The sequence below is a fragment of the Ictalurus punctatus genome, chromosome 10, assembly GCF_001660625.3.
Source record: "Ictalurus punctatus breed USDA103 chromosome 10, Coco_2.0, whole genome shotgun sequence".
Classification (NCBI taxonomy): Eukaryota; Metazoa; Chordata; class Actinopteri; order Siluriformes; family Ictaluridae; genus Ictalurus; species Ictalurus punctatus.
The window spans coordinates 23,917,213-24,061,391 of NC_030425.2; the positions used below are offsets into that span (position 1 = coordinate 23,917,213).

At 39.8% G+C, this 144,179-nt stretch overlaps 3 protein-coding genes across 12 annotated transcripts in view; all 3 read right to left on the reverse strand.

Moving 5' to 3' along the window:
- Window positions 1-36,181: 36,181 nt before the first annotated feature.
- Window positions 36,182-38,519, reverse strand: rassf10b (Ras association domain family member 10b). Its single transcript, XM_017477362.3, has one exon. It carries the CDS (start codon window positions 38,048-38,050, stop codon window positions 36,689-36,691), a length of 1,362 nt encoding a protein of 453 aa, XP_017332851.1. The 5' UTR covers window positions 38,051-38,519; the 3' UTR covers window positions 36,182-36,688.
- A 2,426-nt stretch (window positions 38,520-40,945) lies between these two features.
- Window positions 40,946-116,007, reverse strand: tead1b (TEA domain family member 1b). Of its 8 annotated transcripts, none has more exons than XM_053683050.1 (15): window positions 115,608-116,007; window positions 114,989-115,125; window positions 84,181-84,433; window positions 65,016-65,080; window positions 62,804-62,866; window positions 62,634-62,696; window positions 57,450-57,461; window positions 56,288-56,422; window positions 55,971-56,008; window positions 52,350-52,411; window positions 52,133-52,257; window positions 49,728-49,901; window positions 48,020-48,160; window positions 47,433-47,585; window positions 40,946-44,935 (listed from the first exon to the last, which is right to left on the reverse strand). In XM_053683050.1, exons 3-15 carry the CDS (start codon window positions 84,335-84,337, stop codon window positions 44,822-44,824), a joined length of 1,302 nt encoding a protein of 433 aa, XP_053539025.1. In that variant the 5' UTR covers window positions 84,338-84,433; window positions 114,989-115,125; window positions 115,608-116,007; the 3' UTR covers window positions 40,946-44,821. The 8 variants fall into 8 exon arrangements, with proteins under 8 accessions (XP_053539025.1, XP_017333543.1, XP_017333545.1 ...); XM_017478054.3 differs by having other exon boundaries at window positions 55,971-56,017; window positions 115,608-116,004; XM_017478056.3 differs by lacking the exon at window positions 57,450-57,461 and having other exon boundaries at window positions 55,971-56,017; window positions 115,608-116,003.
- A 6,207-nt stretch (window positions 116,008-122,214) lies between these two features.
- parvab (parvin, alpha b) overlaps window positions 122,215-144,179 on the reverse strand; it is a 23,918-nt gene continuing 1,953 nt past the window's right edge. Inside the window, exons 2-13 of one of the 3 annotated variants that reach the window (XM_053683263.1) lie at window positions 138,911-139,000; window positions 138,594-138,664; window positions 137,638-137,740; window positions 137,375-137,515; window positions 137,102-137,217; window positions 136,904-136,962; window positions 136,100-136,119; window positions 135,546-135,607; window positions 135,396-135,464; window positions 135,206-135,307; window positions 134,294-134,366; window positions 122,215-123,974 (exon numbers count right to left, since the gene is read on the reverse strand). In XM_053683263.1, the coding sequence (XP_053539238.1) occupies window positions 123,739-123,974; window positions 134,294-134,366; window positions 135,206-135,307; window positions 135,396-135,464; window positions 135,546-135,607; window positions 136,100-136,119; window positions 136,904-136,962; window positions 137,102-137,217; window positions 137,375-137,515; window positions 137,638-137,740; window positions 138,594-138,664; window positions 138,911-139,000 (1,142 nt within the window). In that variant the 3' untranslated portion in view covers window positions 122,215-123,738. Of the gene's footprint in view, window positions 123,975-124,431; window positions 125,048-125,310; window positions 128,290-134,293; window positions 134,367-135,205; window positions 135,308-135,395; window positions 135,465-135,545; window positions 135,608-136,099; window positions 136,120-136,903; window positions 136,963-137,101; window positions 137,218-137,374; window positions 137,516-137,637; window positions 137,741-138,593; window positions 138,665-138,910; window positions 139,001-144,179 lie in introns of those variants that run through there. The other 2 variants (XM_047157965.2, XM_017478855.3) reach the window with 2 other exon arrangements.

Consider the following 144,179-nt stretch of genomic DNA (forward strand, 5'->3'; position numbering starts at 1 on the left):
AACACTGCTGAGCACTGAACAGGGATAAACACATAATTTCCTCTAAGATCTGCAGCGACACATTTGACCTGTCAAAAGCTATACGTGAAAGAGTCTGGAAAAATGCCTCCCTTTAAACAAAGCAACAAAGCACATTCAAACGTCAACAGTGCACAGAGACCTAAGATTAGTTTTTTTTTTGTTAGCCCGGTCATGCAGACTGGGAACATGCTTCGAACAAATAACAGCAAATCAATATGTTGATTTCACTGAAAGGTCTACATACATGCTTTGCATTCTACTTGCTGTTTGCTTTTATAGGATTTGGTGGAAGCTATGTAATGAGTTAAACTCAAACATGATCCAAAATGATTTAAAATGTAAAAAAAAAATGTTTTTGTTTGTTTGTTTGTTTTTTTAAATACCAAAGGATCATAATAAAAGTATATCATTAAGATGTTAAGGGGCCTGCTGGCTAAATCATTATATAAATCATTAAAGATCTGACCATAATGCTTAACATAGTAAGGACCTAATTTACTACTATTTAGATTCCAAATAATAGGATCATATGGATATGGGATGTAGTGCGTATGAAAAAAGTGGGTGTGTTGCAGATAATTTGCAAAGAATAATAGAGTGAATCATGCCATGTGTAAAATATCGTGAGGAAATAATATAAAAGCTTAGCGAATTATAGAATTTTGTTTTCAACTGCCTGAAATGAACTTCACCAAATATAATACCTGCTTTTCGGTAGTACTAATGTTCGCCAACAGTCATCTTTTAGTAAATCCTATTGCGGGTGTTAAATTAATTGATTTGCATTGTCACCACCCTGTATTTTGCACTTTTAGGTAAAAACAGCACAAGTTGCATTTTCATTAAGATGGTTTTGCTCATGAGGAAGGTGCAATTGTTTGACATGGTTTTAAAAAGTGCCTTTGATAATTCCTCCATTAAATGTAGTTTGCATTCCTTTGGTAATTGAATCAGTTTAAGAGCTCACTATAATTCTGTATCAGCCCATCCACTAAAAATAGGACTCCATGCTTGAGGGACCACCTAATAAGGTTTCCCACATTTCACTTGAACCACCTCATCCTGGACTTGCCCAAAGGAACAAAAGAAGTAAATCAAGCCATACTGCTTCCCACAGATGGACTGCCTACTTTTCTTAATAAAAGAATGCAAAATAGTATTTACAGATGACAGATTGAGCATAAAGGGCTTCCTTTTGAGAGCAGACATATGGAGTGTGTGCAGCCTGTATGCTCCTTGAATCCCTCCCGCCTTACATTGCTGTGCTCTTTCACAGCAGCTTGTGGATTTCAGAGCCAGCTGGCCCTCCAGAGCAGGCGAGGCTATAAGGTCAAGAAGAGGATGTGACATGTAAGTCATGTTCAGACCTCCACAGATGCAGAATATGTCAAACAGAGAAGCATAACTGCTCAATAAGTAGCTGTGACATTTGCTTGGATTTCAGGCTTCTTGTGTCACTGCAGTAAAGCACACTGCAAAGTTGCACATGCTGGTACTCAGGTCAGAGTCTCTTTTTCTCAGCCTTCATTGTATTTCTTCTATATTGCTGGCAGCAGTACTTAAAGATCTGGCACGGTTCATTGGCAGGTTACACACAGTTGCACAAGATCACTTGGATTTCTGTGGGGTTTGATGAGATAATATCCTAAGGCAAATCACATGTTTGGGAACTTGAATGATCATCAAACAATATTTCATGATGTTATCCTAACATTAAAAATGTCATAATTAAAGTGTTTTTAAGTTATGGGATGCAGGTGACAAAATACATGCAAATATATTGATGTGAACTTTATTACCATGCATTAAGTTAATTTGTTATGCAGTTTTATATAAAGAATAAAACAAAGTGAGGCAGGATGCTATAGAAATCAATAGTAATAAACTGAAAATATTCAGTGACAAGGCATTGTGATTACAGATTACAATTTTTTAGTTATTAAAGAGCAACATGACATTTTTTTATCTGCTAATGGTTACGTTTAATGTTGTATAACATCTATGAAATAAGTTAGTGTTATAATAAGTTCCTGTTATCACTTACATAATAGCAGGTCCAAATAATTATTTCATAATCCTTTCTTTTTTCTTTCTTGACATTAATAAAACAAAAATGTAGCTTATGGGTTTATTTTGTTGTTTTATTTACAGTGATGGTGCCTTGGGGCAGCGGATCTCAAAGTAGGGTCTGGAAACATAACCAAGGGGTTTGAGATTTAAAAAAAAAAAGAAAAAACTATTTGTTCCTGTGGTAGAAATCACAAATCATCATTATTAAATGTATGATATTTATGACTGAGTTTTTATAGTTATTACCCAATTTGACTGGTCCCTTGAATTAAGTTAGTTCAATCTAAACATCAATAACTCAAAAACAAGTAGGCTTATAAATAATTAGACCAATTTGTTCTTTATGGCTCTAAATAATAGTAAGAATATAATTAATTTTAAAAAATTATAAATAATTAGCCTAATATTTGTTCCACTACATTCATTAAATAAAACACAATGCTAGTCACTGTAGCACTCTCAGCAGTATTTATTATATATTTTTCCACTTTTAATAAAAGTGTAGAAGGGATCATTTCAAGCAGAAAAAGAGAATAATGTTTAATATCATAAAGACTCTAGACTCTTTCTGAGATCCTGACATGTGGCGGAATATCCTGCTAAGTGAGTGTCAGTCATATTGCAAGACATTGGACCAGGCCTGAATGTTGCTACAATTTTCCAATGAGAAATGAGGAAGTGTAGAAGGACGCATGCTTTATGTAGTGTCATAAAAGCATTGTAAGACTGTGTAATGCTCAGATCAGAGTTCATCTTTGAGGGCTGAACTTCATGACACAGTCGGACAGTAGATGATTGATATAGGCTGTCAAGAGCACAGGAAGCAAAGATAACATCTTGACAGCAATCCTAGTGTTTAAACTCACTGTGTGCTCTCAGAAAAATTAAGAACAAACACGAGCCTGGTTTCCATGGGCTCATTTGTTTCCATGCAGATGAAACAAGATGTCCAAGACTGATTTAGTAACAAGATTTATACAGATTTCCAAAGTGTTGAACAAACATGGGGTCATGTACAGTACTGTGGAGGTCTTAATTCTGTAATGTGTCTCAGGAAACCTCATCTGACCTGTCATGCATTACTGAGTTTTTTATACTATGCATCTGACAGTACTGTACATCAAGCAGTCACACAGCTCAACGTTGCACAATAGGTCAAATTAATGGCGCATGCCATGTTTAAAAAATATGTTAAATGAAGTCTATACATTAAGTTTGATGTGCAATGGAAGCTGCTTTTGCAAACTCAAGCATAATGTTGTGCCATTATGTATGAAATTCAAAAATTATGTGTCTGAAAACGTACATTGAATAAATATAATGAAAGAATTTTCTAATAGTTTTGTATGAATGAGGTCCAGCTCTCTCTGCTGCACCACCATGCCACATACATTATTGCACTTTGATGAAATGTGTGATTATTATTCTGCGATTAGATATACTCATCAAAAAAAGAAATGTCCTCTGAAATTCGACTGCTTTTATTTCCAGAAAATTTCTTAACATGTGTAAATATTTGTTTTAACATAAAAACATTCAACAACTGAGAAATGAACTAGTTTCACAGACATTTGATGAACAGAAATGGAATAATGAGTCCCTGAATAAAGGGGGGGGGTCGATATAAAAAGGAACAGTCAGTATCTGGTGGCCTTCAGTTGCATTAAGTACTACAGTGCATCTCATCCTCATGGACTGCATCAGATTTGTCAGTTCTTGCTGTGAGATGTTACCCCCACTCTTCCTCCAAGGCATTTGCAAGTTCTCGATCATGATGGGAACGTATAGTTACATGTAATTTTCCACTGCGAGGACGATCAGCTGTCCTTCCTGTCTCCCTGTAGCACTGTCTTAGGTGTCTTACATTACAGCCACTGCAGTTTATTACTCTGGCCACATCTGCAGTCCTCATGCCTCCCTGCAGCAGGCCTATGGCATGTTCATGCAGGTGAGCAAGAGCCATAGGCATCTTTCTTCTGGTGTTTTTCAGAGTCAGTAGAAAGGTCTCTTTAATGTCCTAAGTTATTGTAACTGTGACCTTAATTGCCTACCACCTGTAAACTGTTAGTGTCTTTATTTTAATTTTATAATTGTTTACAGTTCATTGAACAAGCATGAAAAACATTGTTTAAACCCTGTCCAATAAAGATCTGTAAAGCTTATTTGGATTTTACAAAATTATCTTTAAAATACAGTCTCCTGAATAATGGACGTTTCTTTTTATGCAGAGTGCATTATATTTGCCTTACATATTACCATATAATAAAACACTTCAGGGCAAGCTGTTATAGGAAAATAATTAACAATGGGGTGGTGTGATGTAGCCTGACATGAAGTTACTGTTATCACCCCAAGTTGATTATTTTCCAATAACAGCACTTCCTGAAGTGTTTTATTCTTCTAATATCACAGCAATTTGCCAAATATTTTTTTGTCATGTTACTGAAGACAGAAGACTGTCCTGTGAAGGAAGACTTACAGTTATAGCTTTACCTCTGTCTGTTACGAATTGCTGACACTGGAGACTCTTTCCAAAAATGCTAAATAAACATCTCCTTGCAGAAAACTTCACCATATACTGTATACAATTACACATTTTACTTTTTGTGTGGAGTGTCGTTACTATAGTAATGATGTATTAGAACGGTTGCATTAGTATAAACCTGAGCTGCTGTTATATAAAATTAATCACCACCTTTTGAGAGACTTCATTCATCTGTATGCCAACATGCAAATCTGCAATAATTTTCACAAGCCAACAAAAGCAAACCAAGTTCATATTAGAGCTATTTGCAGCTTAGGTGACTGTAGCCTTTAACATACATACTGTATGGTTTCATCCTTGCAGGTAGACACATGCATAATATACACCTGCACAAACACTGAACTGTGTGAGGGTGTGCCAGCATATGGATGACATTTTTATAGCTTGGATTGTGGACAAACAGGTAGATGGCAAACAGGGAACAAAAAAAATTCAAAAATAAACAAGTTTCCTCACCCTAGTTCTTGCTTCAAACATTTGCATGTTTAAATAAAACCATAAAAAATTATTCACACAAATGAAAAGAAAGATGAGAGGTTTCTTGTAAAATGTATTCATGTTAACGCTAATACTAATACAACATACATATACTTTTATTGCAAGCATGTTTCACTTCAAATTCCATGTGGCATCATTTCTGATAAGTTTTATTAAGATTAATTTAAATGAATTCCGGCTTTATTATCGCATGTACAGATAAACAGGTTATAATCAAGCTCATTCTCTTGATAGGGCTTCTAGATATTCTGATAATCCTATTAAAACAGAAAACAAACAACTTCCACCCAACACACTCTTCACAGAAACTTGCTCTCACAGCATGCCAGATTCATTAAGCCCTAATAGAATTTGAAAAGGTTCACGCAGACACTTTGCTCTGATGACTAGCCCAGGTCGTAAAAATTCTGCACTTGAGAAACATATTGTCACATTTGTCTTGTATAGACATGTTGCCTAGTTATTGATATTTATTGAATTAGAAAGTAAAGACATTGGGGACATTGTTTGAGACTTTGAAGACTGTGCTTGATACTGTGTTGGAGACAGTGGTGGGGACTCTGTTTGAGACTGTTCTGGAGATAGGGTTAGTGAATGTGCTTGAGACTGTTTGGACTGTTTAGGAGACTGTTTAGGGGACTGTGTTGGATACTTCGAGACTGTGTTAGATACTGTGTTAGTGATTGTATTCGAGACTTTGAGAGTGTGTTGGAGACAAGGGTGGAGACTAAGCTAAAGTGTACTTCACTAAGCCATGTCTAAAATGATTTCCCCAAAAACTGATTTATGCTAGTACATTTACCATTAGCCATATATTTTAAGTGGAGGAGCTGAATACGAAGTTTGTTTGAACAGATTATTTATGGAAGCACATTTCCTCAGATGCCTATAAGATACAGGCTATTTAAACAATGCCAATATTATAGCAGTAAAGATGCCCTTTTAAAAGCGAAGCTTTTTGGCTAACACCCACAGCAATCACAGCACATGTCATTTATCTGCTGTTAACAGCATATATAGGTTTCTATCTCAGTGCTGTAAAACGTGTGCAATAACCCACACAGTAATAAATTACTAGGGGAAGTCTTTAAAATGCATACCAGAACTAAGGTAAACTTGGATGAAAGCTGGTTTGAAAATACTACTACAGCAACAAGTTTTCAATGCCACAGTTCCTGCTGCATCCACCCATGTTAGGCCAGGCATGTTAATTTCTAGTTACGCAAATAGTAGTCTCTATTTGTACATTTTATCAGTTTACAGTATGTGGCCAAAAACTACCTACTTTCACAGAAAGAGGTGGGTTGACCGACTTGGCAGATATTACACTCTGTGGCAAACAACGATGGATCATCTAAAGCTACTGTAAGACTATGCAAACAGAAAAGCTTGCATCCATACTATATCGTAGTATGCCATCATTATACTATAAAGTTATACAACTTGTGCCTACATGAAAATACAGCCTTTCAGGTGCTAGTGTATATACAGTCCCCTCTGGAATTATTTGAGGCCAATAATATAATTAAGGCTAATTCTTTTGATTTTGCTATACGCTGACGACAAGACAAGACTTTTATTTCCTGATATTTACATCTAGATGTGTTAAATAACTTAGAACATGGCAACTTTGGTGGCAGACCACCCAATTTTTAGGTGAGCAAAAGTATTGGAACAGATTGGAACTAAGGTAAAGTAAATGGCACTTAATTTTTGGTTGTATTTTGGTTACATTACCAAATTGTGCAGTGTTCATATTTTGATGCTTTTCCAAGCTTGTACTGCATCCCATCAATCTCCTCTTCAGGAAGTGAAATGCATGCTCAGTTGGGTTACAGTCTGGCGATTGACTTGGCCTGTCTAAAACATTCCACTTTTTCCTCTGATGAAGTCCTTTGTTGCATTGGCACTGTGTTCTTCATCATTGTCTGCATTATGAAGTTCTTCCCAATAATATTTTATGCATTTCTCTGTAAATTGCCCGACAGAATGTTTCTGTAGACTTCTGAATTCATTCTGCTGCTAATGTCATAAGTTACATCATCAGTAAAGAGGTTAATATTGGTTCCAGAACTTTTGTGGCTCATCTCTGTATTTCTTTGGGAATTCCAATGACGTCTTCTGATACTTACTGCTGATGCGTGGTTTGCATCTTGTGGTATGACCTCTATATTTCTGCTCTTTGAATGGTGGATTGTGATACCTTCACCCCTGCCATGTCTAGGTTGTTGATGTCACTGACTGTTGTTTTTGGGTTTTCTTCACAGCTCTCTCTATGTTTCTGTCATAAGCTGTGGTTGTTTTCCTTGGCCAACCCATTCAGTGTATTTTGCTCAGTACCCCAGTGGTTTCTTTCTTTTTCAGAACATTACAAATTGTTGGCTGTCCTAGGTTTGTGCAAAGCCTCTGATTAATTTCCCCTCTTTTCTCAGCTTCAAAATTGCTTGCTTTTCTCCCATAGACAGCTCTCTGGTCTTCATGTGGGTTTATCCTTTTTAACAACCAATGCAGTATTGACAGGTCGAACCCTGGGCTTAAACCAAGATTGGATATTCAGAGCTATTAATTGCGTAAACAATCAGTCTATCAGGGCACACATTGGGCAACACGAAACACTGGCGATTCACATGTTCAAATATTTTTCGATCACTTGAAAAATGGATGCATTCAAACAAAAGGTGCCATGTTGTAAGCTGTTTAATACATCTAGATGTATAAATAAGTAAAGAAATCTGAAATACTGATATATTGTCTCATATTCATCTTTTGATCTCAAACCCAAATGTCTTCAGTGAATAGCAGAAACAAAATAATTGTCCATGCTTTTCCAATTCTTTTAGAGATAACTGTATCATATGAATAACCACATACTAAGGGGAATTTTTTCAGACACATATTAGGTGGAATAAATAACACTATCAATATCAAAAACTCCAATGAAATCCTTTAAGTAGCCCTACACCAAATAGTCCTGACAGTCTGAGTAGATATTAGGAGTGTTCCAAGCTCTGCTTCTGTTTTTTTTCCCCACAGGCAACCTGGTATCCTTATCACAGCATCCAGGTCTAAACTGAAGCTCAAACAAAGAGAGGGGATCTTAGACAGAGACTTCAGCATAGCCACCTGTAGGGCATGAGTTCGCTTTGAAATTCTAGAGAGTCCCATGCTGTGTTGTCAGACTGTCGCTATGAGAACAGATATGGCATGTTAGTTCCATTTTCTGGAGCAAAGTATAATGGATGAAATACAGTCCATGCCTGTGTGTGATGGTTGTTGGCATGTTGATACTGAAGAGGGCAATTGTGGTGCCAGTGTAGGTAGTGAAGTGTCATGTTTGATTTAGTGATGTCACCTTTTCTCATGCTTCTCCTTACATATCTCTGCTAGATGTCACATCAGCACTGGTTTCGGTCATGATATGGCCATCTTGGACTTCATTTCCCATAAGCCACTTCAGATGACATGAACCTGTCACAAGCCCTCTTTGTTTTTCACCCTTAATTTTTTCCCCCTATTTAAGTTTTGCAGTTTCTCAGTTTAATGATTAAGCTTCTGTTGTTTGTAGCTTATAGAGTGTGGTTTTTGTGCCACATTTCCCTTGTGCTTGTTTCTTTCAACTTATAATTCTTGTTTTGGCTTTTGGTTAATAAATATTATAAATAAATATTCCTCATATTCTTCTATATTCATCAGTCTCTGGCCACCTGTACTCACCATATTGGTGAGTACAGGTGAATAATTCATAACATTTATTAAATAATGTTAAATAAAATGTTTTATGGATAGTAACTAAACAATATGTTTAGGTAGGAAGTTTAAGAATGAAATATTGTTACAAATTTGCAAGTGCGTGTTTGAAAAGTACTGATCATTTATGGGATACTCTCAGAAAATATATTTTAAATATTTTTAAATATGTTACAATTGTTACAAATTTAGTAATAAATTAAACTCAAATTAAAGTGGCTGATTTTAATCCAAATTTAATATAAGGGTAATACAATGGTAATTTGACTAAAAATGTTTATATGATAAAAGAAAGTAAAAAAAAAAACAAAAAAAAAACAAAGCTCAAACTGCTTCTCCAATTTATTTTCCTTGTCACACATGTATACCCTGTGGTGCTAAATGGCGTTGTGACATGATGTAATCTCCATTCCTGTGTGTGTCTTCAGCATTAATCACAAGAGAGTAAGGTCAGAGCTAATAGCTTGTGTGTGTGTGTGTGTGTGTGTGTGTGTGTGTGTGTGTGTGTGTGTGTGTGTGTGTGTGTGTGTGTGTGTGTGTGTGTGTGTGTGTGTGTGTGTGTGTGTGTTTTCATTTGGTATATATGTTTAAACATAATGTGATTCACAATGGTGCAACTCCACATGAGGCTGTAACTACAGTGGGTGCTACCAAATCCCACCACCTGCTGCACTACACACATCAAGGTTCCATTTGCCCAGAGGGATAGCTATTACATTAGAAAAATATGCTATGTAGAAATTATGCTATGTAGAAAAATATGCTATGTAGAAAATATGCTATAAATAGTCATTATAAAATATTATATAAATAGCACATTAGCATCAATAAGAATTTTAATGTAGTGATGAACAGTGATGGGGAACAATGGCGAATAGCGATTGGACGTTGGGGACAATGGTAAATGGTGATTGGTCATTGGTCATTGGGAAAAAAGGGTGATAAGTGATTGGTTATTGGAAACAATGGGGCTCAGTGATTAGTCATTGGGAACATTGGCTCACACAAGCACAACTCAGTCAGGCTTGCCACTTTGGTGGTAAATCAGTTGAACCTTATCTTTCAACTCATATAACCAGCAGCTGTGATCTGAACTGGGGAATCGTATTGAGTGCAGTGTAGTCGTTAAAATCTACTCAGAAAGTCTCTAAATTTGTCACTTGGCCCTTTTTGGTAATAAAGTTGCTAAAGGGGTCTAAAATGTCACCAAGCTGGAAACACTGCGAATAACAGCATTGCATTAGGGCTTCAGTAGCCATTAAGCACAGCCTCCCTCAGCTTGCTCTTTTGACCAGAACAGCTGTTCTAGAAAACGTTTGCAACAGGCTCTATGCAGGAGGACTTCTGCAGATCAATGATCATTTAGGAGATTTATTTATTTATTTATTTATTTGTTTATTTATTTATAGCCATGAAGACTTCTCTCTGCACTTGTTCACCCACCACTCCTGATAATGAGGGCTTTCCCCCTCAAGAGCTGCCATGACTGGGTTAATACACATGTGGTCATTCATTAAGGAGCCTTAAAACCTCCTTTTGGCATGCTAGCACAGGCCCAGCAACTCATCTCATTCTCTTTAGGTCAGATTTTTGACGAGCCTGCCTCAAACAATCGTGTTTAACTTAAAAGCATGTAAGTATGAATTTTGGAATGGCATTCAAAGGTGTTGAGCTGTAAACCCCAAAAACAGTACCTCTATTTAATATTTGTGCTTACAAGAGTATAATGGAAGAGCATTCAGACATGGCACAAGGACAAATTTATAGGGTTTTGTCCTCTATTATTCAGCAGTGAAGCACAAACAGTAACGGGAACTTCCCAGCTGAGACACTCAGCACAGTAAAACCCCCATAACACAGTTGCTGAAATATCCCAGACTAAGCAAAAGCTAGACTAAGCAAAAGAAAAAGAAAAAGCCCAAAAAACAATACAAGAATCTGAATGTTGCATAGCCCAGAAGTTGATGAATGGTTGAACACAAAGCTCTTAGAAACTGTTATTACGATAACAACAGATGATAGGCTTTTCGTAAGGTATTTCCATAACACAAATTCAGTTCTGAGGTTTTGGGAAGACTCATTTTTTCCCATAGCACAATCCTTAAACATATACTCTCAGGAAATGAACAACTAAAGTAGTGATGAGTGGATCATCACTAACCTTAACAATAAAAAGCCACTTGACTTGACTTGACTTGACACCAGTCCATTACCAGGTACCTGTACCACACAGTCTCATACACACCTAGGAAATTTGGAATATTCCAATCCAACTATCATTACGGTTTGGGGAGGTGGGAGGAAATTAGAGAACATGGAAGAAATCTATACAGACACAGGGAGAACACGTCATACTCCACTCTGACAGTAACCCGAGCTCAGGATCGAACTGGGGACCCTGGAGCTGTGAGGTGGAATACAGCAGCCTGCAAATATATCTGCAAATTATGCCTACACCTGGAGAAAAATAGGTCTTAAAACCATTTTATACTTTTGGGAAAGCCAAACATTAACTGATTAAAACAAATGACTAAAATCAACATTGGATTATTCAACCCCTTCATTACATGGCAGAATTTTTTTTTTACTACTTCTTGATTCTTATTCTTCTGATGTAATATGAATCAAGCCCGTTTTCCTTCGAAGAGACGATTTGTAATGGGAAAGTGTCTCTCATCAGCCTGCAGGTGAATAGCAGCTCAAGTGGGCTGCTTTGAAAGGTGATGAAGCCTGTTGCCTGTCACAGGGAAAATAATCGATAGCCTCCATGGTTCCTCTCAGTCATATTTCTCGTTGTGAAGTGTCTGGTAACACATTAAGCTTTCGTCTGAATGGCTCAGTTCTCCATGCTTGGTGCCTGTGTCTTTCTCCCTCCTGGAGGAAAGGACTTGAAAAGCGTCAGTCGACACAAAGGGGTCGACCTAGGTGCTATTGTGCACCATTGTGCTGACTGGCTCTGATGTCTGTCAGCGGCAGACCATCTTTACCTGATCAGTCCACTGTCAGTTAGGGGCTTTGGGTAGCATCAATCATCATGTCGCTTCTCATGTCCCCCAAGTCACTAGTTTAGTGACAGCAATACCTCATGCAGGGACCCACTGCTGATAAGAGCTCTTTCTCCTCTGAAAAGGGCTGTTTTTTTGTTTGTTGGTTTTCAGCATGATAATGGGTGGAAAGAGGTTTCATGGATCTCTGTAGTATCAACTACATCTCAAATTTTTGTATTTACACAGTAGAGTTTGTTTTGTTGGGCAGTGATAGCTCAGTGGTTAAGATGTTGGGCTACTGCTTATAAGGTCATGAGTTCAAACCCCAACACCACCAAGCTGCTACTGCTGGACCCCTGAGCAGGGTCTTTAAAGCTCAGATGTATAAATGAGATAGACATTGCACTGGATAAGGGCATCTGCCAAATGCACTAAATGTTTGTACTCCAGTAGATGCCATTTGAAATGGAATGAGCTCATAAGGTTTAATGAAAGATTATTTCTTACATTCATTCATCTTGCCAGATGATGATGGATCCAGATCCTATCCTGGGAACACTGGATGAGAAGTCGAATACATCTTGGAACACATTAACACCTATAGCCAATTTAATGTATCCAATCCCCCTTCTGGCATGTTTTTGGGAGGCGAGAGGAAACTGAAAAACCCAGAGGAAACTCCACATAGACAGTAACCCAAGCGCAGGGACCACGAAGCTGTTAGACAGCAACACTAGTAGTTATTTTATTTGTTGGCTAACTTTTTAATTTTTGTTAGTTAGTCTGTGGTTTATTCTATGGTGACTTATTGCTGCCAGCATAGGCTCCGGGTCCACCATGACCCTGACAAGGAAATAACTGTCACTGAAGATTTCCTCACTTCTCACCCCTCAACTTCTTCAGCTATCTGATGCTGCTAATTCATTTGTCGGCTAGGACTTATTTAGTGAACAATAGTCTAATTGTGTTTAATATTTCAAATGAAATGCTGCCTCATTTACAAATGAATATTAGCCAACAAGATCATCTTGTATTGTATTATCTATGTTAGTTCTGTTTCTGATTCTTCAGTAGTTGGACTTGAAGAATCTACTCCAGTCAAATCCATTTCTAAAAATAATTGCATGTCACAGTTCACTGTGTTCCATTTGTTTTAAATAGCCATTATGTATTTCACCTGTATTTCATCAATCCCCTAGGACCAAATCCTTCACACCCCAACAAACCAATTTTGTCACTTCTAATCCGACTCAAGGGTCCAACATTATCTTTTGGGAGATTTGAATACTTTTGGGAGTAGGCTTTAGCGGCCCACTTTACTCCAAGTCTTTGTTCGTCAACAGCATTTCTCTATTTAGATCTTAAGCCAGAATGGCCTTTGGGTCTAATGAAGGTCATCTTACTGAGCCACAGATCAAACCAGAATGGCCAGTGTCCCTGGAGGAAACTTAAGAGAAGAGCATCGCTTGAGGCTTAACGCTTCTCTGACTACAGGCTTTTTCATTGCAGTAACATTCCCCAGTGAAAAGCAATGCTAATTTTTCCTTGTCCTCTGCAAATGCACTATTGGGTATCAGCATTTATTCACTAAATGTTCAGTTGACACAAATTTTATGTGACAAATTAGATGCAGATATCCATCAAACTGTGTATATGAAACAGGTCATGTGTAATTAGGTAAGTAATGTGATAACATGTGAAAGAGCACTTCAGGTGAATAATATGTGATAAACAAAACAAAACAAAACCAAAATTTGAAATTGAATGTGAAAAATTCACATATATGAATCCTATGTAAATACAAAATAACGTTTAAATAAGTTAATCATCCATCCATCCATCCATCCATCTTCAACCGCTTACTCCTTTTCAGGGTCACGGGGGAGCCTGGAGCCTATCCCAGGGAGCATCGGGTACAAGGCGGGGTACACCATGGACAGGGTGCCAGTCCATCGCAGGGTACACTCACATACACATTCACACACTACGGACACTTTAGACACGCCAATCAGCCTACCATGCATGTCTTTGGACTGGGGGAGGAAACCGGAGTACCCGGAGGCAACCCTGCAGCACGGGGAGAACATGCAAACTCCGCACACACAGAGCCACGGGAATCGAACCCCGGTGTGAGGCGAACGTGCTAACCACAAAGCCACTGTGCGCTAAGTTAATCATGTGTAAAAAAAATAAAAATAAAAAATCACACGAAAATAAATGAATTATGAGTAAAAGCAAGTACATATGTAAACATCAAATGTGAATATAAATGAATCATGTGAAAAAAATCACATGGGAAAATAAATGAATCACAAGGGAAATAATTCTAATCATGTGAAGAAAACTGAATTAACCATGGACAGATAAAAATAATAAACATATAAACAAACAAAAAACAAACCATGTGTAAAGAAATGAGTCGTGTTGAAAAAAGTTACACATGAAAATAAATGAATAATGGGGGCGTCATATGAATGAATTAATTAATTTTGTGAAACAATCATGTGAAAAAATAATAATTGGAAAATTAGATCAATAATTTAATTTCATTAAAATAAAATAAAGTAAAAATAGTCATTCACATGTCAAGTGTAGTGTAACAGAAAGGGATAAATAGCGATAAATATAGCACATATTAATACAACTCTCATATAGTGTTCCAGAATGGTCATACTAAATTAACAAAACCACTAGAATGTTGAATTTTAATTTGAGAATATTTTACAGGCTTTAGATTCACATAACTGGGGTTCAATTCTCACTCCACCTCATTGTGAATGTGACCTCGTCATCACTTTGAATGTCAAAAGTATCCACACACCCCTCTGGTGCTATTATGCACATGTTCTGCCTCTTAAGAAGAAACGTGTGATTATCATAAGCTGCTCTGAGGCTTCACAGATCTGCACTTTCATCATGTCTGAGAGACACACACCTGCAGGGCCGAATGGAACGCCAGGAGGATTCAGCACGCCCACTGCATTAGCCTACATGATCCCATTTAATACAGATAATACATCAATTATTCACATCTCATACATGACTCCTAAGTGTGGTAGAACATTGGTGAGCATTTTTTTTTATGGAAGACACATTACTTCAAGTTTTGATCTAGTTTTAAAACAAAAAATCAGTATTTTAATGTTCCATGCAAACAAAATGATAACAAACCTTATTTTCTTTTTATTTTTTCATGAGTGTAATAAGATTTTACAGATACTGTATTCTAAACAGATACAAGGATGTTTTAGAAAGCCTATGTGAAAGGTTCAAAGGACTTGTGGTTGAAACTAGAGCTGAGCATCGGGACTGAGATCCCACAGGACACAATTAAATAGTCTTATGAGTGCGAGGTTTTTACTTTCATGCAGCCAGTCAGTGAGAGGTCAGATATAAAGCTTGCAGGACAAAAAAAAATGCCACCTTCATTACGTGCATTTACGTTCATTTATTCTTAGTAACTGGCTGATCAGTGCTGAAATGTGCAAAATGTGCAGCTTGTCACGTTATCAAGAAACAGGAAAGTGCAAAGTTCACTGTTCTGAAGACTTTCCCATGACAGTATGTAATGCAAGCACCTAGCTCAGGTCTCTGTTACAGAGCTATACCTCTTACTAAAATGATTGTTAAACATTGACTTATCTTTTATAGCTCATTTAGTACTGAAGGAATATCTAAGAGTACAGGAAAATATGTCAATTATAATAATAAGTACACACAGGAGCAACTACACAAACTCTCATTTATAAACACAATCATTTTTAAGTTTCTTCATAGTTAGTAATGATCAGGCTTGGGGAGTAACGGAATACATGTAATCAGGATATAAAAAATTGAAAACTGTAATTCGTTAAAATTACAGTGCCGTCCTGTAATATTGGCACCCTTGGTAAATATGCGCAAAGCAGGCTGTGAACAATTGTCTTTATTGTTTAACCTTTTGATCTTTTGTTTAAAAAAATGCACAAAAATGCTTTTCAAAAATGCACGTTGTCCTCAGACATCCAGGTTTGGGGGCTTGATTCCCGCCGCTTCCCTGTGTGTGCGGAGTTTGCATGTTCTCCCTGTGCTGCGGGGGTTTCCTCCAGATACTCTGGTTTCCTCCCACAGTCCAAAGACATGCATGGTAGGCTGCGTGGCATGTTCAAAGTGTCCATAGTGTATAAATGGGTGCGTGAATGTGTATGTGATTGTGCCGTGCAATGGATTGGCACGCTGACCATGGTGTAACCTGCCTTGTGCCTCATGCTCCCTGGGATATACTCCAAGCTCCCTGTGACCCAGCAGGATAAGCAGTATAGAAAATGGATGGATGTATAATTTTTTTAATCAAAATACTTTTGTATTCATGAACAGCACAAATGTCATTTGAAGTGCTTGAGGTTGTCTTTTAGAAAATATCATCAAATTTCAGATCATATTTCAATAGGTAGTCAGTTTTAGCTAGTGAACACGAATCATGTTCATGCTTTGTTTTTTTTTGTATTTTTTACATAAAGCAAAAACAATATAGTTACAGTTCTCTTACCTGCTTTTGGCATTCCTTGTCAACTCCTTGTAATTTGAGTTACTTTAGCACTATTGAACTTTAGTCAAGCTTGAATTGCACAACAATTTTATGAACTGCTGGTATGATTTCATGTCCCTTTAAGAAACTCGCTCCTGCATTTTCAATATAAAAATTATTAATATAATAACTACTTTTGATACATTCTGGTAGCATGATTTCATAGTTTAACATCATGTTTTAATTTTTATTTTAGGGTATTTTTTATTTCTTAAAATCTACTTTGGTGTATTTTTTTCTATCACTGACATTCCCTAATGTGAATGAATTTCCATGCAAGAGTAGTAAACTATTGAATTAACCACTTCAGTGAGATTATTAAAGTCAATGTACCTTAACTGAAATAATTAAACTAGTGATTATAGCCTATTAAACCTTCTTTTGGTGCTCTAGTATCGTCCACTAGCTCTTTTTATCAACCCTCTACTTTTGGATAAAAATTTCTAGCAAATAAATAAACTGTTTATCTGAGATTATTATTGTTGTTATAGTTAATCGATCTGATTTTACCCTTATTATGTCATCTAGGGCGATTTTGATAATTATTATATTTCATCTGTAAAATACTCAGGGCTTGGTTCTGAACTTAAGTGCCCTAAATATAAAGTACGCTACAAAAAAAAAACCCTCTTTGTGGTCTGAGTAAACCACTACAAGCTCTAATTAACCATGTGTACACCTGAGAGGGGATTATCTGGGATCAGGTTGTGCTTTGGCATGAGTCTGCTCGTTGCACATTCGTTTTGATTCATCTGTGTGATATGGTTCTCCCTGGCCGACACATACACAATAGCGGGGTTGATTCACAGTCTGTGTCGCGACAGAGTAAGACAGCAGAGATGTTTTTTTTTTGGCCCTTTTACCAAGGTTGTACTCTAGATTGTCTTTTTGCAATCGTGATTCCAACAAGCCCTACAAACATCCCTGGACCACAGCGTCCATGTGAGGGATGAACAGAATTTCTATTTGTGCTGGAGACATGAGTTACAAGAACTAGACACTGCTGTGTGAGTATGTGTGTGCGTGTGTGTGTGTGATTCTATAATCTAGACAAAGATAGCTGGGAATTCATCTTATTCTATTCATTGACTGTATCAAAATAGTGGCAGCAGGGAAGAGGGTTATCTGGTGGAACATTTCTATTGATGTGGGGAGTAGGAAATCACAATCATAAACAATAATACTGAATGCTGCCTCAGGAATGTTAGTTCAGCAATGTTAGGTTACCACTGATAAAGGCCCATTCTTATTTTCCCTATACACAGAGCCCTATTGGTATGGCCAAATTCTTGAGCAGACCTAAGTAAAATGCAAGACTGTATCAATGATTGTATGAAAGCTTGGACGAACAGAAGCATTCTTCTTCTGAATTCTGATGAAATAGACATGCATACAGTATGCTGTACGTATAGCATTTCTGTTCAAGCAAATACTAGTTAAAGACCTTGATATTACTCTTGCATCCAATAGAAGTAACATGTCTAAAACCGTTCATTATTATCATCTGAGAAACATCAGCCAAAACGAAACATGATGGTTTTTTAACCTGACTCATTCGAAGATTTTGCTTCATCATAAATGCATACAGTATCTTATTCTTTTACTTGTTAATCTATAAGCTACTTTGAGATCTTGAACTCAAAACAAACAAATGCTACATAAAATAGTTTAATATTATTATTATTATTTGGTCTAGAGGGAAAGGGAGAATTCCAACAGCAAAGTTGGGCTGTTTGCTTAAATGCACTTGACTAAATCAGCTGAACTCCTTTAAAAACAACTCCTTCTTTCTTTTCCTCCCTGATCACTTCTCTGCCAACATTTTAAAAGCATACCCCCAGGGATAAGAACAATGTGTGAGAGCTGATGCTATCTGTGTAGTTGAGGTCTACAGCAGCAGGAGAATGGTAGCATTGTACACACTTACTGTATAGTGGAGATTGAGAACAGTGAACAGGCACCTGAGAGAAACCAGAGAGATCTGCCAGATCACACCAATCCCACCAGACCGGACCTTTATTTCTCAAGTAGTGGCAGAAAAAAGTTTTTTAAAGTTGTTTTTTTAAGGTTGAGAGAGCCCAGTCAAACTGGAGGATATGTATGCATACATACCTGCAGAAATTTCTAGAATGGTTACTATTTGAAAAATTAACATGTTGAAAAAGATATCTGCATTAATATAAACTGAAATTAAGTGTTTTGCTGCCGTACTGATCACACACTAGACTAGACGTGCACACTGAGAGTCAGCATTGTGGTCTGTTCCCTAGAGGCCATGCCCAAATAGATGCTGACATTTCTCCAAGAGAAAAAAAAATAAATAAAAAAAGCCATGTAAGAAGTGAAAAGATACCACTGAATGCACTACTTGACTCTGCTAATGTATGGTCATTGGAGGATTAGGTGTGGATGGTACACACATATCTCTTGTTACACACTGTCAGACTTTAACAATTGAACCCCCCCCCCCCCCCCCCCCCCCCCCATCTGATGTTTGTGGGTCTGGTTTCACTTTGTGTAGAGCCTGCAGATGCAACACAAGCTGCTACAATACACAACTTTACAGTCAGTGATCCTCAAAAATAAGAAAAACAAGTTATAAATTCATTGTATGGTAGTTGTACAAAGGAAATATAGTATCATGGTATTCAATATATCCGTCACAAAATCATATCGTGTCAGTAAAAATCTATAATGTGTCCCTGACCAGGCAGTTACTAAGGATGATGTACTATAAATAGATCACACAGTGCCTCATTGGTCTTTGCTCTTCCCATAAGCTTTCATGCCCATATTCATGTCTCAACCATATTTTCTGTAAACCTTTCTGGCAAGCTTTTGAAAAAACAATGAGTAGTCTGAATAATATTTGTATCTGTATTAGTATCTATGGGGGCACGGTGGCTTAGTGGTTAGCACGTTTACCTCACACCTCCTCTGTGGCCATGGGAGTGTGGAGCTTGCATGTGCTCCAGCCCCACCACCCCCCCCAGTCCAAAGACATGTATTGTACGCTGATTGGCATGTCCAAAAAGTGTCCGTAGTGTATGAATGGGTGTGTGAATGTGTATGTGATTGTTCCCAGCAATGTATTGGCAACCCTTCCAGGGTGCCCCCCCCCCCTGTGCCCCATGCTCCCTGGGATAGACTCCAGGTTCCCCACAACCCAGTAAGGATAAGCAGTACAGAAAATGGATGGATGGATGGATGGATTAGTATCCATTTAAAACACATTATCTGTTCAATCTGAACAACATAATAATGTATATAATGATGTCTGATATAGGAGGCTGGTCTTATAATGCTTTCTGCTCATGTCTTAACAATTGATGGGATTTTATTATTTAGAAATGTACAAAAATAGCCTGAAAATATTTAACAATGTAACTATTTCAGCTTTAATGGTTGATATATTGATTTCAATTGTGAAGATCCTATACAAACAGGAGGACAGAAAAAAAGTTTATATAGTTTGACAATTATTTTGATGGTTGGCTGAAGCTGTGTTTTGATAATCAAAATGAAGAACCATCTGACTCTTCAGGGTTCCCATTAAAGCAATGCCCCTAAAACACTTGCACACATGCTGTTTAGGAATGCTGGTGCAATATCCGAAGATGAATTTTGACCTCCTTGTCAGTGTGATTGACAGATGGAAAATTTGTCTTCTCATCCTGATTGGTTGAATACTGTGGTGCAGGTAATTGTTCTTAATTCTCAGAACCTGGGGTGCCACAGAGAACAGTGTCTCCACTCGATTTACAGTTGCCTGTAAATTAGAAGAATGCCAGCAAATAACTAATTGCAATGACCTCAAGCCAACGGATCATGCTTTTCACTTACTGAAGACAAAAGTAATAGCAGAAAGCCGCACAAACAAGCAGTGCCTGAAGACTGCTGCAGTAAAGACTCCAGACTTCAGTAGTCATTGACTGCAAAGAATTTGCATCCAAGTATTAAAGGTAATCCTAATATTTATCATTATAAATTATTATAATTATTATATTATATTATATTATTATAATAATGATTATAAAGACAAACGTTAGTTTGTCCAATTACTTTTGAATCTGTGAGAACGGGGGACTCTGTAAACAATGGTTGTAATTCCTAAATGGTTAATGCAATATATTTGTTAAACCCCTTTAAGTAAAGCTGAAAGTCTACACTTCATTCACATCTTGGTTGCTTCATTTCAAATCCACTGAGGTGGTGTACAGAGGCAAAATGACAAAAATTGTGTCAATGTCCAAAGATCATGTTGGTTAAGGAGCCAGTTTAAAAAATCAGTCTGCCTAAAGATATGTAATATATTCTTTATTTAGATAATTTCTAGATTCTTTATGTAGTACTGGAGAGAGCTCATCATTGACCAATGCATTCTTGGTTTGCCAAAGAAAATTCCTCCTACTCTTTATTCTCCCAGAATATCCCATTACTATTTGGAAGACAAAACTTATACTCACACTGATACACAACAAAAAGTACAAACCACTTTTATCTCTCGCATCAGACCGTTGAACAAAATAATGTGAATTTGGCCAGTATTGTAATCCTTATATGTTTGTTTTTTGTGTGTGTGTATTAAGGAAGTAATCGAATATGAATACATTATCAGAATGAACAAATAATGTGTTGTAATGCACAGATACAAATGCAGATAAGAAAGAGGTGTACTATTCAGCATGTTTTATTAATTTTTTTTTTTTTTTTTACAAATCTTGCCAGGAAGTTTCTTTGGGAACAAGAATCGAAACCAGGCAGGATGAAGTCTAACACTTGCTTCCTCCGAGACACATGAAAGCGTCCAACCACATCTTTCCACACTGCTGCTAACGCAACCTCACAGGGCACTGTAACACTCTCAGAGGAAAGCACAATCTACCCTCTTCTGAATACGGACACCGATGATTGGCTCATGTCTTTGTGATCTACAGGAGAGAGGATATGCCATCCCTCCCACCCAGCAAACACAGCTAAGTTTGTTCTCTTGAATCCCAAATGGCTGTGGCATTGTTTGAATTCAAGAATTTGTTAGACATTGTTACAGGAATGAAAACCCTTTTCAGGTTAGACCACACATATTTGGGTTTAAATACAAATACAGTTGCAAATATTTGGAACACTAAATAGATACAGATACAGATAATGCCATTGCATTACACCACTTATATGTATGTTGCTATAATTGATGTATTATGTTTTACCTAAGGTTAATGCAAGACCAGTTTCCCTTGGTTTAATGAAGGATTAACAATTTTGTTTGGAAATCACAGCCTGACTTAAGTGTTCATGTTATAAGAAGTTCGTAAGCAAAGCTTTCATGGGAGCAGCAGGAGACGTTTGTTTGTCTGTATGAAAGGAGGCTTTGTGGCTTGTGTTTTTTTATTCAGGCTTTTGCTGGCCATCCTTACACACAGCTGAGGGTCCTGCTGCCAAACACCAAATAAAAGCCAGAACAATGAGACGAGCTCTGGGTCTCTGCACTTTACTCCAAGAGCCCTTCAGAGGATGCAAGCAACGTCTATGCTAACCTCAGAAACAGAAGATTCCTTGAACCTCAAATTGCTGAGAGGGTTTTTGCCAAAATCCATGTCATGCAATATTCAACAAAGCATTGTTTGCAGTCTATACTTTTGTATTATTGAACGTCTGATAGCCCTTTAAATGGTAAGATATACTGTATGTATACATCAATCAGAAACAATGCAACTTGATGCACTCTCAAATGAGATTGGAAGTAGCTTTCTTTACATCTTTAAAAGCGAGTTTACAGAGATCAGAGCATATGGTCAGAGAGATCGTTAGCCTGCTTAGATATATGCTGTTGCTTGGTTTAACAGAATAATCTGAGAAATACTGAATCAGAGAAAAGGGCATTATGATGGCAAAAAAAAAAGACCTGAGTCTGTTTGTGCAAATAACTGATAGAGAAACAATCCATTTAGCCATTGTGATTGTTGCTTCTCTGAACTATTGCCACAGAGTCCATTCTCATCATCTGCTGCAATACTACTTGTATGCATATGGGCTTTTGCCATTATGTAATTTCCATTTTCCAAATTGTCTTGTGTACCACTCCAGCTGGAGAAATAGTCTTTTCTCCACTAAGGTGTTTGGGTTTAATTCAAAGGCAGTGGTTCAGTTAGTTTTAATCCAGTCAAGGAACAAATTTTACTATAGTCAAAATATTAACCCTTGTACATCCTTATGGACGTTTTTGTCTTTTTCATTTATTATTTTTTTTGTGATCATTTTGTCTGTGTTAATGCAAACAGCATAAATTTTGCAAAAGGCGTGCATGTTTTATTGGAATTTTAATATTTCACCCTCATTTGCTTTCATAAACCTATTCAAAAATGTCTCCACTGAAACCCATTCAATCTACAATATTTAATCCCCTTGATGTTTAAGCATAAAATCATGCATTCTGTGTTAATAAGCTTTTATTTTGTTGACAATGTTTTAAAACACTGATTTAAAAGAAATGTGTAGTATTTTCTCATGTTTAGCCTATGGGGAAAATACAGGTGCATCTCAAAAAATTGAATATCGTGGAAAAGTTCTTTTTTTCCATAATTTAATATAAAAACTTTCATATATTCTAGATTCATTAAACATAAAGTGAAATATTTCAATCCTTTTTTTGTTTTGTTTTAATCTTGATGATTATGGCTTACAGCTCATGGGAATCAAAAATCCAGTATCTCAAAATATTAGAATAAAGAATTTATAATAAAGAAATGTCGGCCTTGAGAAGAGCTCTAATGAGATAATTAACTCAAAACATCTGCAAAGGTTTCCTGAGCCTTTAATCTCTCAGTCTGGTTTAGTACACACAACCACAATCATGAGGAAGATGAAAGTAAATTGTGCATTTCATTTGGAAATCAAGGTCCCAGTGTCTGGAGGAAGAGTGGAAAGGCACAGAATACAAGTTATTTGAAGTCCAGTGTGAAAGTTCCACAGTCAGTGATGATTTGGGGTGCCCTGTCATCTGCTGGTGTTGGTCCACTGTGTTTTCTCAAGTCGAGAGTCAATGCAGCATCTATTTTAGAGAATTTCATGCTTCCATCTGCTGACAAGCTTCATGGAGATGCTGATTTCCTTTTCCAGCACCTTCCCACAGTGCCAAAACTACTAGTAACATGTTTGCTGAACATGGTATTACTGTGCTTGATTGGCCAGCCAACTTGCCTGACCTGAACCCCATAGAGAATCTACGAGAGACACCAGACCCAACAATACAGATGAGCTGAAGGCCGCTATCAACGCAACCTGGGCTTCCAGAACACCTCAGCAGTACCACAGGCTGATCGCCTCCATGCCACGCCGCACTGATGCAGTAATTCATGCAAAAGGATTAAAGCCCAAAAGGTAATTATGATCAGAACTGATGCTAGTAAAAAAAATCTAAATCAGTGAAAGGGGAAAAAAAAATGTTAATATGTAATATTTCCATGACAGTTTTTTGCCATGGACATTTTTGTGCTTTATGGGCCTGAGTGGTATTTTTTTTTTTTTTAACCTGACACTGCATAAAAAATGTGAATGCATCAAATTTCATGTTGTTAATCACTGACATATCAAAGACTAATAATCAAAGAAAAAATCTGCTTACCATTCAGTATATGGAAAATAATTACTATTTTAAAGGTTGAAATACTTGGCACCCTTCAAGAGAATGGGCAAATGCAATGGTATGACAGGGTATGTTACGTACAGTGATTTAATTTTCCATGTATACCACAGTGATGTTGAATTTTCCATTCTGATTGGTCAGAAGATCTTTTCTACAACTGCAGCTTGAACAGTATTTCTGAAGTTTATATTATTGTGGTCATTCTAATATGTTTAATTTTTTATCATTAAAGTAACAGCTTGTGCAGAGACCTGTATCATAGATGCTTCAAATAAACAAATTAAAACCCGGTGTAGATCTTGATAAGGTAAGGTTTTCTTTTAGGAGGTGTTTATTTTGGGTAGGAGTCTCCAGTATCAGGACTCTGTAACAGCCAGAGGTGAAGTTGTAACTTAAAAGTTTGGGATATACGGGAAGGTCTTCAGGACTTGTCATTATAATTGATGTCAAATTGCTCTGATATAGAGGAATAAAACATTTTAGGTTGTGTGTGTGTTTTTTTTTTTTTTAATGATTATTGTACGAATGTATGATTATTTATTATAACAGTTGTGTTTTATTCCTTACTTGCTGTTTTGCAAATAAATATTCTCATCAACTTTTTAATAAGTATTTTCTCTCAAAAAATTCCAAAATTATTGATTCTTATCAAGTTTCTTAATCGGTTATTCCAAGATACTTCCATGACAACAAGTGTTTTGGGAAAATTGTACTAGATAACTGAGAAGAAGCCACAAAATGAGGCTTCTGAACATCACAAAGGGAAATTGAAACTACAGTTCGCATCAGATGAAAGCAAAATCAAACATTTTGGCCATGAAGCTCAGCAGCATGTTGGGTGAAAAATGAAGACATACAAGGACAAGCCCCCAGACACAATGTTAAATATGGGAGTAGATTTTTGAGGCTGATTTGCAGCTGGTGGTCCAAGGGCTCTTGTGAAGATTTATGCATCATGAATTCTGTTTAGCAGGATCGTTTAGGACAAAGCCCTCTGAAAAGAGATTAATGTTGATGCTGTGGATGAAAATTTCAACAAGAGAATGACCCCAAACATATATCCAAATAATTGCAAAAATGGTTGAAAAGAGCCATCTCAGTCTCTGGATATGAGGACATCCACATGCACAAACCAAAGAACATAAAAAATCTTGAAATGTGTTAGAGGAGTGTTCAAGATCCTCTAAAAGATATTACAAGGCGAGACTCTGCTGTTCATTTTTAGGAGCGTAGTTCCATATGCGCAGCCATGTATTCTTTCTAAAAATGTAACATTTACAGTAAGATTGCTTCTTGCAGATCTTTTTCTCAATCAGAGTTGGGCTTTACCTCCACCCAAATTCATGCTTTTCCAGTTAGTTGAGTTAAACTATAGATGTAAGTGCACCCCTCGCTACGAACAGCTGCCGCAGAATTAAATAGCACCAGCAGAGACCATTAAGTCTGAGAGCTTTTCAGAGAAGGAGAAATGTTAACCTTGTTAGATGCCCATCTATGAGTCTGAGGAAGTGGAGGAGTGTCTAATGGGTCCTGAGACTTGATTATCTTTGTGTGCAGTTCACTCGGGTGTAAATAACTAGACAGGATCAATTTATCTTCACTCAGAAAAGCTTTCGGGTTCAGGGTTGAAAATGTGCGTATTAACAGGCAGGAAAAGAGCATCTTAAACTACCTCAACTGTCATCTGTTTCATTTGGTCCACAATAACATACTGATGACTTTGAGAGTATGTGAGTTCAGCTGTGCTAAGAATGCAGCTGGGTGCAGAACGTGTGTGTGTGTGTGTGTGTGTGTGTGCTTATGAGGTTGTGCATATGTGTGCATGTTACCTGTGTTGTGGCTGGACACAGCTGGCTTTTCCTTTTTTCTTTCAGTCCATTTCCTCTCATTCACCCGTACACTGACCACACACACACACACACGATGTAGAGCCTAACAGCATCAATATGTTTTCTCAAACCATACACTAATTGAGACATAGAATGACTGTTTATCATCTGAGCCATGAACATTTCATAGAACCACATTATAACTGTAGTTATTTAAGCACAGAGGCTGTTTAACATCAGTATCAGTATAAAACCAGACTAAAAATCCACCCTGCAGCATCAATACTATCACATAACATATTCTATTACTATTGCTTATTCTGTTACTATGTGGCAACATCTGATCAGTTGTGGTTGTTTTGGAAACAGAAATCCATAACAGTGACATTAAATATAAGTGTTTTATCTTCAAATGTATTGTACCTATATTTGAAAATATTCTGAATTTTGCTGCTTTTTATTCATTTAATGCATAAAACATTTGGCCCATAATGTTCTAGGAGGATAATCAATGACAGGGTGCTGAAATACAATATGTGGAGTCACTGCTACAACCCTGAAGTTGATTAATACTCCAAAAAACCAACAACAAAAAAAAAAACCCAGCATGTGCTGAAGTGTGTTATACATCTTATAGCATAGCAATCTGTCAGTGATTTCATTTTATTATTCATGAAAGAGCATCACCTCAGACTATTTATTCATTTATAGTTACATTTAATGTTGTGGAATGCCCACAAAACAAATTCCTCTTCTAATTTGATGTTATAGCAGCTATAAACCATTCACCAGCCTCACTTTTTTCTCTCAGTTGAAGAAGATGATTTTTATTTTTTATTTTTATTTTTTTAAAGAAAATAAAATAAACTCAGCTTGTCATGTTACCGAGAAACCACAAAGCCCTCCATCCTGTGTTGGAAAATTTTCAATGCTGACACTGGAGACTCCTTCCAAAAATGCTAAGTACAGTAAACGCCTCCTTATAGAAACCATCACCATATCAACAATTCAACACTTAATCACTGAAACCCTTTTTAATTCCATTTGGAGCACATGCAATATGCGTTCATGTGTAACATGTTACTATAGAAACAGTAATGTATTAGAGCAATTGCATTAACATAAAACTTACAGTTCAAACTACTGTCAGTGATGCGGTTATAGAAAACTAATCAACACCTTCTGACTAAACAGAATCAAGCATTGAAACTGTGCTGTAGTATAAGAGATATATACAGTATGTAAACCATCAATAGGAAGCTAAGAACCCTTAACTATCCAAAATTGTAAGATATTGTATACTGCAATTTATATTATTATGATTACTTTGAAATACACTTGGAAAATATATATTGACATACGGGTAATTCTACCAAAGATCATTCCTTCTCCCCCCAAAAAACAGACATTCAATTCAATTGTATAGCACTTTTTTTAATGTGAAACATATTACACAAAGCAGTTTAATGGAAATCTGGGTGTAGATTTATATCTATAATGAACAAGCCAGAAGTGAAAGCAACAAGAAAAAGCACCCTGAGAAACTGTGAGAGGAATCAGTCTCTCCTGGGTGACACCCGATATTGCGATTACAAGTCATTAGAGTAGACAATTGCAGAAGAGTATGTACTGTATGCAGTACATACTCTTGTGCAATGGTACATATGTACTGTATACAAAAAGTACATATGGAATAATGATAATGAGTCTTTATTGATCACATATACATATGTACAATGAAATTCTTTTCTTTGCATACCCCAGCATGTCAGGAAGCTGGGGTCAGAGCACAGGGTCAGCCATGAAACAGCGCCCCTGGAGCAGAGAGGGTTAAGGACCTTGCTCAAGGGCCCAACAGCAGCAGCTTTGCAGTGCTGGGGTTTGAACCCCCAACCTTCCGATCAGTAAGCCAGCGCCTTAACTGCCTTTATATACTGTATATATAAAGTATCCTGGAAGGATATCCTAAAATATGACTTGATTTGGGCGTGCTTTAGATCTGCCCCAGATCTGAACTCTATAAAGACCTGTGCGTTTTCCAGCCTGGTCCGTGTTTTTTGTTCTAAACAAGCACAATGCTGATTTTCACCCAGCCAAAGGAAGGTGAAATTCCTTTCTGCATCATTACACCTAAACACAGCGAGTCTGGGTGGCCACACTAAAAACCTCATTCACCGAAGGCCTATAAATGCTCACACATGCTCTGAGACCAGTGCTCTTTGTTTAATGCATTAAGAACCTGTTGACAGCAAGATGTTTCTGTCCTGTTCTGGAGAAATTTTAAACCAATATTTTATTTACTTAATTTTTCAGGTATTCATCTACGGTATATTTTCATTTAGTAAGCAATGAGAAGACAAATGTGCAATAGGAAAGAATGTCTTATTAAATACCCAGATTTAATGTTCATTGGTAGTGTTTGCTTTTTACTTAAAGCATCCTACTTTCACAGCATACTATGTTTGGTGTTATATTTGCAAAACAACAGCTCAGACAGTGCTGTAGGGCATCGGGGTGTAAATCACAATGTACTCTATGTGAAATGTAATACTTTTTTGTAAGACAATCCACTGCACCTGGGCTGCATCAGGCCAAAACAAATTCTGAACACAGATATAGAGACTACTGTAGATCTATAATCACATGCAGATTCTTTATTACTGCCATTTAATAATAAATGAAAAGGGTATACTGTAGTGATGTTAACAAATATGAATACGTTATTCGGAATGAACAGATAATGCGCTCTAAACAGATACAGATAAAGATATGAATAGGTTACACACTTTTGTATGTTTGTTTCTTTGTTTTCAGCACTGTGCAATGTATTTACAGCATCCTTAGTAACTGCCTGTTCAGAGTTGTGGTGGTTTAAGTTAGGCTTCTAGTTTGTTTAGGTTTTGGAAAATATTAGAAATTCAATTCCATAAAAATAATTGTGTGGAGGTACAAACGAAAATAATAACTGCTCAAATGGGATTTAATAAATGGTCCATCTTTAGCTGAGACTAATTATGAAAGTGGTGTAGCTGAGGTTAAGGAACCGTTAGAGCTAGAATTCACACATCATGCTGACAGTGGAGTCATTTCTATATCTAACAAAACAGCTTCTGGTTTAGGCCATGCCCACTTCAAGATTAAATCCAAATTTAGAGGTACAGTAGTAGTTTCTTTGTTGTTGTTGTTGTTTTATGTACACTGTACACCAAAAATAAGCATTGGAGGATGATTGTGTAGAGGCATTTCTCACTCAGGTTTATGTCCTCCACAAGTCTCTTCAGTTTATGTTTCGTCATTAAAAAAAAACCTGCATGACAGAGTCAAGTTCACAGATCTGACACTAAGCAGACCTGCATGTAATGAATCTCTGATGTTGTAATTCAGTCAGTGGAATGTGTCTGTGTGTGTGTGTGTGTGTGTGTGTGTGTGTGTGTGTGTGTGTGTGTGTGTGTGTGTGTGTGTGTGTGTGTGTGTGTGTGTGTGTAGGCATGTGAATGAAGGTGTGATAAGCAGTTGTATACAAACAATTCAACAAGATTATGGACTAGATAGTGAAATAATAACTGTCTGTTATCACTGGTATGGCAAGTTTATTGCTCAAAGCAAGGTTGGGTAAGAATTGTGATAACAGAGGTGCCTGAGAAATGTTTACAGCAGTCTAGAGTATCTAAGTAAACAAGTATTTCAGGATCTAATTTCTGGGATGTTAGGTCCTATTACAAGATGCACTAAAATTCTGTAAATTCATTCATTCATCTCCAGTAACCACTTTATCCAGGTCAGGGTTGTGGTGTATCTGGAGCCTATACCAGGTAAACTGGGTGTGAGATGGGAATACATCTTGGATACAATGCCAGTCCATCATAAGTCACCATGCACACATACATAGAGCATACAACATCGTTAACACCTAGGGTCAATTTAGCATAGCCAATTCACCTACCAACATGGTAAAAACATGGGGAGAACATGCAAAACTGTACACAGATGTCATCTTGGAGCCCCTAGAGGTGGTTGTTGAGAGGAGAATAATGTCCAAACTATGGAATATCATGGACAACACTTCACGACACGTTTGCTGGAATGAAGAGCACCTTCAGCTGTAGGCTGATTCCACCTCTTGTGTAACAAGGAGCGCTACAGGAGGTCATTTGTGCCTACTGCCATAAGACTGTACAAGTTGTCCCCCATGTGCAGAGGCACCATTGACATTTTTGAGAATTTGCTGATAAACTAGTCAAATACCCACTGTACCCCACACTCTGAATATTACCGTCCACCTCACACACATATTTACTGTTTTTATATTCCATGAATATTGTGTTTATTGTGAATTGTATATATTGTGTAGTTAGAAATGATGTCCTGTATTTGTTGGATTATATGTGGTACGTTTGTGGATTGTACAATGTCTTGCTGCCCATGCACACTAATTAAAACCAATAAACAATTACCTATCAATCTATAGACAGTAATCTGAGCTCAGAATCAAACTGGGGACCCCGCAGTTGTGTGTTGTCAACGCTACCCACTGCACCACCATCCCACCCTTATTAGAGGTGTGAATGTTGAAAAGGTTTTTGAGTGTTGAAAATGTTATCACTTTCATTCTGACAAAACAAATCACCATGCCACACCAGCCACTTCACATCCAAAAATCAAAAACTTTACCAAATAATCTCTTTCCGCTTAGGTCTTCTGATACTTTTGCCCAATAGAAATTAATAACATAAAGCAAAGTGATGTAATTGGACCAACAATTAGCAACTTCTAAATCAACTGATGAAATTAGACATAACCTGTTGGATATTTCGGCCGTTTCCCAGACTGCCCATATCGTTAGATCATTAAAATTGAGAAAACCATGGATTATCTTTAAAATTCCACAACATTAATACAAAATAAAATAATATTTAATGAGGAAAAAATATCAGTTGAAGTTATACAGTCAAGATATAGTAGAAAAGTACAGTATATTGCAACTGTGAAGAAGATTTACTTGGCTTTCATTGTCTAATTCTCAAAGGTGGACAAAATGAGCTCGGGTAGTTAAACAGCATAATTTAACTGCTGGATATAGTGACAATGCCAGAATTCAGAATAAGCAGTGGCTATTGATCTACATTATGTGAACCACTGTGTATAGCCAAACAGTATTGAACAATTCTGCTAGTCCCAACTAGCTACCTGTTGGTATTGGTGCCATTCTTGATCAGGTACCTAAAAAAATAAAAAACCTGGAACCTCCAGACTGAACTGGTGTCCAATGAAAAATGCACAGCTCAAGTTTTCTAGTGGCATAGGTTCCAGTGGATTATGCAGTGGAAAACAAGCTCAGTGTGTCCCCTGTTACTGATATGATGATGTGGGTAAAATCACTTTATCTTCCTGCAACTTTTAGTGCATTCCTCCATGCTGTTCTGTGATTCTGTTGTGCTTGAGTGCACAAGCGGCACCATGTTACACCCCAATGATCCTCAACAAACATCAGAGGGGAAATAACGGATATCTCAGCTAAAGGCTTCCTTAATAAAAAATTGAAAAAAGTAAAACACAACTGAGTGCCCAAAATTGCATCACTCAGTGTTTCTTTATGAAAAATTAACATACACATCTGTTACACACAACGAAGGAAATGTGGGTCTCTTGCAACAAGTCAATGAAAATATACAGAGAAATAGTTAAGCTCAGTGTTTTACCATGAGCCCCTTGGACCTGACTGGAAGACAACAGTGTATGACGTGTCAAAGTTATTACAGATATGGCAAGAAGAATGGGGGTTAATATTACAACTAAGAGGATGCAAACACTGGGGATATGAAAGAGGTTAGAGGCACTTATAAAGACAAAGGCTAAGCATATAACATATATGAGAATATTTATTTTACATTCATTCAGTGTGTGTTATAATATTTACTTTCTACAGTTTTGTTACTTTAAATAAAGAACATACAGATAATGAAAGTTCTTCGTTTTTTATAAGGATTTTCACAAGATAGCCCTAAAAGTCCATAAAACTCAGAGATATTGTGGGTGTGTTTATAATTTTAGTCTGATGTTGTTAATGTGGGTATGGCATTTGCCATTTTCCTATTGAGATCTAAAATGTCTGATTGACTTTATACTAAATAATCAGAGCATGAGGTTTAGTAACATGTACCATTCTCATAAATCGGTTGATATTTTATATTTAATCTGCCATGATTAAACAAGGTGGAATAGAAAAAAAGACCAAAGGGTTACAACTGTAATCCATGTACACTCTTGGAGAAAAGACTACTAAACTGTACTGCACTTGAAAAAACTATTTATGTACATAAGTACATATAAAAGGTACAAAAGCTGAACCCTAGTGACAACGAAAGGTACAATTTAGTACTATATTTCTACTTTTATTATTACTACTACTACTACTACTACTACTACTATTATTATTATTATTATTATTATTATTATTATTATTATTAAATTGTATCATTTTTTCTTTTTTCTGTGTACTGCTTATTTTGTGTACAGCGCTTTGAGAAGCTGCTTTTAAAGGAGCTCTATAAAATAAAGTTTATTATTATTATTATCATTATTTTCAAAGAAAGTGTATTTGTTGGCAGATTGCTGTGGTATAAAAAGAATTAAACACATACATTGCAGAAACACTACTACTGCAGGTCCTATCCTTTGGTTGAATAAAAACACATACTTGACAAATAAAAAGCAGCCATCCATAGTGATCATCTGACCTCCACCTAACGTGTATAACATTTTAGAGCGCAGATTGCTGCAATAAATCACTGCACAATAAAATGAAAATGCTGTGAACTTGTACCATGGCCTGGTTACCTCCCACTGGCTGATAGTCGGGTCTTTTGCATTTTGCTGATTGATGGCAGCTTGTTAGAGTGCCATAGTGGCAGGAATTGCACAATTAAAAAAAGACATTGCTTATATTAACTTTTTTTTTTTTTTTTTTTAATTTGAGAGGGTTTGGTACCACCAAGAGTACATCTACTGTACCATCAGTATGTATCTTTTACCTGAATAAAGTACCTTCAAATTGGAAACTAAAAGCTAGAAACTTGAAGCTAATTAAAAACCACTACATGCACCTTTCCAGATAAAAGATAAATACAACCAACCACAAAGATAAGTAAGAGTGCAATTTTTACCTTTATTTCTGAATGTGTATATGCAATGTACGTTAGTCTTTCTCAGTTGGGCCGTGCCATTCTTCATGTAGGATCCCACGATGCCATCCTCTTTACAATCTGAGTTCTGCTAGAACCATATAATCTGACCATGCAACTGCTAGTACTAATCTACTTCCAAACTCTTGGTGTAAACACAGAACAGTCTCAGAAATAAAAGTCCCAAACTTTCCTCTAATCACCTCTAGTTTGTATATTTTACTTCTAATATGTATCTTGTACTTGGGAAGGATCATGAAATATACCTTAAGTTGAGTAAAGCTTTAAAGGTACATCAATGATCTTCAGGACCAAACATACTAATGGTACACTGGATGTATTCTTGGCGGTACCACCCCACACTCTCACTAACAAAGGAACCATCTCTCAGAAACAAAAGTGATGCTGGGGTGGTACCATCAAGTGGGATCTTTTGTACATCTAGCATGTTTTTTTTTTTTTTTTTACCTGGGAAGGTTCATGTGGTTCACCTTTTGATTAGCTTTTAGAGTAAAGGTACATTAGTGGTCCTTAAGGTCCAATTATGTAGCATAAATTATTGTAAAAGTACTGTATATTCACATTTCTAGGTAAAAGATAAATACTAGAGGTACAAAAGTACCACAGTGACAAAAAAAAGTATAATTTGGTACCATTTATTTTTGAGAATGTGCAGTCGTACCACAAAGAGTACATCTGTTGTACCATTAGTATGTATTTTTTATATCAAAACGAGAACATAGTACATCTTTAAATTGAACCTGAAGGATTATTGATGTACCTTTAAAGCTTTAATGTAAAAGCTAATTTAAGGTACGCTTCATGAAACTTCCAAGTGAAAAGATATAAGTATATAATTATATATCGTTTGTACATGTAAGATGTATAAAAGATGTAGCCTTGATGGTTCCACTTCAGTGACAAAGAAAAGAATTTTTTTCAGAGATTGTAAATGTTGCTTGGTAGGGCTGAAAACTCACTTATGAGACTTGTAGCAGGTTGATTTTGAAAAATATGTGCTCATAAATCCGTAAATGTTTAAATGACTTAAATACAAATTCTCTCCATTTCAAACCCATGTGTGCTTAATGGAATGGAAGCTGAACTGGAACCTGCAACCTGAACTGGCTTCCTTTCACAATTTTATTATCTTGATATCCACTGATAGATCCAGTTACAGACACTTTTCTTGGTGCTGTTGTACATTTCCCCCATCTGCTTCAAAATAGCTTAGTATTATATGTTCTCTCATCTCATACCTTAAAAACACTTTATTTAGGGAGATAACAGGGAGTTCAGAGGAGCTCAGAGGTCTCTGTCCCTGGCATCTTCTACCAGAGGGATTCCCAGACGGTCCCAGTACCAAACCTCCCAGCTAATTCTGCAAAGAACCCAGATCTTTCTCCCGGTGGGTCATTCCCAGTAGACCAGCGGGAGGCAGGCTGGGGGTATCCTCATTCACAAGCCATCTCAAATGGCTCTCAGTTAACATAAGAAGTGGCTCGTCTCTAAGCTACTTGAAAAGTGAGCCCAGACAAAAAGGAGAAAAAAAAATCATTCCAGTTTCATGACTTCATTCTCATATAACTGTAAGCGAGGACGGGGATGTTGATTGACTAGTAAATTAAAAGATTAGCTGTATGGCTCAGCTCTCTCTCCAATACTATGGTAAGGAACCTAACCAATCTCACGCTCACTTCTTTTGTGACTTGTGAACAACGTGCCAAGATATTTAAACTCTTGAAACATGCCATCTTTTTCTGGCAAACAAACATTAAATGATTATTTGATAATTAGGCTTGTACATTAGATGTACCAGAACTCACTATTCCAGTTCTTACATCACTTTTGACACTTTTATGACACTTATTAAACTGAATTTTAAAAAAAGGGCACTGCTTAATTTCCAATATGCGAACAACAAACCAAAACAAAAACTATTGAATGTACTGGTCCCTGACCAGACTCAGATTTTTAGTGAGGTCCATAATCATTCACATTTATATCAGATAAATAAACATTGAACATTTTCACTTTTCGCGTGCACGTTATTAAGAACACCTGTACACCTGTGTATTCATGCAATTTTCCAGTCAGCCAGTCATGTGACAGCAGCGTGGGTTGGTTGTTGGTGCCAGATGGACTGCTTGGATATTTCATAATACTTCATATTCCTTGGATTTTCATGCATACCTGAAAGTGATGTGTCACCTGATCTTTTCATAATCTTCCGCTGTCTAGTTTCAGTGACCCTCTGCCCATTGTAGACTCAGATTGCTGTTCTTGACTGACGAAATGCAGTCTTCTGCTGTTGTACCACATACACATCTGAGATGCTTTGTCTGCTCACCACGGGTGCAAAGAGAGACTTCCTGTCAGTTTGAACTGACACATCTTCTGCCCACAGAAAAGCCACCCACTTGTTTTTTTGTTTGTTTGTTTTTGTTTTTTTCTTATTTGCATGGTTCTGTGTAAACACTAGGCACTGTTGTGTGTGAAAATCCCAGGAGATGAGCAGTTTCTGAAATACTCAAACCACCCCATCTGGCATCAACAACCACCACATGGTCAAAGTAACTGAGATCACATTTGTACCTCATTCTGACCTTTGATGTGAACACTAACTGAAGCTCTTGGCTTGTATCTTGATCTGCAGGACAAATTACACGAATGAACAGGTCTACATGTGTTCATAATAAAGACAATCGTGATTGTGTATAATTGCCTATAATACTGCATGTGCATTGCATTCCTCCAAACAGTACGTTCAAATTTGGCAGCAATGGTTAATTAACTCTGTGGGCAAATGAAACTCAAGTGTCCTCAGTTGGAGCTGTTGTCCTCGTCTGCTCTGAGTTGTCAGGTGAGAACATGCTGATCAAAACTGCTGATTCAGTCTTACAAGTTTTTCCTGCATAGTAGATGACATTCTACCACATCTTCCGAATGTCATGGCTTCCATATTGAATTTCACAACTGGAGTTGAAAACAAAACCTCAGAATTGAGGTCTTGGAAATGGTCATAGCTACAAGTTTAATGGCTAACATTACTGAAATCTTATTTTACACACATTACACATTAAGTCATCTAGAGTGCAACTATATCTGGAATTATAGGATTTATTTGACTTAAAATACAGACTTGATAAACATTCTATAAGAATTTGTTTGATCTTTACAATTATATTAGGCATTAATTATTACGCGTAAACTGCACCAGCCTTTTAAAATTGGAACAGTTTTTTTCAGGAAGTGTCTGTGGTGTACCTTAACAATCACTCTCAAACCTATGTACAAATTAACACTGATTTAGTCAATGGTAAAATGTGGTACATGTCCAAAAAAAAAAAGATCCATGATCTGTGCAGTCAGCTACAGTAAAATTATGACTAAGTGCACATTTGTCAGCAAAAGTATAATTAGTGTTTTTACATAAACAACAGCTCAAAGGAGTCCAGGTGGTGATTATACACAATAAAGCAAAATCTCCAGTGGTTTATTAAGTCATACAGTGTCTATTTCAGTCCATCTGAATATAAATACAAACACTCTTCATGTGTTAATTCAACTCTGGGGAATCTTCCTGTCCCCCTGTGTGGTGCTATACAAGAGACTCAAAAACAGGGGCAATGTCCGAGTCCTGGCTGTGCATGGAGCTGAGTCCTGTGTCTGAATCGTCATCGTTACTGCTACATGCTTTAGCGGAAAGTCCTCTGGCCTGCTCGACCCATGCACCATGACTATTCGCTGTGTCTTCTTCCACTCTATTAGTGTCCTTAAGTATGTCACAACTTTCCTCCCCCTCCTCTTCCTCCTCTTCTTCCTCTAAATCGAGTGAGTCCACTTTTTCAAGCAAATCCCTCAGCTCTTTGTCTCTCGCCTTCCGGACCTCCTGCACCAAGTCCAGGTCGTTTCTAACAGTCTCTAAATCCGTGTTAAGCCTCAGGCCGATGTACAAGCTCGTGTCCAGCTGAGTTCTAATCCGCTCCTTCTCCAAGAGCACGCCATCCTCAAGAGACACGTCCACATTTGGAGGCATTTCGCATCCATTTATCTCCCACGTTTGATTTATAACCCTGAGCGTGCTATCATTTTCCAAATCCTTATTAGCCAGATCCTCCTGTCTCCGCTTCATCCATCTCTGGTTTAGCTCTTCCTGGATATCTCTGGTGATGCTGTCCAGCAGAACCTGCCGATCAGTTAGATCCTCCTGCAGCCTGATGACCTCCTCACACTTCCGGGCATACTCCTCTAACTGAGTGAGCGTCTGTTCTCCATCGCTGGGGCACGGATGCCTGGATGTAGCTCCCTCCACCAGGTAGGTCTCCTGGACATAGTTGACACCATGTGCCCTTACCCTGTCAAGGTGTACCTTGGCCTCATAGAGTTCGATCTCGTGGTCCAGCTCCTGGATGCGCTCCACCTGCTGCCGGATGGTGTGATCCTGCGAGACCACCAGATGCACGAGGGTCTCCATTCTCTCCGCGTCTTTGCACTGCGCCCTCGCGCGCCTCTTATTGATCCGCTCCAACTTCCTGAACGCCTTTCGGACCACGCGCCTTTGCTTCTCGGGCGACAGGGCCATGGTGGCTTGGCGCACGGTGCCCTCGCGCGCGCACGGGTTCTGCCGGCTAGGCACGAGTCGCGCCTCGGCGCTTCGTGGCGCGCTGCTGGCTAAGGACGCGTCCTGCTTGACGAGCACGAAACGCACATTCTCCTGCTCTTCACCCCATGCATTCCACAAGCGCAGGATTTTGGTCTTGTTCGGCAAAACGCGTTCGAAACCGCGCCACTTCTCCACAATGCAGTAAGAGCGCGCGGACGCGGACGCGCGCCCGTGCAAGTTTTGTTCCTCTAGGAGGACTTTAATAACGTCCGCACACGTGGTGCGCTTAGACAAACCCGACACGAGCTTCTCCTCCCGGCAAACCCACACGGAAATTTTGCTCTCTTCATCCTCCATGTCTCAGACTCGAACTCATCAGAAGTTTTGTGCGCTGCCAGAAATCTCGGTTTCTCCGCAACGGGTGTCAGTAAGGAATAAAAAAACACACTAGGCATAAATCCAAAATGCAGAATGCATACGTGTTCGAGGGGGGTGAAATGGTCAAAAAGTCCCGCGAGCGTGCTTGCGTTTGCCGTGACTGAGCGCGCGCACAATTGACACCGCGTCTCCTGGTCGCGAGCTCACGTCTCTGCTGAGCCGCTCTGTTTTGATGACATGACACCCCCAGAAAGAAGTGAACTCCGCCCATTTTGGGGGACTAGTGCGCGCGCTTACTCAGGACATGAAATGCAACACAGAACATTATTAACAACACAAATATAATATTCACAGGGACAAACTTTTCAAACTAATTACTTCAAATATGTTACTACAGTAACAATTACCTGTGAACAAAAAGAGGAGTTGGACTATAATGTTGGGAAAATAAAAATCATAGCAAGATGATAATAATAATAATAATAATAATAATAATAATAATAATAAGAAGAAGAAGAAGAAGAAGAAGAAGAAGAATCTCTTAAATAAACCCTCTTCTACTGCAATGCTGGTGAATTGTCGAATCTGATTGGTCAGAAGTTGTTGATTTATTTTCTGTAACAGCAGCTCTGACAATAGTGCCTTCTGCAAGGCAAAACACAAGTTTATATTAATACACTCGTTTCTATAGTAACACCTCATTCACGGGGATTTTGAATGGTAAACTGATTTTTTTTATGTGTTGCTATTTAGAAAAGAAAACATGCAGTTGTTTATTTAACATTTGTGGAAGGAGTCTCCGGTGTCAGTGCTTTGTAACAGTGAGTGAGTTTTGCACCATGGGAAAGTCTTCAGGACAAAGGAGTTCACGCTTCAGTCTTTCTTGGTAATATGAAGAGCTGCATTTTAAAAAAAAATTCTTATTAAATTCAAGAAAGTGGAAAATACAGAGGCTGGAATGATAGTTTATGGCATCAGTTATAGCAAAAGTGTACATTTTCTGTACCGCTTATCCTACACAGGGTTGCTGGAGAGTCTGGAGGGTATCCCAGGGGAATTGGGGCACAAAGCGAGGTACACCCTGGACCAACCCATCACAGGGAACAATTGCACACTAAAGACAATTTAGAGATACCAATCAGCCTACACTGTATGTCTTTGGACTGGGGAGGAAACCGGAGTACCTGGAGGAAACCCCAAAGCACCTGGAGAACATGCAAACTCCATGCTCAAAGGGTGGAGGCAGGAATCGAATCCCAACCCTGGAGGTTCAAGGCAAACATGCTAACCAGAAAATGAATAAAAATATGAGTCCATCCATCCATCCATCCATCCATTCTGTTATAGGAAAATAGTCAACATTAACAATAACCCTGCTTCACGTCGAGCCACATCACAACAGCCCATCGTTGATTATTTTCCTACAACAGCACACCCCGTCTAGTTTTATTCCTTTCTTGTTCAACAGATCACTGCTTGGTCCAAAACTGGCTGTGTTTTTAGCCTTCAGCTGCAGTTTTGCATATTTTCCACAGAATTTTAAAGTCATTTACCCGACCTGCTTCAAATGAATGCCATCATTACAATTTCCATCAGTCTGTAAATGTTCTCAGAGGCTGAAAAGACCAATTACAACATTACAGGCATAAACAAATAAGTAAAATAACATTAGCACTCACATTAGCGGTGGTTCAGAAAGCTGTACTGAATGTACAGCCATGTAATACGGCCATGTTTGTCATTTGGCAGCATATGCTGGAATCAGTAGACGTTCAAACTGACATTTTAATCCTTTGTAAAAGAATAAAAGCATGGAAGAGAGCAGTTTCCTTCATATCGGCTTTCCACCTGGGTTGAAATCAAGCACAGGCACTGAGATTAAAACACAGTTAAGAGTTTTGAGTTTCTGGTGAGTAGGACAAGTTTGTCCACCAGAATGAATGGATAAATAAAGTAATCACAGTGTTCGTATTAGACTGATCGTTCATAACACTTTGTTTGATGCTTGCTTTGTTGTGTTTTGACACGAGAGAAGTGCCTTCATAGAGAATAGTTGATCAAGCTCGCCCCCTGGTGTCCACCATCGGTATTACTTCATATAATCACCGCTACATCCACTCCTACACTAAAACAAGAAATAAGGAAATGGACACAGGCTGGTTTGAGCCTCTAGAATCAACACCCCCCCCCCCCCCCCCCCCCGGGATAGACTCCAGGCTTCCTTGAGCCTGTGTAGGATAAGCAGTACAGATGATAGATGGATTTGGATTGTATTATTATTGTATAATACTAGAGATATGTCCAAAAGTTTGTGCACACTTGACCATCACAACGTATATGGACCTACATTTATGGCATTTGGCAGACAACCTTATCCAGAGTCACTTACATTTATCTCATTTATACAAACTGAGCAGTTGAGGGTTAAGGGCCTTGCTCAAGGGCCCAACAGTAGCAGCTTGTCAGTTCTGGGATTTAAACTCTGATTAGAAGTCCATTATCAATGCTAGGACAGAACTGTATAAAATGTCTTCCCTTGAAATTGTATAAAATTTCCCTTCACTGTTACTAAGAGGCCCAAATGTTCCAGCACGACAATGCCCCTGTGAACAAAGTGAGCTCCATGATGCCAGGGTTTGCCAAGGTTGGTGTAGAACTCGAGATCATTGACTTCAACCCCGCTGAACACCTTCTGTATAGGATGAACTGGTAGTTGGAATCTGTTTTAAGGTGGTCCTGTATCTAGTGGATTTTTAAAACTATTTGACTCTCAAAGCCATAAAGCATAAACAGCACTCTATTCCATGGTTTATGTGTACAGCATGGGAATGTTCGCCATCTCACACTGTTGCCTTAAATTAAAGGATGCACGGCCAGTTTTCCTTATTTATTTTATTCAATATGGTATACATACAAAGTATCTAGAAAGCTACAAAATATCTACCACTTTATCAAGAAGGCATCAAAAATGTTACAGAGCAAAGACAAGACCATATGCAGTAAGGAACACGTACACATAGCAGGTTTTCCCATCTCCTCTCTCTCACCTTTGCTCCAGCTCTTCACCATCATTAATGATATTAAAAGATCTCACGCCTTTGTACCAAGAAAAGCCAGAATATATAATTTTATACAAAGCACCTTTTTACAAAAAAAAAAATCTCTGCACACAAATCCAATAGTTTTCTTTCTTTCTTTTCTTTTTTTTTTTTTTTAAATGATACTATTTTGAACTAGAGAATAGTTCGTTTTAAAGCCAACTTCTTAAATGGTAACAAACAAAGGAGGTACCAGTACCTACACATAGACAAAAATACAAATCAAGAAACAAAGAGCTAGACTGCTGACGTGCGGTCATCATTCCTCTAGAAAGCGACTGCTCAGTGTCCATTACTGTCAAAATGAATGTCCTTCTAACATTCAGCGTACAATCATTCGTATTCAGCTCCCAGGTGAAGTAAAGGCGGAACAGAAGGTCCAAGGTGCCAGCAGCGCAGCAGTAACAGCATCACGGCCACACAGGGCTTCCGAATATACTGATGTCATCACAAACAAACAAACAAACAAAAGTTGTGTACACGTAGAACAGTAATACATGAAAAATCTCCATATGCAACTCACACAATGTGAACCAGAACAGAGAAATAAGCGGGGAAATAAAATCGAAACAATTTGTCGTTTTCATGTTACGCATACTAAAGTCCACAGTTGACATTAAGCAGTACAACACGGAGATCAATGAAACCATTAAAACCATATGACAGCAGTTTAGAAACGAGTGAAATTAATAACTTGGGTGAATAGTGTTAAAGGAGAACATTAAACTGTGCTGAAGGTTTTAACCAATAAAGTGGACTTTTAAAATCCACTTCAAATAGTGTTCAAAGTTATGCATTCTGATAAAAAACAAAATGAAAAAAAAACAAACAACAACAACAACAAAAAAAAACGCCAGTCTAGAGAAAATATCACAAAGGGCTTCCAATTTACAGTAACAAGCAGTCTCTAACAAGTTCAGGATTTTTAAAAATCTGGATTGAACACAAACTGAGATGTGTCGCAAAATATTTTACAACAGAACAAATAATTAATAATCTCTGATTAAAAGTCGATACATTATATTTTTTTTTTTACTATTTAACCACCGTCCCTTGTCGTCTACTATAAACTTTTAGCAAGGCATTGTGGTGAATATTTGACTTTACATCCACATATTTGGTTCTGATCATAGTCATGCAAAATACGATTTGTCTTTTCTAAGCTGGAAAAACGTGAACCAAAGGCACTTGTATGCTACAGTGCAGGAAACGAGGAGGAGATTCATCGTGCCTCCAGGGATATATATATTTTTGGTCTCTTCTGATAAGAAGAAAGGCATGGCTAGTTTGGTAGTGTTTTACTAGATTTCTAGGATGTAGTGGTAGCTGGAGCTGACGTGCACACTAGCCACGCTAGTCTTTTCTCATTTAGACCACAAAAAAAAACGATGAACTTAGTGTTTTCTCAGCTCACGTGAATATAGGCATCCATTAAGGCACTGTGCTTTGTTATGCTTTGGCAGCTCTGTGACTGTACACTTCCATGGAACGACATGGGACGAGGACGTGAAAAGTCTTCCAGCTTAGGAAAGAGCTCACAGTTTTAGTGGCATCTTTTTTTTTTTAAAGGAAAAAAAAAAAACCCAAAAATCTCTCAGCCATGGTTAAGGCTCGCAGTTTTTAGGAGGCCACAGAGGCTTGGTGTTGGGGTTAAAGGCAGCAGAGGACACTGGGATTAGGACTCATCAAAAAACGGGACAGGTACGTGATTAAAGGACGAGTTTTGAAAGAATCTTCCCTGATGTCTGTAGATAATATGATTGTGTCTCGTCGGATAAACTGAAAACGTAGGTTCGCTTGATAAGGCATGTCCCAAAAGAATCCAAGTGCTAGGGACATTTTGACAATCAGCTCGCCTCTGGTGTTATATGTAGTGCTTTCTTGCTTTTAGGGTGCTTTCACACATGCAGCGTTCAGCCTGTTTGAATTGAAACCCGGTGTGTTTTCGTCCTTGGTTCTTTAGGTGAGAACACAGCAACCGGGTGCGGAAAAGAAAAAAAAAAATCAACCGGTATGAGAGCATCTCAGCGTGGTGGCCTCAACTTGCTTCCAAGTGAATTCTAGGGCAGTTTTGATTGTAGTGAAAAAATGATTCGACTATCATTCAAAAAACTCTGGATGTGGTACGTGTTTTAAACTGCTAATTTACATGTTTGTTTATTTTGGCTATTTTCACATTACAAGCTTCATTGCACGATTCAGATTTTTTGCTCAGATTGGATGTGTGTCTTGACTGTTCACACTAGTGCCCCATATCTGTCTTTAGTGTGAGTATATCTATCTAGCCAAACATCCTGCATTCGCAGTTGGTTCACTACGCTACTCCGTTTCGATATGTTCCTTCCAATTTTGCTTCAATCGATTCTACATGTATGAAGAACTATTTTCCCTGTGCTTCCACTGAATATAGTGGAAGGATACATCGCTGTCCTACATCGCTGTCCTACATTGTTGTTTTGCTGATACACTGCTGACACTATTGATAATGACAACATACATAATATGTACATAAGCGTTGTGGGGAGAGGGTGTCGGGAGCCAAATGAATTCCATTCTGACCATTCGCATTCATGTCACGCAGTCACTAATCAGACATGCATCCAATCTAGAACAGAGGCTAAGGCCTGATTTGTCCACACAGTCCTGCAGTGTCACATTACGGCAAAAATATCAGATGTGACGCTTGTGATTTCTAAACATTTCGACTTATTTTGTTAACCTTTTTAAGTCGCCATATTTCTGAACAATGAATGAAAAACATATTTCACACACGTTTTCAGCCCTTCGTTTGGTTCGTTTAATTATGTGCAACGTGAAACTGTAGAAAACATACCGAAAGTATTCAATTCACTCTGATTCGGACTCGACAAACGGACTAATAGGTGTGAAAGCACCCTCGGTGACTCGTTTATCCACTAAAACGTTAGCAGGAACTATTTGCAGTATATTAGATAGAGTAAAGGTTACATTTTTTTTGTTTATTGCAGGTGAGACACGTGAGATTTTTTTCAAGGACTGGACTTTTAAATTCCCTGAATGCTACAGATGCCGAAATTGAGTAACTCTATTATTATTATTATTATTTTGATGGCCTCTACAGTTATTCCTCTATAATCAACCAAATGTTTCAAAATGAAATACTTTTTTTAATCTTTGGAAAGACTACAGGTATGTGGGTATATACATTTATACACAGACACTTACACATTCATAGACGGTATTGTTTTATATGAACCTAAAGTCTAAATCTGCTTTTAAGGTGTACATTAATTATAATAGGATTAAAACCTAAAACGTTGCCTTTCTCAGCCAGATTTAATCTAAATTCAAGCCAACCTCGAAGTCTAATGATACTGCCACTTTATATATTTATATATACACACGTCCTACGGAGAAGAGTCGATTAGGCTTCCTTTAAAATGATTCTTTCCTGTATCAAAACATAATACAACTGTACCGTGATTCACAGCTGCAGTCAAAACATCGAACACATATACATTAATAAAGACTGAAAAAAATAATAATAACAATAAGCTTCACCCGGATGAGAGCTTGAGTCGCTGCGGGTGAGTGTTGAACTAGAGGCACTGCCACTTTTTTTTTTTATTGAGGTTCAGAGTCTATAGGACAGATCTGCTGGCTGGCACGAGCTTCATTCTTTCACCAGTCTGTAGATGTGATGCTGAGCCCCGTGCTCGCTGTTCGACACCTCAAACACACACGCCATGCACAGCAGGGTCTCCTGTGTGTCTCTGTTTGTGACCACCTGTGGGGAGAGAGTGAGAGAATCAGAGGCGCTGACACTTAAATAAAGCTGTTCTTCAACTGAGATCAACAGAATCGAAAAAGAATCGAGGAGAAGGTGAAGAGTCATGTGATGTGTTATTGGAGAACTCACTTTTCCTCACACATACACACACTCACTAGAAAGCCACAGATCAGATCCCTTTTTAAAAACATGCTTTTGTTGCCAAATTATGAAAAAAAAAACAGAGGTAAAACACAGAGAGAAAATGTGTCAGATTTCATGCAATCCAGAGTCTCAACCCAGCTTCCTCAGAATCCGATTATTCTCAGTATCAGATTGCTGCATCTCTTTTCTCACTTAATTTTTATTTGAAACATTATATAATCTAAATGTTAAAAAAAATCTGCACTGTTAACTTTTTTTTTATTAAACAGCAATAAGCACAATAAACAATCTGTGTCCTAAAAGTGATATTAAAATGTATGATGTACAGACTTCATATCCAACAGTCACTTTTTTCATCCTCATTATGTCACACCCTATGTCATATGTAGTAAGTATAGAGTGAATAAGAAGCCATAAGAGCCGTTTCACTCAATAGCTCTTTACAAAAGCTATAGGTATGTCCTAATCACATACTAATACACTAATTAGTATGTCAAAATTTGCCTCGCCTGGGTTTCATGTTCCCCCCAGTGCTTCGGGGGTTCCCTCTAGGTACTCTAGTTTCCTCCCCAGTCCAAAGACATGTGTTGTAGGCTGATTGGCATTTCCAAATTGTCCATAGTGTACGAATGAGTGTGCGATTGTGCACTGCAATGGATTGGTATGCCGTCCAGGGTGTCCCCAGCCTTGTGCCCCGAGTTCCCTGGGATGTGCTCCAGGCTCCCCTGAGACCCTGTGTAGGATAAGCGGTATGGAATATGCATGGATGGATGGATATTTCCCATATGGCCCCTTTAAGAAGCTGACATAATTGTTCTATACACATTCAGTCTGTCCGTGCCAGTATAAATCTAAATGCTTATTAATACTTAGATACTAGGGGTGTAATTATGTATGCGTGATATGATTCAAAGAAAAAAAAAAAAGAAGACGTGCACTGTAGGAATGCATGATTCACATTGTGGGAATGAGCATTCTATTAATTATGCATCTAATGCAATTGTACTGTTTGAACACCAGAGGTCCCAATCTGCACAACCCATAGAGATAAAGTACAGTATAATGAGCGTGCGCTGGTTTCAATCCATCATTTTCCCCTGGTCAGGGACTGTTTATTCAATTACATTTGTAGAGATTTTGTAGATTAATTTACTTATTTTAATATAAGGTGAACCTGTAGTACATTTTGTTTATAATATCAAACTTCTGTTTGTAGCAAAATGCACATAGTTTTCGCACTGCTTGTGACTCAGATATAAAAAATAAAAAAGAGTCTTTCCAGTGTAGGATTTTCTTCATTTAATTTTGATTTTAAAAAAATTCAGAGAATCCAACTGAATCGTGAAGCCAGTAATCGATGGTGACCGGAGTGTATGGTTACACCACTATTAAATACTAAATATTAAATTCAATTGATTTGGCATTTGTAGATTTGAAGACAAGCTTACAAATTACAAATTACAAAGCTGCAACTTGTAATTCTCCACCTTGAAATGGTAAAAGCAACTGTGAACAACTGCTCAGCTTGCAATTTCAACTCGTCAGCTTGGGGTAGTCTTCTCAACTACCAGTTCCTGGAGTGACGTCAAATCAGCATGGCTGCTCACACTGTGAACATTGTAAAGTCTCCCTTCTCTAAACTTATATTAGTTCATAGCAGTATTGCTGTAGATCAGTAATATACAGACACAGTTCTTGGTTAAATCCATACTAAGCAGCGTTTTGAGAAGGTAATCTTCAACATTGACAATGCACAACATTAGTTTTAGCACTAGAACACTGCAATTTCAGTCCAAAATGTTGCACTATAGTAGAGCTGAACCAGTAGCCACTCAGGCATGTAACTAAAAGTGCTCATAAAGTAGCTTTTGATGAGCTTTACGTGCTCTAACAAAGCAAGCAAAACACACGCTTTCGAGTAGGCGTCCATGTTATTTTTACCCCACTTTGCACACTGAACGTCCCAAGGTGGAAAAGGCACATGACATTATTACATCTTGTAAGTTACCACGTACAAGGCAGCATGAAATCAGAATAAGTCCGGCAGCCCTAGAGATTAGAGCCGTTTTATGGACATGGAAGACGATGAGGATGAGAATGGAGAGGAAATGATGCAGAAGAGCACACCAAAGACAGGAAAAAATGCACTCTACAAAAGTGCAGTTGCATGGAAGAGAAATGGCTTTTTAATCCTTGCACGCTTGCAGGTTCGTGAAAAGAATGGCAGGAATGCTGAGCCGTCTCCATCCAGGAGAGCAAAGGCTTGACCCCCCACTCTGAGCCCCTCTCCTACAGGCTGAGGTGGGAGGGGCCTGGAGGTCAGAGGTGAAAAAAAATGACTGTGGCTCACCAATAGGATTGTGAAGTTCTCCAGCACGCTGTTCATCATGTACTTCTCAGGCAGGTGTTTGAGCTTGTGGATGAAGTTAATCATGTATTCGCACATGGGAGAGCGGCTTATCCGGTACACGAAGCGTCCGTTCTCGAAGCGAGCATATTCCGTCTGGGGAAAAAAGGGAAAAATAATTATAACCATCAATGCTACAACATAACAATAATCATTTTTTAAATTATTTCAACTCGTTATACTAATTATATTAAAATTACATTAAGCTATTATAACATATTTTGTTATTAAATTTTAAAGATATAATATTTATTTAACAATATTATACTACAGTCACATTATTATTAACACTACAACCACTACTACTACTAATAATAATAATAAAAGGATTTTATTCTTATATAGCCTTCCTCAGATCTAAGGTCACTTATCCAAGTCAACAAAAAGAAAAAGAATTTGTCTTTATAAAAACACCATCCCACCCCCAACACTTTCTTCTTCCTCTTTTTTTTATAGCTGTTTTGTCAAATCCCACCATAACTCTCATTCTGATCAGCACTAATACATGTACATGGTGTGTAAAACCCTACCTCCACTTTCTCCACCACCTGCTTGCCAAATGAGCAGACTTTAGTGGAGCAAGTGATGGTCATGTTCTCCGGGCTCTCGTACTGGCTGGTGACGCCATAAAACGCCCCGGTTTCCTCGAGAACGTTGCAGTTTAAGTCGGCCTAAGAAAAAAAAACAGCAGTGTCAGTATTGGCATCAGTGATTTTAGAGTTAGTAGAATGATAAAGTCTGCGCAACAATTCCAAAAATGCACATACAGTATACTAAAATACGTGTAATATCCGGTATACAGCTGCCATCTAGTGGACATGATGTGTAGTGCAGACTTATTGTAAAGACTGACACGCACTAAAAATGCATTAAGGTGTGAAATGAAGAAATATCACAGTGAAATCTGTATCCCTTACACCTGTACTTTGTCTTCTAAAACACTATTCATGTTCAGCACTGCACTGAGCTAACAATCCGGTCCTTTACACGCTGCCAGTTAAGTAGCACCTTATCAGTGCGGCCTTTCAAAAGCAGATGATAAAAAATATATTAAATGGAACGTTACTTAAAAGCTATTTTATGCTTTTGAGGGGGAAAAAAAGCTGTCAATGGCCTGTTCTCTTTCATTAAGACCTGATGGTCGTTATAGAAATTAATAAGAGGGACAAAGCATAAAAAACGTAAATACTCATCTCCGGCATGCTCTTCCTTCATTAAGGCAGACCCATTAGATTTTCACATAATATCCCAGAGAGGCATTATTGTGCAGATCCGTGGTTTCGTTTGAAATTCAGATCCGCTCGTCACTTCAAACGGAATTTGAGCAGGCTCACGCTCGCCGACGACACAGCCCACTTTAACGATTGCCACTAGTTAGCATTTGGTTTGGGGTAAAACCTGTGCGATGTTTAAACAGATATTAGAGCTGCAAGCCGGGCCCCTCCTGATTGTTTTGAAATATTACACTGAATTAGCGAAGGCTTTGATCTGGCACTTTTCCTGCTTACGCCACGGCAAATATAGCAGACAAATGATCCGGAGCATATGCAAACTCAGACTGAAGTGGGCTTGGTGTATTCAAGCAGGACTGGGCACGAGTTCAAAAATTCTGAAAGCGCAAGGAGCAGTGTGTGACTGTACAAAGAGTGAATAATACACACTCGGTCGCTCAGCTTAATAGGTAGATTTCATATGCTGTATATATGCAGCGTCACTGCAAATCAATATAAAATATAACACTCTTCTGACTGAGCGCGTTTATCCTATGATGGGCGTGGTCTCTTCCAGGATGACCCCGCCCCAACAACAGAACACGCCAATGGCTTGATGAGGATGTAAATGATGTAAATCATGGCTTTGGTCTTCACAGTCACCAGATCTCACCCAGGTTTAACACTTATGAGAGATTTGAGAGCGATGTATTAGACAGTGTCACAGTCTTGCCCATTTTTCCTGCTTCCAACACATCAGCTTTGAGAAGTAACTCTAATATATCCCACCCCTTGAAAGGTGCCATTGTAACGAAATAATCAATGATATTCACTTCACCTGCCAGTGGTTTTAATGTACGGCTGATCGCTGTATTTTTGTTGTATGAATCACAGAACTGATTTATACTGGCTGTAAGCTTTATTAATGAATTTTACTTCAACACTTAATTATAAAGAGAAAAATACTACAAAAATAAATGGCCTAACCTGCATAAATACAATGCTGTCTGAGCTCCAGTGCACTTACCCAAAACTTTATGAGGAAGAAGGAATTCTGAGGGCCTTTACCAAAGAGCTCCTTCAGTCCTCCTTTCTTCTCTGGAAATTTGTCATAAATTTGACGAATGTCCACCGACTCCAGCAGGGCATCACTGTAGGAGTGATTTGTCTGACCGATGTGTACAAAAAGGTGCTTGTTGTACTGCAAAGGAAGCAAGAAGGACACTCAGAAACCGGAAGACGTGACGCTTTTTAAATGCTAAGAACGCATAAAAACGTCTATTCTCCCATAACACATTAAATCTGTGACATGTTTATGCTCCTAAAGCCTTCATACAAACTCATAAAAGCTAAAAGGTCTGACAAATGAGCGATGTCATCTGTTATTGATAGCGAAACAACACCGTCTGGAGAATGCAGACAAACCAAGATGGATCGCTGCCATCACAGAAATCATAAAAAATGCTCTGCTCCAGCTCAGGGTCGGCATTTCGAGGTACAGAAATGTGTTTGGCCTTTCTCTCCGGCCTTGTCTCTCGTCTGCTCAGTGAAATACACACGCCACACCCTGCCTCAGACAAAGATGGCCTCGTGTCGGTTGCATGAACGTTCAGATGTTTCAGCAAATTAGCAGCAAACAATAAAATGTGTGTATTAACCATATCGCGTGTCGTCAGAAGCTTTCAGTATAAGGGTTTCTCTTTAGATTGCTACACACACTTTGAGAAACACTTTTCATCAGAGGAAAACTCGCAACTGGTAGATTTGGTTTATCCTTCCTTCCAAACAGGCTTCTGAAGCAGAAAGGGGCGGGGCAGGTCATTGTTGAATTCAACACCACACAACTCAGAATACAACACAAAATCAGATGACCGTCTGCAGAACTATTGGTGATGTATGATGTGTAAACAATACAGCTTTTTTAATAACGTATACAAAAACTTTACACATTATACGGCCAAAGGTTTGTGGACACCTGACCATCAAACCCATATGTGGGTCTTCCCCAAACTGTTGGATGTACACAATTGTGTAGGATGTCTTTCATAGACACTAGGTTTCATACAATTTCCCTTCACTGGAACTAATGATGTGTTTCTGGTGCCTTGTAAGTGGAAATTTGCAAGTTGCAATTACGTCATTTCCCACCTTGGGACATTCAATGTGCGAGGTGGGGAAAAAAACATGGAGGGGTGAACGAAAGCGTGTGTTTTGTTTTCTTTGTCATGATGTGGCGTCACTCAGTAAATGGTTGGAAGTTCAGGTAGCGTTTACAGTGAACGGTGAATTACACGTTGCAACTTCACCTCGGACGCAGCAGAAGAGGCCCGAACCTGTTCCAGCATGACAGTGCCCCTGTGCACAAAGCGAGCTCCATGAAGACATGGTTGGCCAAGGCTGGAATGGAAGAACTGGAGTGTCCTGCACAGAGCCCTGACCTCAACCCCACTGAACACCTTTGGGATGAACTGGAACGTCGGCTGCACCCCAGACCTCCTCACACATCAGCGCCTGATCTCACTAATGCTCTTGTTACTGAATGACCACAAGCCACACTCCAAAATCTAGTGGAAAGCCTTCCCAGAAGTATGGAGGTTGTTATGATAGCAAAGGGGGAATAAATCTGGAATGGGACGTTCAAAAAGTACATATGGGTGTGAATGGTCAGGGGTGCACAAACTTTTGGACATACAATGAATTTAATCAAATTCTGCATTAAATTTGGCATTTTCCAAGTTATTTATTGCAAAAGTTTTTTGTCTGATTATTTTTGTGTTCAGAGCTTGTGTTGTCTGATGTTTTTGTTTTGTTAGTATCTTGTCTGATGTTTTTGTTTTGTCAGAGTATCTTGTGTTGTCTGATGTTTTTGTTTTGTCAGAGTATCTTGTGTTGTCTGATGTTTTTGTTTTGTTAGAGTATCGTGTTGTCTGATGTTTTTGTTTTGTCAGAGTATCTTGTGTTGTCTGATGTTTTTGTTTTGTCAGAGTATCTTGTGTTGTCTGATGTTTGTTTTTGTTTTGTCAGAGTTTATTGTGTTGTCTGATGGTTTTTTTTGTTTTGTCAGAGTTTCGTGTGTTGTCTGATGTTTTTGTTTTGTCAGTTTCTTGTGTTGTCTGATGTTTTTGTTTTGTCAGAGTATCTTGTGTTGTCTGATGTTTGTTTTTGTTTTGTCAGAGTTTCGTGTGTTGTCTGATATGTTTTGTTTTGTCAGAGTTTCGTGTGTTGTCTGATGTTTTTGTTTTGTCAGTTTCTTGTGTTGTCTGATGTTTTTTGTGTAGTTCTGTCTTGTAATTTTGTTTAGTGTTGTATCAGTTTCGTAGGGTTCTGTATCTCTCAGCTGGTGTATAAAATTCTATTGTTCTGAGTGTTCCAGACATTGAATCATCCTCAGAAGCACTTCAGAAGAACCCGTCCTTGAGTGATATGACTCACTGATTCCGGCTCCCTCTGCTGCTCCAGGAAAGCCGAGAATTCAACCAGCCTGAGCTTGCTGGTGCCGATGGAGCGGCCCTGCCACGCTGGTACTGTGGGTGCTGGTGCTGCTGTGGACTCGTAACCTGCTCAAACACACATATAGAGGTTAGCATTTAGATATAGTGCTCACTTTATGACCCACCTGAATTAAAAAGAAATACAAAATATGACATACTTGAAATTGCTGTTGTGACGGTGGGCTGTATGGGGTAGGCCTGCTGCGCAAACGGCTTGATGCTAAAACAGAGGAAAAGGAACGTTCAAGACACAGAACTCTGAAGGTTTTGCTCTGCCTCTGCTCTCCTCTTGTGTGAACCAAAGAAAGGAAAAACACACACACTAATATACAAAATATAAGCAGACCATGGAATGCATGGGATACAGCTCCGCCTTTTTTTACCCGGCAAAGGGGTCACGTTTTCTTGTTTTATATTGGCTCACAAAGCCAAAATATCCACTTTCACTAGATACGAGATGATACACTAAAGCCACGATACAAGACATATCCTGATACAGGCTTCATGATATCGACAAATTTATTTAGTATGAAAACAAATTGAATTCCTGAAATATTAATCCTTTGTATTCTAAGAAAAGTAGATCAAGATGTATGATACAATGTGTAATTTTCCATTATTATTATTATTATTATTATTATTATGCGCAAAGCACCAAAGGTGCGTAGGCACCTATTGTTTTCATTAGTGTTCTATATTCTTCTTCTTCTGTTCTTGAGCCTAAGTGGCCCATAGTACCGCTTGCGGGAAAGTTATGAAATTTGGTACACAGATAGAGGACAGTCTCAAACTTAACCAGAGTATTTTGGAGTGTCTATCTCAAACCCTCTAGTGCCACCAACAGCTCAAACTTGCACTCATGTTCATGCTTTTGATCCGTAAATGCTAGAAACAAAATTATCAGTCGAACAGACCTCCATGGTTTTAATTTCCGCCAGACTAGATTTTCCGCCATTTCGAATTTTCTGAAAAACCTACTCTTTCGAACTGTAGACCTTTCATCCGATTTTCACAAAATTTGAAAGAGATCATCTTCAGACTATGCTGGCAAAACATTATCAAAACCTTTTTGATAGACCAAACGGTTCCTGAACAATGCGCAAACGAATCAGAACAGCGCCACGTAGTGGTCATGAGATATGAAAAAAAGCACATTTTTGATTATAACTTATAAATGGTTTGTCCTAAAATCCTGAACCTGGTCTCTACAGATTCAGTGGGTCATACCAAGTCTTTTGGTGTTACATTTTCATATGCTTAAATAGCCATTTAAGCCATTCTGAACTTTATGAGTGACTTCGTGTATTGATACAAAAATCGGTAGGTGTCATCAGGACCATGTCCCAAAAGTACTCAAAAAATTTCAGGACGGCGCCACCTTGTGGTTAACAATTATAACGCCATGTCAAAAAATGCTAATCGCTTTTGATTACTTTTACCCATTGTCATGATACAGTGATACCAATTAGGCCATGGTCGGCCGAACTTGCTGTCCGCCATTTTGAATTTTGAAAAAAAAAAAAAAAAAAACTTTTTTAAACTTCTCCTAGACTGTTCATCAAATTCACACCAAACTTAATATATGTCATGGGCATCATAAGATGAGGGTACTTGCACAGTTTCGGAACAGCTCCACTTAGTGTTCATGAGATGTGAAAAAGGTACATTTTTTGCTTATAACTTCTGAACGGTTTGTTATAAAATCATGACCTTGCTAAAATCATGCTTGCTTATCTCCTTACATTGCGTCTGTCGTGCTTGGTCCCATAATTTCTGCTTGCAGCTATATTTATTATTATTATTATTAGTAGTAGTAGTATAATATTTTAATCTTTTTCATTGTCATAAATGTATTTCATGGTAACATTTTAAATATAGAAAGCTTGTTTGGTTAAAAGATTCCTATAATCCTAGGCTAAAATCTGTAGTCTTTGATTGCTAGTTTGACATGTTCCCTGACAGCCAATTAAAATGGCCATTGCGATCAAATTTTTCCTCCGATTTGAGGTACAGTCCTGTAGTGTGGCTTCTCCTACTCCGTACGAGTCTTCTTGCGTTCGTCCGTTTTTTGTGTCTTGACTGTCGTACAGTCTGACATTAATGATAACTGAGACTACAGAGTGACACGGCTTACAGCGGGGATCATGTTCGTACAGTCTGACAAACAACAGTTGCAAAGGACTATTAAAAATCACACAGTGTGCATCCGGCTTTAGCTAAATAACAAATTTGTGTCATCACCGCTACTCCTTTCTGATATCCACTTGAAATGCACAAGCATGTCATAGTTAGCAGTTTAATTGTAAAGATGACAAAAACAATCATGATCTTATTTTGTATATTTATCCATTCTTGTGAAATTAGTTTCTGGATATACCACTGCCAGCACAACACACGACGTACTTCTGAATCATTTTAGAGGCGAGTGTGACTTACATGAAGCACAGCACGGGCATTGATTTTAACCTGTGCTTCAAGCCAGCCGCAGTTGAAAACGGAGTGTGTGTGTGTGTGTGTGTGTGTGTGCGTGTGTGCGCACATATATATATATATATATATATATATATATATATATATATATATATATATATATATAGTAACTGGATGGCTATGCTACAGCTCTACATTGAATTCTGGATGGTGTGAAAAAGTTAGCATTGGTATACTATGGGTCGTTTGAAATGAGGCTGCGGGCCTTGCATTTGACACATGTACCATAATGCTTCCTTTTGATTAGCTTAACTTTTTGGACTACTAATTAAGTATGCTCCGAGGTGGTTATGTTCTCACTTGCAAACTTTGTGCTCTGTATGCTACTACCTCTGGTGCTGCCACCTAGTGTCTAAGTAGAGATAGAACTCATACTGAATATTAAACTGAAATAGTGAGATACACCATGTGAGCACCAAATTTGTCTCAAATACAACATATTTTGTATTGCGATATTCAAGACCGCAATATTCTGTCTCATGCCTAAAGCGGCAGTCACACTAGACTTTCAGCAAGCGAAATTTCTTCCCCGTGATAATGGGAGGTAACCGGATATGCGTCTGATATGCAGTGACACCGCAATCCAAGCAATTTCTCTTTTGATACTGATTTTATATTTTATATATTTTATATTTTGATACTGATTTTATATACTTTTAAAGCTGTGTTGTATAAAACGGGATGGCGTTATAGGTATCGCTATAATCGGTGCTTCCTCCATCTTGGATTTTCTGAAGAGGTCACGCCGTGACCTGAATGGAATATTCTACTGCTCACACGTCTTCATGAGATATGAATTCACAGGTCAGTGTTCACCAAACTTGAATTTTCAAACGCAGCGGATTGCGTCCTGCGTCCTTTCCCCTTCAGTCAACTGGCTTTTCCGACACGTGAATTTTATTAGCATTTTGTCTGTGCTGTTTCGGCTGAGAATGCAGAAAAGTGGAGTTTTCAGGCACGTTTTGTATCAGCATAACAAGGGGTCAAAAATCATAAATGCAATGACTAAACGTTTAAATACGGTCACCTCTGTATTATGGGGTATGTGGGGATGTTAAAAGAAGTGATAAAATAAGATAAGATAAGATGAGATAATACTTTATAATACCCAGATGGAGAATTAGGGAATGATGATTGACACAAATTACCAGAAGCAGGAAAAACGCAAAGATAAACAATTAGAAGCATGTGAGAGTGTGAATGCAGTTTAATTAGAGGTAGAAAGATAGACAGATGGAAGGATGCTGGGGGGAAAAAGGGAAAAAGAACAGAAATGCAGATATACTCACTCTTGTGAGGATCCTGGCTGTCCCGTGGATATCATGCCCTGCCAAAACTAGAGAATTAGATACATAAATAGACAACAAAGCAAAGCCTATCCGCACTCACACACACTTTCTGCAGGCCTGTGATACTCGGAGGATCTGAGTGTTAGCCCACTTCCTGTAAACCCAGGTGTACTATGTGCCATGCTGGTCTGTTATCTGGACTACAGCAGTGGTGTCCTTATCAGATGTGGATGTGTGCAGTAGATGTGGGCATGCTGAGTGAGTGTGTGCGTGTGTGTGTGTGTGTATGTGTGTGTAATGGGATTGGGCTTTCTTACCCCAGCCGCTCCGGGGAAGGCGGGTCGAGGGATGCCTGGCAGGCCCAGCTTGTTGTGGATAGCCGTGGCGGAGACGATCTGTGCTGAGGACATGGATGCCATGCTCTGGAGGGCTTTGTCCTTCACGGTCTGATCCTGTATAAAAAGTGTTCAGGATTCAAAGAGGATGGCAAAAGAAGTCCAGCAGTAGAAGGAAAAGATGTGCGCTCAATGTATGATACGACGACCAAGCCAGACAAGCAAAGGAGCTATAAAGTGCATCGGTCCATGGCCATGAAAACATTAACTTTGGAAAGGAACGTGCACCAGAATCAGACCCGGCGATTGATTAAAATAAGTTTTTGTGCGACTGCCGTGCGCTCAGAAGAACGTCTTTCGTATTCTTAAACTCGCATTCATTACCCAAACAGGTGAAGTAGTGTATCCGTCCATACACATATTGACCTGTGTGTTAGCGTTATCACCAGAAGTGTCCCTCTCTGACAAATAAAATGTCTTTAGCAAGTAAAAAGTAAGCAATAATAACCTTCTTTTCTCCAGTGTTACATTTTCCCACTACATTGAGCCATCAAGGCTACCGAACGGAGTCAACAACACAAAGCTAATGGTGAATGCAGGTGTGGAGGACACTGTGGAGTCTTTCTCCTTTATATACTGACTCATTAACTCGAGCTTTAATCTTCCTGATGAGGCTAACGGCTAACCCTGCACATAGACATTCAGGTTTGTCTTCGATTCAAGGCATGCTTACAATTTTGTGCACATCAATGTGGCAAAGGTTAATTAACAAGCTCCAAGAGCCGGGCGCAGACCTGCGAGTGCACAAAGGATACAAAAGACATCCTTCCTTACGCCAACATGGTCTTATTAAAGTTAAAAAAAAAAAAAAACAACATTGCTCCGTGCAATGTTGAAAAAGCACAAAGAGCTCGCAGATAATAACTCTGGAGAAGCAGACAGAGTTGAATGCTAGCAGGCCAGTGCAGCTGTGACCGAGTTGAGGTGGTGGGCGTGAGCTGGAGGTGAACATGCTGGAAGAGCTGTGTGTTGTGTGTGTGTGTGTGTGTGTGTGTGTGTGTGTGTGTGTGTGTGTGGCCTGGAGAAGAAGCAGACACGCAAAAAGCAGAACACAAGACAAGAACACTCAAGACAAAGTACTTACCATGCTCGTCACCTAAACAGAAACAGACAAGGCTTCATTGTAATCGTACACTTCACACACTGCTCCTATCAGCACACAGCACGGACATGCGCAGTCATGTTTAACAACGGCTGGTTCGTCATCATTTTAGTAAATCAACCAACCGCAGATCACCATAGGGTCCAAAAAGTCTGTCGCCTACCAAGAATTGTTCTTTTATAATTCACGAGGGCAAAAGTTTGCTCACCCCTTGATAACAACAATATAGACTCATTTGATATCCTGGGATTTTCACAAACAACAATCTCTAGAATTTACACAGAAAGCTCTAGAGTAGAGGCTGACTCTAGAGTAGAGGATGACTCATTAGCTATCAGCAAATATCCACACCGATAGTTTTTCCTGGTTGCGGGAGCGGCAGAGAAAGCACCACTGTCCACTGTCCACAGTACGAGAGCGGCCTCTAGAGGCGAATAAAAATCACTGACAGATTTTGTTGTTATTATTTGAAGTGTTTTTTGATTCATTTTGGATGTCTCTATTTTTATTTGCTATTTGAAGTGTTGCTTTTTGGTTCAGTTTGCAAGTATAACTTTAATTTACTTGAATATTTGTTAATAGCTAATATATTAATATATATTAATTTCATTTGGAAAAAAGAGTACAGTACATTTTCATGTTACAGTCAGTACTGTTTATTTTTGTAATTCAGTTCAGCATTATTTTACTGTGTGATGTTTTCATTCAGTATCGGTTTTAAAAATCTATCGGTTGATTAATCGTTTGAAACTTTAGTTATCAGTGTCGGTAAAATCCACTATTGGTCGACCTTTACTCTAGAGACTGAAAAATAAAAAACATCCGCTTAGCGGACGTTCCGCAGTGGAAATGCCTTGTTGATGGGAGAGGTCAGAGGAGAGCGGCGAGTATATATATATATATATATATATATATATATATATATATATATATATATATATATAGGAGAGTGAGTATATATATATATATATATATATATATATATATATATATATATATATATATATATATATATACACACACACACACATATATACATATATGGTTTTACTGATATTTATTGTCATAGTTACCATAATATATTAAGATATTAATAGTGCAATCTCCATGGGATTTTCCCCCCTTAATTATATATAGGATTAAATATAGGAATAATTTTCCTTCCACTTTTTGGAAGTGTCTTTGGTCTTTGTATCTACATGTTAGTGTCTTATTAAACCCTTGTTCAGCACGTGCAAGGTCAATAAGTCATGTGACAGCTGTTTTCCTGATTCCCACTGACCCTAAACTCAACTATTACATTAAACCATGTGAGAGTATGACCAGTTTTCATGCTTTAAGTTTACTTTAGTACTTCATTAGTCATCTTCATCAGGCCATGTTGTAATGCAGGGGTATCAAACACATTCTGTGTGGGCCACATCACCCCCTTGAACACCAATAACTGGCTCTGAATGTAGAATAGTACAATTCAACAGTAGCTAAAAGAAGGACTAACAGAAACTACTGTGCACTATTGGGTCCATCGCTGAGTTTTTGTGTGTGATTATTGCGACCAAAAATGCTTGAATTTCCTGCAGCTTTTTTCAAAATCTGTGATGTGAGTTGTATGTGCTTTTTTTTCCGTAAAACTACTTAAATTGATGTTTGTTGGTAAATGGAGACCTTTTAGCTGTACTCATGTTCGATGCAAGTGAACTGAAGAGGGCTTTGTTTGGCTGAATGCCTGTTGTGATGATGTCACATGACACATTTTGGCCCAAATCTGCAGAAAATCTGCAGTAATGTTAATTTCTGCAATCCCAAAATCCTGGAGGGACTGATTATTAGGCAGATTAAATGTTTTATAACTGATTAAATCTTTTTGTCTTTGCTACATACATGTCCTCAGTCTCCCATCGCTTGTCTTCAAGCTCCATCAACTTTTGTTTTTTTTCAGCAGAGTTGTAGGTCTCTACACTGGGCGATATATTTTTGGATTTGGAGTCGATTACTGAATCACACTAAAGACTGACGCATTTCTGAATCATTTTTAGACACTTGTCTGTAATACTTGCATCAAAAGCAGCGGACAGACGTCAACTTCCAGCAGAGTTTCATCACTGTGAGATGCGAAGCCATGCGCTCTATGCTATAGGTTTCTGTTCATTTTAGAAAGTGTGGTAATGGTGAATAGTAGTCACTATGTTTGAATATTTTCCTTATTTAAAGAGATAGTTTACCCGAAAATGAACATTCTGTCATCATTTACTCACCCTCATGTCGTTCCATACCCGTAAGACTGTCATTCTTCTTCGGAACACAAATGAAGATATGTTTAATGAAACCTGGGAGATTTCTGTCCTTCCGTTTACAGTCCAAGTAAACAAAGCTTTCAAGCTCCAAAAAGTTCATAAAGGCATCGTAAAAGCGATCCATGTGACTCCAGTGGTTTAATTTTATGAAGTGATATGAGATGCTTTGTGTGCGCAAAAAAACTAAAAATAAGTCTTTATTCACAAAATACCTTCACTTCCGCATAGATTTCCGGACATTCTCATGATACAACGGGACCCACAGCAGAGGAAGAGGGACGCTGTACACAAACTGAGTCACATAGCACAATCTTTGTAACAAAGATGTCTGCAGATTTGCACATAAAGGAGGACTTGCATTTTTTTTGTCCATTCCCACGGCAACACAACACATATGGTTCTTTCGTGGACGCGCATCGGCGATCTATGCAGAAGTGGAGATATTTTGTGTATAACGACTTCTTATTTTAAACCACTGGCGTCACATGGATTACTTTTACGATGCCTTTATGAACTTTTTGGAGCTTGAAATCTTTGGTTACTTGGACTGTAAACAGAGGGACAGAAATCTCCCAGGTTTCATTAAACATATCTTCATTTGTGTTCTGAAGATGAACGAAAGTCTTACGGGTTTGGAACGACACGGGGATGAGTAAATGATGGCAGAATTTTCGTTTTCGGGTAAACTATCCCTTTAAGTTCTCATGGGCCAAACGAAACGTGTTTTGGCCCACAGGCCTTGAGTTAATCTTTTGAAGGTCTCTTGACGACATTGTAAATTAGATCAGAAAAATACAAGGGGGGGATGTAAACATTTCAACACTCAACTGTATATCATGAACCTTCAATTTTTTTGGGGAAAAAAATGCTCCTTTGCTACACATTTCATACAAATCATAACATGTAGGATTCTAACAATATTTGTTAACAATGATTTTGTAACGACTAAGACCTGCTGATGAATCAGAACACTCCTCTACACATTACTCATCACTAGTTATTAGGAAATGCATGTTTCTTTCCCACAGTGATGAATGATGTAATCATGTTTAGCAGCTTTTCATAACTGATGAAACGAGAATCGTTCTTAGTAGCCGACTCTTGGCAGACACCAGACTTTTGAACCGTAGTGTAACTGAATTTAGATCAATACTGAGGTTTAACTCAAACATCATAGAACATTCAGGATCAGCCTAAAAGTCATGAGCTGAGCCATCTTAAAGGAAGATTTGCAGCTGATGATATGGGGGCTTCAGATCATTGTGGCCACCTTTCATTGCAAACTATCCCCCGAGAGCAGCGCCATAATGACCGTCATTTCACTCAACATGTCTCGGATAAAGGGACGCCGGGACGGTTTACTCTAATGCACCGGGAGCCGGCTCGAATTCTTCCCTGCTTCTAATTTGCTTTAGATGAGAGGAGACAGAAAGCCGTACAAAAGGCGCACTGCTTCTAGTCAGCAGCCGCCGGTGGCCCTGAAAGATCAGCCATTCACGGTGGAGAAACACATACACACAGAAAGACAGAGAGAGAGAGAGGCACTCATGCACACACTCATACAGGGACACAAATGAAGGGTCATTAATCCTTCTGAGTAAACTGGGAACTGTGGAAAAGTGTGCCGGGCAAAAGAGTTTGTCATCTCTTTACAGGGAGAGTCGAGAGAGAAAGAAAAGGTGGAGAAAGAGAGAGAAAGAATGACAGGGTGGAATAAAAGTCAGAAAGAAGGCTGACAAACTTCAAGGTCACCAACGTTCAAAGGTGACCCCTTAAATAACAGGTCACTTTATGATTAGATTATACATCGTACAAAAGGCTTTAAAAAAAATCAGAGGTGGCCTTTAGAGAAAAATCGGATGGGATGAAGTATGAAGGGCGTGTGTGTGCGTGTGCGTGTGTGTGTGTGTGTGATGTTGTGGGGGGGTATGGGGGAGGGGGATTTCAATAGTTTCATTAATGCAGCATGAGGTAAGCATTTGACAGCCAGGAAAAGAGGACAAAGAGAGCAAGAGCGAGAAAGAGAGAGAGAGAGTGCCCGCGAGAACCTCACGTTAAGCATGCGAATGGCTCTAATGGTCCATCTTTAGGCCCGATCTCTCCACAGAGAGTTGGGGAGGGGGGAAAAAAAAGGATGACTTCATTACAGCACAGGCAAGAAGGCGAGTGTGCACCGAAAACCCTGCCTCGGCTTGCAAAGGTCACGCCCACGAGCGTGAGGTTAAGCTTAACTGCTGACCGTCTGACTTCTGTCCTCGGCAGCTCGCGGCCAGCCCGAGCGCTCTGCCAGCATGCCTCCAACTCAACATCTCAATCTCGATGCACTCCAGAACGTTTCACACTCACATGCAAGGTCATGCATTCTATATACGCTAAGAGTCATCAGCTTTGATTTCTTTAATTATGTTTGTAAGCTATAAATATGTTCCTCGCCCCAAATTTAGATGAAAGAATAATCCAGTGTGCTGGATTCCCCCCCCCCCCCCCCCCACCCACACTGCCTGCTCTCTATTCAGGTCGGCTTTATAAGCTAATAATAAAGGCACTCGAACTATACTCGCACTACAAAGAGGTCCCAAGGGTTAGGTAGCTTCAAAGCAGATGCACTTAGTGGTCAATGAAGGCACAGCAGCATAAACAGTCATTTAAAAAAAAAAAAGAGAGAGAGATGCTAACCACCAAACGGTGTAACAGACAAAGTGTGTGTGTGAGGGAAAGAGGTAAAGAGAAGGTGGAAGAGGTGAATTATACATGCTAAAGCATGCACAGGCTGACAGGCGAAAAGCTTATAGGTTACAGGAAAACCCGGGCCAACGTACAAAACAGGAAGACGGCGTGGCAACCACAGGGCCAAAAGCAGAAAAGCGCATACCTTTAGCTTGGAATGAAACTCGCGAGATTTCCGCCGGGCAAGAACCTGAATGTGACTAGACACCTGTGGGGTCAGGGAGCGGGGGGAGGGAAGACAAAGGAAAAACACAGCCTGTAACCATAGTGATGAGAACCCCCCACCCCCGCGACGGGGGGCGGAGTCAGACCTACCTTGATGGCGGCTTGGATTTCACGAACTTTCTTTCTTGCTAAGACCTGTATGTGACTAGACACCTCCATTTTTTGAAAGAAAAACAAAAGAATACAGAAAAGTAATTACAATTTTTTTTTTTCACCGTAAGAACACTCAAGGAAGGATTTAGCAGCAGGGCTTACTAGGAAAGAGGAGAAGCGCGGCCCAAGCTCGAAGCCACCAGCAGCACCGGCTTGGCTCGCCCTCGGCTCTTAAGTGAGCTGATTAAAGAGGATGCAGGCTCCTTAAGCACATTAAGAAACAGCAGATGTGCTCAGCTGCACGCTGAATGAGAATGGGCATGTCTAGTGGCCTTTGGGGACTGAGCGCTTTACCTAGCGGCCTGTGTAGCTTGCACTTCTGCTAAGCGCTGTGTCACTGTGATTCGGGAGGTCCAGAGGAAAGGGGGGGGGGGGGGGGGGGGTTGGCATGCTAATAATGGCTGCCAATCAACACTCCAACGCCACAAAGTCACTTGCACATATCTGAGTGGTGCAAGTGCTCCTTTGACCTTTCCAATTTAATTACAACAATCACTTCAGTTAAGATGGAGCTTATGCAAATCAAATTAGGATGTAATTGTGGCCATGTTAGCACATTGTTGCAATGCTGTTACCTTGCTCTTAGCTTGAAGTACACATGAAAATGACATTTTAAACCATTAAACATAATCTACGAAGAAAAATAAGTTGTTTCATATTTGAATGCCTAAAAATGGACCTTCTCAATCAAAAGGCAAGGGTCTCTGAATTAATAAGCGATTTGAAAATGCCGTCTAAAACAGCTAGTCGGATCGTTAGCTAGCTGCTTGTAAGCTAGTTCACATCAGGTGTCACAGTATCAGGTCTTGATTTGCATTTGTATTCCAGCTATTTATTGAGTCTTAACCGAAATAGAATCAGCGGATTGCTCATCGCTACGAGAAACAAAGTTGTTCTGTGTTTTAAACCCGCCTAATACATGGCTTTGGTTTGATTTGGGTGGGGGCCGACAGAAAAGAGCGCATCTTGGAGTGTCCTGGACATGCTCCACTTGCTCCAAAGTAGCTGCGCAATGAAATGAAAATGTCACCGCTGATTTTCTTCAGTTTGGCAAAGTAGGTTCAGTGTAGTTAACTACTTTTTCTTAGTCGTTAGTAGTGTCGCTAGCTGATTCATCAAACGGCTAGCTTGGCTGTAGCTTAGCTATTTTAAATCACGAGTTTGTAGCTTAAGAAGTTACAACCCAATGTAGGGGATGTGTCTCCTCACTACTTGTTCCCTACACTAGAGAACCATGTGCACTATGTAGAACACTATTATACGTGTAACTGAACTCTATCAAGACTGAATCAATGACTACGTTTACATGGACAGCAATAATCTAATTATTCTGAATAAGACAATATTGTGTACATGTATTTCACCTACTATATAGTAAGTAAGTACGCGGTTTGGGACGCAGCCGTGCTCTCGTTTCTCGTCAAACAGTTGAGCATTGCCGTGTGTGTACGTGTCCTGTCGCACAATGCGGTGAAAACTCCCACACGACGTTAATAGTGTGATTAAGGTGTGTACATGTCTGTAATGCACGTCGATAATGTGACTAAAACAGGAATATTCCACACGTCTTAATTCCATTTGTGTTTACTTCGAGAATGACTTTAGTCGGATTAAGGTCATCAATAATCGCTGTTTACATGCTAGTTTCTTAATCAGACTATCATCTTAATCGGTTTATTGTTGTCCATGTAAACGTACTGGCTGACTAAATAGGTGTGTGGGGTGACTATTTTTTCCACTGTGAGAGAGATTTATTTCTTTCTATATGGTCTTTGAGTATGTGTGTGTGTGTGTGTGTGTGTGTGTGTGTGTTGGCCAGAGCCCCAGTTCAGCGTTGTGCCGTCATGCAGCTGGATAAAAAAAAGCCTACTGGAGGAGTCTCTGCATAGTGCTCCACTTCCAAGGTCACATCAGTCCATTTACTCCCAGCCAGGGCATGCAGCAAAGCTCCATGCTAGTGTTTGTGTGTGTGTGAAGAAAATGTTTATTTTACATCTAAATGCTATGTGAGTCTATTTATAAGGATATATAACGGTATGTGTGTTCAGTAAGTGTGTGTGTGTGTGTTGGCTGGGTACTAGAATCTGTTCCATAATCTTTTATGCAGAAGCTCAGGCAGCAGGCAGGCACGCTCACCGCTGCTTCTTACCTGCTTCCTCGTCCTCGTCTTCCCAGTGCGCAGTTTGATGTATCTGGCGATCAGCTCGTTCCGACCTGAAAGCGAAAGAACGTGAGAAGATGACATATCTGCGGCCGATCTTCACGTTCATGATCAGATTCCGGTCTCTGTGTTCAGCCTCGCTGTGTATATTCTTCATTAGGCCCAGCGCACGGGGCTGTTTTCTGTCCGCCGAGCAAACAAACACGTGTCATTTAAATGCAAACGCACGACACACATGGTATTAGCATGAAAAAAGCCGTGTGACTCTATAGCCTTTCAAATTAATCTAATTTAAGGCCAATTTCTCCAAAGCCTCACGTCGTGAAAGGAAACAGATCCCGACATTCATACTGTTACAGCCCATAATGGCAAAGGAAATATGTCCATTTAACGCAGTGCTGTTCTCGCTAAATTATAATTAAAGCATGGCTTTGTAGTGATTTCCAATTAATGGCAGCTCCAAACATTCTTCTGCCCTCGGCTCACCCCTAATTGCCCATGCGAGGCACAATGACCCCTGCTTAGCCTTTTCATATGTTAATAACATGCCGCCACCTCAAAACTATTACGCAAATTATAGGTACGGAGCCGCTCTAATTACGTGTCCAGCTGGATCCGATGGTTGCCATAGAACTGTTGTTTTCGATTTTAAATCTGGGCCAGTGTAAGATAACCAGTTTCTATAAACAGACACAGTGTGAATGTGGGGTGCAAGTTTTTATTTGAACATTAAACTATTACGCTGTTTTTGGAGCCTGTGCTGTAAATAGTCTAGATCTGGGGTCGTCAAATGGTGGACCCGGCAAAAAAAAAAAAAAGTATTTCAGCGTATCGAGTACTTGAAAAAATACTGCAGCAGAGCCGATCAATATATCAGCATCCTTAGGTGAACATGAACCAGCTCGGAACTGTAGCAGATTCTCTGTTGCGGCTAATAACGTGCATTTATCCCAATTATTTATTTACCTGAAGGCCACTCAGACCAGAGATATTAGAGACACAGAGAAAGGGAGGATTGATCATATATATGGAATATAGAGTATAGACTAGACTTCAGTACGGGAGATGCTGCTGGCTGTGCCAATGCTAGTGTGTGTGAAATGAGGGCACACACACACACACACACACACATACACGAGCAGGCTGCAGCCTCTGCCTGCTGTGCACAGGGTGAGCTCGCTGTGTTCAGGTGGGCTAGATGAAAGCCAGCAGGGCCGGGTAATGCCTCTTGAGCTTCTGCCATTACACACCTGTCGCGTGAAAAAGAAGCTCACTCTGTGTCTGTGTGTGAGTGTGGGCACTGTCCTTCGCCAGCTAAAGAACGACCACCTTTCCATCAAGTATTGACAGTCACACACTCCGCAGCTATGCTCTTTGCTTAACAAATAGCCTTCGATCAATGAGACATTAAATATTAATACAACTAACAGATCTAAAGCAGTTTAAAATGATATAAAAGCTTCTGCAAATTGTGGCATTTGGACACTATACACCTCAGGACTCATTTTCAGTGTTTATATGCTCACAAAGTCGGAATTAGCTTTCGGGTAAAGACAACCAAAATAATAATGAGAAGAAAAAAACCCCCACAAAAAACAAAAAAAAACGAAAAAAAAAACATGCCACTTAAGGCCCCACCCGACAGGTGCGCACTGCTGCCTTGCCTCAGGCCCATGTGTGTTTGAGAGCGTTTTGGATGAGTCAAAGTGTGGAGGCGGTCTTGCCTACTTCTTCGTTAAGGCTGTACCAACAGTCATGTGACCCAAGAACAAATAAACAGCATCTGGGAGATCTGCAGCTCCAGCCCGCCACCCCAGCATGCCTGCACTGTAATCTCTCCCAGATGAAGCCGGGGCCCTCGCCACTTTCAATAATTCACACACTGTGTACACATAACATGACAATAAGGCCCATTCATGCAGACGCCCCATTCCTAGATCAAAGCTCACAATCGGCCAGCTGTAAGCATGCTTACTGCTGAATAATTCATTCTTTTCACCGGCTTGGAGGGGGAAAAAAAAGCCACCGTGCTCAGCGGGACCAGGGCAGTGTGCTTTCTCTCCTATGTTTGCAGTGCAAAACAACGCTGGCACAAAGAAAAGTGCACACACACAAAAAAAAAAGAAGCAGGCCAAATTCAAGGCTTCCAAATCCCCTGCCACACAAGCTACCCCCCATGAAGTTTAGAAGGAGTAATTCTGTATGTCTTATAAGCTAATCAGCACCAGTGTTTTATTTAAGAGGAGAGTAGAGCTATTACATGTGGCCCAAGTTGCCCCTGCCCCGTGGAGATTTCTTAATAAAAGTATTAAAACGAGGCTTTTGGATGAACAAGGCATGCTCCGCAGTAATCTCTGTAACTCTGTATTAATCATGACCGCTAAACTCACTGATGTCCGAAGGAAGTTGTGTGGCAAAGTTTGATGTACTCGAAAAAAAAGGAAAAGTAAAAAAAAAGGCAAACGAGGCTGGTCCGGGTCTGACGATCTAAATTTAGATCGAAGGTTTTTAATCCTGTTCAAATTTGGGTAGACATCCTGACGTTAGTCCCTATTGCTTCCACATGTACTTTTTTACAAACTCCACCGCCTTGTTCCTTGTTATTATTACATGCTTTCCAGGAACTTGTCAGGGGAAAAGAAATGTAGCTGCTTTCATCTGTGTATTTCATTTGTAACGTACATATTAGCATCAGCCTCACTAATAAGACAGATTTAGCAGTCAGCTAGTTGTATCTCTACACAGCACCTCCTACTAGAAGTGACAGTGTGGACTGTCCAACTCCTGACCAAACCAACTCCTATTGAGATCCATCAGGTGGGGAATTGGAATAGGACGTCAGCCTGTAAAGGAGATCCCGTCACTTAAAACAGCAGGGGAAGGATTAGGTATTTATGAGGTTACCGCAAAGATTCGAGTCGAGCTTTTGGGAGAGAGTGAAAGTGTTTTCTCCACCCTCTTTGGTAAGGGGAAAAACTTGTTGTATGTGAATAAGTCATGGAGGTCCAGAGACATATCAATAGCCCTCAAACGGCAGTGGCCCACAATGGAGCCTTGAGACACCCCCACCACCCAGATTGGCCTCCAGCAGCTGACTTCTCTTTCTAGTAGAAATATAGCTTGAGCCCCTCTCCGAGGCTGCTGGACTGCCTCCCTTTCCCTACTCCCTGCGGAGGGGCTTTCAGGACACCCTCCATAGTGGAGAGACTCCCTTAGCCTTTACCCTTCATATGCAGAGAAAGAAAACCTCAAAGCTTTCTGTGCTTGCATCGGAGGTGGTTTTAAATCCAGCCGCCAGGCAGGCAGAGGCCCTTCCTCGAAACTAGGCGGAGCACTGATTATCTGCACGGTTTGAAGCTGAGATGTGGAAGTCAGCTGAGTGGGGGGATAGCTAACTGCTTTTATTGAAAAGTTCCCCCTCTTTCCCTTTATCCCTCCCTGCCTCCCTGCTTGCCTCTGTCCAGACCCTCCTTCAATCAGTAGGGTTTACACAGCTGCTCGGTCTGCAAAGCTACCCTTGACTACCCCCATCGCAGCTCTTCTAACCTCCACCCCCTGCTGCTTGCAGTGCAGGCCAGTGTGATTTACAACATATTCACTTTCCAGTGGCACTTTCTGACCATGTTCCATCACACTCCTTTCATTTAGGGGGGGGATTTCAACTGCCCTGCTTTTAATTCACTCCTCAGTGAGTTATTTCCTCTGGGTTTTTTTTTATTTATTATTATTACTTCTTTCTCAGGGTTGCCCAAACAGACCAACTGGCACAGTGCGAGCAGTTTTTGAACTTTTATTTCAAAGCATAAATTTGTAATCTTAATTAATGTGTCTAGACTCGCCCACTATTTGAGGTCTGCTCCGAGAGCCTGAGTCTTAAACTGAAGTGCTACTAAATGAGCAAATCATTACAGTAAATAAAAGAGAAAACGTGTTATATTGTGCACTTCATAATCATCATCACGCCAGTTAAAAGGACTGCTGTTCAAACTCCAGATTTGTGTTTTGGGAATGAATCAGTGGTAAAGAAGATCTACAGACTTGTCCCCTGGATTAAGCAACACGTGGCATACCCCTCCTTTTTTCCTCCCAGAAGCCATAGTCCTCTTCACCATTGCCAACGCTAATATCCGTCTTCCTCTTAAAGAGGATGAAGGAAAACTGCCATTGATTCTGCACCCAGGGGAGGTGGGGGGTGGGGGGTGGCCACAAATACGGTCCCATCTTACTCCCTGCCATCACAGCAAAGCAGAGATGATTTAATCAGAGAAAGACTTCAGCAATAAACAGCATCTTCATTTACTTACCACATATTCAAGTATTTTTGTAGCATTATTTGATTGCTAATAACATTGCTCTGTAACCTTATTTTGCAAAGCACTTATTTCCTGTAGCAGCCCTTTTGGTTTAACAGGCAAGACCGTGCTCACATCTGGTCCAGCGATGATGTCAGTGCATGCTGGATTGTGCTAACACAGGGTGAGATTCAGCCAGCAGCACTTGCACACATGCAAGACATCTCTTCATGTGGCTTTTTTTTCCCCTTGCACAGCACTCTGGGACACAAGAGGTAGTTTTTCAAAGCGTGCAGAGCTCTGGTTGATCTCAGCACCACATCCAAATCTGTCGTTTATTCTCATTAGGTTGTAACTTGGTAAGTGTTACTTGTGACAGAGGAACCACGATCACAATTTTGCCTGTACTTAACCTTAATTAGCCCCCATGAAAACTCAACATGCCCACTGGATATAAACTAAGCGTAATTATCTGGGACAATGATGTAGACCATGGGCAGTTTTTGTGTGTGTGTGTGTGTGTGTGTGTGTGTGTGTGTGTGTGTGTGTGTTCAGACGATCTCTCAGTGAAATGTGTGCATTAATGGAAAAAGAGTTGTCAAGGTTGCACTTACTTGGTAGTTTGTAAAATAGGACATTACATTAATTGTCTAGAATGTACGTGTACTGTGAATCCAGACACGTTAGTGCAGGAACATTAAGTCGGTTCGGTTTGTTCACAAAGAAAGCAGTAGAGACGGCTGTCCTGTTCCTGTCCTGTGGGGTATCAAACCCAGACAATACCCCTGCTATCCTGTCATGCGTGATAGATGACTCAAGGGTCTTGGGCTTCCATTAGCATTAGAATGGACTAAACCAACAATATGGAGGCATTCAGGCAACCTCCAGACTCCAAGGGTCATTGGCAGGGTTTGGAAGCCAGAGTGTGTTGGTGTGTGTTTGAAAGTGGATACCAAGCCTTTTACTCCTGTGAACAACAGCGTTCTAGGAAACACTACTAGTGAGGATGAGAGGCCATTTAGAAAGAAAACAAAGGAAAGTACTTGTGTCTTGGAAGCTGAACGGAAAAGAGATCTGACATTATATGATGGATGTCTTCAAGTTTCCAAACGAAATATCATATCGAAGACCAGAAAAGTATCCAGGAATCTCCTCCACAAAACCTTTTAGCAACATGTTGCAACTGTTGTGTCATTCACTTAATTTATTTCAAAGCCTGTGCACTTTAAATAAGTCCCACATTTGACCCACATTTATAAAGCTTTTTAGAATAAAAAGAACTAAACCAATCAACTCAGCGTGACTTGGAAAGCCAAACCAGGGGTAAAGAGCTCTTGTTCAGAGATGTATGGTAAATTTGACCTCTTGAATAAGTATGGCTTAAGAGGTTTGTAGGTTAGCGTGTGCTGATCTCAGTCATAATTAGGGGAAGGGGAACAAGAGCTCAGTGCGCCCGACCAATGAGATCCATTTAGAAACGGCACTGGATAACAGCTGCTGAGCCCAACATCTGACTCCTGCCAACCAGCTGCTGATCATGACTAGCTTAAACACCCAAACAGTGGGGCCCCAGCCTTTAGAGATGACCAAGTCTGAGAAAGGCTTCAAGGTTAAAGTCACCACGCCCAGTGCTGTGGCAGTCACACCCACACCACCCTTTCTTTTTGGGTCACAATGCTACACTCCCTGTCACCCCTGCCTTTACAAGCTCAAGGTTCAAGCCTATATGTTTTACAAATTGACCCTATATGTTTTGCAAAGTGAACTGTGGGCCTGTTGGGAGTCCTCGGTCTACTCAGGCTGTGGCCCCGATGCCATCTGCTGCTTGCTGTGTAGAACAATGTCTCTCATACACACTCGGTGTGCTCTTCTAACCATAATTTGTCTCTTATTAACGCATGGCCAGTGCTGTCTTTTCCTGGATAGAGTGGAACCATAAACAGGGCTTTTTCTGTAAATAACACTTAACTTGTTTGGTTTTTTTTTTCTGAAATTCCCACAGCTATTCCTAAAAGCATCTTAATTATTCCACAGAAACGCTTATCAAAAAGACAAACATCAATAGCCTATACTTACATATTCTGCTGCGTTTTGTCTCCAAAGTGCCCTGGGGAAAATGAATAATTTTAGACTAAAGGTAAAGCTACATGGAACAAAATCTAACTTGTGAATCTTGAAACTAGACTGATTCAGCACAGCTCACCTTTAATCCAATGGCCAACAAAGGATTAATTCTTGGCCAATCATCAATCAAAAGCAAGACGTTCTTTGAAAAACACCTCAAAGAAGAAAAAAAAAAAAAAAAAAAAAAAAAGGGTACTACAATTCAATACAACCACACATCAACCAAAAGCTGGTGAGAAATTACAACACAATTTCCTCTGATTCTCAGTAGAGAGCGATTATAGGAAGCGAATTCTAAAAGCTCGCAACTGTGGTCTAGAGCTAGCAGAGATCAGGAAGTACTACATGCCAGAAAGAAACCACTAGTGTTTCACATCCCACCATCACACCTGCTGACTATATATACCACTCAATCCCTGTCACCCTAAAATGCTGCTCTTGTGCAGCAAATAAAAGCATGGTATGCAAGCCGGATCTGCAAGTATTCACGGTTAACAGAGCGATGAGGCAGCAAACTGTGAGCTTTCTTTCAGTCACATGACCTCCTGATAAAGGTCAGAGAGCAGTAACTTATGAGATAACTTACTATAAAATAAAGTCGAGTGTCAGTGTTAGATTTAAGACTTAATAATAGATCATCCGTCTTATGAGTCACACTTGACTGCAGATCATTTCAATTCTCTATTAAAAGACACTTAAGTGTAATGAATACCCTTTTAAAATCAATACAAAGTTTCCAAACACAAAAATGGAATCGATACTTAACTCCCGGTGACCCGGGTTAGCGCTAAAAGCCTGAATTATGAACGTTCAGACGGACGAAGAGTGTCGGGAGGCTGGGGATTAATGACTCGCATCCATTGTGCAAACAGACAAGCCAACGGCAGAAATCCGCAGGTGCTCACCCCAAGCCTTCTCAAGACAGAGAGGATTACATTAGACGACCTCTCATAAATCCCCAGAGCGCGGCCGCAGGTGGGGAGGGGATTCGAGTCGACTCGGCCATGTTTGTCCTCTCTCACTCCACTCCTCAGTGTTTGTCAGCAAAGCAGAAGCCACTCCAACCTTACTGAATCTGCACAAGCTCCCAGAAGGCCAATTAATGCAGCCAGTCCTCCACGGCCTTGCTCTATCAATTAGGAGGCGCAATCATCACATACATTACTGTTGATGCAGGTCTGGTCAGGAGGCTCTTTCAGAACAGAGAGAGAGAGAGAGAGAGAGAAAGAGAGAGAAAGGGAGAGAGAGAGAGAGAGAGGGAGAAAGAGAGAGAGAGAGAGAGAGAGAGAAGGGGAAATGCAAGGCAGTAACGAGGAGTCCCGAGAGGACCGAAGAAACGGAGGAACTCAAGTCCTGCTGATGTGTGAACACGCCACCGACTAGCACCTCCCAGCACGCACACAGTCAGACGCAGGGTTAAATCAATATTTTCAATCTCTCAGGATCAATCCTGCATCTGAACATGAAGAGAAACCTGTTAGCAGTCACCAATATGTGTAAATGAAAAGCCAAACTTCATGACCCTGATGCATCACACACACACTCACACTCACACACATACACACACACACACACACACACACACCCCATGTCGCACACCCTTCAATTCCCACTTTGGGTCTTCATGCTCTGGGCCTCAATCAATGTCAAACTCCCTCAGCGAGTTTCACAGCTGCAAATTGCATGGGAATTTCTCTCTTTTTTTCTCTGCTCTGACTTTAACATTCCAAATCAAATCCTACACCTGGTAAAATTCTCAAGATTACCTCTCACTTAGTGCATTTAGTGGTTTAACGTTCGGCAATTAAGAGGCAAAAAATAACGGGCAGGTCAAATGATCCAGAATCAGAATGGTCCATTTATTTCAGTAGACTGTGTCTTTAAATGGTACAAAAACGGCACCCTGTTATACACACACAAATGCAGCCAATCGGAGCAGTGCAACCTGAAACCAGTCGCTGAACACGCTCACTCCGTGGTCTCTCAAACCCAAAGCAACGTTCCTTCAAACGTTGTACAAAAGACAAATGTCTTGAACATCCATGGTCTTTGGTTTCTTAAGCTTTTCGCAAATTGCTATGGTGATTAGAGTTGAAAATAAAAAAAATTTAACTATAGACTACAGGGAACATGGACAGAACAGAGTGTCGATCTAAACAATGTCACTGCTGATAAAAGAACACCCTAAAACACGTTAAATATGTTGATAAAGAATATATTTGATGTGCTCAGCAATTATGCTGCTAATTAGTTTGTTTTCTTGCTGTATTGGAGTTTCAGCAGTTGTCACAGGGTGGACATTGCTAGCACGGTTACAATAGCATTTAATAGGAGTCAGTGACCTCAAACATAAGGGATAACGCTCAGATTTTGCCGTTAGCTCCTAAAAACAAAAGAGCAACGGCTTCTTTTCTTTCAATGTCATATTAACGAGAAATCCAGAGGACAAGCAGGGGAGATTTCGTTGCAAATGCAAAGTTCCAGCGTGCAAATACAGCGATACGACACAGTAAGACGCAAGTAAATCACCGCGGAGACTCGGCTCGGCTGGTTAGCGGTCTATGAGATAACGAGTACGATGGCGTTCGTTAGCATGACAGTTGAAGCTTTGGGAGCTAATCTGTTTGAGCAGAGTGTACAGATGAGGAGGTGAGAGAGCTGGACAGGCTAACGGAGTTAAGCACTGCTGCATCACTCTCTTTAGGCAGAGATGAAGTGAGGGCTAAGTGGCACTGGCACCACTATCGACGGGCATTGTGGTTATTGTGGGAAACGATTAACCAAAGTCAAAATAGACCGACATGTTGAAAAAAGGCAACCCTTTCATTACAAAATAAATCTCGGACACAGCTGATCACGTGTTCATTAAGAAAATGAATATGCAAGTCGTTCAGGCTGGATTTTCCTTTAAGTTTCACTGGTAGGTCTATGTGGTTCTTGTACTCTGGCCATTTACTTGATAACGAGAAAAGATTAAAGTACAAATGTTTTACGTTCCTAGATAGATTCGAAAGTTCTCTTTATCTTCTGTAGCGTTTGCCGAGTTTACGTGATAAGTGCGTGCAGTTTTGCTAATAGAGCAATACGAGATTCCCCAGCACATTCCATACTGATGAACCCGTGTGAAGTTTGAAGCCGCAGATTGCTTGCAAAGCAAAAAGCCAGACAACGGTCTTCTGGGAGTGAAAAAAAAAAGCAAGCCTTATTTTTTCTTGCTCTGGAATTCATTAGGAAACTAAATCTCAGATGGTTGCATTTTTTTTTTACCCATGTGAAAGGCTAAAAAAGAGACAAAGTTTTTCAGCGCTGTAGCTTAGAAACATCTTTTGAGAAAAGGGTTGTCAATAAGATTACATCTCGCAGTGTAACCAAACAGCAGACACGAACGCCTTGGGCATTTGGTTTAAGGTGGGCGGTCAAGCATGGGATGGGTCGGCTAACCTGAAGCACGTGCTTTCACCTGGTCGGTCCAAACACAACTCGTTTTAAAAGGATATCGCTGGATAATAAAATAAATCTACAACGTCGTGGCAAAAATTCTATTACAATAACCGAGTTGAAGGTTGATTATTTGGCTTTCAAATCCTGTAATGTGCTAATTTCACGTATAGTTTAACAAATATTGCGGCCGAATTTTGAAAACATATTTCTAACTGTGCTTCTGAAGCATAACCAAATGGAATATCCGCAGCCGCAAAAACGAGAGCTTGGCAGTTTTCAAACCTTCGGGGCTTTGAAGCAATAAATTACACAGAACAGATCTAATCACCGGAATCAGCAGAAGGCCAAAGAAAATAAAACAGCAGTTCTTTTTAAAAAGACAAGTTACCATTTCAAATAACCAAGGTGCCTGTTATAAAGGTATAGTGGTTAAATTAATTGGTCTGCACCATAAAAACCAGAAGAAATAAAAGAATGGAAGTGTGACTAGCACCTGGGGTGAGTTTTCAGATGAGACCATATGGTTTTTTTTTTTTTACTGCCATCTTTGCCTGCCTCAAGTGTCAAATGGACAAATCCTCGCCAGGAGAAAACTACTGGTGCTGATTAACTCCAACACCATAATACTGGATTTTGGTTAAGTGGTTAAACTTGGATACTAATAAAATAGTCATGACAATACAATCATGAAGAAAAAGTGGTGACTGACTAAAGACAAATTAATACTACGGGACAATACAAGATAAATCAAGTTCAAGGTCTCTACAAATATTTCAACATAACGACGACACTGTGAAAGAATTGCGACTGGATGCAGATGCAAATTCCCTCTGCTTTCGTGAACGAATAAGACTCTGTACCAAGGACATATCCACCTGTCGCCGTTAAAAAAAAAAAAAAAACACCATGTCTTCAGCTATATTAATCAAACCCATTGCCTGCACTCAGTAACTCATCTTCACATGATGAAGAGTAATCACAGTGTAATTGAAAACGTGTCTTTCCCAGGTGTAAAAACTACAGAGCTGCTAGCAAGCCACAATGGCGTGCCGATAAAAGCGAGGGACTGTATAGGAGGTGCGTGTGTGCGTCTATGTGTGAGTGTGTATGAGGCTGAAGTTCTCCAGACTCCATTCGCAGAGTGAATGCAGGTAGCAGAGGGAGCCTGAGCGGATCCCAGAATTCCTCATTATCCTCGCTGCGGGTGGCCGGGTTTGCGGCAGCGGTCCACGGGGGAGGCCAGGCTCGCTTATTACGCTTAACTGAGCCACAGCAGCTCTGCAAACCAAGTGCCACTTAGTGCCCGTCGGAGATGGCCGCCTGGCCCTGATGAGATGACTGAGTGTGCGGCGTGTCAGTAGCAGGGCAAAAACAAATGCCTCATCAAAGCGGCACGATCAGGTCCGGTCTGCGCTTAGCTATTATGCACGGACCTTCATCCTGAAGCAAAATATCTTACAGCTTTGGGTCGCGGTCGAAAAATAGCACGATATGATTAACGCTCGCCACCTCCTAAGCAAACAGATGCACTGTAAAAGACTGCTCGGGTGGCCAGGGCCTGATAGCAGCCGCTAAAAGCACCCAGTTCCTGAAACAGATGGTCCTTTCACACATAATAATCATAACAGCCTGCATGTGCTCCTGAGCATCATCCAAAACATACTGTGATATTTAGACTGCTTTAAGGAAGTAGACTCGGCAAAGCTGGTTGGAGGCTGTGTGTAATTTCAGCAATGCTTTAAGATTATAACTTGTTACACTGTATAGGATGATCGGTATAACATCCATAACAAACTACACAATAATATGTTCTTCATGCCAGATTATACAGTGAAGATCCTCTAATGGTAAACCTGTGATTAAAGAAAATCACTATGTTCTGCTAACGTCATTAATCAGTGCAATCCTGGCTCGTGCAGAAAACCAGCTCGGATAAACCGAAACGTTCGTCACAAACAAGTGAGCTTGAGGTAATAAGGATTTTCTTGTCCATTCTCATGTTTTGTTTACGTTTTGCTATGACCACGAATGTGTCTGTCCCCAATCCCACGAATTTCTCGTAATCAAATGCAGTATTCTTATTGGTTTTAAGACTAGCATCGGTCACGCTCAGGGTTTTTTAAAAAAATTGTTGACACAGCTAAGACATCCTGAGATTGACGACCTCAACTCACAACCGAAGAATTCTTTTATGTGTGTGTGTTGTTTTTTTTTGCTATGTAAGTCGTACAGTGTAAACCTGGCTTAAAGAATCGAAATGTGAGACGTTCTTGTAGAATTCACAAATTTACCAAGATACTTGATAAAAACTTCGAGCCACATTAGAGAGAGAGCAGCTTACGGGGTGCATTATTCAAAGCAATTTGACACAAGGCGCTCCCGCACACACAATAACCTCCATTAAATACATTTTCTCTGATCTCGGTGTCCCATTTTGCTTTTCTTGTCATGTTTCACATCTGGCCATGTGTGCAGTGATGTACTCCAGAGGGTATGTAATTGCCTGCGGCCAGGCTGAATGGAGGCTTGCAAAGCAGGTGAATTATGTAAGTGCTAGGTCTTCGGCTCTCGCTGCTGAGGATTCTCGTCTTTTTCTTCCTTCTTCCCCCCCCGTGCTTCTCCCTCAACAAAGCAGCGGTTGTGATGTTTTTTTGCCGCTGTCACAATTAACCTCAGAGGCTGGGCAGGGAGCCAGCGGCAAGCCCTTCAGGTAAACAGTACGATAAGCTTAGCTGCAAAAAAAAATTAGACATTGTTTTGAAGCGAGAGGCAGTTGCTATAGTAACTGTTGCTAATTAACTGCATTCAGCCAGGGGAACAAAGGGCTTAAAGGCACTCAGGACAGCAGAGTGCACATGTTCAATCCCTCTCTTTCTGTTGCTCGAATACCTGTGTCTCTCCCTTATTCTGCCCCCGCCCCTTAACGCGTGCTGGGAGAAGTGCACGAGCTGGCCTATCAAAGGCGGACACCGATTGAGGTCCTCCCTAAAACGGAAGGAAAAAAAAAAACGATCACGGCGTCCCGGGGCCAATCAACGTGCTTCATCAGCATCGAGGGCCACTTGAAGTGGATCTCATCAGCTCCGGTGGTATTCTGGAGAGACGGCCCAGGAAACAGCATTTCAATAAAGCAAAGACAAGAATGGAGACCATTTAAAATGATAATACTGAAGACCACCAATTTAACTCCATACGGAAATGTGCATGTGTATGTGTATGTCTATGTCTGATTAACCCCAAATAAAGACCAGCTGTTTCTGAAGGATTTTCTTGACATCTCATTGGTTTCATCTGATTGCTGAAGCCCTGGTCCACAAAGAGCTAACAAAGCCTGTACAGAATCTCACTTGTTGAAAGGTATCAATCAGGAGAGGGGTACAAAAGAATTTCCAAAACATTAGAAATACCATGGAACACTGTGAAGGCCATCATCAACAAGTGGAGAAAATGGTGTACCACAGTGGCATCACCGAGAACAGGATGTCCCTCCAAAATTTACAGAAGGACAAAAGACAAAAAATGTACCAGGGAGGCTGCCAACGGACCAACGGCAACATTAAAGGAGCTGCAGGAATATCTGTCAAGTACTGCTTACTCTCTGCATGTGACAACAATCTCTTGGATTCTTCACATGTCTGGGCTATGGGGTAAGGTGGCTAGACAGAAGCCCTTTCTCACAAAAACATCCAAGTTCAACCCAATCACCCCAAACCATGTGGCAAAATGTGTTATGGTCTGATGAGACCAATTCCAAATGGTATAACAATCCCATAATTCCAAAGGGTATGCTGGACCAAAAGAACACCATACCCACGGTGAAGCGTGGTGGTGGCAGCATCATACTTTAAGGCTGTTTTTCTTCAGCCAGAACTGGGGCTTTTATCAAGATAGAGGGAATCATTAATAGCTACAAATACCAGTCGCTTTTAATGCAAAACCTTCAGGTGTCTGCTAGTAAGCGGAAGATGTAAAGGAATTTCACCTTTCAGTACGACAATGACCCAAAGCATACATCCAAATCAACAAAGGAATAGCTTAATCAAAAGAAGATTAATGTTTTTGAATGGCCAAACCAGAGCTCAGACCTGAATCCAATTAAAAACCTGTGGGGTGACCTGAAGCAGGCTGTGCACAGGACATGCCCTTACAATTTGACGGATCTAGAATGTTTTTGCAAGAAAGAGTGGGAAAGTATTGCCAAGTCTAGATGTGTCTGATAGTGTCTTACCCAAAAAGACTTAGTGATGTAATAAAATCAAAAGGTGCTTCAAGAAAGTATTAGTTTAGGGGAGTGCATATGCTTATGCAACAACACCTGCTCAGCCCCCCCACCCCCACCCCCCAAACAATGTTTCTGATCATAGTGGTAGTGTTCGATTAAAAGCAAACAGTGCCAGTTTAGGCCACATCCATTTCAGGGTTGAAGATACGTACATTTGGAGCACTAAACAGATCAAACTAATGCCATTGCTTAACACCTCTAACGCATAGCACGTACTATGACCCTCGTTCTCTTACTCTTGGAAAACTGTTTAAAACAATAATGCAACACGGATGAAGTATAACTCCAGAAGAATGAAATGAAGAGAGTCCTCATTATAGGTCTGACTGCAAAGGTAGAGCAGCAGTGAAACTAATGATTGAGAAGGAATGTGGGGTCATGAAATGAAGTGTGTCACCTTTAACTAATTTAGGCTATAAATCACACAATGAATATCACAAGATGTCTGCAGTCAGGCATTACAACAAATAACAGAACTCCGGATTGTTTTGTTTTTGAATTTAAACCTAATTGTGCACCTTTTACTTGCTGAAAAAAAAAGTACTAAAACTGTTATTAGAAAACTACTTACACCTTTCTAGAAAAGAGAACAATCTAGAACAGGCTAATGCCTGTAATATTCTACACAATCAATACACTGTTGAAAATGTTTGCTTAATATGATTAACCTCATCTAAACAGCTAATATACATGTCCTCCTGCCGTCCTATATACTCTGCAATCACTCAGTACGTTTACATGGACAACAATAATCCGATATTAACCCGATTAAGACGATAGTCTGATTAAGAAACTAGCATGTAAACAGTGATTACTGATGACCTTAATCCGGTTAAAGTCGTAATCGAAGTAAACACAAATGGAATTAAGACGTGTGGAGTACTCGTGTTTTAGTCGCATCATCGACGTGCATTACAGACATGTACACACCTTAATCACACTATTAACGTCGTGTGAGAGTTTTCACCACATTGTGCGACAGGACACGATCACACACAGCAGCGCTCAACCGTTTGACGAGAAACAAGAGAGCACGGCTGCGTCCCAAACCGCGTACTTACCTACTATATAGTAGGCACTATACATGTATTTCGGCTACTATATAGTAGGTAAGTACGAGGTTTCGGACGCAGCCCAGTCGTCTATTTGCACGTATAGCATGACAAATAATTAACTGCACTTAAAGTTTTCGTAAAATTAAACATGAAACACCCAAAACTGTATACGGTTCCATAATGAAGACCAACTGTATGTCGATACGTGAAATTCTGGAGGGAACGTCGGACGGTGTGGTGCGGTGACGTAATGACGCTTGCCGTTAATCGCTCTATGTTCTATAACATGTAACGCGTTAACATGAAAGAAGTATTCTAAAAGCGACTCATGTAAACACCTTAATCACAATATTGTCTTACTCAGAATAAGGTCAATAATTAGATTACTGCTGTCCGTGTAAACGTAGTTACTGTCATTTACTAACGTAGCTAGTCTGGCAGATAACTAGCTTGCCTCTGTCAAATGGAATTTCAGTATTTCTTAAAATTTCATTGTTATATTCTCAGTTATTTATTTAATAACAGCCAATTCCGCCAGAATGCACATATCGACTAATACAATTTGCTCATCGCTTCACAGTTAGCTAGCTAGCTTAGCACACAGATGCTGCAGCCAAAAGGTTGAGCTAATCTCAACTTGTGGAGATTACTCAGTGACCAAGAGTTCAAATGTCACACACAACAAACACATTTGTAAGGTAGCACAGACAAAGTCTTCTTATAATGTATGTTTAGCAGAACTGACCATCCAAAAGGAGCTAGCCGCTTAATTAGCATAGTTTGGAGTGCAGACGTGCTTAACCTCGATAATATCAGTACTAACCTGTTGATCGAGAGCAATTCAGTGATTTTCCTTTATTTAAATGGAAGAAAGAAAGGGAAAAGATGTTCCATTCGGTTCCCGGTTAAATGTTAGCGCTTTGTGTGAAACTTTGTGTAGCATACGGAAGCACTGCTCTTTATGCGAAGACTCTTCACGAGCTGTATGTTTTCTTTTCAAAGTGGTTTCTGTGAAGACTAGCCATTTTTTTGGTTACGGAAATTAATATTGAATTCTAAATATGAATGAATTAATAAATGTTTCAACCCACAAGCTCTTTACAGTTTATGCAGCAGCTCTGATGTAGGAATGACATTGACTTGCACAATACAGGTGTTGACTCATTCTGTGATTTGCACCCATAAAATATATTAACAAATTTCGGATTTTTAATTTGCCCGGCCTCCCCGCTGACAGACGGCCCTGCTTGTTCTGACAGTTGTAACGGCCCTTGTTAATGCTTGAGCGAGTGCATGGGTCACAGTTCACGGTGCGATGGTTTTGGCACTAGGAGCCCGGCGACAGCTGCATGGCTGAAAGATGAGCCCGGCCCCTACAAAGAGCGCCGAGTCGCAATCTGCCACCTTCAGCTCTCCGCCGTTCCCGCCAAACTAGTTTCGGCAGTGAAAGAATGGCACAGTGCCGGAAACAAATACAACGCCCACACTCTGCCATTCAGACCTGCCCTCTCTGACCCTATATCTCAACCTCATCGCTGCAAAAATAACAAAGCGACAAACAAACACACCTCTGCTTTCTGGTCGTTCTTTTTCCCTACACACAAACTTATAGCACTGCGTCAACTGCTTTCCTCCCGATTCACACTGATATGGAGGTTTTCCGGTCGTTCTGAATGTCTGTCACTAGGAAGGCGGTCGTGACGGAAAGGCCGTTGAGTGCACATGCAACCAGACACTCTGAACATCTGGCACAGCTGACCTCCGCTCAATCCTAATGGGTCACAGCGAATCGGGACCAGCACACAACCTTCACAAACGCATAGACAACACACTTAAAATAGCACCATGACAACTTAACACAACACCGTGTTACATATCACCCTCATTACCGCTTCATTTATTACAATTAATACTTCTTAATAAAAACAATCCTCGGAAATATTTCGGACTAATACGTGCATATAACTAATTGTATCCTATTATTTAGATATAATTGTTATTTATTTACCTAAAATACATTTATGAATATTTACATTTTACACTCTTATGTATTTTGTGTCTAGCGTCCGGTGGCATAGTATCCTCTAATTAACTAATCTATTTATTTATTTCTTTGTTTATTTATACATTCATTTATTTTTTTCATGTTATGTTTTTGAATATTAGTTAATTAGTATTTTATGTATTACATTTTTCTTTTCTAATTTATTTTGTGTCTAGCATGTGGTGGCATAGAAACCTCTTCTTTTTATTTATTTATATATATATATATATATATATTTTTTTTAAATATATCTCTAAATCAGTGAGCACTGGCGGCTCTTGTACTTGCTGTTAATCATTTAAAACTCGCCAGGCCAAGCCATTTGTCATGCTTTAATCCGAGGCAGAGGGAGAGAGTGTGAGTGAGTTTCTCTGGCACTCCTGGTGTACAAGGAGAAGGAGGAGGGGCTGCAGTGTGTGTGTGTGTGTGTGTGTGTGTGTGTGTGTGTGTGTGTGTGTGTGTGTGTGCGCGCTGAAAACCTCTTTGTAGCGGCAGCTGAGAGCCATCGCTGCGACTCCTAAACATTACATTTCATTTGGCCGGAGAGGTCACATGACAGCTGCAAAGGACGCCCCCCCTCCCAGGGCCTTCAGCTTTCACTTGATACTGACAGGCAGCGAGAGACTACGCAAGAAAATATGCCCTCTTTCCATGACATCACCCAGCCAGGGTTTTTGTAATAAAAAGGGGGGGGTGAAGGTTTTGGGGTGGGGTGGGCGGGGGGTTTGTGGCACAGCTGGTGGCAGCCGTGGTGCCATCTGCTCCTGACTAATAGTTCATGCTGCTTTACTTATAGACTCCGAGCTCTCCACAACAGCCAGCAAATAAATACTACTGCTGAGGTCCGCAGAGGCCAGACGGGCTAACACATTAATTTGCTGACTGACGATTAGTCTCATTCTTCCTCCAATCGCTGTGGACGTTATCGCTGTAACGAATCAGTCCTGAGCTCTATTTAAGCGATTAGAAAAATAGAGTCCTGAGCTCTAGTATTCTGATCGTTCTTTTTTTTTCAAAGTACTCTAAGCCGGACATCTAACCGTTCCGCCACTCGTCCTGAGGCTCGCCTGATCTAAACCGAGGTCTTCGAGGGCCAGGCCGCTAGCATTAATTCACTGGCTGAATTATTCTCATATACATCGTTCACTCGTTTGTCCTTCCGTTTAATTCCTCACAGCCCAACATCCCCTATTGGACTAATCGTGGTGCCCAGCAGGGTGGAGGTTACCTGGTGGGTCCATGTCACATGAACTCTATTGGACTAATTTAATTTGGAAAATTTCAAAGCACCTGTCCAGTGGGCTGTGATCTCTCTAGTGCGGAATCATTCATTAGCTTATTGGCCGAAACATCATCGTCTTGGCTTAATCTGTTCGCTACTGTAATATGGCTGTAAAGGTCATTTCAGGGGTGGACAAATTGCACACTGGGCAAAATGGAAGCTCCAATGAGCTGCCCAGCCCCATGTTTTGGTTGCCCAAAAACTACTGACTAGGCTAGACTATATGTAATAAAGTATGGCAAGCTAGTTAGCTAGTTAAGTCCAGATACAACGACATTAATGAGTATAAATTACCACAAACATAGTGACTCGGCCATAGCTATTATCCTTTTCTAAGAAAGTGTCTGAGGTAGCATGACAAAAAAGTCAGCAAGTCACTGATCAATGTTTAACCACGAGCTGACCGAGTTATATGACCGTTTTTTTGCTCAACCCATATCCACACCTTAATCAGTTTCTGGGTCAACTTGTGGGTCAAGTCGATCCAGTCTAAACACCCCTCAGCAAAATGTGCAATTTTCCTTTTTTTTTTTTTTTTTTTTTTACATAAACAGACCAAAGAAGTCTACTAAAGTTCCTATTTTAGACGTGTTTTGCGTTGAATACTTTGAAAAACGGAAGCAGAGGTCTTACCATACATCTTGCCTTCATCGGAGAGGATGATCTTGCGACGGCCACAGGGTGGGTAGATAGCAAGCGCCTCCTGGAAGCTCTGCTCGATGTCAGGGCTCCACACACCCTCGGCGTCATTGTCCATGGGCTTCTCGGCAGAGTCGCTCATCCTCTCCATGTCCTCGGCAGGACTTTCGCTGCCGCTCCAGCTGCTGGGATCAATTGTGGCGGTTGGGACCTCCAAGCCGAAGCCTGGAGCACGCTAGGGCGAGACCTGGTGGAAAACGAAAACAAACGTGGTGGTCAGAGATGCAGTCGCTGTGTGCAGTACCTGAAATACACCAATAACAAAACGTCCTGACGTGTTCTACTCGTCTTATACCGCAGCAATTGGCCAATGTTGTTTTTTTTTCTGTTTCATCTGTTCACAGTTATATTTAATCGTGCCTTCTCTCTGATGAAGTCGGTTATAACAATTAAACAGTTCTTCCCTCACCAGGATCTTTTTTCCTCTCTCGTGAAGAGACCGCAAATCACTAAACCGCCTGTCCCGTTGTGGGATAAACGGCAATATTCGACATCCACAATATTCAAATAATGGTAGAATAGTAGAAAGAGTAAAATAATAGTAGATGAAGGATCCTCAGTTGAGTTGGACCAGGTGTCTGAGTAGGAAGAGCACCTGGCCCTCCAGTACAAGAAACTGTTGAACTGTGACACTTGAAAATACCACCATTACCCCCGGTGTCTTACTTGTGAAGAGGCTATCCATGTAGCCAGCGTTTGTAGGCGGCTCTTGCATCCTTCAGTCAAACAATGCTCCATTTGAAAGGGAATTTAAGGGGAGCAGATTTTAAGTGAAGCATTTGCGAGTAAATGCATGGTGTGGCCATGCTAAAAACGACCACGTGTAATGACTCAAACCCAATATAAAACTTTATATACAGAACACGTGAAATCATGGTATAATATGTTTTATATTCAGCACAGGCTAAGCCCTACTTACTCAAACAAGTCAGGAAATCGCGACACATGCTAAAAATGGTTGCGTTAGACCAACAACATAAAACCAAACATACATATAAAAGCGGGACTAGCACTATAGTCGAAACTTCAGCAAAACAGCAATTTTATTAAAGCCAAGAATGTAAATGTTCGTTTTAAACACCCCCACATGGCAAACACTGCTAAAATAGCTTCTGAATTTCACCAGATATTAAGATCATGTTTCTATTTTCCTCAGATGTACTTTCAATAGACTTCCAGAAGGATCCGATTGCCTTGAGAAATGAGCTGGGTCGAACGAGGAGGCAGCAGACATATAACCTTAAAACACTCGGCCAAAACCACCTGGCATCTCCTGTAAAGCAGCAGACTTTCTTCTCTAAAAGGCCTTTACAGCCGAGCCAATTTCAGCCCAGCTGTCCGTCCCCTCAAACCGCCCCTTAAATCTGGACGGAAATCATGTCAGCCACTTGTGTGAAGCGCGACACGGCTGCTCGCAAAACATCCAGAGCAATATCAAATGGAATAATCTTTTTTTTTTTTTTTTTGAAACCTCATAACATAGCCAAGCAGAGCCTGGTTTTCTTGTTCTGATTTGGTGAAGGCAAGGCCTTCTTCCTTGTTGCCTTCTGATAGCTTAAGCGCACGGTGCCAAAAGTCTAAGAATAGTCACTAAAGTGACTTGCCAAAGCGAGTTCATTTGCATGCTGAAGATTTTATACTTTATACAGGCATGCAAATTACTGAGAAGCCAAATGTGTCAAAAATGTGAGGACTTTTGGATGTTGTCGCAGTCCCGTCCGGCCCCCACCCCCATCCCATCCTCCAGACGAGCCTTTCCTCCCTCGGCTTGCTCCCGTTCAGGCGACACAAGCTGTTGTGGGACTAGCAGCATATGTTTCTTCTAGAATGTCAGTTCATGAGGGGGGAAGGGAGCAAGCTGTTGAGGGAGGGGGAAAAAAAGTCAGGGGGAGGATGGGCAACTCGGAGAGAGCGGAGGGAGCTTTTCCTGAATTCCGTTTTTGTGTGCTGAATGCTGACGCTGCAGAACTGACTCGCAGACTGTTAAGGAGGGGGGGGAACCTATCCTATCCCGTTCTGACCACTAAATGGTTCAGGCCTTTTCTTTTTGGCCCTGCTTCGCACTCCCCCACCCTGCCTGCATAATGAACTACGCTGCTAATCACTTCCAGCACTGCGACAAGCATGTTGCGGTCGTTCGGCATGGTCGATCATACTGCGAACATGTTTTTATTTCATCAGCGATGCAAACTGTGAAACGATGTCCAGCCTGGATAAACATGCTTAAACAAGAACAGTCTGTGCTTGGTGAATCTTTCTCGAGTGGCCTACTTTCACCAACGCAGTGTCTGGGCATGTCCGTATCGTCTGTTAGGACAACTGTGACATTTCAGTCTTTGGGGTTTTTTTTTTTTTTTTAGAGCATTATATATTCTTGAGAGCGGATTGAAGGGAACCAAAGATTCCACTTCCACAGGTGGTTGCCCCCAACGTCACACGAGGAAACAAATACCACCATGTCGCAGCAGCCTATAAATTATTAAACCTCAGCTCCCTGTTTAACAACTTCACATCCGAACCTGACTCGAGGAAACAGAAAGATTGTCTGTTTGGAGGTTCACACTATACGACAAACAAAACACTTTATTAGCATATAATACCACAGCACTATGGATTTCTCAAATCTGATTGGTTAAAAGGTGTTATTAATTTTTTTTCCTCTGTTTTATTTCTGACCGTAGTTCCAACTGTAAATCAAATCTCGGGTTCAAATCGGTGCACACTACTTAAATATTAAAAATAACGAAAACTTAAAAATTGTACTCAATTAAATACTTAAAATACCCATCCATCTTCTATACAGTTTATAATTCAGGGTCACGGGGTACTTTAAATATATCGACATTCTATTATACTTCTAATGAATTTTTTTTATGTATAAAATATTTCAATATTTAAAATGCATTAACCTTTTAAGTCCCAGCTTATTAATATTACTGTTATTATTATTATTTAGTTATTCAACTTAAAGCACATTAGTCAGTAACTACTATGAATTATTCAGTAGCTACCGTGAAATTAATGAGGAGAAAAAAAAAGGAATGCAGTTCTGGGAATGAGGAATGCAAGCCTGGACAAGCCGACAGGTCATGGGAGTTTAAGGGGTTACTGTGTCCCCCCCCCCCCCCCCCCCCCCCACACCCACACCACACCACACCACACCACACCCCATCCCATCCAATCCACCAAGTAAACATCTACATGAGAAAATAGAAAGAAGTGTGACGAGTGAAATCAGCTGGTTTTTATGCATACTGACCATCTGTCTGTAAAATGAACAGCTTTTACACTCAGACACGTCTTGACTTTGACCCACAAGCTGAAGCCGCTCTGGCAAGAAGGAAAGTCTAGAGTATTTTGGTCTCTTGAAAAACGCTGCTCCATTATACTATTGATTTCGTGCCCATATAACATTGTATTCATAACTCAGCAGTTATCCGGCCAAACGTATTATTACATTAGACAAGCTACACACCAGTTAAATATATTTAAAAAATGTTTTCTCTTCACAAGGCACTAGCAAGTGATTTTGATATATCGGTTCGACATTAACTCCAGGCTTTTTACAACACTCGTACAGGCGGCATTAAGGCCACATCCATCAACAGGAACAAGCGTTAAAGAACATTCCGGGCAGAAATCAATAGTCTAAAAACAGCCTAATTATGGGACATGGCTTTAGTCCCTCTGTGGTCATTTACGCTTCGATAAATCAACTTAACTGATTTACCTCTGCCACAATCTCATATGCAACGTGGCCCTCGGGAACTTTCTTCCGAGTTCAAGAGCTCTTCATGATTGTATTACATTATCATGCAGAAAACCTGAGCACGATTTAGGCTTGATCTACTATGTGCTGGTATTTCATATTTTCACTTCCTCTGGATTACAGACATACTCTAAACATCCAGGATTTAGGAAACTAATACAAGTTCAGTTGCTCTTATACACCATTTCACTTATGCACTATTCGATCTGTTTGAAGCAAACCCTGGTCTGATATCCCTGTCCGTGTGGTCCGTTTATGCAGATGAGAAACGCACTCGGATGTGGGCCAAAACGACCGGTCCAAAAGTGTCTGAGTGAATCCGCTTTCAAGTGATTTGATTCTAGTGAGAAAGTGATTGCGCAGTCCGTACAGGATTTCACAGAGGTTTTTTGTTGTTGTGATTGCTACGGCCGAAAATGCTTGATTTTGCTGCAGCTTTTTTCCCAAATTTGCGATGCGTTTTTGTGGGTTTTTTTTTTTTTTTTTTACGGAAAACTACTTGAATTGCCGAACTTGCGATTGCATGAAATTGTTCTGCACGGTCTTTTGCAGTGACGTTTGTTGGCAAATGAGACCTTTTAGCTGTATTCGTGTTTGACGCACGGGAATCGAAGAGGGTTTTGGCTGAACATGCGTTACGGTGACGTCACATGATGCGTCTTGGCCCAAATCTGCGGAAAATCTGCGGGAATTTAGAAAAATTGCAAGCTCCTCTGTATATTGCGGAGTTTGCTTGCTTTTGCATCAGTTTCTCCGATCGCAAACTCCTGCAGGGACTGACTGGAAGAGTAACAAATACGCCATGTTTTTTTTTTTTCCGTAGATGTGAGCACACTGAGCCAAAGGACAGAGCTGTAGTGCTACAGAACTATGACATGACAGAAAATAAATATTGGACGTGACGCATAAATGTTTCCTGCTGAAGGTATGGTTACTGTCGCCATATGTCCATCCAATGAATGAAAGAGTTATGAGTATGTTTTCAGCCCTACACACTTTTTCAGTTTCGTAGTTTTAATGCGGTGCGAAACTAAAACAAACGTTTGACGTGGTGTGAAACTAAAACAAACTAAACAGCGAACAAACCAAAAGTCTCCATTCTGCTCCGATTCAGACTGGAAAAAAACAAAACAAAACAGACTAACAGCTGCAAAAGCGCACTCGGAGAAATGACTTCTCTGACCTCAGAAAGTCTTTAAGTGCAAAATCCTATATCTAATTATGACAGGACCCTGAACTATTCGGCACAAAGCTGTGAACTCTCACACGTCCGCTCTAAATAGAGGCAAAACCGAAGGTACACGTTTACCGAATCCACTTGTCTGTTTTGTGAGAAGAAACCGCTGTGCGCATTGAGGACGGAACACTTTCTTTCAAATACATTTCGTCTCAATACACATGCTATTTATTTCAATTAAATGATCATTAAGACTCATTCTGATACGTCTGGTTTATTTTTTCCAGATTAACAGGCGTACATATGGACACCGGAATGTTATTGCTACTGACCAAATAAACTGAAACTGGACTGCTTGTGATTTGTGCAGTACGGCTCCAGATAAAGCCAAGCTCCATTCCGTTTGTCTAAGGCTTGATGACAGATGGAAGCAACAATATACTGTGTTTACTCTCCACTCTGAGCGTGTCAGACAAACAGGCGACACTGATATCCTTCCAGGGACAAGCAAGATGGCGACCCAACAGGTCTAATTCATTGATCCATCTAGCGAATACGGTTTCAGACTGATGGAGCTGTGTGATGTGTTATTGCAGTTTTTTTTAATTACGCATGGAAATGCTAATTACCGGCTATATGCCAGATCACGATGTTTATCTCGTCTTTATCAGAGATGCTTCGAAATATCCTCAGCATTCCACTAAGAAGGTAGCATGACGACAGATTCTTCCTAACCTTCCTTCTAATTCAATCCCATAACTCTGTTTGCCAAACAACAGTTCACCAACAATAAAAAGAATAACAATAATAATAAAAAAATCTCCCGACTGCTGCTCCAACTGAGGAATTGTCATCGCAATGTAGCAATTGTTAGACAACAGAAATGTCCCATAAGAAATATGTAAAGAATAAAACACGACAGGGCATGCTGTTATAGGAAAATAATCAATGGTCAACTGTCACATAATGGAGGGTTGAGTCAGATGCAAGCTCGGATAAGAGCTTTATTATAGACATAATAGGCAGACAAATCCAAATTGTGAAACACAGGCGTGGTCAGAACAGGCGAAGGGTCAGGTGATCAGCAAACGGGCATGAAGCAGGCGAGGCAAAGCATGAAACGAGACACTAGGAACGAGATCGAAAACCACGAAACGAACCACGAGGAACAAAATACAAAAGCCTTAGTACGGTGGTAACACTCAATACTTTGCGACGAACAATGGACACACGAGGGGTTTAAATAACAAACAGCTGAGACTAATGATGACACATAAGGGAACAACCAATGACAATACAGGGGCGGAGACAGGACAGAAATCATAACAAAAGCGCGTGTCAAAAGTAAACACTGTCAACGTCACTGAAACCTGGAAGCGTGCGCTCGCGCTTCGAGCTACAGCGCTAGCATGAGGGGAAGCTTTTTATCCCACAGCAATTTGCCAATGGTTGAATTTTTTTTATTTATTAAAGAATGACATGTCATTATCTGTTTATAGATATGGTACAGTTCCCGTTATCACTTATTATTCAGTCGGTTTTCTCCCTGATTTGTTTGTGTGATTGTTGCAGCCAATAATGCTCGATTTTTCTGGGGCTTTTTCAAAATTTGCGCTGCAACTTGCAGGGTTTTTTTTTGCGCTTTTCTGCGGAAAACTACTTGAATTGGTGAAACTGCAATTGCACGAAATTGTTTTGCACGGTCTTTCGCAGTGGTGTTTGTTGGTTGTTGAGACCTTTTAGCTGTACTCGTGTTCGACATACGTGAATCAAAGAAGGCTTTGGCTGGATGCACATTGTGATGACGTCACATGACACGTCTTGGCCCAAAACTTTAAAAGTTTGCAGCAATTTTGATATATATAGCGAAACAACCCCAAACCATAACATTTCCACCACCATGCTTCACAGTTGGTATGAGGTGCTTCTCCTGAAAAGCTGTCTTTGGTCTGCACCCAACATGTCTGCTGTTACTGTGGCCAAACAACTCTATCTTTGATTCGTCTGTCCAGAGCACGTTATTCCAAAAGGCCTGGTCTTTGCCTATATGCTCATTGGCAAACTGGAGTCTTGCAAAGGCTTTTTCTTGGCACGCCTCTCATGCAGGTCAAATTTGTGCAACTTCTTTCTGATTGTAGAAGCATGCACTTTGACACCAACAGTTGCAGGACTTACTAGCAGATCCTGTGATGAAATTTTGGGGTTCTTTTTGCATCAGACGGTCTGCTCTTGGGCTGAATTTTCTGGGACGGCCAGTCCTGGACAAACTGGCAGTCGTTTGAAATCTGCGCCACTAAATGATTTTCCTTACAGTGGAATGATGTATTTCAAATAATTTGGAGATCTTTTTAAATCCCGTGCCAGACTCATAGGCACCCCCAACCTTTTTTTTCTGAAGGTCTTACAGAACTCTTTAGATGTTGGCATGATGACACCACACACCTCAGTAGCAAAAGGAACACCAGACACTAGATATGAGAGGGGTATAAATAAGACAGGTTCCACCTGCACTCCCTAAGTAGGTTCTAATCACTGACCTTGAACACCTGATTCAAATTTTATAGATATGAAGGTGTGATAAATGTAGGGAAGTACTTACTTTTTCCATGAGACTGATCTGTTTTTTGTTCATTTGTGAAAATTACTACAAAATGTCAACTTCATCTGTCATTAGAGTGTATCACCTTTAATAACAGGCACTGTTTTAAAGATGATCAAAGGTTTGCTTGTCCAAATGTGTACAAAAAAGCCAACAATTTCCATAGGGTGTATTTTTTTTTTTTTTCTGCATGACTGTAGACAATCACACTGCCTGGTACATAATACAGTATTCCAGTATAAATATACAATATTAAAGCAATAGTTGAGCCAAAAATAAAATTTACCCAATTTGTTGACCAACGACGGCTTCGTTTTTGGTCACGTGGACTCTTCTAACCTTTTAGCTACATTCAACTCCAGTGCAAAACTCAAGAAGCAAGCTTAACACACCAAACATGTCCTTCCTGATCAACCACATTTGAAGTAAATGGGAAATTGTGCAATTTAATTTTAAACAAAATATTTCTTTACTGCTTATTATGAACATCTGACCATCAGCATTTTCTTCAATTCTATTTGTATTGGGCTTCTAAAGAATTAAAAGCATCCCATATCACTTGTTTGAACATTGAACATTTTGGGAAATAAAATGTCTCCCACTGAGAAGCTCTGGCAGATCTCAAACTATCAGAGTACACAATAACACCCAAATCTAACGAGTGACTGTTTTAATTTGGCTTTTTTCTTCAATATGATCATTACAGGCAATCAAACTGCCATAAAATGAAAACATTGATGGGAATGTAGAAGGGAAAATGGAAAACAAATCCAATTTTTTTTTTTTTTTTAAGTTTGCTCACTTTAATCAGCATTCACTGTTCAATTTGCCTTTATTTACGTACATTCATGTGCAGAAATGTGGATACTGTCTAATCTAAAAGAGAACTTGTTCATACACTGCTTTATTTATAATTACATCGATAAAAAATTAAATATCTCCTATAAACAAAACAATTTCTCCTACATACTTCAGATTAAATAGGGTTTGCTGCGCAGTTTTAAAAGAGAACAATGAAGGATAATGTATTCCTGGAAAACAAGCCTTAAACATCATCCTTCACAAGTTACGAGGTGTGTTTCACTGAATAAGATATATCACACGCTTTGTTCTGTGCAATTGGGGGGGGGTTTAGAAGTCTGTATACTGTAAACTGTATTAATGCTTCAAACACACACACACACACACACACACACACACACATACACCTTTTCTAGGCACCATGCCCAGGGGAACTTGCACTCCGACATACTGTTCCTGAATTTAAAAAAGGGCAGAGCTAAGCTGGGTCGGGTTCCAAGTGACATTTTTCCAATCTTCAACTGTCCAGTTTTGCTGAGCCTGTGCCCACTGCATTCTCAGATTCCTCTTCTGGGCTTCCAGATGTGGTCTCTTCGGCTGTTGTGGTCCATCCGGTTCAAGGTTCGACGTATTACGAGATGCTTTTCTGTTTACCACGGCTGCAAAGAGTGGTTGTTTGAGTTAGCGCCGCCTCCCTGTCCGCTCACTGAGCTCTCTCATCAACAAGTCATTTCCACCCACAGAACTGCTGCTCACTGGAGGTTTAGATTTCTAGAGACTACAGAAAGTGAACGAAAATCCCCAGGAGATCAGCAGTTTCTGAAATACTCAAACCAGACCATCTGGCACTGATGATCAAAAATCCCTGAGATCAGCCCCCCCCCTCCCCCCTCCTCATTCTGATGTTTGATGTGAACATCAAGCAGAAGCTCTTGATTTTATGCATTGTGCTCCTACCACATGACTAGATATTTGTATGAATGAGCAGGTGTACAGGTGTTCCTAATAAAATGGCCAGTTCAGTGCATAAGTATATGCAAAAAAAGAAGAGCTAGGATTGTTTTAGAGCGCCCGGGCGGATAGGGTTAAACGGTTTACTGCCTTTAATTATCCCGTTCTTAGTAAATCACAGATGCCAGATAACTAAGCACATGCTTATAAGAGCTCCACCTTCAATGCACTCTGCCATGCATGTGTGTGTGTGTGTGTGTGTGTGTGTGTTGGAGGTGCTCAGCTCCTCCTGAGGCTAACTCCCTCTCTGATAATGTTCTGTGCACGCTGTGGCCAGGATCTGCCTCAACACGCCTCTTTCACAACTCACTGCTATGCGCGCACACACACACACACACACACACACACACACACACGCCAACAGTTCCAGAACTGGGGATTTGAATGTGAAAAAAAAGCGAGCAGAGCTTAACTGGCTACGGGCCTGTGACGGTGTTTCTGCTATTGGTTCTGCTTGGCTGATAAGAAACTGATGGGTCAGACAAAAACAAAGGGAAGAAAAAATGACACAGAAATGGGATTTCCATCCAACCCTTTTTTTTTTTTTAATGTTTATGCAAAAGGAATGGAAATGCTACTACGCTGATTTTACCGCTGTCATGTGGCCACTTTCGTTATACTTTCAACCATCAAAGAGTTATCCGCAAATTGTTACATTTTAAGTGGTCTTCATTTCTGTTTACAGCAGAGCAGCACTACAGCGAAGGAGATGGCGATTCGGTGACAAATCCAATCGTTCGGAAAAGGTACACGAGGTTTCCAACCACTTTGCACATTTCAATGCGCGCATAGAGTTGAGTGCAAAAGTATGTATACCCTTACACGGATGTCGGGCTGCGATTCAGCGACAGTGGCGTCCTGTGGTGCACGTGGTCCGATGTTTCTTCCGAACTTCAGCTCCTACCTGAAATTAGTTTCCGTTTACTCTCCGACACGCAAAAATGGAAAGAAAACCTGAATGGATTCATCTTATCCTGTCACATATACATTATACAAGACATTAAAGAAAAATAGAGCTTGGAAGGACGTAGCAAAGATCGTTGGTTCCTCTGTTACGTATACATCAGTCCCTCCGGGATTGTGCAATCTCAGAAAGGAAACTCTGCAATATTCTCAAACTCAAGCAAACTCTGCAATATTCGAAGGAGCCTGCAATGTTTCAAAATTACTGCAGATTTGTGCCAAGATGATGTCATGTGACATCATCACGACGTGCAACGTGCATCCATTCAACCGAAGCCCTCTTCGATTCACGTGCACTGAACCCGAGTACAGCTAAAAGGTCTCGTTTGCCAACAAACATCACTGCGAAATTGCACTGCAATTACACCAACTTTGAAAAAAGCCGCAACAATCACAAGAAAACCTTGACTGGTACGTAGCACAGACTGGTACGTAGCACGTAGTACAGTTAGCTTGCTTTGCTAATCTGCCAACGTAGCTAATACAAAGTTCGGCACATACTATGTAAATTTAAAAAAGCACAAATTTTCAAACCGGTTGGTACATGAATTAATTTTTGTTTAAATTACTCAGCTTTCGAAGCAATATACAGGTTCTGCTTTCTCATCGGATCTAAAAAAAAAAAAACAAGATACAACCTAGAAGTGACATGAGCGACTCGTCACTTGATAGTGTGAATGTCGTAGGGTTTGTGCAAAATGAAGAAGAAAATGAAGGGAGAAGAAGAAGAAGAAGAAAAAAAGACGTTTAAATTATACAAGCCAAACATTTTGTGCTCATAAAAGGAAGATCAGTGATAAAACAAAAATGGAAACTAAAAAAAATGTATTTTCATTTTTAAAAAAAGGACAAATTTCCTCTTCCTGAATGCAACATCAATATTCTCAAAACTTGTATTATTATAAATAAAATGTTTCTTAATAGATACAGTACTTTGTACAAAAAATATATTTTTTCCTTTCTTTTTTCCATTCAAAAACGACTAAGACATACAAACTTTTGCACTCGCTTTTAATATATTTTTTTTAATGCTAAATATTTTCGAAGTGGTGGAAAGGGTTTATTTTTTTTAACTCGGTGTTGTGGGTGTTCAGTCTCTCCATGACACTTTTGCTGGGTGATCTACTGATTGCATGTTCCTCGTAATTCCCCTCTTCCGAGTGTTTGTAGACCGTAACTGGTGGAAACATGGCAACTGGCAAACGTTTTCAGTTTGCTTGCTTTAAATTAGTGAGCCATTTGGATGGAAACCTAGCGTGCAAGCAAGAACAAAACCGCCTCAGACAACTCTAAAGGGAAAAGAAATTGACCAATATTCAAGACTCAATCTGGACAAGATCAAGCGGAGAGCAAAAAAACATAAATTGCTGCAGCTTTCGGTCAGTCTTGTGGAAAGCGAAGACCGACATCAGCTGTAGGACTGAAAATGAGAAGCAGGTGACTATCCCTGTAGAACCTGAAGCTCCAAACTTTCTACTTCTCTTTAAACAAAGCATGCAGTTAAAGACCAGAACCATCTTGGTGCTAAGTACAGCTCCATGAACTCAGTATGATAATTCACAATATGACAGAAAACTCAATTAATGCGTCCTTTCAAAGCCTCCTCTTTTGAGAGGCTGTTTGCATTTGAATGGAATATTTCTGCTAGTGTGTCTCTTTTGTGTACCGGCGTCTGCTTCGCTCTTAGGTACGCAGGTCCTTTAGAGCGGTGGAGTGGACGGACATGCGCTGCGCTGCATTCATTAGAATCATATCAAAAAGTCTGCCCTGTGGAAAAAAAGAGCCCTATTTACTTGCTCGTTCATTTAAGGCATATGTCTCTATGGCATCATTATATCCATCTCATCATTTAAACACAAAGCGTCGCACACAAAGCTGGCTGAAGAGAACATGAGCCAAACTACAGTACAGTGATGGATTCTGAAACAGGATAAATGGCACTTTCAGGGAGCTAAATCCTGTAAATAAGTTGCATAATATATAATCTTATACTGTTCAACTCTTGATTCTGATTGGTCAGGCTATTTTTCTATAACAGCAGCTCTGAGCAGTTCCAGCACTCGTTCTATTATGAAGTTAGTATTAGTTGGGGGTTGGGGGTTTGAGTCTCGCCTCCACCCTGTGTGTGTGTGTGTGTGTGGGTGTGTGTGTGTGTGTGTGTGTGTGTGTGCATGTTCTCCACGTTCTTTGGCGGTTTCCTCCAGGTCCTCCGATTTCCTCGCCCAGTCCAAAGACATGCGTTGTAGGCTGACAGGCATTTCAAAACTGTCCGTAGTGTGTGAATGGGTGTGTGAGTGCATGTGCGATGAGTTGGCTCCCCATCCAGGGTGTCCCCTGCCTCGTGCCCCGAGTTCCCTGGGATATGCTCCAGGCTCCCCGCGACCCTGTGTAGGATAAGCAGTACAGAAAACGGATGGATGGATGGATGGATGGAGATTTTTATTTAGAGATTTTTGGAAGGAGTCTCCAGTGTCAGAGCTTTGTGAAAGTCTTCAGGACAGACCATTTTGTTCTTTGCTGTATCTTTTCAAAAACTAAATGTCTAAGAGATAACAGGGACTTCTTTGAAATGCAAAAAAATGATGATTACTGTAAGCTGTGCTAAAGGCATTTACAAGAAAGCCCAATTGTTAATCCTCAGCACCATGCGCTAATCCTTAATTCAAGAAAGAGGACAGGTGACAACACAGCTGCTGGTGTGCACCAAATGACGCACCCACTCCAATTAGAAGGTCTCGGAATCGCACGGCCTTCACAATGCACCTCTTCATGCTTCAAGTTAGAACATGGACTCGGGCGCCTCTGGCAACAGCGTCGTAACACCATTCAAAGGCGTGTGGTAAGTGGCTCTCCTGCTGACCCGAGCTCGTCTTTGGCTTTGGTCACGAGCTTGTCAAAAAGCAAAAAAAAGGGTTTGTTCGAACACTAATGATCACAGCTTCTATGAGGCAGGAACGCCACCTCTGGAAACTGTCGCAACCTCAAGAGATAAGTGCGCACTCCTCTCCGGCTGACTCGGGCTCCATGGAAATAGTCTTATTAGCGCGATAAAGAGGAGGGGCTGTGGGCAACAAGTGAATGCCTCAGCGAGAGATGAGCCGAGGCTGTGACACGGCATTATGGGAGATGACACTTATCAACGGATTACAAGGAGCGCTACGGTCGAGGCCGAGCCGGAATGCAGCTTCTTAAATTAAGAGACCCAATTTCAGCCGTCGCACAAGGCCGGGGTAATGAAATAAAAGACGAGAGGTCCGAAATGTAATTTTCTGTGTCGACTCCTTTCGTGTGATTATCTCGGAAGGTGCAGTGATCATTCCGTGAATGGCTTTCTCCAACTCCGTAATGACCCGTTGTAGTTAAGGTCTCAAAGAGAAGAACTGCAATTACCTGGTAATTACTAAAGCGCAAGGCACACAAAGTATTTCAGAAGTGTCCTACTGAGGCTAGTTAATTACTGCTGTAATGCCGAAACTATCCTGGAGTCTTCGGGTTTAGCACAAGTAGTAACCGGTTACGCATTTTTACAGCGAGATGTAAACGTCTGAGATTTCACATGCTGCGAGTCAGTAAAGTGCACCCATTGTCACAAAAATGTAAAATATAGGATGATAATCAAATAAAAAAAAAGGTACGGTATATGATTAATTTAATTCTAATTATAACTCCTAAAATATTTTTTTAAATAAATAAATTAATTGTTTTCATAAAACTGCAAGAAGAATCCATTTTCCCCCAAGTTACTCCTAGGGTTTCTATTATCTATTGTAATATCTACTGTTTTATCAGATATTACATTTGAAGTGTAATTTAATATCTGATCAAAATTTTTTTTACTAATGCGTCAAAATATTAAAAATATAGTCCCAGTGAATAAATTGAATTTATTTTTAATTAGCTTTATTCGTGCATTTGAATGAAACGCTTTTTAATCTGTTTATTTATTTATTTTAATGCATTGGAAAAAAAAAAAAACTGATGGAAGAAAAAAAAAAAGCACTGATATGCCAAATATTTTTATATTAGTGCCAGGAAAGGTCATGTGGTGCAGGGAGGTGTAAAAATAATAGTCATGTGGTACACCTAGTGCACAAAAAAGCAGGTTGAGTAATAACTTTCCTACAATAAATTCTGGGTGTTCACATTTGATACACTCTTTCTAGTCCAAATAGCAACTCTAAAACCCAGTGATTTTAAGTATGATTTTATTTCACCATTTCTATTAAAATGAAGCGTGAAGCTGTTACGTCATGATATATTAATCAGAATATTACAATGATCGTTTTCACATAGAAACCATACAATTGATCGAGGCAATCTGGGTCGTTTGGAGAGAATGTTCCTCCTGGCTTTGTAAACAGGTCTCCGTGCTCTTGTAAAGCTGAAATCAGAAAGCAAAAGTCCGGTGGAGTGGACAGCCAGTGATTCTTCTCCTACTGGCAGCGCCAGAGCGTTTATTTCATACCTCTTTAAACCCACGGAGCTGGATGCAGTCAATCCTTCTGATGCCATCCGGCTCAAACCTCAGACCCGATCCCTGCTGCTACTACAGGCCACTCTGGGATCAATTTCTGTTGGCCGGGATGCTGGATTGATTTACAGGGCCTGTCAAAACAGCTTTCTCCACCTGACTGCGACGTGCAACAATCAGCCGCACTGTTCAGCCCATTACACCGCTGCTGCAAATAGGGCCCAGGGACACTCTCTATTTACGGCTCATGGGCTGGATCGCTGGAGCTCGATACTCCACTCCTGAAGCGTTTTCTATTCAGGCATGCAGCAATCATGACATGATATACCGAAAACAGTGGTGTGGGATGACTGTCCGATGGGGAGAAAGTTATACCAGGTGATTAGCTGTAATTTACGTAACTGCAGTCAGAATTATCTGACAGGTTTACCGTCTTTTTCAAAGACGAGCATTCCAGAAATAGGCGACATTCCAGCATCGCTTTCGTGTTACGCAGACGTGTTACGACACATCAGGACGCACGAGGTGGCGCTTGCGAAGCGCAGGAAATTAAAGCTGTAAATAAGCACGGGAGGAGATAAGACATCTTTGGACACTTATGAGCAAGAAAGATATCTGCTTTTCAACCCAGACCCCCTCTTCCCCCCTCTGCTCCGCTCCGACCCTCTCCCCCAAAGTTTCTCCATGATAAGAAAAATCCTCCACCTGCTGTGAGTCACTACTTCCTCCCCAAACGCTAATGGCATTAATGTCATGTGGTGACGTGACCATGTTTAGAGGTTCCTCAACAGCGGTGGGAGCCGGCTCCATGGAAACATCATGCTGACATCCAGTGTCAGGTCATGGGGGATTAATGGTATGGAAAAAGTGTCCTTTGGAAAAATGTCTGTCCTCTATACAGTATCTTCCACTACACTCATGATGTACTTAAAAAAAACACACACAAAAGTTACATCCCAATAGAAAATAATACAGAACAAATTACGTAAATACTGGTTAGTTCTATTAAAGGCCAATATAAAAAAAAAACCTTGACAGTAAGTTACACTGTCCTTCCTAATAGTGTGAAGATTTCAGAGAGATATCTGCTATTAACCAATAAGAAACGTCCACTTATGTACAGATGAAATGAATATTTAAAATACCGTATCATTTCATTTGAACAGAGTGTCTATTATTATCCACGTATCACACTAGGTAAAATTAGGGTACATTTTATAACGTCTTTATAACTAAGCACTAGCAAGTTAGCCTAATGTTTATGTAAACCAGTAGCTAATATATATATATATATATATATATATATATATATATATATATATATATATATATATATATATACACACACACACACACACACACACACACACACACACACACACATATATATATATATATATATATATATATATATATATATATATATATATATATACACACACACACACACAGTAGCTAAGCTAACTATTATACTGTCTAAATCAGTTACTAACTAATACATTGTGTAAACCATTAACAATATTACTAGCAACAAGCTAACATTAGGCTAACAAATATATTGTTTAAACCACTGACAATGGTGCTAACAAACTAGCTAACATTAAACTCATCAGAACATGATTTTTTAAATGTTTTTAAACATTAATTATGCTGTTTATTGGTTCTAATAAAATAGGTTAACATGCTTTAATGTTCAAAAAGCTCATTATTTGTCAAATACTGTATATGTGCCTCTATTCCCAGGCTGCCTGAAACGCTCCAATTTCTGCAAAGCCCCTCCTTCCGAAAAGCGCAGTGCGCTCTGATGACCCATTACGTTGTGAAAGGCCAAAAGCCTTGCATGTGTCAAAAAAAGTAACGCCCCTTAGCGTTAGCTTTAGCTGTAGCCTCCAAGGCTTCTAAAGCAATTCTAAGCTCCTAAGCAACATGTCGTTGGTTTTACCGTATCAGTTCGAACCCGATTCAGCAAATGCAGATGATCAAGTAAGTTTGCCAACATGCCTTGGGCAGAACGTTTAACTCTCTCACCTTTCAGATCCGATGTAAATTCCGACCCCACCTGCGGGGCTAACTATGCTGTACACAGCTTCTGTGTGTATATAGGTACTCAGGCAATATATCTTTGGAAAACTAAGATTCTTGTGATTCGTTTGATATAAACCGTTTCAAGATACAATGGCAACAACAGCTACATTCAAAGTCTCTGTCAGACCACCAACATACAAACAAACGCTTTTAAAAAACTGAGGCAACTTAGCAAACTTTAGCTAGCACGTTAGCAGAGGCCTACAACTGAGCCGCAACACAAAACTCCGCATTTGAACAGTCAATAGCAGATACTTCATAAAATAACCAAACACACTTACAGGTTCTGAATCAGAAGCGCAAGATTCTCACTGTCTGAGGAAAGTGGGAATCGCCCGAATTTTCCGGAGTAGCTTTTGTGTATAGCCTGCACTGTACTCGCCCAGGTTCAGGAAGCTGTTCTCCGTAAAATGTGCTGTGCACAAGCAAACGTTCAGGTTGTACTGCTCAGGAACACTGATTCCTAATTTGGTCCGTTTTCAGAAGGCTAAACAAAGAGTTTTTGCTTTCACACCAAAACACACAGCGCCTCCACAACACGGCGCCTGAGTTCTCTGAAGCCTTGCCTTCTTTCTTCGTGGCTGCCTTTGGGTGGGATTATGCTGATGACATACAGAAGTTACGGAAGTAAATCTGGACTTCGAACGAGGCGTTTCGGGCAGATCTGGAGGAGTGTACTCTGTTAGATAGAATAAATCCCTTTGTGGGAGTTTTGGGAGCTTATACATGCACAGACAGACACATTTCACTCCAAAGGAAAACATTAAAAATCATGTTATGACAGTGTATGTGAGAGTAAGGGTGCAGGAAAGGATATAAGATACAGTTCATTTGAATTACAAAAAATCAACTATAGGGCAGAAGCAAAACCACCACCAAATCTCACATCGGAGCCAGGCAGGATGAGGCTACTGAGGCCAGCGGCATGGCGGAACAACACACAGTGGCTCAGAGGCAAGTGAAAGCGGTACACATGGAAGCAGAAGTGGGGCAAGCGAGCCGGCCTACTAGTCAAGCTAAAGGCCAACGACAACAGATCAGCGATTCCGTCACTCTTTCTAGCCAATGCTCGTGCACTGGACAACAACGTCCTTCTACAGGTGCGTAGTGGACAGCATCCGTACATCGTGTCACCGTGTGGTATGGAAACTGCTCTTCTGCAGACAGGAAGACTCTGCAGCGTGTAGTTAAGTCTGCACAGAGGATCACTAGCTGCAGTTTTCCAACAATCGAGAACATTTACACGAGCGGATGCAGGAACAAGGTTGACCGTATCATGAAAGACTCATTCCATCCTGCTCACGGACTGTTTACCCCGTTCCCTCAGGTAGAAGACCGCGCAGCATCAGGGCTAGAACAAGCAGGCTCAGAAACAGCTTCTTCCCAGAAGCGGTTAGACTCAAAAACTTTTTCTAATGTGCAATAACACTCATACACCAGAGATTCTTCTATGTGCAGTAACACTCATACATCAGAGACTCTTTCATGTGCAATAACACTCTTTCATGTGCAATAAGTCCTCAGAAAGATTGTACTGCTGTGTAGTAAGTTGTATTGTTTTATTGTTTATGTACAGTACCTATTTCTTGCTCCGCTAATTGTATTGCTCCGCATAATTTTTACTTAGTGTTTTTAATTCTTTGCTGTTGTTACCGGGACCTCTGTTCTTAGTTTCATTCCTTTCACGTAGCCCATGTTTTGGAATGTCAATAAACTTCCTTGAATCCTTAAGCTAACAATTATACTGTGCAAACCAGGAGCACTAGCAAGCTACCTCAGTACCTCAGCCTAACTTCTATAATGTGCTAAATAGTAATCAATGACACTAGCAAACTAGCTAACATTACGCTAACAATTATATTGTGTAAACTAGTAACCAATGTCAAGAGCAAGCTAGCTTGTTTTTATATTGAAAACAACTATAATATTGTGTAAAACAGTAACCAATGGTCTTCAAAAGCTAGCTACGATTAAGCTAACTATTATATTGTGTAACCCACTAGTCAAAAGCACTAGCAAGCTAGCAAGGATTATGCTAATAGCTATTATATTGTGTAGAACAGTAACCAATAGTGCGACAAAGTTAGCTACATCACGGGGAGCGTATCCATGCTCCCAGGGTTCCCCAGATTTATATGGCACATAATGAACACATGGTGATTTAAAGCTGGAGTTAGACTACAGCATAAGTGAGAGCTGGTACATGTTCATACTTAACATTTTGTTCCTTTTAAGACAATTTGCTGTGTTTTATAGGCTACAGTATCAGTATGGCATTTCTTCAGTCATGGCATTTCACTATTGTTCATGCGTGGAGTTGAACTGTATGAATAACATCTAGTTTTAGAGCGGCACAAGTGAGGGTTCAGTGTGTGCAACCTAGCTCATTTTCCAAGTTCATAACTTTCATACATTTCAAGTGTGAAGGATGGATTTTAAACTATTGTATGATGTTATTCATTTAAATGTGTCTTTGGTGTTTGAAGTTAAAAGGTAATAAAGTTAATAGGGCCTTGGGAAAATAACTCCTGACTACATAAATCCTTTTGAAATGTTTACTTGATGTGTGTTAACAGAATACAAATTGGGGAACATAGGACCCTGGGAACAAAGGAATGACCCCTATATCATGTACGTCATTAGTCAAAAGCACTAGCAAGCTATCTAGGATTATGCTAATAACTATTATATAGTGCAATCTAGTAACCAATGTTGCTAACAACATAGCTCAGATTACGCTAAATGGTATAATGTGTAAACAAACAGTAAACTAGTTAATATTAGGCTAATTATATTATAATATTATGTAAACAGAAAGCAATGACAATAGCAAGACAGGTTCACTAGCAAGCTAGACAGGTTTGTTTTTTTTTTAACAGCGTTTGCTAACTTTCTAACTAAATAATATGCCATGACTTTCTTCACCAAAACACACACACACACACACACTTGTTAAAAAAAAAAAAAAAAAGCCAGTCCTGCTTTTCTTTTCAGAACGCTGCCAAAAATCTCTCAGTGTCCGTAACAGTGAGCTGCAGAGACACAAAAAGACAAGGCCGTGCTGCTCTGTGCTTCTGTGTCCATAGTGTTTGTTGTGTTGAATCAGAGTGTCGGTGTTTACTAAGCTCCAGCCGCACCGCAGCGAGAGTTCAGCCCGTCTCTGTGCATACTAATGCTGCGAGAGATCCTCGGTCGCCCAAATCACAGGCCAGCTCTAGGACTCGGCCGGTCACAATAACAATGCGGCGGCCATTAATGAAAGGTCTGCTCGGGATTTATAGCGACGCCGGAGCGGGGAACGCTGTGCCAGCGAGCCTGGATGCTCAGCGCTTCAATACGGACCACAAATTATAAACAGTTTGAGTAAATGAAGTGAGCGAGTGGCTTTGTTGCACGGCCGTACATCTTCCCGTTGATGGTTGCTCTGGGAAAGGAAGTTATTGAAGCCTGGATTTCCTGCTTTCAGCTGCGGCCAAGAACTCTGAGGTTTATGGCAACTTCTGGAACTGAGTCATCTAATGATTCATGGAGTCTATACTGTTTTCATGGTTTGCCTACATAGAAACTTGGGCCATGTGACCTTTTAGGGTGAAGACAAGTTGGAGAAAACAGGAAATAATGAATAAAACAGTGTTAGGACATGTTTGTGATTAAAACTAATTGTTTTCTTATGACTAGAAATGGCATCTGGTTTTAGGTTGGGGTTTTTTTCCCAGTTCATTCAAGAAAACTATCATTTGTAAGTTGCTAAAATTAGTAGATATGATGAAGACGTTGATGTCAGAGTTAACTGCCAGCGCTGATGAATTCTTGAATCAGATTGGTCAGGCATTGAATACTTCTCTATAACAGCATCTGACAGAACTGAGGTTTATATCACGTCACTCTTTCTAATACATTATTGTTTCTATAGTAACAGCCAATCAGTCCATCAGGAGTTCATTTTGTGATCGTTGTGCTGATGGTTAAATTTGCTGAGTTTTTTTTGTCTTTTTTTTCACGGTGATGTTTGTTGGTAAATGAGACCTTTTAGTTGTACTCATGTTCGACGCACGTGAATCGAAGAGGGCTTTGGTTGAATGCGTGTTGTGATGATGTCACATGACGTGTCTTGGCCCACATCTACTGAAAATCTGCTGTATTTTTGAGAAATTGCAAGCTCCTCTGAATATTGTGGCGTTTGCTTGATTTTGTGTTCATTTCTGCGATCGCAAAGTCGCTACATCCTGGAGGGACTGACTAATTCACAGAGACTTCCACGTATTCTAAGACTTATAATACATTTACATTTATTCATTTAGCAGACGCTTTTATCCAAAGCGACTTACAAATGAGGAAATACAAGCCAAGCGATATATCAAGCGGAGAACAATACAAGTAGTGCTACCGTACAAGATCTTTTAATTGAGTTCTAGATAATCAAAGTGCGCAGAGTCGAGGTGTAAGTGCCAGAGTAGGTGTTTTTTTGTTTGTTTGTTTGTTTGTTTGTTTTTTAGGATAATGTAGGGTTGGCATTTTAGGGTTTAGTTAGGTGTTCACAGAAGAGGTGGGTCTTTAGCTGTTTTTTGAAGACAGTGACAGATTCGGCTGTCCGGATTAACGTTGGAAGTGCATTCCACCACTGAGGGATGATAAACCGATTAAACGGATTAAGAAAGAAAAATGTGTAATCGTTAATATGATGACATTTTCTGTCCAAATTAATTTTTAACATTTGTGGAAGGAGTCTCCAGTGCAGGTGCATTGTAATTATAACTCTTTATCAGTACGTTTTCCTCCACAGGAAAGTCTTCAGGAGCTTTCTGGTTTCTTCGTGTGTTTTTTTTTTTTTGCCTAATTATAGCTTCAAGAAAAGGAAAAAGAGAGGCTGGTACAGGAACAACAGTTTATGGGTGCTATAGTTTTGTTCTACAACATTAAATGTAACTATACATTTTTTTTTTTTTTAAGTATGAGCCTTTTTGCTGTAGTATAAGAAGAATAAAACACTTTGGGATGTGTGTTACTGGAAAATAATCAACATTGTGGTGGTAACAATAACTGCACATGCATCACGCTACCTTGTTGATTATTTTCCCATAACAGCATGCCTTAAAAGTGTGTTACTCCTTACTTACTGTATCAATCATATAATTTGCCCCACTTTTTTGTAATTGAATACTTCGACACGTACGATTTTGTGATAGTGCTTAATAAAGAAATCTCAGAACTCTCCTTCGTAGCGCAAAACTACATATTGAAAATGTCAAGAGAAATTTTTTCCCTATCGCATGATGTTTAGTTAAAACGCAGATAATAACCATTACAAATTCAAAGAACAAAGTGTTAATCCTTTATTATGTAAGTGAAAGCAATCTAGTAAAGTACACTACCCCCCCCCCCACCCCCCACCCCCCAAAAAAAAGGTTGTTAAGGCCAAAGTGTACCCCGGAATTTGCTGGCATTTTATAGCCGCACATTTACATTCGCCTTTATATGGCAATTGTGCTTTAAGGAGACCGCAGTCACTAACAGCATCGGAGACGCGGATTTACTCAGATCTCCTCCGCTCATTCTCTAACACACAATGGTCTATGGTCTACAGTGCATACTCACAGTCATACAAACACCACGAAGCCATATTCATCATGACACAATCATGAAAGGGAAAAATATGTTTCCTTGTTAAGCCTTGTCCAACACAATAAACTAAAAAGCTGAAAAGCAGAAACATGCATGTTAAAACATTCCTCTTTGCACTTCTATGTTGAATAACAGCAGGGGGAAAATACAGTCCTGAAGCTTAGCAGGAACCTGATTATGTGTATGAAGGGCTCTGCCATGCAATACTCTCAACCAAATGTGCACAGTACCGCATTCAGAATTCTCAAGGTTTAAAGCCTATTATTAACTGTGCGGCCCATTAACTCGCTTTAATCAACACTCACGGTTAATTGACTCTCTATTAAGCTACATAACTAACATTTATTTGCGTTTTTTCTTTCTTTTTCTTTTTTAGGGAACAGCACTCACCACTTCTTGAGAATTAGATCCGCAAAAGCGTCTAACCTTGGCGAGGAGTCCAAAGAAGAAGTCTTGTGTTGGTGTACATTCTTAATGTGGCAGACAAAGCATCGGTAGGAATGTGTGTGTGTGTGTGTGTGTGTGTGTGTGTGTGTGTGTGTGTGTGTGTGTGTGTGTATAGTTGCACCTCTATAAAAAAAAAAAAACAACACGCAAAAAAGAGAATCAGACTGATGTATTGCCTCACGTGCACCACTGGAAAAAATAGCTCCAGAGTCTAATTTAAGAGGAAATCAAGATGAAGCCAGGTCTGCTTGGAACACTTAATTGTGCTTAATAATGTGTAATCATATCGGTTTAATTTCCCTTCACAAATGCCAGCCCTGAGACTTTCTTTATTAAGTCATTGTAAAAACCTTAGAATGCAAATGGAAAATGGATTTAGAAATTACAAATAACCTTGAGTCTGACTCTGTGTATACACACAGATGAGCGGCTTTAAATTGAGCAGACTCTTCAGTTACGTTTTGGATATTTGTTCTAGATATGTGCATGGTGTGGCATGACTGGGCAGACCCCAGTCCCATAGTGTAGCATGACTGGGCAGACCCCAGTCCCATAATGTGGCAGACCGGGCAGACCCCAGGCCCATAATGTGGCAGACCAGGCAGACCCCAGTCCCATAGTGTAGCATGATTGGGCAGACCCCAGTCCCATAGTGTGGCAGACCGGACAGACCCCAGTCCCATAGTGTGGCAGACCAGGCAGACCCCAGTCCCATAGTGAGGCAGACCGGGCAGACCCCAGTCCCATAGTGAGGCAGACCGGGCAGACCCCAGTCCCATAGTGAGGCAGACCGGGCAGACCCCAGTGCCATAGTGTGGCAGACCGGGCAGACCCCAGTGCCATAGTGTGGCAGACCGGGCAGACCCCAGTGCCATAGTGTGGCATGACTGTGCAGACCTTCATATGGTCACGATTTGACACACACATATATATATATATATATATATATATATATATATATATATATATATATATCAATTGAACACAAAGATTTGCATTACAAATGATATTATCAGCAACAACTTGAGCGAGAAGTAGAACCTCACACTAGAGTTTTGTAGCATTTGGTACGTCCCCTTTTTGCTTTACCGACAGTGTGCACTCGAGCTGACTGCGAGTGTAAAACCTTATAATCTGTGTTAGATCGAATCCATCGGCGTGTCGTCTGAACACATGTTTCAATAGAAGGGATAAGACTCACGGAAAATCTGACCTTTTCTACAAAGCAGTTAACATGTTAAAAATGTCCTTACGTTTAAATAGTGACCTAGAAATTGTGCAACATCTTTCATATTGAATGTGCAAGATGTTGCACATGTCCTTTTTTTTTTATTTTATTATTATTATTTTTAATTTTTTTTTTTTTTTTTACAATTTTCTGTTTATTTCCAGTTTTAAATAAAAAAAAAATGTGGCCTCAAACTTTTGGATCCCGGTGTATATATTTCTGAAACGACTATGTTTTCCTGGAATGAAATACTGTATCTGTTGCATGTTTCTGAACCGCGAGTAAAGCTCTAGCATTTGAAAGTCTGATTAAAAGTGGAAAAGGAGATTATTAAGATTTTATTTCAATTCCACTGAAAGATGTCCCACCCACCTAATCCACTCATGGAAAAAAAAAAAAAAAACCCAACATTACTGCCACATTTTATAGAATGATAACTTTACAAAAGGAAATGAGTTGTCAGTGATTATCAGCATCGCCCACATCTGTCTCAAGGTAGAAATCACTTGCAGAATTTAAACCCGGGCCTCATCATTGTCTCTTCACCAATCATGCGAACATTGGTGTAAATGATCGGTGATTAATTTACTCAGTTCTGCTCAGTTAGATAAATGTCATTAGATAAATGTCATTAAAAATTTTGTCCAACATCATCTGTACAGAGTGTGTAAGTGCTCTTCTCTGTTTTGATGATGATGTGATGGCGCAGGACATTGCAGACATTTTGAGGATGAGTATCTGATGACAATCCAGATCGATCAAGCTCATTTCTGTTCTGCTATGACACACAGCTACCTAACATTTTATAAATTAGTGGGGTGGAGGGGGATCACAGCTAGCAAGTTTTTAGATGTAGTTTAAGCAGTCTATACAGTATTTTGCAGTTTTTTGTGATTAGTGAGGCCAAAAAATGCCTTTTTTGTGCTTTTTTGCGGAAAACTACTTGAAATGGCAAAATTGCAGTTGCATGAAATTGTTTTGCACGGTCTTTCACAGTGATGTTGTTGGTAAATGAGATCTTTTAAGCTGTACTCATGTTTGACGCACGTGAATCGATGGGGGGGTTTGGCTGAACGCGCGTTGTGATGTCACGTGGCGTGTTGTGATGAGGCCGCATGACATGTCTTGGCCCAAATCCAATGAAAATTGCAAGCTCCTGCGAATACTCGAGTTTCCTTGATTTTTCGAGCATTTCTGCGACCGCAAAATTCGCTAAATCCTGGAGGGACTGCTTAAGGGTCACCTTACGTATTAATCTGAAAATTACAACAACAAAAAAAAATTCTCATTACAACAGATAACCAAAGCTGACGTTGCAACAGTTGAGCTCACGGGTCTTCGACTAAAACACAGGGCTTACGTGTAATTATTGAATTTCATAGCGTAGCACTAGCCTTATACACAATGGCTTCCAACTACCTCTAATATGTCAGTTTGTATTAGAAACCTACATGAGGCCTTTACGCCAACGGAAACAAAAAATCTGAAAATGTCTGTTTGCCTGTGGAAAGAGTGAATAAATCTCAGTATGTTTAAAACCACTTTTGATCAGTTCAGACCTTTATTTAGACCAGCTGCCTTCATTGCTGGGAAATGTGCTGATGAAGAAGGACAGGAATAGCATCACTCTTGCACATCCACCAAAATATAATATGAAACTCAGAATTGGGGGGTGAGGGGTGTTACTCCTGTCTCATTCGGCTCTGCAATTATGTCAAGGTTTACAATCAGCATCTTCCAAGTCGTGTCATACTTTCCATCCCTTTTTTTTTTTTAACCCACCGATCTCTCAGATTCTGCTCAGACCACAGATAGATTCTAATAGGAAATGATGTGGATGGTGAATAAAGCAGACAGGACGTGGCTGTTTGTGTTGGGCTCTGTCCCAGCAGAGTTGAGCAGTTCACGTTGTCCTGTGACCGCAGGACGGGAGGAAAAGCGAGTTAGCTGCTTCTAAAAGCGGCGCGGACGCTTGTGTGTGGTTCATTCATACGTGTTGAGGTAAACCCTCAGCTCCTTGCATACAGCCATTATGAAATCTATTTGTTGCTTGCTGCTCGCTAAGTGGATATAAATGATTTCCAAATCAATAAAAGAATAGACACAGATGAAGGCGCGCCAACAGCTCACTTGGTTTTACTGTACATTCAGTTCAGACTTTCACAGTAATTTGCTCACTTTTATTATCTTGGTAATATACAACAGAACTATTAAATTCGCAAATCTGATTGATCTTAAGGTTTTGATTAATTTTCTCAAACAGCGAGTTTGACAGTGGCGCCATCAGTGATTTAACTCACATGTTTTATTATTGTAATATTAACGCACTCTTTCGAATACGTTATCGTTTCTGTAGAAGAAACTTATTCACAGGGAAATGAGAATTTAAGCCTGGCAATAGTTCAAAACTGGATTTTTAAAACGATGAAACAATGACGATGAAAAATGCATCAATGTCGCTCTGGTGAAGCTTTCTGTAAGAAGCGATTTAACATTTACAGTAGAAGATTTCCATCAGTATCAGTGCTTTAAGGTAAAGCTGTTCGTTTAAGTTTTCCATTGTGAGGGGAGATTTCAAGACTTTGCAATTTCTCAGTTACTTGACAAGCTGCATTTATTATTATTATTATTATTAGCTTCAAGATAGCAAGGAAAATGAATGCGAGTGGACACAAGGATAGTTTATAATGAAAATGATAATGGGAACTAACTTGTTGCATGGAGAGTCAATAACGTTAAATGTAACTACAAGCTAATAAAAGTATAATTCCTTAATAAGTAATTGTTGGTAAATTGTTGTCGTAAAAGAGGAATAACACACCTGCGGACATGCTGTTTTGGGAAAATAATAAACTTCAGGGTGGTAAAAGTATGTTCGCTTTGCATGGAGCTGCATCACGCTATGTCTTCATTGATAAATTTGATAGAACAGAATGACCCAGAGAGTATTTCCCTACAAATTACATATGGCTTTATTGGGTGTGTGTCATGACACTTCATAGTGCAGTCAATGACTTGGTTTTGATTCAGGATAACCCACGGAACATTTATTATTTGTATGATGCAAATTCTAACAGCAAATGTTCTCCACTGAAATCACATGACTTTCAGCATAGATATAGATTGACTCATGAGTGACTGATAATGTAAGTGATAATGTCATTATTATAATTATTATAATTATAATAATAATAATTATTATTATTATTATTATTATTGTTGTTGTTGTTGTTGTTCGAGCAATCTGACCACCAGGTTTAAAGAGGAACCTACACTTGGATGTACTAATCACACCTTCAGTTTATTTAAAGCCTGAAAAAACAACTTTTGCCAAAAGCAAATTCATGCAGAGCAACAAACAGCTGGCAACTGAAATATGAGGCGCATTAAAATGCCATTGATAAGTTAAGTGAGTAGATATCTTATCTGAAGCATACAGGAGCCATATGGTGCCACGGCCAGCGCCGCCTGTTGCTGGCATAACAATGGCCTGGTGTAGACAGCGAGCGCCAGCCGCGGCATGACAAATGGCCGTTAGCCTGCATCCTGGAAGCACTAAGAGTAACGTTCATATTTGCATTTTTTCCCCTTACAGGTGCAAAAGGCGACTAAACCAGATGTCAACTTGAGCACGGCACTGTTTGCCTTCTGCAGCTCAAAAGCCTAGTGCGCGTACACACACACACACACACACACAGAGACACACACACACTCCTCCCTGGCTCAGCAACAGGAAAGACAATAGGGTCTCTCTGTGTTGCGTCCATTCCCCCACAATCCTCCATTCCCAGAGGTAACCCAATCCAGTACGTCGGAGCAATGCACCTATTCTCTTCCCATTTCACAAGTGAAAGACTGCATTCTTTTTCTCTCCAGCCATGCTCACAAGCACCACTCAGACAGAAAATATAGAAATGAACGAAGTTTTCACCTCCTGATTCAGATTCATTATTAAATCCCCCCACCCCCGCTCAAAAAAATGCACAGATATGACAACGCAATGGGTCCAAGCACTATTTCAAGATTGCAATTCGCTCTGAAGGATGGGCAAAATCTTATAAATCTTTAAGAAATATAACCACATTCAACCTTCCTTCTTTTTTTGTCCCTCGTATTTGTGTCATACAAGAGAAATATCACGTACACGGCAGCTTTGAAACAGGCAAACAGAATTTCTCACGCTGCAGTCTACGGCTGTGTAAGATACAATTCAAATCCTAATATTGCATTACATCAGATTTTATAAATGTCTTGTGTCCATCACTCAAGCAATAAATAATACCTAAACATATTATGACACAAACTAGTACGCAAACAAATAGTGAGCAAATACTGCAGCACATTTTATATCTTTTTTTTCCACAAAATTTTACGGTCCAAGACTACTTTGGCTTTATGTGCTAACATGAACTTGAAAGCAAAATGATGCTATGCTATTAAATACAGAAAAAAGAGTACTAAACTCTACCTTTCCTTGTCGCTTCCGTGGTACCCTCAAGGGTAGGTTTTACCTGGTAAGGTGTATGAAGTGTACCATTAATGTATTCATCCAAAATGAAAGGTATATCAGTGGCACTAAAGGCGCAATGATGTACTTGACACCTTTTTTTTTCTTTTTTTTTAAATACAGACTACTACAACGATGTTACCATGTAAAAGACACATACAACACAGATACAGGTACAAAAGATGTAGTCTAGATGTTACCATTCCAGCAACAAGGAAAAGTACAGTTTAATGCATGGCGAGTGTACGGTTACACCCACACACTGGTTACATGTTCGAGGAAAAAAAAAAGCATTTGATCATGTTCTGTGCATAAACATGTCAAATATGTACATGAGCATGCAACCAACTAATTAGTGTTACAGCATGTTTCGATAATGATCCCGTCATTTCAAAACCATCAAGCCAAACATCATGTTCAACAGGTCTTCTCACTGCATAAGCTCAAAACGTATCACATACTGCTGCTAAACCACATTTATTCTTCTCTTCGATCCATTCTCAAAGAGCAGATTTGCTTTCCAAGATAAGGTCACGTCAGGGGTCAAGTCTCAATCTGTTTACTGTAGTCAATGATGACGGCCCAGTTAGAGGAGACAAACAACACATTGTGTCTTGCTGGACTTTCTTTCTTCTCTCTCTTTTTTTTTCCTTTTCTTTTTTTTTTAAAGGCCAGAGTGAAATATAAGGCAATAATTAACTGTGAGAAAGGAGGCTTAATCCCAAATCACACAATAGTGGAACTTGTTTTCAGAAAGCTGAGCGAGTGGGACAGTAACGCAAGTCCTCTTCACTGGGTATTTCCTTTAAGCGCTCCATAGGGATTTCGAAATGAAGTACTAAAGATACTCTTGTTTAAACATTTAGATATATGCTTGACATCTGGGTTGTTATTCATTTATCTTATAATCGACTCTGAGTGAACAGGAGCACTTAAGTTGGTTTAACAAAGTAATAAATAATTTTTAAAAATAAATAAATTCTAATAATGCGCTTTAAGTGAAGTTACTGACTTAAAATGAGGATAAAACTCAGTCAAACAAAACAAACAAGCGGAGTACATTCAGCTGAAAGACTGAATTTTAAACAGGAGAGGAAAGTGCAAAGCTAAGCATTAGCTTAGCACAAAAAAAAAGAAAAGAAACGAAAAAAAAAAAAAAACTAGAGCTAAGCTCTGAGCTCCTCTACGGGCCTTCTCTATGCATCTCCTAAGGCTAAAGGGGTTTCTTTTTCTTTTAAATAAAAACAAAAAAACAAAAAAACAAAACAAAACAAAACTTCATGTAAACTTCCAATAATATCACCAATTGTCCTCTGTTAGTACACTAACTACGTGTGTAAAGCACATGTCCTTCTAATTTGTAACCAAAACTGTTAAAACAGTGACACTTTTCCTGGACCAAATGTTAGCTAAAGTGCTACTCTGTTACACAACGTCAGCCTCGCGCGCGCTGTGTATCATTTCTGGTTATTTTTTATGACTCAAGAAACAACACAGTTCTCGTTTCATGTCTCGTCGATTCAACGTCGTCTGGCTTAGCAATGAAAACAAACAAACAAACAAACAAACAAACAAACAACGAGAACAAGCTGCTCTTTCGACATTAGTGCACACAGGAGGAGAAGGCGGGCAATCCCAACAAAGGAAATGACAAGCCGAATGCCGAGCGGTTTTTCCCTTACTGTAAATACTGATTTGCTGGAGTGCTGTAATGGCGAAATCTGACGACTTGAGTGTGTATACATCATAGCAGGCTAACAAACAAACCAGAAATATACGCTAGCCCATGCTTAGGTTCAGTAAAAAGCTTGCAATAATATACTTCCCGTCCTCAAACGCAACAGAAGTTGAATAAAGCGCTCCTGTGAAGTTTGACGGGGGGAAACATTCATAAATAAATCTCCCTATGGAAATTTTCCCGAGCTTTAATAAACACTTTGAGAGCATGCGTACGGAGTGCAAGCAGTTTTTAGACTGCTAAATGTGAAGAACAGTGGTGGAGGAGGTGCTGGTGCTGGAAGGGGGAAGAGAAGGCAAAAGGAAACGTGTAAAAGCTACTTACGGTGAGGATTTTTAAGAGAAGAAGAAGAAGAGACGCGAAAGCAACAAGTCTTTCTCCTTCTCTCTCTCTCTTTCTCTTTCTCCCGGCGCTGTTTTCGCACCGCTCCGATGAAGATCTGCAACTTCCGGCAGGGCGAACTGTGGGAGAGAAAACAGCAACATTTTGGATCCGTCATCCTGTCCAAAAAAAAAAAAAAAAAAAAAAAAAAAACCTGTCCAAATAATTTACCATCCAAACGCTTCGGGTAAGAAGCGGAAGGGTTTCAGGGAGCTGGATGGAGCTTTAGTGCTGAGCAATGGCGCGGGTGAGCGGGTTCTAGAGCAAAAAATGTGAAAAATGCCAAAGATTTTTGGAGCCATGTCTCCGGCGGGTTACAGCACTGAGTCAGTGGCTCACAAAGTGAAAGCACCCTGTTGCAGCGGCGTCGACAAAACACTGGAGTCGCGAACTAAATCCGTGTGAAAACACTTCCAGCCCGTCCTACTCTGGCTAGTTTTGTTTTCTCCTTAAAACCGCTCTACATTTTGTCAATTTTTTTCATTGTTTATTTATTTTTTTTTACTGACGACATAACCTACAAGTTTGCATATCAACCCGTTTTTATTAACATTAAACTTACCTTAACGTCCGTAATCGATATAATTTTTTAACAGCTCCGCCCCTTTGTTTGTTTGTTTTGGGTTGTTGTTTTTTGTTGTTGTTGTTGTTGTTTTTTTTTCTAATGTGTGAGAATTTATTTTTACAAAAGTGCGTAAAGTTATTGTGGCGGTTCAGGGCCGGGCGGGAATGCGAGCGCGGATCGCCGACACACCGAGAGATGCGAAGAATGCGCGGAATGAGAGCAGGAATGAAATGAACGCGAGGCGTCGGGTTCGCGCGAGAGGGCGGAGCCACGGGGTGGCGTCATCCCCCAGAGCCCAGCGAGGAGGGCGTGGCCACGTCCATAAAGGATGACTTCAGAGGACAACGTCGACGGCGCGGTCCAATAGGAGCAGGCCGAGGCGCGCTTCACGGGTTCAAATGAACGCAGATTACGTTTGAGTTTTATTCGCCTCGCAGAAGTGGACGGAGAAATCATTTCCTCAGCCGTGTGATTTATCAGATGACCCAGTGTGCAATTTTTATTACTCAGCCAATAAATTTGTTCAGAAACAGGCTCATGCCTAATGATAAAATGACTGGCTCTGTTTCTGTTCTTATTCTGTATTATTTATACTGTTTTGCAGTTTTGTCTTGTGCTAGTAATAGTTCAGTAAAAAACACAGCATGCATTCATCCATTAATCAGCCTACCGTTAGGGGTGTGATTACTTATGCACTTATAGGGTATTTCTCAAAGTGGGGTCCAGGGTCACCCAGGGGTCTCTGAAGCATACAATAGGTCTGTGTTTTAATTAATTTATTTTTTGTTTGTTTTTTTAATTTTTTAAATTGTCTTTTTGCATTTAGTTACAGCACTGTAATTATATTATATTTATTATTGACTTCTTATAGTTATTACACCGTTTGAATGGTCGCGTGTTTTAATCCAAACTTTAATAACTCAAAACTATCAGATCTATATTTCAATAAAATCAGATATATTTAAATAAATAAATAAAGTCAGCTGAATCTAATAACTATTGTAGTTTTAAAAATATTTTGCCTCGCACCTTCAGGGGTTTCTTTTGGTTACTTCGGTTTCCTCCCCCAGTCCAAAGACATGCATTGGCTGATTGGCTGATTGGCATTTCCTAATTGTGTGTAGTATGTGTGTGTGTGTGTGTGTGTGTGTGTGTGTGTGTGTGTGTGAGAGAGAGAGAGAGAGAGAGAGAGATTGTGCCCTGTGATGGGTTGGCACCCTGTCCAGGGTATCCCCTGCCTTGTGCCCAGAGTTCCCTCCAGGCTCCCTGTGACCCTGTGTAAGTATGGAAAATGGATGGATGGAAGTTCTGTCAGGGGAAAGTTCAGAAATAAAAAGCACAATTGCTCCATTAAATAGCCAAAACATTATTTTATATACATTTAAATGATGTCCATGAAATAATTGTATACTGTTGTCTTTGAATCTTATTTTAAAGTTAAAGGGGTGTCTGGCTGCAAAAAGATTGCGAACCCCTATGGTATGGGAATTCTGAACCAATGCCGATATCAAAGTAAAATTTTTTTTTTAATGAAATTGGAACAAGATCCACCTGGATTAGAATTACTAACGTTTATTTGTGTAATATTGTTTTTTTTTGTTTTTGTTTTTTTTTGCAAACCAATAATTTATACATTAAAATAAAAGATGAGCTATGACCATATCTGTGTGTTCCTTAAAGGGACATGGCATTGCTTTAAATCACTTTAAACACTTTATTAACTTAAAAATTATAAAGGTCCATTTACAGCCAGACTCTCAGGTGTCACCCAGATAAGGATGGATTCCCTTTTGAGTCTGGTTCCTCTCAAGGTTTCTCGTCTTGTCACCTCAGGGAGTTTTCCCTGCCATGGTCGCCTCTGGCTTGCTCACTAGGGAAAAATGAACATTTTATATCCAAATTTCTCTAAAGCTACGTTTGTGACAATGACCAATGTGAAAAGTTCTATATAGATAAAATGTAAATGAATAATAATAATAATAATAATAATAATAATAATAACACCAGTCTAAAACATTGGGTTAAAATGAACTGTCGTCCCATCCAGGGCATGTTCCCGCTTTATGAACAGTGTTTCCAGGATAGGCTCCGGATCTACCGTGACCCTGAGCAAGATAAAGCAGTTACTGAAAGTGAGTAAGAGAGTGGGAGTGAAGTTAAAGCAGTGATGTCTTTTATCAGTTTATACAATCATTGGTTAAATCTATGCATATTTGTATAATTCCAATATTATCCAGAATTTCCCAGTTCTTGTTGAAATTGGGCTTAGGAATCATTAATGTGTAATAACTTCTGCAAAACACTTACAAGATGCAACTTTAAGGGTTCTATATCTTGTAGAAAGTTTTTGTGATAAGACAGTTTATTAAATGTTTTAAGTTAAAATTTCAGCACCCTTCTTCATATGAAATTTTAAAATTCGCACGAGAAGCTGAATCTGTTCAGTTTACTGATACCATTTTAAGCTTGATTTCTTATATAGGAAATATGACAATCCCAGCATGCTTCCACTGGAGTCCTGAGATCTGTGCAAGCCTCCTAATTCTGTTTTGAGACCAACATTTTCTTCAAAACCTCTAATCATTACCCCAGTTCGGCAGTTTGAGAGGGAGGGAGAGGGTTATGTGTCAAACAGGTCAAACAGTTCATCATCATCATCATCATAACAAATGAAAAACCCCATCTAGGGACCTCTTTTGTTGCAAATCAATAGTTAATGAATAAGTTGTCCAAGCGCATGATTCTGCATGATACTGTAAGTGCAATCACTCTCCTTTTGACCGTCGTTCAGCAGTATTGACAGTCAGCCTGCTTTCCAGTGTTCTCTTATCTAATCTCCTGCTCTCGTCTCATAGGTGGTGTCTGTTCTTTCAGCACTTTAACTATTACGCATCAAAAGAGGGAGGTTTATCTATGCAAATGCCATAGAGTCCTAGAGGAGCCGGTCTTAATCCACCCCACCCCACCCCCTCCATCCCAACCAGGAGCAGGCCGCTAAACACCTGCGTAAAGTCACAGCCCTGATTCATTCACCGTTACGGGTCATCTGCCAAAAGGTTTCATGCGCTCCTTGTTAAACATTAGCTTCCCGTATCCAGGAAGCTCCTGCGCAGGATCCCTGCATAATAGCAGACTGTAAACCGCTTCATAGCCTTACACGGCAGCTTGTTTTCATGGCCTCTCTCAGGTGGCAGATTGGATCAGGGTTGAGGGGCCAAATGAAAATCTGAGAGTGGTTGGGAACTCAGGTGGAAATGCGGTTTGTGAGGAGCGAAGCCATAAGAAATGGTTGTGGTTAAATAAGGCATAGATCTCTGTGCTGTCATTTTTGCCCTTCAAACAGGCGACATTACGAGGGTGCCTTTGTTTTCAGAGAGGCACGGCATATTTAAAGTCTTCCTCCATAATAAAACTGAAGCAACTCATGTTGAACATGTAGATCAAACGCTGGCGGTGTGAGCCTAACAGATTGGACATAAGCGCAAGGCCTAAGCCTTTGTAATCTTTACAGATTACAGTTTTCATGACAGAAGCTCATTTGAGAAAGCAATAAGCTCTCCACATTCAACTATCATTCTGCACCCCAATCCAATCAACTTCATATAACATACACCTGGGCAATATATTTCACTATCTCCAGATATGCCCTGGGCTTTACCAACTGTGATATATTGCATGAAACAATATCCCCTTGTAGGTCATTTGGTTTACAATATACAAAATGGCATTTAAATACACAGTTCTCAAAAACAGTTAGGTGAAAACAGGGATTGATTTGAAGGCCTCCCAACACCACCCACCCCCTAGTTCAAAAATATTCCTTTTGGTATATGGATGTTAAAATATTATTGGCATCGCAAAAGAGCATATGATGCTAAAGAAAAGCCCAAAATCGGAGAATCATTTAATAATCATGTCACATTAATCGCTGAACTATTTTGAGCAATTAAGTAACATTGGGGGAAATTCTTCCTACTTACTGTATACTCTCTAGGTTTATTTCTGAGCTAAAAAAAAAAAAAAAAAACAAAAAAAAAAACTATAGTACAAAGTAACATTATGAAATGTATACTATACAGGGAAGGAAAAAAGGAAAGACTTGCATCAGTAAGGAGTAACTAAGTAATTATTAAGCAATATTTGAGAAAAATCTTGAAAATGTGTCGTTTGTGACAGGGGAAAGACAAAGTGAAGATACGGAAAAAAGAAGAAGAAATAAAGAAGAAAAAAGATTTGAGATCGAATCAAAGCTGAGCGGTGTAACCTTACATTCTAATGTGTCTAACCTCATGTTCCTCACACACACACACACACACACACACACACGCGCGCGCGCGCACACAAACAACTAATACCAGTATCACCTGGCTTACTACTGGGTGTGGCCTTGACACAAAGCAGTTAATGCAGGGCCGAAACCTGAGAGGGGTTAACCTGTTAGTGAGGTGTTTGGGGATGGGGGGCCCTTTTTTAAAAAAGGTGTGTGTTGGGGTGGGAACCTTTTAAAGAGAAGTGTTTGGGGGTGGTCTCCACTTTCAGCAGGTGTGAATAAAGTGATAAAGAGTTTGAAAATGGATCTCACACCTTTCTAAATTATGAGAGAATGTGTGTGTGTTTTATCTATCTATCTATCTATCTATCTATCTATCTATCTATCTATCTATCTATCTATCTATTTCTCTCTCTCTCTCTCTCTCTCTCTCTCTCTATAAATATATATATATATATATGTGTGTGTGTGTGTGTGTGTGTGTGTGTGTGTGTGTGTGTATGCTGTAGTATTTTCCTATATTTTATCTTACAGATGTTATCAGATTGAAAGCTCTGACTGTGGTAAATATTGTGTGTGTGAATATACAGAACATCCGTGAATACCAGGATTACTGTAATGCATATAGATATCATATTCTTCTTTTTCCTTTCTCATAAATAAAAACTGTCCCCAAATACGAGCCTGAATACAAACACTCTCCCTTTCTGCTTTTGCTGAGGGTCTTTTCCATGTCCATTATCGGCAGCGCAATCTGATGTGGACAGATACAGCCCCAAAGGCCTTGTGTGTGCATGTGTCTATGTGTGTGTGTGTGTGTGTGTGTGTGTGTGTGTGTGTGTGTGTGTGTTTTGAAGACTGGAGCATGTCGCTCTCTTCGCCGCAGGGGGCAGAGGCGGAGCAGCGAGTTGGGGGTTGGGGTAGGTGGCTTGGCCTGCTTTAGTTCATTTCGCCATCGCCTTGTGACCTCTGCTAATCAGGAGGCTCATGCGAGGCCAGGTGCAGATCAGGCCAGCCTGCTCACACAGCCAGCACTGATTGGCTTTAGCAAGAGATAAGGGCCGAGTCTGCCAGATTCAGCACTCGCTCACTGATAAAAACACAGAGCTTTATTTCAGAGTGCTGAGCAAGAACAGGAGGGGGTTTTTACTCACCCCAAACCAAAACCACCACAGGGGTTCTTTCATCAGATTTATTTTCCTTTTATTTGGCCCCATAATCAGAAGCGTCATGCCCATTAACTTCGGAATGGCACGTGTCTGCCTAAGATTTTATGCAAATGAATTGATTAATAAATAGCTTGATTAATGGTGATAGTTTTATTGGAGACTCTTCTTTGCGCTGAGAAGTTCGAGGTAGAACCCGATCTTTCAGGAAGGGTTCCAGGGAGCTCATCTGCATGCTTACAAATAAAGCTGCAAGAAATGGTCTTTAACCATATTTTTTGGTATCAGAATGAACTGAAAAATAATTTCTCACCACTTCCGTAATCGCTTTATTCAGGTCAGGGTCATGGTGGATCTAGAGCCTATCCTAGGAACGCTGGGATGTGAGGCAGAGATACACTCTGAATGGAATACCAGTCCATCGAAAAAAATGTTGCAATGTCCCTGGATGTAACTTTGTCACTTAATTTTCTACTGAAAAGATTCAATATCCATAACTTTAACTGATAGCTCTTGAAAGATATCATGCAATGATATACATGTTAGTTACTTACATACATGCAACATTACCTTACAAAATTAATGTTACCAGTATAATAATAAATACGTAGACCATACTGTATGCTTGGAGATGAGATTCAGCCCCTATTAGCGCTCTTTTTCATTTTGCAGAATAAAGCACATTAAAGTAGAATGTACTTACTTCAAAATATAGCACTGCAGAAGCTTCATGCTCTAGCAAGGATGAACAACAGAGGTGGAAAATACTTGAGCAATTGTACTTATTTAATATTCTTAAGTATTATTATTGTGTATTTATGCTTTACATTGGTATTAGTGCAAATGAATACGTGTACTTTGACTTAATTACAGTAACACTTTATAATAACAGTACATGAATAATTATGCACTAATTCCTGAGTGAAATTTGATTTAGTTTAGTGATTTAATAAACATGTACTAACACGTTAAGGTGGTCGTTATTCACGCATGAATTCATCAGTTAAGGTTAGCTCTTCACTAGGTTGTGATTAGTACTTGCCTTAACTCATCACTAGTTCATATTTAAGTAAGTATTAATTCAGGTATTAGTGCATGATGATTCATGTACAGTTATTGTAAAATGTTACCTTAATTACATTCAAAAATAAAAAAAAAATAAAATAAACACTGTTACTCCTTACATTTTTATTTAGACCTTTAAAGTACTCATTACATATCTCTTCTCTCATCCCAACAATGACTGTACGCTATATACCAGTGGAATGAGCCCAGTTTATCATCCAATCATTTCTGATTTGCATCTAAACTAAATGTAGAAAATAAAAATATTGTAGAAAAAACATTCATCAATGTAGAAAAGAAAAAAACCCTGACAATTCTCAGTGACTAGTGTAAATGGTGGGGTCTCCTTTGCCACCCTAGATCGCATGAACTCCATCTAATTTGAAAAAGCATGCTGAGGTAAGTTTAACTGGCTATATTTAACTGAGCTAGCCTGCTTTTTCCCCCCCCATAATGCCAGGTTAGACTAGCATCATTTCCAGTAGCTAACATAATTAGATGGGCAAGCAAGCCAAATTCTAGCTGATGGTAAATACTATGCATTAGTCATGAATAGGACCAGCAGATTTGAATTTTTTTTTTTTCAGGCACAACAGTGTTTTCATCACAAAATACTTACTTGAGTAGATTTAAAAGTAGCAACTTTTTTTTTTTACTTTCACCTGAGTACTGCTTTATTTATTTATTTATTTTATTTTATTTTTTTTGCTGAATACTTCAAGTTTAATAGAGTAAGATTATGACACATCTATCATATATCTATACTTTTCAAGTTTATGTGTGTGCTGAAAATTCTGCCATCTTTAGATCTTTACATACATTTTGTTTGCATGATGCCTGTCTATAATTGAAGTGTCTCTGGTAGTAAGTTTGTGGGATTTACATTAGCGCATTAACTTGATATCCTATCACCATAATACAACATGTCAGGGTACCATTGTGTACTGAATGTCATGGAAAAGGACCGTGAGAATGTACATCGCCCTCTTGTGGACAGCTCTAGAGGCTTTCTGGAGTATTCTTCTGTATTTGAGTGAACTTTGTGAACCTTAGGGCCACCATAAACTATGCAACATACCTTGCAGCCTCAACATGACTTTCATTCCAATTAACAGGATAAAAGCACTAGGACAATATGTCTCATTAAAAATTGGTCAGGAATGTGTTTTTAGAGTTGAAAGGTACGGGCCAGACTTAATCTGCATAAGAGAAAGCCGTGTATTCACGCTGTTACCTTAAACAAAAAAAAAATTCATTAAGGAAAAATGTTGATTAGATGACATTGTTGATGTTCCTCTCCACAGATGCTTTAATGACATTCTTCTGTTCAGAGTCTGAAAGATAAAAGGCACGCAACTGGCACCAATACGCTAAAGCAATGCAGTTAACAAAATTTAATTAAAACTGATTAGAATATCTGGGCAGCATGCCTGTGATGTCGGGTTTATTTAAATTTAGGGAAATGCAAGAAACCTCAGTGTTGCTTTTTGTCTTCTTCTCCTTTTCACTAAGCGCATAATGAATAAATTTGAAGCAAACAGCGTGCTGACCTGACAGAGTGAACACAGAACGAAAGTCTTTTTCTTTACAAATGTGAAATTATCTTAGAAATCAGCATGGAACCAGGTTACTGAAAGCACCCATCGCTGCACTTTATCCAAAACCCAGGAAGAACAGTAGTCTCCAGGCAACAAGCGAGGGTTTTGATGTCCAAATGTTTGTGCTCTAAATGTCTCTTTAACTCAATTCTGTAATGCAGTGTTTGAAGATATGGATCTCTGCTGCCTTTGATGGTCGTCCTGGCACTCACAGGCATGTGGTTGGAACAATCCCACACTGCGGGCAGCCCAGCTATAAATAAAGCTGTAAATGTGTATATATATATATATATATATATATATATATATATATATATATATATATATAGAGAGAGAGAGAGAGAGAGAGAGAGAGAGAGAGAGAGAGAGAGAGAGAGAGAGAGAGAGAGAGAGAGTCTGTTTCTGCTATTGTTCCACTGAAGAAAAAGTCTGTAATGGGACGGGTCTGATGAAGATGTGCTCGGGTCTAACGGCTGTGTATGATTCAGAGCGGGGAGGTTGTGTGTATGCAGGCTTAAAGCCTCAAACCACATTAAGGAGGTATATTGCATATATTACAAATGATATACATTTACATCCTTGCCTTCATGTCAGGACCTTCAAATTTTATGGTTATAAATCTGACCTTAAAAAGACAAAAATTGGTTATGTGCAGCTGAATATATGTGAGAAGATTTAAATAAAACAAAACAAAACTCCTCATTAAAAGGATAAACAAAATATGCATATCAAATAAAATGTTGTATTTGATTGGACCTTAGTGAGGATCAAAAGCTTATGTGAGGAATAAAACACAATGAGGTTTAGCATTATCACCCCAAAGGTGATTATTTTCCAATAACACCATGTCCTGAAGTGTTTAATTCCTCTTATACAACAGAAATTCGACAAAGATGAAAATTTTACAATGATTAATGGAAGATACGTAATGCTTTTTAACCAACCGAGTTAAATTTAATGTAGTGGAACATCCACAAGACAATGTTAGAGTAGCTATATACCCGTCATTCCCTCAGCAGCCGCTCTGTGGCTGTGGGGATTTGTGTTCATTCAGCCATAAGAGCATTGGTGAGGTCAGGCGAGGAGGCCTGGGGTGCAGTCGGCATTCCAATTAATCCAAAAGGTGTTCAGCAGGGTTGAGGTCAGGGCTCTGTGCAGAACAGTCGAGTTCTTCCACATGAACTTTGGCAAACTATGCCTTCATGGAGCTCGCTTTATACACAGGGGCATTGTCACGCTGGAACAAGTTTGGGCCTCTTAGTTCCATTGAAGGGAAGTTGTAAAGCTACATCATACGAAGACAGTCCATACAATTGTGTACATCCAACTTTGTGACAACTGTTTGGAGAAGAACCAAATATGGGTGTGTGTCCACAAACCTTTTACCATATGGTGTATCAACAATTCTACATTTTGTTTTTGTTAAATAACAAGTTATTAAAACCGGTTTATTATTAATATGGATCTGTTAATGAGCTTTTATTATAGAAACAATAGCGCATTAGAAATGGTGCATTAATATAAACCTGATTTGAATTACAGCTGGAACTGCTGTCAAAGCTGCTGTTATAGGAAATGAAAACACCTTCTGACCAATCAGATTTGGGTATTCAAAAGTACTGTGGTAGAAACGATTTTAATATTGTAAAATAATAGAATTTTCAAAAAGAACCTTCCAAAGTTTTCTGTTTTTACATCAGGAAAATGAATGATATCTTCAGTACAACAGTGCATTTGATAGCAATATGTTTTTTGTTTTTTTTTACTCAAATCCGTTTTATTTTGAATACAAAATATGCATATTTCATCAAATGTTAATCAATAATTATCAAAGCTATCTCATATTGAGATAGAGTTTGAAATGAAACAACCATTAAAGGAGCAGTTTGTAATTTTTAGTGCTATCTGCTGCCTGCGACTAAAACTGCAATTGCAGTGAAAGGATTGACCTGCCTTCGTATTTCTCCCATCTGACCATTTGGTTTGCCTTTTAAGGAAAAGGGATAGATGAGCAGACCTGGGGGCAGAGCTAATTTCAGGGTCAGAAAAAAAAAAAGAAAAGGTCTAATAAAACACTGCCATATCCATTGCATAATAATATCACGAATCAGTATTTCTATGCAATTAGTCTAGACCTAGAAAAATGTTAAACCTAGAAAAAAATTACAAACGGCACCTTTAAATAATATTCAGACCAGATTGAATTATAACTACTTAAAAACAATAGCTCCCAGAACTTATAGCTCCCATAATATAGCATTTATAGCTCCCATAATATAAAGTTTATAGCTCCCATAGTAGAGATTTCCCACAGTAACAATGACAGTGTACATATTTTTATGTACAGTTTTTGACACTTTTTCTTTCTTACAATTTTATAGAAAATATCAGAACTTTGTAATCCATGCAGGTGTAAATGCACTTCTGAGGCATGTTAAGAGGATGCAATGGAGGAATCAATTACTCGTAATGATCTGAATCTTAAGCACAAATCAATATCAGCCTGGATAAGACACTGTTTCAGCCTTTGTGTTTGGGAGTAAACAGGGGTTGAGGTTCTCTAGAGCTCTCGGCTGTGCTTGGCTTCATGAAGGCGACCGGAGGAAAGGTAATTGCAGTAGGGAAGCTAATGGCTATTCAGGACACCGTAGCGCTGGACAATTACACAGGTGGTCTTCACTGTTATTTAGGCTCTCAGAGGCAGCTCAGTGATGAAGACGCCCTCGTCTCTTAATCTCCCCCCAGCTCCAGTCATATAATGGGTCAGAAAATGTAGCAGAACAAAGGTTTTTATCGAAAAGGCCATTGTCGGAGACAGCGCTAACAGTGAAATTCACATTTAACACAGCTGGCTCTTAATGGGGCCCAAAGAATATGACAGGCGGTGTGTACTTTTTTCCAAAAATGCTTCTTTTGACAGTGTATTTTGGGATAAAAAGTGTGCAATTTGGAAGCGTGCTAAAAAAAAAAAAAAAAAAAAAAAAAAGAAGAGCTTACAGGCTGGAAGCAGTGCTTACAATTCATCTGGGCCAGTATTTTAGTTCCACAAAACTTGCGTGAAAGTGCAACTGAGCCACAGGCCTCTCTCATAATCACACAACTTGGCTTAATTAAGATATTCAATTTGCCTGAAGCCGAACCAAAAAATTCTGAAAATGAAAAATACACATCTGATGAAACATGGAGGTCTTCAAATGAATCACACAAAGAGAACCGCACCCTAACCTAACCACATTACCTCCACTGGCCTCCATTATAACCTTGTTGAGTCCAATTGTGCAGAGCTGCACCATTATACACAAGAGAAAATGTGACCTCTGCTTTTCAGAAGAGCTTCCCTTCGACCGTTTCAGTAACAAAACCCAGATTTCATCATGCAACTTTATTGCAGCAAGAAGACCGCCGGTCTGAGGAATTAAAATGAAACACTGCCTCTGCCTTAAGCGAGCCTTTTGTTTGCAGTCTTTGGTCTGAAAGTTATTAAGTGTGACTGAGCGATCGAGATCAATTTATTCCTCTTCCATTCGTTCAAAAGTACACACAGGACAGTCACACAAAATGGTCAGTGGTGAATGAGGAGAGCACAAGGACAGGAATTCGCTTTTCCTCTCAGCCCGTCAGGCCCCACACACCGCATTCAAACCTCAAGAGTGAAACAAACGATCGCGCCGACCTTCACATTAAACTGCACGAAGGAATCCTTTTTTTTTTAATAGCCACATTGCATTCTTACAAACTAGTAGCAATCGTCTGCTTATGGTTTGAATTCTATGATTGCCTTGGGGGTGGAGAAGGCAATTTCATGTCTGTTTGCTTCAGATCTATAGAAGTTTCATACAAGCAGGAAAAAAAAACAAACATTGAAGCCTTTTCAACAGCACAATGAAGTGCCTGAACTAGATAATTTGGTCTGTTCACTTAAAAGAGAGCAAGACAGATTCCTCTATCCCAAACTCCATGCAACAATTTAAAATAAAAAGTAAAAGACCTTGCTGTTATTTATTTCCTCGTTTCTCATCATATTTAGTGATAAAAGCCAACAAACTGGAAGCAGTCAAGCTGTCACTGGGGTACAACTGGGGAAGGGTCCAGTCCAGATGAGGACCCATGACAGACACTGACATGTGGAATAGACCTATTTGATCGAAATTTGTTGTTCAAAAACAGGCCTGGGGTGTAATGGATGGTGAGTCTGACTAGAAGACATGATTTGCAACAACTCTGATAGTCACTTAAAAATCAGATTAAAAATCCATATCAACAGTTTAAAAAAAAGAAAAGAAAAAACAAACACACTTAGCATTAACCCGCTATTAGTTTCATCACGCAATCCTTCATAACTGTGTAAATTTTAAATGATAGCATGTTGGATAAATACAGGGCAGAAAAAACACTGAATGCTGAAATAATACTGAATACTGTAAATAATAATCCAATAACAAAAACCCTTAGGTAATACTGATAAGGATGTCATTTCCAAAGTGAGTGCTGTGGATCAGGAATTCATTCCACATTCCTATACTTGGTAAAGAGATTGTAGAGGACGCGTAATGTAGACTTTAGGTCACAGTTGACAATGTCTGTGAAGACAGAAAATAACAGATGTAGACAGGTTAATGTTATGCTTCAACAGAATGCTGTGAGTTCAATCGATCGTTCGAGCAGAGAGCCATTGTTTGACACTTAACTCTCAATTGCCTCACTTTTAAGTCATGGCAAAGTGTTTGGAATAAAAGTATTTGCTAACCTAGTGAGTACATTTAAATATAACTCCTAGGCTCTGATTTAATAAGATAGTAAATAAAGAAACTCATTTGAATGTGTAACCTGTTATTGAGCAAACAGAGCTAGGGGACGTGTTCTGGGGAATTTACAAAACAGAGAAACCTTTATTTGTCAGATATACATTACGACACAGTGATATTCTCTTGTTAGAAAGCTGGGGTCAGAGCACAGGGGCAGCCATGAGACGGTGCCCCTGGAGCAGATAGGGTTAAAAGCCTTGCTCAAGGCCCCAACAGTGGCAGCTTGGTAGTGTAGGGGGTTCAACTCCTGACCTGATCAGTAACCCAGAGCCTTAAACATTGGGCCACTGCTGCCCAAAAAAGCCCACTATTGCCCAAAACACATGCCACTACTGCCCAAAACACATGCTACTACTGCCCAAAACAGGCCACTACTGCCCAAAACAACCTACTACCGCCCAAAACAGCCCACTACTGCACAAAACACATGCCACTACTGCACAAAACAGCCCACTACTGCCCAAAACAGGCCACTACTGTCCAAAACACATGCCACTACTGCCCAAAACACATGCCACTACTGCACAAAACAGCCCACTACTGCTCAAAACAGCCCACTACTGCCCAAAACAAGCCACTACTGCCCAAAACAACCTACTACCGCCCAAAATCAGCCCACTACTGCCCAAAACACATGCCACTACTGCCCAAAACAGCCCACTACTGCCCAAAACACATGCCACTACTGCCCAAAACAGCCCACTACTGCCCAAAACACATGCCACTACTGCCCAAAACAGCCCACTACTGCCCAAAACAGCCCACTACTGCCCAAAACACATGCCACTACTGCCCAAAACAGCCCACTACTGCCCAAAACACATGCCACTACTGCCCAAAACACATGCCACTACTGCTCAAAACAGCCCACTACTGTCCAAAACAGGCCACTACTGCTCAAAACAGCCCACTACTGCCCAAAACATGTCACTACTGCCCAAAACAGCCCACTACTGCCCTAAACACGCCACCACTGCCCAAAACAGCCCACTAGCGCCCAAAACAGGCCACTACTGCCCATAACAGCCCACTACTGCCCATAACAGCCCACTACTGCCCAAAACAGGTCACTACTGCCCATAACAGGTCACTACTGCTCAAAACATGCCACTACTGCCTAAAACAGCCCACTACTGCCCAAAACACATGCCACTACTGCCCAAAACAGCCCACTACTGCCCTAAACACGCCACAACTGCCCAAAACAGCACACTACTGCCCAAAACAGGCCACTATTGCCCAAAACATGCCACTAGTGCCACAAACAGGCCACTACTGCCCAAAACAGCCCACTACTGCCCAAAACACACCACCACTGCCTAAAACAGCCCACTTCTGCCCAAAAACATGCCACTATTGCCCCCCCCCAAAAAAAAAACAACAAAAAAAGGCCCACTACTGCCCAAATCAGCCTACTGCTGCCCAAAACAATATGTAAATGAGTTTTTTTACTCAATGTTCTCAAAAGCCATGGTGAATTAGGATCTCAAACAGATTAAATGTGGTAAGGTGCATTGAAAATACAGTTCAAAATACAATATAAAATTAAATGAAAATCGTGTAGCTACAAATCTGTTCTTGATGTATATACATTAAAAGAAAATGCTAGTCGCATACGTAACTGTAGATTTCTGAACCCTGGGGTGGCGAATAATGTTTAAATAATCAAATGAGAGGATATGCACGCATGCAAAGAAATACCAACAGGCTCACATAGTGACAACAAATACCACTATCATACAACAATCAACAAGACCAAGAACGTTCTTGCCAATACCATCGCAGCTTCCTCCAAGGAATTCTGGCGATTATACAGAGTTCATAAAATCACAGTTACATACTGTCTGTAAATAGTGTTTTATTTGACACATTTGAACCACCAGATGTGGTGTATAACCCCTGGATAAATTCTACCAACAATCTCATGAACAAGAGAACTCATCTTAGGAACATCCTAGGACTGCCCTGACAATGTGTACCTTGTAAAACTGAACAATGTGCCAAATCTGGTGACACCCAGGTAGCAGCAGTACAGACCTACTGGAGGAGTATACCTATAAATAAGGCCCATTTAGAGGAGATGCTTCTTGTACAGTGGCAGGTTCCTGTAGGGGCTACATGTCCACCACCCAGTGGGGTGTCTTAGACATTAAAAAGTTGGTGTGAGGACAGCATGGCTGTCTAAAAGACATCACAAGGCATGCACAGGACAAGTCAACTTCAAGGAGGCTTTAAGAAACACCAGCACAAAGAGGGAAGTGCCATGGGAGGCTCATAGAAGACCATGGCAAATGGCAGTACCTCACCCCTGTTCTAATGTTAGTAATAAGCCTGAGGGACCCAGAGAGATATGTCATCCATGGTGTTGTGGTGAGCTCCAATGTCTGCTGCATACACCTTCAGGGAAGATGGAACCTAGGAAGTGGAAACTACTGATAAAGTAAACACCATTTGCAGAACAATTTCCACTTAAGGAAATATAGGCCTATGTGTTAGGGATGCTTGCATTCAGAAGTGTTTCCTGGATTGCTACATCTCAGGCCTCAGCAATTCATTCAGAGGGGCCAAACCCACAGATCATCCATCTGGGACAACAGATCTGCTTGAGGAGGAAACAGACCGGATATTCTTGCAACAAGTAAAAGCAGCAGTGGAAACCAAGGTCCTGACAACCATCTTGAGGCCAGAAGTAGGACTTTGTAGCCTAGTTGCTGAATCCTCCGTAGAGTAAGCAGGTCTTTGCACTGTGGAATGGGAAGCCCTGTGGTCGAAGGTAAAAGTGCAATAAAGTGCATTTGATCTTGTGGGTTGAGGTGCACCATCCAACCCTATTCAAGCCATGGTGATCTTCAGGGTGGATGCCACAACTTCGTTTCAGCCTTCCATAGGTGCACACAAGCTGGCAGGGAAAGAACCAGAGTCCTTCCCCAGATGCTGCAGAGACTAGAGGCATTGAAACTGATGACTTTGCCTTTTAGGTCATCATCAGCCTGAAGGAACGTTCCAGATACAGCTGTAGACTTAGCTTCCTCACACGAAAATGGCCAGTGAGTTATAAGGAGCACTATGCTGAAGAATGCAAGCCTCTGAGTTACATGGTCTCAGCTGTTGGATCATTGATTTCAGCTGAACCATATCTGCTGCCATGATAGTCATTTGTTTAGAGAGCAACTCAGACTGCTTTCTGGGCTTCACTGCTTATCAGTTGTCACCGGGCCTGGGCGTTTAAAACCAACAGCCTGTTTAGACTGAGGTGTTTGGGCCAGATTCAGCTCTGAGCCAAGATTCGAAACTGCCAGCCAAGCATGTTGTGTCTGCACTGACATCATTACGCTGTCAACACAGGAGCTGTCTGAATGGATGACTGAATCAGACACAGCTTCCTTAAGATGGTCAATACTAAAACAGTGAGTGAATAGCTGATGCCTATCATGGTTTTCCAAGAGATTAAGACATTGTTTGTATAAGCATCCTGTAGCATGGTTAACTGTGGATGTCTACTCGGTACAATGTGGACTCTGGGGGCAATCCAACCCACATTTGTATGTAGGGAATACCCATGCCCAAACAAAAAGCTGTGAATTAGCAAGAATTAGCAGTCAGCTAAGAATAGCAGACTCAGCACGCAACAGAGTGTGGTATGTAGTGGGAGTACAAACTCTAACTCTGACGCTTAGCCACAAGCCCCGTAAGCCAGAGAGCAGAACCCACAAGAATGTGAAACAATCGAAAAGAGGAAAAACAGTAGGAGGATCAGCTGGCAGGGAAAAAAAAGAAAGAGTTGTGTTGTACCGCTCACTCAGTAAGGAATCGCTCAACTCACACGAGACCACAAGGTAAACAAGCCATGACAATGCTTGTATGTGACCACACAGTTGTTCTATTGCTTATGTAGCTGGCTATTGCTGTGCAATAAGAATGTAAGCAACTTAAACACAGAGGGAGATCCATCTCAATGGAATTATGCAGTAAATGATATCTACAAAACCCAGACAATGTTACCAACACAGCAGAGAGAAGGGTTCACCTCACTGGTACCCATAGAGGTCGAGAAGAAGAAGATTGCCTTTATTTTCACATACACATTACAACAGAATGGAATTATTTTTTCGACATATCCCAGCTTGTTAGGAAGCTGGGGTCAGAGTGCAGGATCAGTCATGATACGGCACCCCTAGAGCAGATATGGTTACTGGCCTTGCTCAAGGGCCCAACAGTGGCAGTTTGGAGGTGCTTGGGCTTGAACCTCCAACCTTCTGCTCATTAACCCATCTGATAAACAAAAAAATTCCCAAAGAGTGTTAAGTACAGACCAGTAGAACACAAAAGGAATGAAAACCAACCCAAATCTAGCAATCGTAATGCTCATAATGAGAATGAGAATGCTTTCCTCCTAGCTTTGGATGACAGTACACATGTAGCTCTGACAATAGTCCCAAGCTGCATAAGCTTGCACATGTAGTCAGACTTGTGTTCAGGAAAGAAGGTAACATGGAATAATTGTTGTATGACAGCAGTATTTGCTGTGAATAATGCATTGTACATCCCTATTTGGCCTTGTTGTGCATACTTGCACAAGGGTGTTATACAGATAAAAGCGATGAAACAAAAACCTTTTCTCTGGACTTTTTGAATGCTGTTGTTATAGGTGCGTATTTGTGGCAAATATCTAATATGAAACTAGCTTTACTGCATTAACATGAAAACATAATAATAACTTTGTGAAAATGAGATAATTTCAAGAAACGTTAATAAAAATTTTCAATTTGTCTTCAAATGGTGCATGCAAACATGCACAGAATTTAATACCTGCCCTTCCATCATATTATTTCACACACAATCAAGTTTTTACATATACAGTTGAGGTAAGAAGTTTACATACACCTTGCAGAATCTGTAAAATGTTAATAATATTTTTAAAGAAGACACTCATCGTCCTGTTCAAAGGTTTACACCCCCCTGGCTCTTAATGTAGTGTGTTGCCTTCTTGACGATCAGTGAATGTTTGCACCTTTTGTAATAGCTGTGTACGAGTCCCTCATCATATAGACGCTGCTGGAAAGGGATCAAATATGCAGAAGATGCTGAAAAGCAACGAATGTGCAGGACCTGGTGGATTTTTCTGAAGAACAGTGGGCAGTTTAACTGCTCAGGACAAACAAGGGACTCATGAACAACTATCACAAAGCATAAAAACAGTCGTTGAGCATCCATGTAACGACACACAGAAGCAAGCATATGTAAACTTTTGAACTGAGTCATTTGTGTCACTTATTATTGTGTCTTGTGGGCTATATGTAAACATCTGCTATGTGAAATAGCTTATTCAGGGCAGTACTAAATAAAAAACTATTTTCATGATCCCTCTTATTAAAAAAAGAAAGAACATTTTGCAGATTCTGCAAGGCGTGTGTAAACTTATGACCTCATCTGCATTACATATACACATAAATCTTTAGTAAATCAGAGCCTTAGTGTCTTAATATCCTGTATCAAGCCATAGTTGCTTATAAATGCTTATTGGTGAAGTCCAAATAACTGCAGCCAACGCAGTGATTAGCTTCCCAGTCATTAGAAAGGAGCCAGGTTCCAGAATGTCATAACAGTGAAACGATACAAATGGTAATAATAATTACTACCATAAACTGTGGTCGAGTGTCATCAGGCAACTCGGCTTAACAAAGTCACAGTATTCGGATATGTGTTTTGCTTGACAACGTTATGACAGATAGTGGTAAGTAGAGGTATAGAATAGTGGTAAGAAAACATTGACACCAACCCTCTGGCCGTGGTTTTGGCTTCTCCAAACCGCCATCTTGCATCAGCTCAAAGGAAAATGAAACGTTGTGCACCTAGAATACAAAATTACAAACCTTCAGTATCTAATCTAGTCGAATCTCATCTATCTACATCTAGTCATCAGCTTTTTCCTGAGGATGTATGTCCTTGGATTCATACATAGACTATTGAATATGATACATTTTAAGTGATAGAGTGTCAAAGGTCCAAAGATTTTTAGTTCACTGTGAAATTTACTACCTAAAAAACTTAAATTAATGTTTACTTCACATGAATACGGGTAAATTCATTTGATATAAGGATGTATTATCTAAGTAATTTCTTTCATCTTTTTGAGGAAAAAAAAAAAGCTATTTATTTGGTGTTTGTAATTGAATTCCATATTGCATTCAAATAAAAATATGTAGGATCCTATCACACAGTTTATTTCCACTCGGAAAGCAGCACCAATTACGCTCTCTTGCCCTCTTGGCCATGAATAGCTGTGGCATCGTAATGACTCTCCCGGTGATACGGTGAATGCTGTTCTATTGCGCCACTCAGGAGCCAAAACAGTGTTAGTTTGTAGTAAATGATAAAACAAAAAATACTTCTTAATAGATAAGGTTTATACCCTACTGGAATAGACAGTTATATAGTTTAACATCTAATGCACTTTAACAAGCCTTTTCGCATCAGTAATGCAATTGATTGAAAAGCCCGGCATCCTCCATGGTTTTTAAATGAAACAGAAAACCGTATCTCTGTTTTCTAATATATCTACAATAAACAGAATTCTAAAACAATCCAAACATAAGGAGAAATACTTTTAAATGGGCACACAGATGCTTGCACTTTAGGCACAGTGCATGATCAGACAGATTGGTGTAATAAACAGAATTCAGAGCAGTACCTTATGGTCAAAATTGTCTGGGGTGAGAAAGAAGTTGTAGAGGGGAACAAAATATCCTTCAAGGAGCCCCATCAGCAAAACCAAGTATACACCATCAGCAAACTGACGATTATAGAGAAAATGATGAATATATATATAAAGAATTATATATTCTCTGACACTGGATGCTAGGCGTTTGGTCAGATGTTACCTGTGTGTCCAGCTCAGACACCTCCAGATTCAACTTGTTTAAGTGCTTGTTCACAAATGTCAAGAGAGTCTGCAAGACAGGCCAGATGGTTTAAAACGGCCTTCAGATACGACATCTGTTAATGAATTCAAATGAATTAAGCGCACTTACTTTTTTAACCACGTTCAGCTTGTCTGGTGCATGATCGAACAAGGTGTCGAATGCGTCACGCTCTGTGTGTGAAAGTGCAACAAACGCTCTGTGTTTTATTCTTCTTTGGTGTTAACAGACATTTAAATATTTGATTTGCATTGGTATTAATGGGCCGTACTCAGAGTTCAGTAAGTGCTGAGAAATGGCGCATATCGGTATTCAGATATATCTATATATATCACATGGCTGCATATATATTACGTACATATATATCACATGGCTGCATTCAGTTGTACACACAATTGAAAATAATAGCTTAAATAATAGGCTGTGCTGGATCAAGTGCTTTTTTATAAGCTGCCAAATAACGGGGGGTGTAAGCCATACTGTTAAATTAAACCAAATTCGTCCTGGGAGGCGTGAAGTACATACAGAAAATCGATTTAAGCGGATGTGTAACCTGAGTCTGAATACATTCCCTGCGTTAAATATTTATCTAACTTCGGGACTTAAATAGTCGACTCTGAATACAGCCCAACGAGATGTTCCTGTTAATCATGTGTGATACAGACCATGCCTTCCAGAAAGTGCCCTGAAAGAAAACAAAGAAACATTTCAGTTTAAAGGGAGATGATCGAACAGTGACAGATTAAGATGAAAACATTCAGGGAAATTTAAGGACCTTATTATATGGCAGAATATAATTTGAAAGTAAGGGAGCGCCAAAAAAGGCACAAAAAAAAGGTTAACCAAGTAAAGGGACAATCAAACAAAGCTAGTTTTGAGGATTCTGGCCTGGTGGACATCTGCCTACCAGAGCCTCGTCTTCACGCTCAAATCTGCCCGGGCAGAGGCATGCCACGGCAGCTGCTGCCCACATGCCAGGCAGCAGCCAAAAGCCCTAAGCCTGCCCCTATCTGGGCAGTTGATTTGTGCCCACTGGAGCGCTATTAATCACAGCTCGGCAGCAGTGGAGAGCTGGCAGGAGCAGAGCGCTGGTGCTCTGGCCCATCTCGCCACAAAGCTGCTCATCAGCAAGGAGATCCAGCTCCACACCACCCCTGCTCCTTCCCCAGGGTCTGGCATGTCACTGCGTGTTTCTCACTTTTCAACTCTGTAGACACTTTCAGGTTCCAACAATCAGACAAGCTGATTTCCCACCATTTCCAAAAAATTAGCAATAAATATTAATTTGAGGGATATATTGCTACGTTCAGCCGTTTGTCACTCGTTTCTCAATCTTTCGCTACCCATCATTTTTTTTCCCCCTGAAGAATCTAATTTGTCTTTCTGGAAGATATCAGCAGATCCTGTTTCACTTGCACAGCTGTGGCCGGTTACTGAGAGGAAAAAAATATATAACAGTAATGACATACTCCGTGTTGCCAGTAATTTCCTCTAGGACCTGCTGAGACTGAAGGATGCCCTCACGTTTCTGGGAAAAGACAAAACGTGAGTAAATAATGAGAAAATCAATGAAAATAGATTCCCATTAGCATCTTTAATATGCCAAGATGCTGCAAAACTTTTCTCAAGTCATTTAAGAAATCATATAAGAAAAGCCAAACGAGTACCTGAACCACAACTACTTGTATAGACACATGGTCTGGGAGTCGGATTGGAGCACGGAAGTGCTGAGACAGAGCCACCAGCAAGTGAAGTATGGCGACTATGCTCTTGGCATGTATTGCTGAGAAACACAGTAAACATGGTGGCAATGTTATATTATAAAGGCTTAAAATGGCAGTTTGTACACATAATGTTGGTCTTCCAATATTAAACCAGACAAAAACCTGAGTAGACATGACATGCTGCAACTCATTAATCCAAAACATGAATCTATTTACAGTCAATGTTCCATTTGATGTTCCTGGAGGACACTTTGAGGGTGTCATTGATCTTTTCCAGGACAGTCTGAAGCTTCTGCTTCTGGGCAATTTCGGACTGTGTAACCTCAGCGACATTAAGCTTCTCTCCTTCCAGCTTCTCTAAACAAACAATAACAAAACAACAGGCTTCCTTTCACATCTCAAAGAGCGGTGAAAATAAGAGGGTTGTTTTTTTTTTTGTTTTTTTTTTTTGGAGTGCTGCCCCAAAGAAGGATTTTTACCAAAGAGCTTCTGAAGAACCTGTCCATCATAAAGGTCCTCGGCTAGATCCTTGACGATGATCCGTTCTCCTACTAAAACATCATTGATCCAGTCGATGAGCACCTGCATCAGAGATCACGTGTGTGTGTTAGCTTCACAGCCATTCAATCCATGTGGTTAATTCGCAGGGATGACATAATTCACTTTTTTTTTCGAAAAAAATTCCCGTAATACCACAGAAAATTGCCGACGATTACATGAATTTATCTATTAAAGACTTGTTTATCACATTCTTGACGTTAATAAGACAAGAAATGTTTGTCAGCTTACAAATAAACGGGAAAGTGCAAAAAACTTTCCCGTGTTTGAAAACCTAAGGTCACAGCTGTAGCTCACACTTGAGACTAAAAATAAACCTCTCATGCTCTCCATGGCACAATCTTGATGGTTCGCCCTTTCACCAGGAGATCACAAGTTTGAATCCCGATTGGCGATGCTGCAGCCATCTGTGGCCGGGAGTCTAGAGAGCAAAATTGGCCGTGCTCTTTGGGTGGGAGGGATCTTATACTCTCTCTTCGCTGTCAGTCAGAAAGACACTAGACAATCGTGTGTGTGAGAGAGAGCTCATGTATGCAGAAGAGGGTTGGTAGCACTTTCATGAGTGTTTCACGAGTTATGCCATGCTGTGATGCAGCAGTTTGAAAACACATTTTTGGCTTGCTTCACGCGGCTGCTGTTATAGAAGACAAATCAACACCTTCTGACCAATCAGAATCGAGAATTCAAAAGTGCTCTGGTATAAGTTGTAATAAGTTCCTATCACACAGCAAAACCCCCAGTGTTGAATTAACACCTACATGTATTATATATGTCCAATTGGACACAAATGAACTCTGAAAGAGTTAAATCAACACTAGGTGTGAAATCAACACTGGAGATTTCGCTGTTAGCTGTTACAACAACAAAGCCAACACACCTTCATGAGCTCCTGGAGTTTAGGGTCATTTCTGGAGTTGGGATCGACCATCGTGCGGACTTCGTTCTCCTCTTTAAAAACAAAGGATGCACACCGTACTTTTTAGACAGTTTATGGTCATTTGGAGCATTCAAACCAATCTGGCAACCCATCCTTTATTTATTAAGCAGTGTCTTTCAGACAGCTCTCTCTGTAGTATTCGAAATTGAGTAAACTTGCATAATTAAACCTGTTCATTTAGCCACAAGATGTACTGGTATTGCAAGAGAAAATAGAGAGAAACTGAGATTTTTCACTCTGACACTGTAAAAGGTTACCCAGCATGGTGTCCTCAGGATCCAGCTCAAACGGCGTGGGACTCAGGGGCAGGTTGATTGCATTCATGCCCTCTTCTTGGAGCTCAGAAACTGTAAAGAGCATCAATAAATGGTAAGACATTGTCCTTTGGGATCGACTACACTCCTAATATTATTACAACACCCAACATTACATTAAACCACACGCATCTTTGGGTTTTCATTGACCATTTTGGGATTCTGCTTTCATCAGCTTTCAACAGATGGTTACATCATGCTGTTTCTGCATGTTTCATTATAATAAGGGCAGCTAATAGAGAGGAGCAGACACACCATCTCGCAGCAGTATGCTCTGTACTAGGCTGTGCCTCTCATCATTAGTGGTCAGTGATGTGGTATTGGTTTTAGCAGAGGGAGGCTGCTCAGAGTGCCACATCTAATGCTATGCATTCAGGCCTGAACACGTCTGGGTTAACAAAAGAGCTACGATTCAGCCTTGCGATCGATGCACATCTTTCCATAATCGGTATCACCGGCAACCAAACACAATGCAGAAGCACTTTAAGGCTTTTTTATCATTCAAATTGATGTCAAGCCTTGTGAATGCTGCATGTGGTCTAACTGTAAACAGTGCAATTTGATCTAAATATGAATATGGAGTTTACAAAATGGGGCGATATGGACTTTTTTTTTTAAAATTACAATACACACATATTTTAGCAAAATACCTCAAAAATGAGTGCATGAAAATAATTCAAAAGGGTGTCCCAAAAGTCTCCATACATAGGGGAAATCAACACGTTTTAGCTAAATGTTTTCCAAAATGTTTAATATACATATACATGTGCTTTTGTTTTTCAGATTGCCCTTTAAAAATGCCTACGACAAAAGACCGTATTGAAATCATTCTCTTGGCTGGATCAGGAAGCTGTCGCAAGCTTGCGATGAACTTGAACTGGAAATATGGCGAGCACCTCACACATGACACTGTTGCCAAACTTATTAACGCATTCAAAAAGACTGGAGGTGTTGTGGACCGACCGAGAAGTGGACTTCCACAAACATCCACTGACAAAGGCACAACCGACGCAGTGCTGGCAAACGTAGTCCCCTACAGATGGAGACGTTTAGGACACCCTATACTTTCATTGGATGTCATGCTTATCCAATCGTTATCATTTCTGGCCCAATGTCTTTTCTGTTCTAATTGGTTGAAAGATTCTTGCTTTTGGTAGGGCTGTAAAAAAAAACAGTTCCTCCAGGATTTTGCAATTGCAGAAATGAATGCAAAATTAAGCAAACGCCATAATATTTGGACCAATTTTTCAAAATTACCGCAGATTTTCTCCAAGACGTGTCATGTGATGTCATCAGAGAATTTTTAGAGAATGAGGAGGAAAAATTTGTCCTAAGCAAATGTAATATTATGAACAGATTATTAAATTCCCAATGTCTACACTAACGATGAGCTATGTCTAAAATGAATAAAGGAATGTAGCGGGCAAGTCATGGCGCACATGATCGTTCCCTAGTCCCTCAGCAGGCTACACACTTCACAGCTGAGTTCACTTCAACGTCCAACAATCACGGACACAGCAAGGAAACAAGGACAAGTATCACGTTTTAATAAGAAACAGACAGGCCAAGAAGCAAAAAACTTTCTCACGATGCCATCGGTTCTGTATAGAGGGCTAACTTACAAATGCATGAGCGATGGGATGTAACCTGAGGTAACGATATACAAATGGAACATCGTTTACGTACCACAGCTCTCACTGTTTTATTCCTTTTAGTTCTAAGTATTACAAAATGTAATGCTATTTTGTTGTATACTTGATCTTGACCTGCATTTAGAGGTCGCTGGTTGTGATGGCCATTTTTGCATTTAGAGTAAAACAGCACAAGATGTTAAACATCTCAGTATTTCTCTTTCTGTTCAGGAAATTTGATTTCATGGTTAATTCTGTGTGTACATTTATGTATGAATTTGTTATGGTATATATAATTGTTTCTAGAAATAATTAACTAATATATTCATATGTACATTTATATGTATTTTCCTCAATTGTCCTTAGAAGTTTTTTATCACTGGCTGTAACGGCTTAATGCTTGCATCCAATCGCATTAGTTTTGGCTTTAACCACCAAACATTACTCTTTTTTGGGTGACTGTGAAAACACAAACATACTAAAGTGAATTTGCTTGTGTAGGCTGCCAAATTCTCACATACTATACACTACCGCTTACTACTAGGAGAAATAGTATGTATTCGTACAGTAGATAGTATTTTGAACTCATCTGCTTCTGCCAAGGTTTGCAAAAAAAATGAATGTTTCAGCTTCACTTAAACAAATATCCACATCAAATTTTCAGAAATCACACTGACGATCACCCAGCTTCATGGAGTCTGGCCATATTATCCAGTGCAGCCTGATTTCCACATGTCTGAATGTGACGACCGTTTCCCAATTTCTCTACATTGACTGTACACTGACCTCAGTGTAAACCAGCACATGAACAGTGTATCAGAAATCTGTGGCAGCTGATATCACACCTCCATAATGACTCATGACTCATCCGTGGTTTGTTTGCCCAATGACTGCAGCCATGTTTCTGTACATGCCTACGAGAAATTCCACCAGGAATCAAGATCCCTCGACACATCAACATCCTGTTTTTATTTGCTTCTTCCATTACGTCAAGTGTCTGAACCACCGTGCTCAGCTGCATGCCGGCAAAAAGGCAAAACACAGGCATTGATAGATTTTATTTCATATTAATGAAGACAAAACATTCTCCCTTTAAGTTGACAGAAAGTGAGCAAACCCTATGGGTTGCAAGAGCTCCAAGAGCATGTGAGATGAGGGGAGGGGGCGGAGCTTCCAGGCAGTGTCAGTCAGTTAATATTATAACATAATTATATAATATATTATATTATAATATTATTTCACCAGCGTCAATCATTCCAGATTTATATGTTGGTCCAGTTTTCCCGAGGAGCAAAAGACTGCTCTACTCTTATTAGTGTATGCAAAAGTCGCATGATATTGTGAAAGTATAATATTCTTTAGAAACTAATAAATTGCAAAAAAAAAAAAAAAAAAGCCTAAGATATAAACTGATTCTTTCCCCATCTCTTTCTACAAAAGCTTCTCTAATGTCTCTCCCACTTATTCTGTGATACATTCTGCATGTCTCAGCACTCATAACTAAATACATTTCTGCCATACAGAACCAAAGAGGCTCTCAATGGAATCAAATAAATGCAAGTAATTTGTGTTCACCTCCATGACCCAGGTTTGAGTGGTTAGGGCTCAGGTGTGGGCAGAGAACTGAAGAGCTGGAATGGCTTACTTAGAAAAAGCACTTAATATTTATTTATTTAGTAGAAGAAAGATGTAGACAGCTAATTACAAACAGACCCTTTTAGCCTGCTTATTTCCTCACGTATCATGTGGTCGATGTGGTCACAATCAGGCTTTGAAGTTAAAACACAGCCTGCAGAAGCATTTCATTCAGCAGTAATGCAGGATGTAAGTGTGGTGGTCGAGAGTCAGCACGTTCCCATATAAGGTTCAAGCCAGGCTTTCTGAAAAAAGGGTGTGTCTTCCACAGAGCGACTGAGAGTGATGTTATGAGAAACCAGTGTTAGGCTGTGATTTGCTAAGACTATGGCTATGACCATACATGTGCTGCTATTACATTATCAGATCATGATGAACATGAATTCCCAGACCTTTTATAAATGGTTTACATATTAAAATAAATTTTAAACAGCTTGTACAAAACGTACAGATTAAAACAAAATGAAATACTCATCATATCTTTTCGAATAACAATATCACGCATGTTGAATACCACGATATCGAACGAAACTGACTATACGACAGCGCTGAATTCTGATTGGTCAAGAGGTGTTGTTTAATTTTCTATAACAGCTCTGACAGTTCCTGCTGTAACTCAAATCACCGTTCTATATTAATGCATGCATTCGTTTCTATATTAATGGCACGTTAATCCTAATGATAAACAGCTTAAAATGTGCTGTTATTTAACAACAACAACAAAATATGTATTTGTTGACATGGTCAAGATTTCTGTAAGGAGATTTTGTTTAACATTTTTTGGAAGGAGTCTCTTTTAAAAAGAATTTAGACTTTGTGGTTGACAAGATGCGTTTTTAAAAATATATATTTCGAGAGAGAGAGAGAGAGAGAGAGAGAGATGGGAGGCTGGGAACAAAATGGCTGTTTATAGCTGCTGTAACGTAACAGCAATAACAGTGATAACAGTAGCTAATGTGTTTCATGGTTGTTCCACAGCATTAAACGTAAATATAAGCGGTTAAAACGTACAATGTGGCAGTTATTAATAATTGAAAAACTGTCATTGTAAAATTGCAGTGGTATAAGAGGAATAAACACTTCTGGGTGTGCCGTTATTGGAAAATGATCAACTATGGAGTGGAAACAGCAACTCTGCTTCATGTTAAGCTTTATCATATCACCCTATCCTGGATTATCTCTATTCTATTCCATTGTATTCTATTTATCGAGATCAACATGATATTGTCATATCACACACCCCTACTGTAAATACATGAATACATGTCCTGCAGGTGAAGGAAATGATCAATATTGTATTGTTTGACATGGATTGAGATTATTAATCACTCTACTATACACTTGAGGTGATACACTTATATACAAATGATTATTTTTGTTGAAACATCTTGTTTTTTTCATTAAGTAATGCCCTTCAGAAGCTATATATTATGTATTCCCCCCCCCCCCCCCCCCTTTATGTATCACGTTGCCTTCTTGAGTGAATGTTTGGACCTTTTGTAATAGGAAAGAGGTCAAATATGCAGAAGATGCTGGAAAAGCAAAGAATGTGCAGGACCTGGAGGATTTTCCTGAAGAACAGTGGGTAGTTTAACTGCTCAGGACAAACAAGGGACTCATGAACAACTATCACAAAACATAAAAACAGTCGTGGATCATCCAGGTAAAGACACACAGTATTAAGAATCGAGCGTATGTAAACTTTTGAACCGGTCCATTTGCACAGGTGTGTAGTAACGCGCTACATTTACTTCTTTGCATTTACTCGAGTAACTTTTTGAAAAAAATGTACTTTTAATAGTAGGTTTAACTGGACATACTTTACACTCTTACTCGAGTTCAGTTTTAATCACAGAAATGTACTTTTACTTCGCTACATTCGGTCGTGCTTCTCCGTCACTGTTAAATGTTAATGAATATATGTATTTTTAATAGTTCGTTTCTGT

What these genes read in the sequence shown, in the direction of transcription:
- rassf10b (XM_017477362.3), bottom strand. Translation starts at nt 38,050, where the DNA reads ATGGAGGATGAAGAGAGCAAAATTTCCGTGTGGGTTTGCCGGGAGGAG.
- tead1b (XM_017478054.3), bottom strand. Translation starts at nt 84,337, where the DNA reads ATGGAGAGGATGAGCGACTCTGCCGAGAAGCCCATGGACAATGACGCC. An exon ending in CGATGAAGGCAAGATGTATG is followed by an intron (nt 65,081 to 84,180) that starts GTAAGACCTCTG and finishes TTTCGCTTTCAG; the next exon opens with GTCGGAACGAGCTGATCGCC. An exon ending in AGCAGAGGGAGCCGGAATCA is followed by an intron (nt 49,902 to 52,132) that starts GTGAGTCATATC and finishes CTTCCTTTGCAG; the next exon opens with TACAACAAGCACCTTTTTGT.